At 40.5% G+C, this 141214-nt stretch overlaps 8 protein-coding genes across 20 annotated transcripts in view; 3 read left to right on the top strand and 5 right to left on the bottom strand.

Moving 5' to 3' along the window:
• Window positions 1–25468, bottom strand: part of LOC309688742 (adhesion G protein-coupled receptor D2) — a gene marked incomplete at its 3' end in the record, with an annotated part of 94513 nt that extends 69045 nt beyond the window's left edge. For both annotated transcript variants that reach the window (XM_082504679.1, XM_082504680.1), the window contains exons 1-20: window positions 25279–25468; window positions 25148–25184; window positions 24319–24343; window positions 23295–23519; window positions 22396–23037; window positions 18420–18527; window positions 18101–18174; window positions 17107–17397; window positions 16464–16575; window positions 16211–16357; window positions 15949–16051; window positions 15670–15778; window positions 15375–15430; window positions 15056–15182; window positions 13163–13266; window positions 11339–11441; window positions 10654–10807; window positions 10318–10451; window positions 10010–10125; window positions 8698–8818 (exon numbers count right to left, since the gene is read on the bottom strand). In XM_082504679.1, coding sequence (XP_082360805.1) covers window positions 8698–8818; window positions 10010–10125; window positions 10318–10451; window positions 10654–10807; window positions 11339–11441; window positions 13163–13266; window positions 15056–15182; window positions 15375–15430; window positions 15670–15778; window positions 15949–16051; window positions 16211–16357; window positions 16464–16575; window positions 17107–17397; window positions 18101–18174; window positions 18420–18527; window positions 22396–23037; window positions 23295–23519; window positions 24319–24343; window positions 25148–25183 — 2787 coding nt within the window. In that variant the 5' untranslated portion in view covers window position 25184; window positions 25279–25468. The remainder of the gene's footprint in view (window positions 1–8697; window positions 8819–10009; window positions 10126–10317; window positions 10452–10653; window positions 10808–11338; window positions 11442–13162; window positions 13267–15055; window positions 15183–15374; window positions 15431–15669; window positions 15779–15948; window positions 16052–16210; window positions 16358–16463; window positions 16576–17106; window positions 17398–18100; window positions 18175–18419; window positions 18528–22395; window positions 23038–23294; window positions 23520–24318; window positions 24344–25147; window positions 25185–25278) is intronic.
• Window positions 25469–31874: 6406 nt separating this feature from the next.
• kif14 (kinesin family member 14) lies at window positions 31875–49902 on the bottom strand. Its single transcript, XM_082506197.1, has 29 exons — window positions 48447–49902; window positions 48037–48291; window positions 47826–47913; window positions 47629–47727; window positions 47451–47503; window positions 47322–47352; window positions 47029–47136; window positions 46777–46893; window positions 46436–46554; window positions 46167–46339; window positions 45093–45240; window positions 44246–44309; window positions 43893–44077; window positions 43614–43716; window positions 43304–43461; window positions 43063–43210; window positions 42631–42777; window positions 41671–41803; window positions 39446–39539; window positions 39072–39207; window positions 38655–38761; window positions 37685–37785; window positions 37214–37444; window positions 36813–37000; window positions 35978–36130; window positions 35396–35518; window positions 35188–35262; window positions 33713–33863; window positions 31875–33547 (listed from the first exon to the last, which is right to left on the bottom strand). The coding sequence occupies exons 1-29, from the start codon at window positions 49445–49447 to the stop codon at window positions 33186–33188; spliced, it is 4851 nt and encodes a 1616-aa protein (XP_082362323.1). The 5' UTR covers window positions 49448–49902; the 3' UTR covers window positions 31875–33185.
• Window positions 49903–50015: 113 nt separating this feature from the next.
• On the bottom strand, window positions 50016–55007 carry ddx59 (DEAD (Asp-Glu-Ala-Asp) box polypeptide 59). Of its 4 annotated transcripts, XM_082506200.1 has the most exons (9): window positions 54902–55007; window positions 53808–54651; window positions 53271–53453; window positions 53062–53151; window positions 52597–52848; window positions 51440–51592; window positions 50732–50860; window positions 50346–50633; window positions 50016–50255 (listed from the first exon to the last, which is right to left on the bottom strand). In XM_082506200.1, the coding sequence occupies exons 2-8, from the start codon at window positions 54636–54638 to the stop codon at window positions 50373–50375; spliced, it is 1899 nt and encodes a 632-aa protein (XP_082362326.1). In that variant the 5' UTR covers window positions 54639–54651; window positions 54902–55007; the 3' UTR covers window positions 50016–50255; window positions 50346–50372. The 4 variants fall into 4 exon arrangements, with proteins under 4 accessions (XP_082362326.1, XP_082362324.1, XP_082362325.1 ...); XM_082506198.1 differs by lacking the exon at window positions 50016–50255 and having other exon boundaries at window positions 50274–50633; XM_082506199.1 differs by lacking the exon at window positions 50016–50255 and having other exon boundaries at window positions 50274–50633; window positions 54888–54969.
• Window positions 55008–55370: 363 nt separating this feature from the next.
• On the top strand, window positions 55371–100861 carry camsap2a (calmodulin regulated spectrin-associated protein family, member 2a). Of its 4 annotated transcripts, none has more exons than XM_082505981.1 (18): window positions 55371–56000; window positions 58813–59072; window positions 74868–75029; window positions 77388–77471; window positions 83498–83530; window positions 84390–84531; window positions 85329–85468; window positions 90656–90752; window positions 91170–91266; window positions 91356–91387; window positions 91474–91543; window positions 91655–93794; window positions 94721–94857; window positions 95241–95464; window positions 96034–96106; window positions 97432–97547; window positions 97942–98060; window positions 98554–100861. In XM_082505981.1, the coding sequence occupies exons 1-18, from the start codon at window positions 55862–55864 to the stop codon at window positions 98857–98859; spliced, it is 4371 nt and encodes a 1456-aa protein (XP_082362107.1). In that variant the 5' UTR covers window positions 55371–55861; the 3' UTR covers window positions 98860–100861. The 4 variants fall into 4 exon arrangements, with proteins under 4 accessions (XP_082362107.1, XP_082362106.1, XP_082362109.1 ...); XM_082505980.1 differs by having other exon boundaries at window positions 96010–96106; XM_082505983.1 differs by lacking the exon at window positions 83498–83530.
• On the bottom strand, window positions 67600–69497 carry LOC309689510 (uncharacterized protein). Its single transcript, XM_082505984.1, has 4 exons — window positions 69198–69497; window positions 68771–69053; window positions 68461–68643; window positions 67600–68220 (listed from the first exon to the last, which is right to left on the bottom strand). The coding sequence occupies exons 1-4, from the start codon at window positions 69287–69289 to the stop codon at window positions 68128–68130; spliced, it is 651 nt and encodes a 216-aa protein (XP_082362110.1). The 5' UTR covers window positions 69290–69497; the 3' UTR covers window positions 67600–68127.
• A 1328-nt stretch (window positions 100862–102189) lies between the features above and the next one.
• Window positions 102190–114873, top strand: LOC309689280 (WD repeat-containing protein 47-like). Of its 2 annotated transcripts, XM_082505572.1 has the most exons (16): window positions 102190–102437; window positions 104298–104488; window positions 104573–104656; window positions 104758–104842; window positions 105403–105711; window positions 105930–106369; window positions 107067–107163; window positions 108057–108229; window positions 108315–108572; window positions 108889–108955; window positions 110254–110411; window positions 110800–110969; window positions 111078–111248; window positions 111481–111612; window positions 112855–113073; window positions 113182–114873. In XM_082505572.1, the coding sequence occupies exons 2-16, from the start codon at window positions 104331–104333 to the stop codon at window positions 113322–113324; spliced, it is 2664 nt and encodes an 887-aa protein (XP_082361698.1). In that variant the 5' UTR covers window positions 102190–102437; window positions 104298–104330; the 3' UTR covers window positions 113325–114873. The 2 variants fall into 2 exon arrangements, with proteins under 2 accessions (XP_082361698.1, XP_082361699.1); XM_082505573.1 differs by lacking the exons at window positions 102190–102437; window positions 104298–104488; window positions 104758–104842 and having other exon boundaries at window positions 104574–104656.
• Window positions 114874–115340: 467 nt separating this feature from the next.
• lim2.2 (lens intrinsic membrane protein 2.2) lies at window positions 115341–118271 on the top strand. Of its 4 annotated transcripts, none has more exons than XM_082506476.1 (5): window positions 115341–115531; window positions 116492–116714; window positions 117219–117359; window positions 117685–117819; window positions 118160–118271. In XM_082506476.1, the coding sequence occupies exons 2-5, from the start codon at window positions 116537–116539 to the stop codon at window positions 118228–118230; spliced, it is 525 nt and encodes a 174-aa protein (XP_082362602.1). In that variant the 5' UTR covers window positions 115341–115531; window positions 116492–116536; the 3' UTR covers window positions 118231–118271. The 4 variants fall into 4 exon arrangements, with proteins under 4 accessions (XP_082362602.1, XP_082362603.1, XP_082362600.1 ...); XM_082506477.1 differs by lacking the exon at window positions 115341–115531 and adding an exon at window positions 115572–115672; XM_082506474.1 differs by lacking the exon at window positions 115341–115531 and adding an exon at window positions 115947–116174.
• An 847-nt stretch (window positions 118272–119118) lies between these two features.
• LOC309690179 (GRAM domain-containing protein 2B) lies at window positions 119119–138626 on the bottom strand. 2 transcript variants are annotated; one of them, XM_082507107.1, is made up of 13 exons: window positions 138404–138626; window positions 125742–125915; window positions 124445–124508; window positions 124288–124360; window positions 124049–124152; window positions 123845–123943; window positions 123578–123649; window positions 123282–123350; window positions 123073–123172; window positions 122722–122811; window positions 122449–122548; window positions 121953–122060; window positions 119119–121285 (listed from the first exon to the last, which is right to left on the bottom strand). In XM_082507107.1, exons 1-13 carry the CDS (start codon window positions 138493–138495, stop codon window positions 121267–121269), a joined length of 1164 nt encoding a protein of 387 aa, XP_082363233.1. In that variant the 5' UTR covers window positions 138496–138626; the 3' UTR covers window positions 119119–121266. The 2 variants fall into 2 exon arrangements, with proteins under 2 accessions (XP_082363233.1, XP_082363234.1); XM_082507108.1 differs by lacking the exon at window positions 138404–138626 and adding an exon at window positions 126861–127200.
• Between the last annotated feature and the right edge of the window lie 2588 nt (window positions 138627–141214).

Below are 141214 nucleotides of genomic sequence, written 5' to 3'. Positions count from 1 at the left end.
TTACAGCTACTTAACAGAAATAGTGGCAGCACACATACATTAGCCAAAATGAGGAGAGAATTCACATGCTACTTTTCAAGCAAAAAGCACAGCGCAGCTTTGGGTAACCTAGATCAAATCATTTCATTTTATCTGCCTTATAATTTAACACAAAGTCGCTCCAGATGAGCACGTTGTGTGGCAAGTGTGTGACCCATTGGTTTGTCACTCAGTGTAATCGCTAAGGTGTAATCAGTATAAATTCCCCTATAATTAACATATATTTTATCTATCCGTTTGACAGCTTCAAAAGTTATCAAATATTTTTTTATCTATTTTAAATACATTTTTAAAAATGAGGATTTTTTTTTTTAATTATCACATGCAAACTGGATCTGACGTTTGACAGCCTTTTAACCTTCCGACACTTTTGTCCACCCTTCATGCCCCCGCCTCGGCAGCTCCTTACCACCCACCCACTAAAAGAACAACAGGGTTTTGCTTTCTTGCCCTGCACTGACCCAGTTCCCACTAATTACCCACAAAGTATACATCAAAGCCGGGAAAATCTACAGATCTGCGACAACGAGGCAGAGTAAGAAAAAACAGGACTATCCCCAACCTAGTCACCCTGAGCTGTTACCGATACAGCCGCGTGAGTTTGTCTGTATTTTTGTGCATGCGTGCGAAGTGGTGTTAGCCGATACAAAAGGCACGACGGTGAACTTATAAATAGAACGGTCATTGTTTCGACATGGGTAATTTCGGGTGTCGGAATTGTTCCTGACACTGTCAGCTGTGTGGCTTAGCTGAGGGGGAAGGCGGCAGGGGTGATGGATGAGTGAGGTCATGAAGTCTAGAGTCAGCTGATGGGATAACATGCATATACACACAGAAACAGAGAAATAAATATTACTAATAGCATCAAAGCATGGAATCAAATACAAACTATAACATGCATTAAGGCCATTGAGCATAATTGCACTCTTTTTTTCTCTTTTACGCCTTCCCTCTCTCTTTCTCTCTCTCTCTCACACACACACACACACTCGCACACACACACACACACACACACACACACACACACACACACACACACACACACACACACACATAGTTATCATTGGGCAGGGGGCAAAGGGGATGGTTTGCTTTCTTATGACACAGTCTATTACTAAATTGAGCTGGCAGGTAATTCTAAGGCAAATAAATGCCAGCAGGTTTAACACAAGGAGAGGTCTTTGGGGTGGCGGCAAGAGCAATGACAGAAATTCTTTGGCCTCTTTTGACAGGAAGCCTATTATTCTCGCCGCTTTATTTTCCCAGGCTAGTTTTTAAAACTGATCTCTCCAAGAGAACTCCCCGCCCTAACAATCAGACCTTCCCCATCTGAACCACTGCAGCTGGTTCTTTGGTTCTGCTGGTCTGTGTCTTTACTCCCTAGACTTAATATTTACATTCTATGAGAATGAAGGCTGATTTTTTTGTCTACCCTTCAGTTAATTTCAAGGGTACTTAGGTGAACATTTTAGTAAAGTATTTTCTGTACACAAACCTTCATGCTAAGGTTGTGAAATAAGCCTCTCCATCTGTAAGAAATCCTCCCTTCAAACAGGTGAACAAGCGCTTGTATGAAATATTGCAGCACAGCTCTAATTTTAATGTTGTTTATTTAAACTAAAATAAACATTAAAAATATAACAAAAAAAGATGAAAAGAGGCAACAGGGGAAAAAAATAAAAGTACAAGTTGAGACAAAACACACTATAAATATACTACTTTTAAAAAAAAAAGCTGAGCTACATCCTCATTATAAATGCCATCTCAGACAGGCATGGTGGGAATCGGTGCTGACCTTGGTATCCCGTTTGAATATTGTTTTAATGCCGCGTCTGGTAATTGAGAACGCAACGCAAACAGTGGACTCTTTTTCAAAGGGAAAGTTATTTTCCCAGGCAGTGGGAATGCAAACAATGAAAGAAGTGTATTTATTTGTTTGTTCATAATTATCCAACAGACTCATTAAAATATGGATTTATAAATAAATCTCCATGATTTTACCTATGACTACATTAATTTAAACATTTCATCACCCACTGCTGTATAATAATAATTTGTACGCAAAATATTTATGTTACAAAGTTGCATTTGCAGTATTTTAGTTTATTTCAGTAGCTAAGGAATTAAAATTCAATTCAATAATTAGAAAATAATTAGTGAAAGCATATTAACTAATACAAGAAATGATGAAATATTCACAATCACTTGCTATCTCTGTGCAACCAGTAAATTCCACTGTACTGGGAGAGATGGCTGCTGCTTTAAATTGCGTGTGATCAGCGCTACGGCAGACAATGAATAAGGATGTCAGGGGAATTGAGGGGAATATGGTTCCTGTTTTCTCAAACAGTCCAAAATGAAAAACATTTCCCTCTGTAATCTGGCCAGTGAGAGCTCTGCCATGTGTGCACATCGACACTCTCGACTGTGTCACTGCGTTAGTTTGCAGAGTGAGTTTATAGGCAGTAAAACTGTGTTACAACACAGTTTGGACCACTTCAACGTTTGCTGACTGATATTTTGCACGTGTTTCATTGAATCTTTGTTTGATTACATTGAACGGAAATTCCACGAGCATAACTTCTACAAAAATCTTAGTGTATATATACATTTAAAAGTAGCATTCCTAAAAATAAAAATAAAAACGTGGCAAGCTGCAGTTATAAATGGTACAGTAGGAAAATATAAGGAGTACAGGAGAGGAATGCTGTGGCTGTGAATGGGCCAGTTGTGCAGGTCCAGATGAATGGGCTGGAGATGCCTGACTGTGAAACTGGATCCAGGTCCTGCTGTTTTGGTTTCTTCTGCCAAATGAGAAGTTAAAATAACTTCTAACTCCTCGGTTTGTAGGGCGTTGATGGTAGCGGTGACAAGCGATCACACACATTATCCAGATACACATGCACACAGATATTCACAATGCTTAACGGGCCGTTATGTTCAGCAAAAAAAAAAAAAAAAAAAAAAAGCCAGACTTTACACAAGAAATCGAAATGCAGGATCACACATGTACCACTATGTGCCAGTTCTTTGCATACACTTTCCTTCTTCTTTTAAATTTTTGTTGTGAGATTATTTTGAATTGAGGTAAAAGGTATATAATAAATAACAATATTTGCTTTGTTTGCACAAAAAACAAGCAACATGAGAAACGGAAAATTAATTTGAGCTCTGAAATATTTACAAGCCAGAGCATTGCATTTAAGAACATGAAAATCTTTTTTTAAATTCTTGATTTTTTTTTTGACTTGATGTTTGCATGGCAAAGCTGAGGACCATTAGCAAAATTACACTTTTGCACAGGCAGCGCATTGCTTGATCTATCAGCAAATATCTAACTGAGCTGGTACTTGTAAACTGGGCAAATTTAAATGAAAGCATAAAAAAATACACTGTGCATTTTTCTCATCTCACATTCAGACAGGAAGTGGAATTAAAACTGAATGTGAGGTCTTTTAAATTTGTTTGAGACATTTTTACCTGAAAGGGATAAAGCGTTGGCAGGCAAAACTGGATACAGATCGGTGATTCTGTGTTAAAGCTGTCGGTTTGTATTTTGGGGCAACATTAAGTACTTTTCTGTTTAGCTGAGAGCTCGTTAAGTTACGAGTGTTTAATCTTTAAAAACATTTGCTGTGGTTTTTCACTTCCACTTGGTCAGTCAGCGTGAGCAGAGGTCAGATATTAGCATATTATAAAGTCCAGTCAATGCAGTAACATCCAGTTACACTAAATCTGTTAACATCAAATTTAATCTCAATTTTTTTACAGAAGTAATCTCTGATGTTTTGTAGTCTCTGACCTACTGAGCAAAGAGGAGAAATCACCTCTTCTCGAACAATCGCTTCAGATGCTGTAAAAGCATGGCTCACTTATACAGCAAATCTCCCATATGGCAAAAATCAATAAGCGGTGCGAGACTCTATTGATCATATCTGTATCACGGATGCATACTGACGTCCACCAGCCAAGCGCGTGTAAATGTGTGTTGATGTAAGTGGACTGAGTAGAGGAGTTCATTACAATGCAAACAATATTTTTTTTGAAACCTTTAGCTGCTTTAAAATTACACCTCAGTCTTCCTTTGGATTATCAGGAGTGTTTTATTTACTTTGTGAGCATCTAAAGTGAAGTAACTGGAGTGCAATGCAATGTTATCATAAGCAAAGGGAAGAAGTGGAGGCGGGGGGAGGGGACAGTTACACGGACCAACTTTTTGGCAAAACCAAACCAGCATACAACTGCCTCATTCTTCCTTGGTGTGTACAAATATCTCTTCTAAAGTCATCTTTATCCCACAGGGACAGAACACCTGTAGACTCGCCGCCGTGTTCATGTCATTAAAAAAAAAAAAGAAAATGTTGTTGTCATCAATTCCTATGATATAAAAGAACTTAATGTGATATGAATGAAACAGCTCAGATAAATTATCTCAATGATTTCTCTATATATTTGCAATGTAACGACAAGGCACAGGGCTGCCCTCCGCAGGAAGCGAATGGCCATAACAGAAATAAAAGGATGCATTCTTGAAAAAAAATCCAAAAAACTGAAAACAAACCACAGGGACTCGTTGCGCTCTCCACGACTTACTGAGAACAATCGTTACCCTAACATTTTCTTTCCAACTCCGTAACTTCCTTCCTCTCTACTTTGTTTTCTCCCTTGCCTCTTTTCATCCCCCCGCCCGCCCAATGTCTCTCTCGGCACCTCAAAGTTATTGATAGTTTAAAGTTATGGGCTAATAATAAGATGGACACTGCATGGCCAGGAGCCTATTATACCCAGGTAATGGATAGTGAGGGGATTTTGAATGACATTGCCAAGAGATTGGATGACGGAGGATGGAGCAATTTATGGCCTCCCCAAAGAGCCCCTGTTCCCCTTTTCGCTCTCGCTGACACGCGCACACGCTATTCGCTGCTATTTATCTCTAGCTTGATAAGGAGGCAGATGAGGCATGTCTGCATTTATGGTGAAGATGTTCATAAAAACTACCGGCTCAGAGCAGGAAGTTAGAACTGAGTCGGGGGGACATCATATCTGCTCCAAACTCCACATGGTTCTCTTTAAAAACTAAAATGCCATATATTAGTTTTTCATTTCTGATGTGTTTGGTTTGACATGAAATGTGACTTGCAGCTGTTGCTGTGGGTTTTTACATCTACTGAGCATTAGAAGTGTTTACAATAGTGCCGCATTGACCGATACTCCCTAAAATAAAAATATTTCTCTATAGCTTTACAAGAAAGCACTACACACGAGCCATCGGACCAATCAAGAAAAATATCAACATTTCGCCCACTCACTTGTTTTGCCAAACAGAATTATTAAACAACTCAAATAACTTCTGCACAGATGACACGCACATGTCGGATACTTTCACCCAAAACGAAGCAGCAGCGAGGGATGAGATTCAGAGCCCTCGCTGCACAGAGAAGCAGACGTACAGTGCATCTGTGTGCCCGGTCTTCAGTATGTTTGCTCGTAATGGCCCGCTGCAGCTGGTTTGCACTGAGAAATAACAGTAAGGGTAGACATACTTCAGGAAGAAGGGAGCAGGAAGAAGACGAGCGAGGAGGGCACGAGGGAGAGCAATGAAAAAGGCTTGTCAACATTATCTGTTTTATTGATTTAACAGTAAAGGCTTGCCGCTTAAGCTTTATGTTGCTTTGGCTGGCCCATTGAAAATACAACAGCTGCAAATAAAAAACGATTTCCTAAAAAACCTGAACGTTCTTATTTATTTATTTGCTTTTCTTTTTTCTTTTTTTTAAAGCTTATTCCTATCGCCCACTCACTAGCTCAGGTTGTGCATGCATCGTTGTTAGGGTTTTACACATTTCATCATCTTTACGAGCATCATTACAGAGGGACCATATTTTGCTGGACTCTCCCACACCAAAGGGATCCATGACACTATAGAAGGCAATAGCATCTACACGACCGTAGTGATACACTGTAACACAAGGTTTAATTAACATATTAAGAGGGTCATTAAATAAAATTAAAATATAAACACAGGCTCAATTAAACACAAGGAAATCTTTAAGCCTAAACCTTCAAATCATAAAAATTTGCAAAGAAAATTAGTATCATTTTAGCCTTTGGAATTTTTTTTTATTTTTTTTATTTCTGTCATTATTTTTTTACATTCTATAAACTGCAGCTGACCAAAAAAGAATCATATGAATCTTTCAGTGTTTTCTGCAAGTTAAAATTGTTTAGTCAAACATATATGGACCTCATCTGTTGAATTTGTTTAAAACAGATGCTCACACAGAAACTAACCTAGAACAGAAGTCACTCAAAAGTGTAGGGATAACAGTTAAACGGTTTATAGTGGCACCTGCAAGCAGAGATGGCTGAGGAGGAATTATTAATGATGACTGTCCTGATTACAGGATCAGTTCATCAATTCAGTCACTGGAGAACGAATCATGGTACCAGATTTTTCACGGTTGTGCAAGAGAAAAATATCCAAACTCGGCTGAACAACGTGGGGCCAAAATCAAAAGTCTTCTGCAGACAATGAATTTCTGTACAAAGAGTCATGAGAGTTTATTCGGCAGCTGTCAAGATATTTCAGTATGGACAAAAGTTTGACCAACACCCACAAGCAGACACTGATAGAACAACTTAGAGTTACTTTTTGGCGAATAGGAAAAGTAAAAATACCATGCTGACTCCCCTTCCTCCCCAGGTTATCTGACTTTTGTCAGTAAAGAAAATTAAAGCACAAACATGAGCATGTTGGAGCACATTTACACCAACAACCCTCTTAAACCTTTTTAATTATTTCATTTGTTTTTAGCATGTTGTCTGGTAGCTCGTTTCATAGGTGAAGTAAAAATTCTCCATCTTTAATTGTCACAGTGAGAACAGCGGGGTCAAAAGAGCAGAGTGCAGCCTGGTAGGGTTCCTGAAAGAGCCACTATGTAGCTCTTTTATCACAGAGCAGCTGGGTATTACCACAGGCCTCTTATTGCTGCCCAAAAATCCCAACAGCACCAAGACACACACACACAAACACACAAAGGAACTATGCATGGTCTGTCCATTACCTTTGAAAGTATGTAGTAAGACAAAGAAAATATAATCTGTGATGTCAAAAGTGTAACTGCAAATATTTCATTTCTTTATTTAAACCTAGAGCCTGAGGCGAGCCGTCTCTGAGGCTGCTTATTTTACCTTTTGATCCCAAACTTTGCCATTTTGCAATATACCCACAATACATTGCTGGAAAGAAAACCAGAGATCCAAGAGGATAACAGAGGCTGGACAGCGGCAGACACGCCGCTGCATGGAAAAGAATAGAAATCCATGTTATGCATTAGCATGCAAAGCAGTGCATTTGTATAATAAGAGCCCAGAAAGAAAACCTTCTTCATTAATTACTGTCGACACAGAAAAAAATATAATGAGATATGAGGGAGAAACAGAAACTATTTATGGTAACCAAGGAGCCGGACGTAATGATCAGACCGCAGCTGAAACCTCTATTGATTTTCCCTTTAAATATACAACTCAATTAAAGATACAGCTGATTAAAAGACAACTACAAATCGCAGCAGCAGATCTGGAGACGCTGCCGAGGCTGGCTGACCCGGGGCCGCCCGCTGCAGTGAGAGAATTACATGATTTCATATCCGAGGCTTCCCCGCAATCACTGCTGAGGAAAGTAAGGCTTCAGATAACTCTTTTTTTTTGTTTGTTTCATATTGTGACCATTTTAAAATGGAGCCGTAATGGCCACAGACACACCTCATGAATTTTGTTGTATTATTTTAAACAGTGCCAATAAAAAAAAAATATATATATATATATATATATATATATATATATATATATATATATATATATATATATATATATATATATATATATATATATATATATATATATATATATATATATATATATATATATATATATACATATATATATATATCTTTGTTCAAAGTTTGTGGCAGTCAAACTGCTAACTTTCAGCACTAAAAGCCTAAAAACCAACGTTGATAAGGCACAAAAAAACAAGAGTAATGCTGACCTCTGAATACATAAAACACAAATAATCAAACAAACAATACAAACCCACTTTCCTTGTTAAAATGAAGCACCTCCTTAACACAAGCCAGACCGGAGCTCTTTTTTTCCCCTTTCTGCCTCAGCCTTGTCACTGACAAATAAAAACCTTGACAGTCTGTGTACCCTCACCATGCGAGAAGGGCAGAATTACAATGTATAATGGAAAACCTTTCTGTTTCTCACTGATGAAAAAAAGCTGTTAAAAGTCTGAACTTTTTTTCAAGTTGTTCAAAAGTTTTCGCCACAGCCTTATTCCATTTTTTTTCTTTATGACAAGATTTTCAAAAATACGTGCGATATGAAGGTACTTCTCTCATTGGAGATATTACAACTGAGAGAATTATGCATGCTTGGATTTGTTTATTTCAAAAGACGTCTCATTGTAATTATAGTGTAAATAACAAGCGTATTATTTCTATACGCTATAATCAATACAGATCGCCAGGCGAGCTTTTGCATGCGTAAACGTATTGCAGTCACGACTGATATTATTTTCCCGAATATTGTTTAGGTTTCGAGACTTTCACACACTGAACACAACATCTGTGAGCTGAGTGTGTGTGTGTGTACCTGTAGGGAGTTTAGGAGGATGAAGACGTAGGCCATTACAATGGATAGAGGAACCAAAACACCGCACAGCCACGTCAGTCCAAGGATGGGCAGCAACACCAACACTGCTTTCACTGCAGCCCTGTACCCACAAACACAACAACCAATCACACCACTCTAAAGTAGCTGATTGAGCTGAGCAAACCACGTAAAATGTATTTAATTATTTCCTTCAGGTTCTCCTTCTGATCATCTATTCAATTTCCAACTTTCCCAACTTTTTATTTTTTTTTGTCAAAACTGAGAAGCTCCGGTGAGCCAGTTGTTCCATATACAAGCCTATACAGCTGGAAGGCTCACGGGGTGAAAACTTCCCGCCTTAAATCCACCTTAATTCTGTTTAGAGTGGAATTAGCGTTCCGCTTAGGTGACCGCCAAACCGCAACAGCTGTCTGTGTGTTCTCGTGTGTGTGACATGGCATGCGACGGGCCCTAGTTTATTCAGCGGAGGAATGTGTTTGAGTTTCCGAGATGGCTGCCACCCAGGCAAATAGTTCAAGGCCTGTTTTGAAAACCTTCATAAAGCACCTACTGTGAGCCCCAGTGGACTAAGGTAGGTTCAAACACGCCCACAATCATGATTTCATCTGCTAGGATTACATAGAAGCTTGCAGGATTTTACTCCAATCCCACTGAAGTGAAAAGACAGCAGGGACGCAGCCTGGGATGGTGCTTTTGTACTGACATCACAGTGCAACAGCAACGGAGACGTCAGTGTACCAAGGCAGGTTTAGCAATGGTAGATGGTATGGAACAAGAAACGTTAACTGTACAAAACTCCGGGACTTGAGTTAGTGATTTGCACGCATGCTACATTTCAAATTAACACTAAATTAATCCAAACTAAAATAAGTTAACAAACATATCATATGTATTTATATATTTTTCTTTTAAATTGAAAGAATATAAATTTGTCAGTTAGTAACATAATCTTTCAATTCCAAACAACACCATAGTTTGAATTATTTCTATGACATAAGCACAAGTTAAATATACTGTTGCAAGACAATATATACAATTTGGCAGGACTTAAACGATATTAAACACTGAGAGTATAACATTGCAATCAGTTAAGTCCTTTATATGGCTATCACTAATAAAATCCACTCAAAAGTATTCCTCTCTCTCGCCTGATAAACAAAAGCCACTGATTTAAAATGACAAAATGCAGTACAAAATCACTTAATGACTACAGCTTGTCCGTTTCAAGGCCTCTGGCCGAGGCCAATACACATTAAAAAGAGGACAAATGGTGCCTCCTTGTGGTTGGTACCTGATCTGCTCATACGTTCGCTCCACCGGACTGGCTCCCATGGCCAACATGATGGACCTTCTCTTGGCTGTGGAGATTGTGATGACCACAACCCTGGTTAATACCAATATGTTCACCTTCAAAATAAAATCAGGAGAGTACAGAAATGAGGAAGAAGCAAAGATTCCACAGAGACCGTCATAAAAGAAAGTAAATACAAATATCTAAGGAGAGGTAGTAACATTAGGTTTTATAGTCCAAAACTATCATCCCTGTTATGCTCTATTTTAACAACATCAGTTCAGCTAATTATAATTCAATTTGCTGACCATGATGATGAAGATGACAGGCCCAGCAAAACCCCAGATAATGCCATTCTGCAGACTGAGCCAGCAGTAGTCATCAGCCGAGTACTTGCTCGGGGCTGACGCTAGTGTGATGGTGACTATCAGCACAGGCAGACCTGGTTAGATTGAGAGGTTTTAAAAAATACACACAGAGGAGGTAAAAGCACTGATGTTTTGTTGAATCGCACATATAGAGAGTCAGTTAGAGCACTGCACATTACACAGTGTGACAAATCAACTACTTCCACAAGAAAAACCTGGCAGCCCGTCTGCATGTGTAACGATAAGGAACAATTTGGTTTGGTCATGTAACTGTACCCCAGCCGATGAGATAGTAATATTTCATATGTTGCTCCTCGCTTAGGTTGACTGCAACCACCTTGCTCCAGAGCAGCAGACCCTCCACCAGCATCCAGCTAAATGCCGCCATGAAGAAGAGATGGAGCAGCGCCGCCACGAGCGTACAAGCCACCTTACAACACACAAGCACAGGCATAAACATAAGATTTGTCATTATGAGATGAAAGTTGCATTAGTGATACTAAGTAATAAAAGTCAAGAATGGCTACAAGCCTTAACTACACACACAAATGAAAAATGTTTAAACTGTATGTTTAAGACGAAATATCCCATTGACATCATTATCAATCCCACGATCACAAGATAACTGTATGCATGCTTTTGTAGCCTCTATTCAGCAAATGTTAGTTTGTGTAAATGAATGATTATGATTTATTTGCAATAGGAATTAAAAACCAACTAAAGACATGTTTTTTCATTTAGACAGTCATTTCAAATATTTCTAAGCTTCAGCTAAATACTGCACAATTCATATGTAGGTGTTATAAATGCTCTGTATTTTCTTAAATCTAGATTTAAATCACTTGCTTGTTTCACTGTAAAAATACTGCAAATAGGTGTAACTCTAACAATATTTAATGATACCCTCTATAAAGGTTATGAAATCTGCAAACCTACTTTTAAAAATCAACATAACATTTACCTTGTTGTGAATGGCTGAGCCGCTGCACAGCAGAATCACCTGGGCACAGATAAGGGCAACGAACAGGTTCTTGTGAATGGACGTCCTGTCGGATTTGGGGATACTGTGGATACAGAGGGGGATAACAAAACCTCATCCAAAGGAAGATATATGCTATGGAGCCTGCTTACACAGCATTGCACCAATCAAATGCTATCTCAGTTATACTGCTAAGATAAGATAAGATAAGATAAGATAAGATAAGATAAGATAAGATAAGATAAGATAAGATAAGATAAGATAAGATAAGATAAATTTTATTGTCATTGTGCAGTCATACCTAGTACAATAGTACAACAAAATTGGAAGCTATCCCACGTCGACACTACACAAAACTGTTACCCTATTTCTCTGGTTTTGCAACATTGCTGTTTAACACATGTCACCAATAACATCAATCGAAATGTAAGACAGAGGAGCCACCAGTCATAAATGAGCCAAATATCTGGTCATAAGAGACAGATAGCTGTAACAGACACTATGGTATGTGTAGTGGTCTTGCACTTGCGTGTTTTACATGATTATATTAAGGTAAACAAGAAGGGAAGCTGGTACATAATATCACTATGCTCCGGTGCTACACTTCTCAAAAATAGCAGCAGATTGATCAACAGTTAACTGGAATGCTGCCTTCAGGCGGCTGCAGGGATTAGATAAAAGAAAAGCTTTTCATACAGAATAAAGGAGCAGAACTAAGAATTGTGCAGAATCTCACTAATTCACAGATTGACTTGGTTCTGAGATGTGACGTAAAATACTGACAACGTGCTTTGTGCCTTCTACCCCCCCACCTGTTCGCATAACTAACTGAAAATGTCAATGGCACCACAATAAGGAAACCATATATGTCACTGTTTCCTCAAACACCCAAAAAGATCAAAACAACTACTCGTATTAATTAATCAATACATTGAATATTTCCATCTCAGACTGAAATATCAAACAGAAAACAGAAAAACAAGAGACAGCTGAAACTGGCTGAGAGGTAAATTAACTAGAGAGCCTCTCATTATCTGCCCATCAGGCTCATTTCATGTCTGCATCACTGCTTGAGACCACTGTAATCCCGCCGCATGAATACAAGCGTCCTCGGCTTTGTGAGCTTCAGCTTTGTCTCTGGTTGCGAGTGAATTTAAGCGCACAAACACATGTACATCATACATCAGCGCGCGTGAAACGGGAGCCTGCGCTCTCTGTTTTTAGGGCAGTCGTAAATTGCCGAGGCAGCTCCTCTCCAGCTGATCGCGATCCCTCAATGACCGTAATGTTAATTAACAGCTAGAGAATGCCACCATAAACCTTCAGGGTGGACTCACATGTAGACAACAGTAATTACTGGATTAGCACAAGTCAATACTATCATAGCTTTAGGAACAGAGCAGCAACGATACTACTGATCAGTTATCTCAGCGTGTCTTTCTTATAACATGGCAATGCCCAAAAAGGTGTAAAAAATACACAAAAAAATGCCTAAATGATATTTGTGCTACATAAATTCCATATAATGAGTCCAAATTATAAGCTTTTAGCATTTTCAAGACCACTATTATAAAGAGAGTTTTTTGCTATTTTGACTTTGGAAATAATGATGAACCTGTTTTCAAAAGTATGTAGGTACTTGAGCAACACAATACAGTATACAACATAAAATATGTATAGCAGAACCACTGCATCTGCTTGACACCAGGTGTAAAAAGTGACTGCTGTGTTTAGCAGCACAGAAAAAGGTGAGGCATCATATTTTCGCATCATAGGCAAGCAGGTCAGGAAAAATCAGTTACTTACTCCAGCACAGTGAACAGCATCAAGGTCACCACCAGAGCACACAGAGATGCGCCACAGCCAATGAATGTCAGCTTGGTCAAAATAAGCTCTTCCTCTGGACTCCACTGGGACAGAAAGGAAAGGCAAGTTGTGGGAGAAAGACAAAAGAGGGGAGAATGTTGTCAGAGAGTCCTAGAGGTTGACGAGAAGCCGTCCAATATCTGAAAAATCCCTCATTTGATCTGAAAGAAAGTGATTTCTTACGTCATCGCTATACATAAATGGTTGCATTTTTATAAACTCAAAATCTTGCCGATGGTATTGCTCTTTGATGAACTTACAAACTTTTATGTTCTTCAGGTAAACAGAGAGAATAGCTGTACTACATTCTACATCCTTCAACACAACAGGCGCAGTATGAGTGACACCTGCTGGCAGACATCATGTACTGCAAATCCTATCCCCAAGATCGAATATTAAACTGGATCTTGATTTAGACAAGCAGTCACGGTAAAAAGTAATTCAAATACATTTAATTCGGTTTTATTTATATAGCATTAAATCACAACAACAGTCACCTTAAAGTGCTTTGTATTGAAAGTTAAAAACCCTACAATAATAAAGAATAAAGTACATTCTCCATCAGCTATAATACTATACCGTATTAGGACATTTATTCAAAATGTATTCCTTACCAGGTCTTAGATGAACAATAAAAGACCTACTATATCACATCACTATTTATTTAACACAAACTAGAGCAAAATGCAGAAGCAGTATGTGAAAAACTAAGTGCAACTTAAGGCCCAGCAGCTTGTAGAAACACCTTGATCTGCAATAACTTGAAGTAACTTTAATTGTTTCTCACATTTTTCTCATTTTGGGCAAGCTACTGAGCCCAAGTTGTTCTCATTTGCATCTATCAGAGTATGAAGGTGAGATAGACAGAAAGTCCTTACCTAGAAAAAGCATAGAAAAAAAAGTTCCTTTATGAATAGGTGCAAATGGGCTAATAAGGTAAGTTGTACAAAATGCTTTGAGTGCTCAGGTAGAGTAGAAAAGTGCTACATTTGTCATTTACCAACGGCTGCTAGGTGCACAAATCATCACCTCTCCACCACTGTACTTGACAGTTGGTATGAGGTGTTGGTGCCGACATGCTGTGTTTAGTTTTCTCCAAAGGCGGTTCTGTGCATTCTGGCCAAACATCTCCACTTGGGTCTCATGGCTTGCACAACTGTGATTTTGCAAATGCAAAATTGCATGAAATGTTCATCAAATGTACTTTCATGAACTTTAGCATCATAACTGAGGCCTGAAGTGTAGCTTTGGGGTTTTCTCTGAACATTATCTGAATTTGAAAGCAGACCTGAATGCTCCAGACCAGCCAACTGCTAAAACATCTGCTTTTATAGAGGTGGGCACACTTATCAATAACATTTATTCACTTCTATTTGCTTAGCAGCCACTTACCATCACAGTGTGTGAATGTGTGTGTGAATGGGTGGATGACTGGATATGTAAAGCGCTTTGGGGTCCTTAGGGACTAGTAAAGCGCTATATAAATACAGGCCATTTACCATTTAATATGTATGGAAGAAGTAACAGTGCACTTAGTTTATCATACACTGCTTTCGCATTTTGGCCTAATATTTGATAAATTAATAAAGATGTGGTGTAATGTGACACGTCTGAGACTATACTTACCTCATTTTAAACCCTGATTATTTTTATTATTCCGGATATGCGATGCCATTTTTACCATGAATATGAAATGTATCATAATATACATGTTGTAAAAAAAATGCACCACATAACTCATACCTTTACAAGATTGTTCACAGTTTACCTTAAATAACCTAAAACTTGATGTGTGTGATTTAAATGGGGGCATCACAATCGAGCTCAAGTTACCTGTGATTCGAGGTAATTCATCAGCACTGCAAAGTTTGTTGTATGGTTACACAAACAGGACGTGACACTAGAGCCATCAAGGATCACTGTGCAGCCTTCACTGGACCAGCTACTGGTATTGGTGTGCCTATACACAAGCACAAACACACTCACTGGTAAAGAATCACACTCATATTTAGGACTGAGACATCCTGCAGGGATAGTGACATGTCTTATAAAACATCAAACAATAGGCTACTTCCTACATCATTTATCGAATTAATTGAAATAATACAATTTTCAGGCATAGTCATGTGACTGTGCTGTTGGTCAAACTTACGTCAGGCTGAAATTCCAGAAGGCACAAACAGGAATAACTCTCTTTGAATACTCCACCTAGAAACAGAATAATGTTTGCATTTGTTTTAATCTTTATCCTCGTTTTAATTTATCTGTGGTTGGTCATCAAACTTTGGCTTATTCTAAATGACTATTTCTTTCTATTCCATGTGCTGCTTGCTAAGTGATGAAAATTACTGTAAAATAAAATGCTGTAACTTATTTTTAATAAACGAAAATTGCATAGCTGCTAATATCATGCTGTGTGACATCCTCTGCACAATAGGCTGCGCCACCTGTGATGATGAAAGGGTGTACTTGACAGCAACAGGTATGGTTTCGGGGTTCGAGGCATGGCGGACCGTGGCTGATATGATAGCCGATGCTAGATCTCCTGGGAGAGTTCTGGGAAAACAGGCAATGGTTATCACTGAGATACATCTTACATAATCAATTCAAACTACAACCATCAGATTAATCCCCATGCTTTAGAGTAAAAGTGGCTGAATCCAGACCACAAAGATAAGATAAGAAATTACAGTTCATTAAAAACAGAGAAACAAACAACAGGAAACCTTTTCACTTTCTCTTGGTCACTCAGTGCAGACTCCTTTGTTCCTGATACAATGTCACTGAACTGGTTGTAATGGGTATGAATAAATATCACCTCCTCATATCCTGTTTAGAGATAGTGGACAAAAACACTGTGTGGGTCAGTGGTTCATCTAGGTGAGCATCTAACAATGTAATATGTGTCTATAGCATTTGTAGTGTAAACTAACGGTTACGGTTAGCCTCTAGAACAAGTGCATTTCCGTGTGTGTGTGTGTTTACTACCTAGCGTGTGTATCCTCTGGAGCTCGGTCTCAGGAATGAGCAACTCATCGTGGCTACTGCTGCTGGGCTTGTGAGAGCCAAACGCAGATGGCTTGTAGACTTGATTACAGCTCTCCTGGGACAGCTTCTGCCACTTCATGTACACATCTGACAGCCAAGCAGATGCAATGACAATATTAACAGAAACCATAAGTTAGAAAGCCAAGAGCCACCAAATGTTTCGATCATTGCGCGCGTGTGTGTGTCCTTTCACCTATATTCTTGGTAGAAAGACTCAAGCTTCTTCCCTTAGTACAAAGCATCTCTGCAAAAGCTTCAGTGAACTTATCAATGGTCTTGACAAGCGTAAATGGGCCAATGTTGACCTGAACAAATCGATCAAACACAGGTTAATGGAGGTGAAGAGCTATCTTTGGAGAGTAGATTATATTTAAGTAAGTAAGCAGGGCGCCTCAAAGCAACAGAGTCCTGGGTTATGTATGCACCAGCTGGCTGGGGCCTGCATGTCCTATGTAATTGCCTGTTTGTGCAACATAAGCATGAATAGTTGTCTCTGTGTGTTGGCCCTGTGATAGATATAGATGGTGACATATCCAGGGTGTACCCAGCAAGTAATTAAATCTAAATCCGCATTATAAATAAAGGATAGAAACACAGACTGTTAAGTGATGCAAACAGGTTTCTTATGTATAGTTAAGAAACAACTTTAAATTCTTTTCTGATGGATTAAATAAGGTTCTCATAGTCCGTATGCGCTTAAATCCCAGGGTACACTAATTTGCTACAATGCTTTTAATAATTTAAGGAGGTAAAATGTTATTAAACACACAATTTTAATTAAGTAAAAAAATTGGAGGATTTCACAGAGATATCATCACAGAAACATTACGCCTCACCCCATCATCCGTCAGACCCATCCACTGTGAAGCCATGCGTGGCTCCAGGATCAGACTCGCAATATTTAGATAGTTGGTGGCAATGGACACCATGACCTCTGTGGCATTATCTCCGGCGGAGTGAAATCTAGCTGGTGGAGTTACGTCCATCATCTGAGAGAGGTAGAAAACATCGTTGGCGGTCAGGAGGAGTGGGCCACTTGCCTCTATTTTATGTAGGACAGCTTGGGTCAGCTGCTGCAGCAAGGTCAATTTGTCCCAGGAGCTGTTAGCACCCACCGCTCCTGTTACCTGAATAAACAGAATAGAACAAAGTCATAACATTAACTTAACTGCTGATTCACTGGTCCTTTTATACTTCAATCACTTCTATTCACTAAGCATTCTTAGGTGATTCTCTGGGATTTTGATCCTAACAAATGTGCAAAGTTGAGATGATGACTCTCCTAAAATTGGATCAGATAGTTCCAAGAGTTTCTTAAGTGTGTCAATTTTTTACTTGGATACATCTTCCACAAAACAGCTTAATTGGAGATAAAGTATCGTAATTTCAGGAGTGGGACCACGCCTCCAGACACGCTCCTTCTGGTTCTTATCTATATATGTTCCCCCAGTTCTACAAGTTGTCATTCTCGTTTATGTGCCCCACCCTCCCTCTCCTTTTCAATTCTTTAACTTCTTCACTTCTATTTAGTACATGGGGATCTGCCAGGCCTGGGAGCCAGTCCCCTTTGAGGCCTTCCCCAAACCACAGCTCAATTCATGTCCAAGCCATTCACCTTTACCTACTAAAACACTGTCAACCCCAAAATGAGGACGTGGGCCCAGCGAGTGAAATGAAACGTAAATAATCAAAGAATATTCTTTTTGGGGGATTTTTTAGCACGTGTTAACTTGGTGATCTGCTCACTAACATGAATACTTGGTAGTTTATCAGACTGTACCACCACTGCACTACCTAATAACCACCTCAAAGCTCAACAGGCTGACTCACAGGTTTATTGATGAGATCCTTGTTCAGCCTCCTGAAGAATGGTGCCTTTGGTAAACTGAAAACACCCAGCTTCTCTGCAGAGACGGACAAATATAATATAATATAATATAATATAATATAATATAATGTAATATAATATAATATAATATAATATAATATAATATAATATAATATAATATAATATAATATACTGCAATCCATTAGCACACAAAAGCACACACAGCACCCTAAAAACCTATTTAAAAATAATTTAAAAACAAGAAAACTGAATTGCATAATTCAATCACATTTGTTGATGCACAATAATTATTATCTGTACCTCGCCTACACTGACAGACAGCTCCTCTGGAGGAGTTGCATTTGGCTAGGCGGGAATGCTCCGTGACGGGGTCAAAAATGCCGCACTCTTCATCAGTTCTCTGGCTCTCTGCAAACATGGTGAAGGGAATAGTGAGGCTTATACATATTATTAAGCTGTTGAAAATCGCGTAGGGAAATATCAATATTGATATTATGCTGATAGACAGTAGTTTGGATAATACAAAATAGAGAAATGTTGCAAATGTGAGACATTTCATACAGGAAACTAACAATACACAGCAGTGCTTAAACTAATCAACAAGTCTACAAATACAATATAATAAGGTGTAACTGGGTGAATTCAAATTGACCCAGATAGGCATAACCTGACCTGCTCTCCCCGTTAGAAATGGAGTAAGTTTCTTAACTTGGCTAAGTATAAATATTGCACTAATAGTAAATTAAACATGGTTTCAAATTACTCATTTGTAGTTAGCAAATGCTTCTGGATATTTTACTCAACATGCATACCCATAATAGACCCATATTTTGTACCCTCATACCTAACAAACCTATTTCTATAATATATCCATATATCTATATTATTGCCAATATATATTTGGTAATATATCTATTATGGCTAAAGCACTTATGGATGCAAACTGCATTTCGGTGCCTTGTACTTGTGACATGTGCAATGACAATAAAGTTGAATTCTATTCTATTCTATTTTATCACTCTAGGCATCTATTTTTCCATTGTAGCATTTTAAAATCTGTTTTGCTTTATTCATATTAAAATATTTTACTTGTATACTAAAACACTGTATATATATATATATATATATATATATATGTTTATGTATATCTTAGTTTTTATTCACTGCTAGCAGAATCTGGACACATATCGTAAGCTTTTATTTTGGTCTGCAACACATCATACTAAATCTGTTTTATTGAATGTAAATAAATGTACATAAAAGCAGAATGCAATGATCAGCAAATCTTTTGAAGCCTATATTTGATTAAAAATAGCAGAAAATACATTAATCAAATGTAGTTTTTCTGAGGAAGAATTTATGATTGTTATGAATTTGATGCCAGGATCAGAAGAAAAAAAACTAAGACAGGGGAAGCAAACGGCTAGGGAAGTTGTGTACTAAACTAAACTAATTTAAAAAGAAATTTTAATAATTAAATGGTAAAATGGTAAATGGTCTGTATTTGTATAGCGCTTTACTAAAGGACATCTTACAAATGATTAGGCTTAACATGATTTGATCCATGATCTTACAGGCACACATAGTAGAAACTAGGGACTAAAAGTTAACCATCCCCAGGAGCCTACAGGTGGATGCTGGGGTGGCTGAGGGGTCGACATAACGGGAAATGATGAAGGGCAGCAGCAACATTATGTAGGCCATCAAATTCGGAGGGTGCATTTTAAAATTTCTGGTTAATACATGAGGATAGTCCAGCATGTTATGTTGTAGCTCTATACTATCGAAACAAACATGTCTTTCCTGGGGCTGAGCTCCTTTAAAATAGACTGGGGTCAAGTGGGACACTGTCCTGTTCTAGCTAAAGATAAGAGTATACAATTAATACTTAATATACAACTCAAAAGCCAACAACTGTGATGTTTGGGGGATTACTAAAAGCCCCATTGACAATGAAAGACGAATAGAGGTTTTGGAGCACCACAGGCAGCCATACTGATGACTTATGGTACACTAAGGAATATCACGGCTCAAAAGCATCTTTTTGCTGCGATTTAATATTAAAAGTAACTGTGACCACCGATATTCTCTAATGCAGCGGTCCCCAACCTTTTTTGCGCCACGGTTTATGCCCGACAATATTTTCACGGACCGGCCTTTAAGGTGTCGTGGAAAAATACAACAAAATAAAACTAGTACCGGTACTGAAAAAAAAGAAGAGTTATTCATAACACACGTGAAAAGACCCAGGAAAACAGAGTTAAGGATAAAAACGATAACAAAATAACACTGAAAACTGATAAAAACCCTGAAAACCATACATTTCACACCTGACCCTCAACTCTCGCGGCCCGGTACCAAACGGTACCGGGCCGCGAGGCCCGGGGGTTGGGAACCGCTGCGCTAATGTATTTGGACTTTTTAGTGAATTGATCACACCCAGGACGACCTGTTTGTTGCAGCAATACAATACCAAACCGCATTCAACATAGCTCTCCAGTAAAAGAAAAGTCTGAGCGCTAAGCTGAATGAAACTGGTCTTGGCATGTGCTGGCATTCGATTCAAACTGAGCAGGAGTGGAGCTGTAGATCAAAGTTACTGCTTTTATATATGCTAAAGCACAGTCATGGTTATAAACTGCTAGATGATGTTATTTAGTATAAAATGATGTTTAACTTCTAAGTGTAAAGCTGATATTATTTCTAATAATAATAATTTGTATCCATAGAGGACTTTTCCATGTTATACCTTGTTGCCACAACATTAGAAGCAAGAGTTTATAAGGTGCTGGCTTGACCCATATATTCTCCAGGTTTCAATATGACTGAACATATGTGGTATGCGCTGGAAAAACATGTGTAAACTCTTGAAGGCTCCGCTTTCCAGCTCACAGGACTGGATCAGCCACTAACGCCTCTGTCCCAGATAACACACAATGCTTTTCGGGGCCTTGTGAAGTCCACGCCAAGCCATAATTGCTCTGGATGTACAAATGGTGATCTAGCCAGTATTTGGCAGGAGTTTTTAATGTTGATGCTGGATTGTGTATGTCTGAGATGGTTTGATGAGGAAGAGAGAGAGAGGGAAAAATGAACCCGCCTGACAGAGTAGCAGGCAGTGCCAAGATCTTTCAAGTCCAGTAACTGAAGGAAGGCAACAGCCACCCTACAAACATTACATTGATCGCATTAAATACACACAAACACACAGAGATAGTCTTTAAAAGACCTGCAATTAAATTCTGATTGTGTGAGAGAAAATAAGTGACTGAATTCCAACACGCTGCCTTTCTACACGCTCGGCTCCAGCAGGGAAAGGGAGATTTTTGGAATTTCACTGCTCATTAGAGACCATGATGTCAGAAGGGGAGACGTCTGTTTTGAAGGGTGGGACTCGGGGTGATATGAGTCAAAAAGCATTTACCAGAAACATCAGCAGCCCCACCAGCTGCCAATTACAACTTGGTCACTAGCTCCCTTATTCATTTTAGGGAGGAAGGAAGGGAGGGAGGGAGACAGATGCTGAGAGTGTGCCTGTGTTTGTTTACTAATGTTTAAAACTTGAATAATAAATGGTCATTGGTTGCCACTATAGCAAACACGACATAACATGTGATCATAGGATATTTACACATCTAGTTGTTGTTTTTTTAAATCTGTAAATGATCTGATTTTGTAAAAGAGCCAATAAAAATAAAATGAATGACATTTAACAGTTTTAGTTACATTTTTTTTTAATACTAAGAGATGTCATTTATGATTAAACTGCTTCTGTGCAGTTAAACAGTTTCACTATTTCATGACATCACTTTTGGTTCTAGAAGTCAAAGCATTTTTAGACTTTTTAGATGTGATCATATTATGACTGGTTAATAATGTGGGTGTAGAAGATGATGGGACAGAGACTGAGGGTTATATCAGTAATATAGGTGGAGTTAACTACAACAGGCCAGCTTAGATCTTTTGTTATGTCTGACGTTACTGAAATGATTGCAGTCAAAAATGACTTTCAAATGGACTCTCTGTAATCGTTTTTCTGTACAGCAGCTCCACCCAGGCCCAGTGCCAACCTACTTAAATTGCAAACACCAAGTATAAGTAATTCTACCGCTGGAGCTTGTGGATAGATTGAGTCTCTTTTGTCTTTTATAGTCTAAATAACACAAAACTCCATACTTTCCTCTAGTTGGTGAATAAATTTGCTATAATAATACATAGCCTTTAAAAACCCTTCAGCTTTTGACCATGTCGTCTGATTGCATCCTGATTAATGTACCTTGACATGGGCTGTCACTCCACTGCTTTGTAAGGGAGGTCTCTATTTCCATTGCTGCTTCGCTCCACTTGAACACCAGCCCAGAGGAAACGGGTGAGCACTTCTTTTCCATGCTGGAAATTTCGCTGCTGTTCAGTACCCGATTCCAAATGTGGAGTTCTGTTATGCTCCCCGAGAATGATTCGTCACTCTTAAATGACCCCCCAAAGGTGTCCTGCTCCTGCCCGATAATGAAAAAGCCACCATTTCCAATGCTGTCCATACTGTTTAGGCCTTCAGCCGTATACACAACGTGACCATGAGCATATATTGCCCAGCGTCCACCATTCTGGCTCCAAGAAACGCAGACAGAGTGCCAGGAGTCATCATAGTTGAAGGCGTCATGGTAAGGCCCGTGAATGCCATGGACGAGCAGAGCCAGCTGCACAGGCTTGCCCTGGTTCAGGTTTGCACGGAGCTGGAACTCATTAATATATGACGGAATGGAATATGAAAAGACTGTGGAATGGCCAGAGCAGTGCGGATTGAAGCGCAGAAGGGTGCAAACAGTCAATGATCCCATGGAGGGGAAGCTGTACCGAAGACGGGCATGCGTCCTGTTCGAGCGCCCAGTGAAATTTAGAATGAGGGTCTTGGAGGACGCTTTGGTGTCACCACAGAGAGAGAGAGAGGGAAAAAAAAGACTATTAAGAAAAAATGCTGTCACAAATATTGGAAAAGATAGGAGCTAATTATAAAAAATCACTTTGCAATCCTATTTTTACTGTAAACAGCTGGAAAACATTTAAATGATTAAGTAAGCAGGAATTTGTCTGGACAAGAAAAGCAAAAAGAAAACAATTTATAAAAGGACCAGCACTAATGTCAATGCAAAGTTTTAAAAAACCTACTAAACCTACTTGTGATGCGTGTTATGACTTTCTTGGCAATCCACACAGACTGAGAGATGTTCAAGGATTTTAAAAATTTGGTAAGCTCCCGGTTTTCTTCTGCGTTGGAGACAGTAGCTAACGCCCCAGTGCGCTGCTTACACATTTCTCCAGCCCTGTTCCACTGCAGGCTGTCAGGAACATAGGCATAGTAGGATACATCACAAACCTGGGTGATGGTTTCCAGGAGAAAGGCTGCTCAAAAAAAGAAGAAACGTGAGAAGACAGGTAAGGAGGTGTGGCCAAACTGAAGTGGTAAAATACAGACTAAAACTGACTGAGATTCAAGTGAAGTTTTAATCCTGCCCATATCCTGACCAGGGCTTTGTTGTTATTATTATTATGGTTACAATATCAGCAGTGCCAACACGACCAATTATATTTGTGAGAACAGGCCAGACATGCTTGTTTATCATACAAATGACATCTAATGAAATTTTTCATTCAACATTTGAACGAGTCCATTTTCCAAACCTCTCGGTTCATGCAGAGGAGGGTTAGGGTTTAAAGCACCTGCCAGTTCTCAACTTTGGTTTTTATGCTATTTACAACTAACCATCAGCCAGAAAATAGTATAAACATACAAACAAAAAACCCACCTCTACTACTGTCCTGCATCTCACTCTGGCTTGTTATTCTTATATTTATTTTAGTTATTTTAGTTGTTCGTTTTCCCGAAAACAAAAACACAAAAAAACTATAGTACCTAGGACTGAAGTGCAAATGGAGACCTTTAATTCAAGTGGTTTTGCAGTTGCACATTATCAGAGGCTCAAAATTAACTGGCAAGCAGTTTCAGACAAACAAAGCAGTTGATTCATGATCATTCATCATTGGGGTGAAACAAAACAAAATAACCCCCCACACACAAACACACACACACACAAACACACATTTTAATCATATGTATCATAAATGACTGCAGTTCCTAGTTTAGTTACATCATGGGTGAAGAGAGAGAGAGAGAGAGAGAGAGAGAGAGAGAGAGCCTCACCTGCTTTATAGCTGTGAAAGCAAACCTGTAAGACAAGCACAGGTGTTTATGTAGCTAATTTTTAAAGGTATAAAATAATAAAGATAACTGGGCACCTGTTCACTAAGGAGTGCAGCAAGTGCCAAAATGAATTAAACTATACATCATTAAATAATTAATTGGGCCGGGAATTAATTAAAGTTTGAAGTAATTAATAAATTCAGTACATTAATAATGATTAAGTAGTAATTCACTTCATTTAAAATGTTTGATGCATATTTTACTTACTTTGAATTTTAATCAATTAATGATTGTCCCATTTGATTATTCGCCATAATTAATGATGCATTTATCTTTCAACTATTTAATTATATTTACTTTTTTTAATTTAACTACTTGTTTGGTTAAATAATTATGGCACTCGTGGTCCTCCATAATATCACTGCCAGCCTAGCCTCCTCGTGTTTTTTGTAAAGTATTCCTTTAAAAGACTATTTCATATAAAGTAGACATTAATAAAACTGTTGACCATCCAGCTGTGCTACTTTCACAGAAGTCCGTTCATTGTATTTCTCTAAAATTATGATAGTTTCTTGGGAAAACTCACACTGTTCACAAGACATGTTTACAAAAAAATGACAAGTGAGAAAAAGTGACAGCGACCAAAATGAATCCTCTCGACTAACAAAAGGTTTCTGATTTTCTTTACCTTCTCGAAACAAGTGAACCGCTTCAGGTATAAAACCTTTTTTGCCCCAGTTTGTTTGAGGAGAAATGAGCTCATTTAAAAGATGACAAAAAATGTAATAAGAAAAAAACATAAAAACACAAAGATGTGCCAGCTACTCACAAGCAGGCCCAGACTGCAGAACAATATCCTTTGCATCCTGAAATTAAATATATGCACATTAGCAGGGAATCCAATTCGGTTTCCTGCTCCTACGAGTCCTTGTTTCAGTTAAGCAAAGCAGCTGTTTTTACCTGAATTATTCGCTCCTTTTTGTGCGTCTTCACATCTCAAGTCGTAGAGTTTACCCAAGTTTTCTTCTCTGCTGTGTGCTCACAGCCGCTTACTAAAGTACAAGAAGACTACCAGCCGCAGCAGACTCCCGAGAGTATGCAAGGAGGATGCAGAGGCAGGCAGCAGTAGAGAGGCGTGGGTGTTGTTGAAGTCGGCAGAGCGGGGTTATAAAAGTAAGGTTCGGGGACCTCCGGAGGCCTTACAGCTTTTCCCGACTGGTCTCTTTAAATGTTAGGCTTCCACTCATCAGCAAATGTAAATCTATCTAGCAGTCCAAGTTAACTGGACTGGACAATCTATAGGTTGTCAAAATTTATTATGAGGATAAGGAAAACCTTATATACATACATCAGCATAACTTTGTGTTGAACCTTGGGGGGTCAAGATCTCTGTCTAAATAAATAAATAAATCTGGGTAAATTCCCAGATGATTAACCCTTTAAGACCTACCATAGAATCAAGTCCGCCAGAGCTTATATAATATTTTTACATGGTGTAGTGCCATTTTTGGGAGCATTTCAAGTTGCTATCAATACAACCATTATACCCCAAATTTTAATAATATGTTTGCATTAAGTGCATAGAAATTACATAAATTGCGAAAAAGTGCAATAAACTACAAAAAAATTGAAAATCGTTTTTGCTTTTTTAACATATATTTCTAGTTAGAGAAATTTAAGAGGCTTATCCCTCAAAACTGTAAATACAAAAAAGTTGCACAAAATAGTTTCCTACCACAGGAAATTAATTTTGAGTGTCTTCATAGTTTTATTTTTGAAATACACCAATTTTTATACACTGCAGGAAAAACGAAAATAAATATTATACTGCAAATTTGCAAAAAAGCAGCATGTGCATCAAAATAAACTATTTCCAGCAGTGCAATATGAGTCCTAAGCATCCCAGAAACGACACAGAAAGTCATAAACTCAAACATAACTTTTAAAAAGACCAGTATAGGCCCTGAGGCCCTGATGGTAAAAAAGACTACATTTCCGCGAAAATGACGTCACTTCCGGTTTCGGGCAGGTAATGGCGGACATGCAAAGGTTTGCGCTGACGTCTATTCCAACGTAGGAAGTGGTATGAACAGCTGATCAGATCGGTAAAGCGTGTTTCTGGAATATTATGTTTTTGTTCCTGCAAGCGCTTTTTATACAGTTTTTGCAAAGCTATATGTGGAAGGAAACCGTGACCTAGGACAAGCTGATGGCATCAGATGTAAGTACAACTCCTCCGGTTTCATATGCAAAAAAAATTATTGCGCTAGCTTACGTGATTGCAGAGCTACCGGGATTTAAAAATAGTTACACAAAACAGAGCGTGCCCGCTCCGACCGGCTCTAAAGGGTTAAACATGCAACTATTTTGCTGGTAATACCTGAAATTGACTAAAGAAAATCAACAGCCTAATTATGCAAGATAATTCATAATTTTATTGGGGGGGGGGGGGGGGGGGTATATTGGGGGGATCATAACCACCCCCCCCCCCCCCCCCCAAACCCCCTGGAAATTACGTCCCTGTATGCATAACTGGTGCTGTTGGAGCTGAAACTAGAAGACTGGCTGCTTTGTATTTACTGTGAAGTGAGTGTAGTGCAGGGACATCTTTAAAAAAATTATGAGCTAACAATCAGTGATGGAATAACAGCGTTACAAGTAGCCGCATTACTAACGGGGTTACTTTTTTCAGTAACGAGTAATCTAACTAATTGCTATTTCTATCGTTGCAATGCCGTTACCGTTACTAACAAGAAAATGCGATGCGGTGGCATTACCATTTTACTATTTTGAAGCTGTCTTCAGCTTACCGCATCCTATATCAGTGGCAGGGAAGTAGCTGTAAGTAATCTGGGCGCTACAGCTTTAAGCAGCTGCGCTGCGCATTTGGTTGTTTAGATAGAGGGGGAAGTTTTAGGAGTGACGGCGAGAGAGAAAGAGAGAGAGAGAAAGAAAGACAGGAGAAAAAGAGAGAGAGAGAGTTTTGAGATCTGACAGATTTGTGACGTTTAGCGTGTTTGGAGTGTGTAGTTAATGTGTTGTCTTGTGACTGCTGTCTCCAGGTAGAAAACAGGAGTGATACACCTGCTGTCAGGCCTGCAGGTATCAGGCTGTGATGTTCTTCTTTATAGTGGACAGAAATTTTTGGAGTGGCACAAATAATTTGTGTGGCATCTTATTGAATCTAGAAAACCCGATTGTTATGTAAATAGTTTAAAATAGTTGTAAAAAAAAAAAAGAAAAAAAAGAGGGGTAAAAGGTGGCTGCAAATAGCTTTGTTGTTTGCAAAACTTGTGCATATGATTTTTAAAATTGACTATTTATATTTACATTTAAAGTTATGAAATATGTTTCATTAAACATGTTTGTGGTTGTTACAGTAAAAATATAACTTTTTCTACTCAGATTTTAAGTTTTTTGTCTGATTTGAGATCAATTGTGTTAATACAATATGTCAAAATGAAAACATAACTGTAAATTCAGACGAGTGTGGTTGTGCTGAAAAGGATGATACCAAACAAGGCAAAGTAAATAGTTTTTAAAGGTGAAATGTAGATGTAAAATCAAAAGTAGTTAAAAATAGCCAATTATATCCTGCACCCCAGAGGGTTAAAACATTTTTTTTTAAAGTGACACAATAGTTACTTTTCAAGTAATTAATTACTTTTAGAATCTTGTAACTCAGTTACTAATTCAGTTACTTTTTTAAAGAAGTAACTAGTAACTATAATTAATTACTTTTTCAAAGTAATTAAGCCCAACACTGCTGACAATAAATAAATAAATAAATAAATAAATAAATAAAATCCTATAAATTCACACATTTCTCTGTTCCAAACAATAGGACCAACCAAGCCTGTGTCATTATTTGGTCAATAGCAGCTTGAAGCACCCCATTCCCAAAGTCAGGTCAGGAGTACTGTGGCTAACTTCTTTCTGAAAATCCCATGGGCCACACCAAATCTTAAATTATCACTCTAAACAAAATCTATCAGAAAGTTATGCATTTACTTGAAAATGTTATTAAAACCCATAAACAACGCAGGTTGTTAGCTGTTGCCATTGCTACCCAGTTATATGCAAAGAGGTAAGACAAATGTGTGACCTACCTGCTATATCACAAACGAGCCACCTTATATGTTTCAATTAACTTTTCATATAAATAAATACATTAATTTCTAAATATTTACCAGTAGTACATACTTGTGAGTAATTTCAAACTGGATTTCTGATGTACCCACAGTACCTTTGCAACCCACACTTTGGGCATCGCGACCAATAGTAGAATCATGACTGAGGAGAACATTAATGGACCTATGCAGTTCAGACCTTGGGAAGTAGGCTACTTATTAGCTCATGAGGCTCTCTCCAAAGCACTTGAAACTTGTAAATTTTTTATAAATGTACTGTGTGTTTATAGATATTATCCATGCCAGTTTGTGATGTGGATTAAGAAAGGTTGTTTATGCTTGAAGCAAACTGTCACAGTTGGCTGCCCGATTTTGTCGAGCATCTCCTCTGGAACTGACCCAGAATAGGCACAAACATCTCACACAGTATAAGACTCTTCTAATAAAATAATAAGTTCAAGGTACTTAGAGAATGTGCACATTTCCCACTGTAAATGTAGTCCACAACATGTTTCACCTCTTAATCTTTTGAGTTTGCTATATGACGGGTTGCTGTGGACCCCAGGTTTGTGAATGCAATAACTCAAGAATGAGGTAAATGAGGTAACACAGAATTTTCAAATCAATACCATGGTTGTATCTACTGAAAATCTCTGTAAGGCTTAAATCTCAGGGACCTTGACTTCAATTTCAGAGCTCAACTTTTCTAAAGAAAAGAGGATTTTCACATTTATATCGCAGGCATGTCTACTAGGACAGCGGTCCCCAACCTTTTTTGCGCCACGGACTGGTTTTTGCCCGACAATGTTTTCATAGACCGGCCTTTAAGGTGTCGCGGATAAATACAACAAAATAAAACTAGTACCGGTACCGAAAAAAAGAAAATTTATTCATAACACACGTGAAAAGATCAAGGAAAACCGAGTAAACGATAAAAACGATAACAAAATAACACTGAAAACTGATAAAAACCCTGAAAACTATACATTTCACACCTGAGCCTCAACTCTCGCGGCCCGGTACCAAACGACTCACGGACCGGTACCAGTCCGAGGCCCGGGGGTTGGGGACCGCTGTACTAGGAGGCTAAAGGGTAGCACTATATTTTTAAAAAAAAAATACTAACAATTAGCTGATGCTTAAAGCTGGTTCATTTAATTAACATCCAATTTGTATCAAATTAGGTCTGATTGAAGGACTGATATGATGGTAAGTTGTCCGCTGCTCCGCTTTGAATATTGGTAAGAACTTGACACAGAGATTACTTAATGGATTTTAAGCAAAATTGTGCCTAAGTTTAAGAACATATTCATCAGTTGTTTTTATTTTTTTAGGCCTTTTTTTTCTTTTAAATTTTCACAAGAATTGGTAGTTCCCCTAGAGTTTTGGCCACCCTAACAATCAGGTGATTCCCTATGAGCAAGCAATTAGCGACAGTGGGAAAGAAAAACTCCCTTCTAAAAGGAAGAAACCTCGACAGAACCAGGCTCAGAAAGAGACAGCCATCTGCCATGACTGGTTGGGGTGGGGGGAGTGAAAATTTCAAAGAAAAAGAGAAAAGCCAAAGTGATAATTATTGGAGCCGCTTAATTAATTCTTGCAGTGTAATTTGCTGTTAATGGCCTTTTCCATTCCCTGTATATGTTTTTGTTACTTTTGTCCAGGGTTGAAGCAATGCTGGAGATTGATTCTGTGTGATCTTTCTCTTTTCCAACTTGAAGGCTGCTGAGAGACCATGCCAGTGCAGGCCTGGGTTGAAAAAGGGATGGTGGAGATCCTCCGAGGGTGTTATCCGCTGGTTTGGATTCAGGGCCAACATCTGTTTGATTAGGCTGACAAATAAATGTTGTCTATTTTCAGGTTTTTCGCTATCTTCCAGTACTAGTTCTTCAAGGTCATCAAGACACTGGTTTTATGTATCGAATATCCTTGGATTGATAATCTGTCTCATCTTGAAATTGCCTTTCAGTCTTAAATGTCCAGCGCTGTCCATTATCATTGTCTTTTATGAAATAGTAATTGGTGTAGAAGCCAGAGTCTAAAACATGATCTAAAACATGAACAAGTTTGACTTTGATGGGACACTCATCGTGGTCCACAAACATTATGTTTCCAGGTTTGAGGTCAGCATGCACTATTCCCAAAGAACCCAGGTGGGACAGAGCATTTGTGAGCTGATGTAACACTGGCCTCAATTCACTTATTGCGAGACCCTGGTTATTCCAGTCCCGCAGGCTTTGATCGAGGAGTTCAAAATCTAAGCAGATCCGCTGGTGGTCGAGGAAAAAGCCGTTCCATTCCACAATATTGCATCTATCTACATCCAAGCCTTGCAGCTGCTCCAGGATGAAAGTTTCCATTTTTGCCTGTTGCAGAATTTCGTGGTTGCTCTTGTTGACTTTAACCTCCTAGGACCTGGCGTCCACATATGTGGACATCACATTTTGGGTTATTTAGACTAAAATACTCAATTTTGCTCTACAAGGGCCTGATATCCACTTATGAGGACATTATACCGCTACTCTTCTATCAAAATTTTAAACGAATATCCTCATATGTGGCTCTCATTTTTCTTGGAAACAAAAATCAGGTAAAAAAAAGATCTTGTAATTCTTTGTTTTTACATTCATCAGGTCCCAATATGCCCAAATATCAAAAAGAAATTAAAAATGCATGCCATGGAAGAGTTCGGGTCTTAGGTTAATAGCAACAAGTTTGCTGGGTTGTGTATTGCGACATTTGGTTACAATACCAAAGCTCCCTTCTCCGAGGAAACCCTCTACCTCATAGTAATCTCCCAAAATGGTCCCTTTAGATATTTCAAGGTCATCTGAGCTTAAGGACGAGTTGGCTGACATGGTGAAATGTGTTTGTTTGCTTGGTGAATTGGTGAGAAACGTTTCAAAATTTTTTGGTTTATGTTGCAAAACTCTCGCAAAACTTTTCAAAAGGGTTTTGGTTGCTGTCAGGTCATCGTCAGTTAAGCAGTAAAGTTTAACAGTTTAAAGCTCCTATTTAAGTGTTTAGTGGAATCAAAGATCAAAGCAAGGTTGTGATGATGTTGTGACCTTAAACACGGGAAATAGTGAGGAGAGGTGAAAGAATGGCACGGACAGACAGCTCTCTCTCACGCGTCTGTATTGAGTGAAGGAGGAGGCGCGCATGTGCTGCTGGCTGCAAAACAACAAATAAAACAATAATAAAGGCATGACACAAAATATAAGGAACAGAGATGTACAACTCCAAAACTAATCAAATTTATGATCCACCACAATGACACAAAGAATCAAAGGCATTCCGATGTGTGTGGATGTGCACTTGTGTAATATTGTTCACCCTAAATTTGACCCTAATGAGTTTAATATGAGTGAATTAAAGAAAATGTTAGTTTTGGAGAATTTTGAAATTATGAAACTGAGTCATAAAACTTTTTGTGCATTTGTTTATTTTTTCCTTACACACCCTGTCAAGCTTTTCTCTGTATAGTCATGCCATAGGTTTGGGAGCAAACAAGAAATTGATTAAAATGTTCTCTTTCATTTGAACAATTATCAACTTCATATATATTCAAGCAGTGTTTTTATAGCTTTTTTAACCCTTGCCTCTCTCCTCACTGGGCTATGGAACATGCAAATATCTTTATGTTTAAATTATAACTCCACATTCTAATCTGACATTTCATTCTATACTCAGCGGACCTGTCAAATGTACAAATATGACTGTGGAATTTGTATAAAATTCGATATGTGATTTACATATTTAATCTTTTATGCAAAGTTTTATCAAGATCACTCTTTTCATCCAGGAGGAAATAAGGAACACACATACATAAAATCTTTATAGTATGATGATTACCCTTAGAAAAGTGGTCCAAAGGCATAATGTTGCATAATGATATTTCAGTTTAAACATGGAAAAAAAAGGATATTAATCTCACGCAGATTTGGATGTTGAACTGGAGCAATGATGCTGGGCAAGACTAGTTTTTAGCATCTGTGTATACCTGTGCTGTTAGACCAGCAGAAGAATAAAACTAGGTCTGATTTTAATTCAACAAAGTCTTATTTTATTATGAGTGCAGTCTTAACCACAGCTCCATGGTTTATTGAGCAGCATCCTTCAAGATAAAAGGTTTGGATCTTTGCAAAATCAAACCATGTGCATATATTTTTGAAGTACAAGTAGCATTTTTTTTTTTTTTAAACCAAGTCATATAAAGGACTAAATAAAAAAACAAAAGTAACCAACACGATTAAAAACTTTGCCCTGTTAAAGTATGTGTATTGAGAAGAAACCCCAAATATACAAGTCTCTCCTGAGTGCAAATTTTACAGTACGAGTTATTCAATGTACAAAAGCAATATTGATCCAAACATGACAACAAAATGACTTCATGCAAGAAAGAAAACATGTGGGTAATCAAGACCTTTAACAAAATGTTGTACCTAAGGTGCTGACTATTGAATCTGCATGTTGGAACTAATAAGAAAAACCAGCAGTAAAATTATTAAATGCTTCTGAAAAAAATATATAAAGTAAAGGAGCAAAAACCTGGCACAGCACATCTTTACAGCTAGTTACTCCTAATGCTGTTAATCTGCTAATTGTAATGCTATACACATTCTGGTGGCTTAAATGTTTAACAAAACACTTGATTTTTATAGATGCTTGTAGATGCTATACTGCAGTTTTCCTGTTACCAGTCTGTAAAACAGCATGTGATACGACAAATAAAGACTATACCCAGTGCAGGCTGCTGTTAGACTGCACACCTGGAGCGAGGGCGTACACAATCTTGCTCACAACTCGATGTCTAACAGTACTGTGAGTGGCAGCTCTCTCTTTGGCTGAGCTTTCTTCTTCTGTATCCTTTTCAAAACTAGCTGAACTTCTGCTCTCTCCCTCCTCCTGCTGGTTCCAGAGAGAGGACAAGGACTCCAGGGTCGAGTGGAGCTCATCTCGTGCAGACATTACGGTCTGAAGACAGGGAAGCTGCAGGGTTGGGGCCCCAATTCCATCCTTGGAAAGGCCGGTGATCAGCTCGTCAACAGCCTTGGCAGAAGAGGAGATCGTATCTCTGCAGCTTTTGAAGTCTTTTCCTAGGAGGAGGGCACCAGGGACAGACTGGTCAACCATCCTTAAATCTACCAACACTGCTGCCACTGAACTATCAGAAAATAATCTGTAAGAGCTAGTGTTGGCCTTTGCCCATCAAGGAAGTACATTAGTGTAAGTGTCTTGACACTGTGAATCAAAAGCTTTACCTCGTAAGGCTGTAGACAGAGATGAATGCAACTGTCTAATGGCTTGGTTCAGCTGGAACAGTTTGGTTGATGTCGTCCTCAGTTTCTGCAAAAGTAAAGCCAAAGCGTCCTCCTCCCCTTCCTCTGCCTCCTGTGGTTCCGATTCCCTCTCCTGTTTGCAGACATTAGCACTTACACATAATGACAACAAGACTGCAAACAAACAGGACATGCTTGTAACTTCATCTGTTAAATTACATACAAAACACAACAAAGATCCTACTATAATGTGTAGAAATTTACTATTAACTAAATGCAACCAGTTTTGACTCCTGTATTTTGCTTAAGTTATATTTTAACGGGTGAGCAGAATAGATTTTACACAAAAAGTGAAATAAAAGAATTGCAGCCAGTGCCTGAATCACTACAAGTTGAAAATATTTTGGGTTCAAGCCTCTGCTACATTTACCAATAGTGAGAAAAACACCCTGAAAATAGCTTTTGGAGGATATAACTCAGTTTTATTTGACTACAATAACACTGTGGACAGCATAAAGCCCAGCTGCCTACATGTGTCATGTATTGGTTTGAAAAGGTAAAAAGGCCAAAACAAAACCTGCTACTTTGTGTGGCTAAGATAAGGACAAACAAGCCTGTTAAGCTGTGACTTATGCCCCTTCATTCAACACATTCATTATGTGAACGATCACCGAGGGATGACCGCAGAGAGATAAGCTTACGGCACACTAAGCTTTACAGGAGCAATAAAGGCTGAGTGGCATCTTTAATGGGGCTGTTGTGGCAGCGAGTCTTAATCCGTAACATTTAAGCCTGTGTCAAGACGGAGGATCGTTTTTAACCTTTACCTACAGGATGCTCAGCTGAGCGTGCACTGTTGTCTTTTTGCTCTGGTTAAACCAAAACAAGTGCCAGGACTTTTGTAATGAAGCTCCACAAAGCAGATAACAAATGCCATTTATTCCCTCCCCCAAGTTTGACACATATTTTTTAATGATTACATTCTTAATAAAAAAAAAATTTAAAAAAAGATAATGAAACAATAGAGGCTAAAAAAAAGAAATTTAAGCTGCATTATGTTGTAGATCTGATTGTGAAAAAAACTAAAGGGTTTAGAGAAGGGGTGTCAAACATAAGGCCTGGGGGCAAGAATCGGCCGAGCGAAGACCTGAAACTGGCCCAGTAGAGAGCTTTAGAAAAAAATATGAAGGAGTATGTAAATGTTCAACTTCTAACTGCATTTTCTTAGGTTTTACAGCTTTTCCCATCCACTCCTACTGCCATAAAGTCATTAGTTAAGAGATAAACAATTAAATGACGGGAAAATTACAGTTTTTCCACTTTTGGTGCGCTTGCAGTAAATTAAAAAACAAACATTTATAATTACAGGACAGTCTGTGCAATGAAAAGGAGTTGGACGTCCCTGGTTTAGAGGCTACAGATTGTGATTTTTAATGGATTCTGTTGATGAAACTTACCAAAATATGGCAGTACATGTAGCTCTCCAGAGCACGAGCTAAATCAAGAGTCTTTGATTTAAGGCTCTGGAGGACCTGCGTGTAAAGATGACAGGTATCATGGGTAGCAACTCAATAAGCACTTTAAAAACACACCAGATATAGCATTTCTGTGATATAAATGAGCACAAAAAGGCACGACATTTTAAATAAGTGCGTGATCTCTTACTGAGCTTCTGGGATAGGACAGTTGAGCCTCTCTCAGCATTTCCCTCGTGATGGTGAGGCTCTCCTCCAAGAGAGATCGGACACCCTTACCAGTTCCCTTCATTAGACACGTGACCACTGAAGGCTAACGATTAAAAAAAACAAAAGGACACAAATGACTTTTTATGACCACATTATTCCAGTCAGTTACCAGAGCTACAAAGAATGACAGATTTCAGATTAATTTTCAAACAAACTTTCACCCTTCCAAGATTAATGGGCAGCAACAATTCCAGTGGAAGCAGTAAGGGTGGACTTGGTTTTAACCACTCACAGCTTCTACATTTCGGCTTAATTTTTGTTAAATAAATAATGACAGTGTGTGGTATCATGTTTTATTATTCATATCAGGTTTATGACCTGTTAAGGACCAGATAATTAATTACATCCCAATACATAAAACCTTAGCATTGGTGCACCGTGTTACCATGGCTGTACCTTACACTCACATTCATACAGTTAATAGTTGTGATGAGGGGGCATGAGTAGAGTGGCCCACAGTGCCCAAACAGAGACCTCCCAGCTAAATTATTGGTGGTCTTACCTTGCCCATAGCCTGGGCGCCCAGTCCCGTGACATTCAATGACATGCCTGTCACTACTGCCATGTGTCCAAGCGCAAGTAAAGTTTTATCCAGGCACTGACTAGTTTTCCTTCGGGCTTCTTTCACCATCGATGTGATCTCAGATTCGCAACCCTGGATGTGAGGGCGGGAGAGGAATGTTTCACTCAGCATCGAGTCGGCACAAACAAACTGATACACAGGTTCAGTTCACATTTATTTAATAGTGAATCAATGCAAGCAAGAGAGCACAACAGCCAACAAAGTCTGAAGGGGCAGTAAATAAATTAAAATGCTAGAAAAAATTAAAAGTAAGGATCGAGAGGGGAAAATTGTGTGTTTAGGTGCTGAGAGTGGCAAGGAATTTAGATTTAGTTTCCATATATTCATGTTCTGTTTGGGGCTTCAAGGTTGAGAATTCCCTCAGCTTTGCCATTTCCATAGACAGAGCTCAAACAGCTCAGAGCTAAGACCCGTCAATCAATGCTCTGCATTTTGATTAGCCACCCGTCTCCAAACTACGCAAAATTGAAAATCATTTGTCAGCTTAGATTTTGCACTCTTTTTGACTCATTCATATACTGCAAATGCCAGAAAACCCAGACATCATGTCAATGCATAGCCTTTAACTTAAAAAAAAAAAAAAGGCTTGATTTGCCTGAACTCAAAATGGGCGGAGTGTAATGATTAGAGAATAATGATACAATCTGCATGTAGGCTGGCTTAGCCTTTTATCGTCACCAAGCAGAAACCTCAGTTTGAAACTTGTGTACTGTCACTTTAACGTGTGATACCTTTGGGTATTTTTTTTCCTCACCTGAATCAACATCTGGAAGAACCCTCCCATCTTCTTGACTTGGCTTTTAAGTTCCTCAGCAATCGTGTAGAGCAGACCGGAGGAGGGTTTAACACTGGCCAACCACTGCATGGTAACAAACACTGCATTCTCTATGGCTGTCGTGGCCTTCACCAACTCAGTTTGTGCCACCAAATTACCCACAAACACTGCAAAAAAGAAACCACCAAAAAGCACCACAATAAAAGTTTGTGCCCAATAAACACCAGGCCACTTTTATGAATGTGGCCTGGTCATACATGCCTTTTGGCTCAGCTCTTACCTTGGCAGAGGACGAATATCCACAAATTATTCTTCTAATCATTACCTATCCATCGGTAGCTATTGATTTACTAATGTCTATGAAGTTGACTGGAACTCACCACTATCCTGGCTGTCATCATCCAGACTGTCGTATAGGTCAGATATAGTTTGGACAGCCATGTAGACCAGGTTTAGATCTGAGATTAACCGATCTGCCATGCTCTCCTCCGACCCTGTAGAACTACGCAGACGGGCCAGTGATTGGCCAACTAGCTCCTTGCAGATGCCAGGCATCCCAGGGTCTGAGATGCTGGAATGGAGGGAGGGGGATTTGGTCACACCCATTAACCCTGGGTCAGACACAGAGAAGAGTGGGTGATGATCATTTGTCACAAAAAGCAAATGTAGTCGAGTGTTTAACAGCTGTAGCACTGAATGCTGCATGCAGGTCTGAAAATTTATATTCATGTAACAATGTCGCATTTTAGAAAGACAACAAGAGGCAGCTTTTCGCCACTCAATTCCACCGACATTTGCCTTTTAAGAACACGACGTTTAATATTTTATGCATATTTACTTGTGTTTCTTACCAGCAGACTGTGAGGAGCCACTGTGGAGGCTCTGAATGGGATGCACCCGGATCTCGTAGAGACGCCCTGAGATCCTTCTGCTCTTCAGCAAACTCCTGCTTCTAAAGCCAAACCAACCAGAAACCCACTTGGTACCGCTGCCAACGTTCAACATTTATACTGACTTTTTCTTTAGACACAGGAGAATAAACTTTACTTGCAAGAGAAACCCAGAGGTGGAAAGGTCAGTAAATAGAGATGATTGTTTAGGCAAAGGTTTATTGGAGTAAAAGAGCAATATGGTGGAGCCCCAGAGCCTGTGCAGTGTTTCATTTGGCTGTGCCTAGTGGTAGTTTGGGAACACCAGGACTGCTTGACAAGAATAACCACAATGTGAGGGGGAATATATTCTGCATGTACAGCAGGTGCTGTGTGTGTGTGTGTGTGTGTGTGTGTGTCCTCCATACCGCTCCCAAACAAACACCTTGGCCTGACCTGCATGCGAAAATTAATAAACACAAGAAATACACCAAAGAGGGGAATATTTTTGGGTAGAAAGTTTTCAGGAAAAGAGAGAAAACAGGACTGTTTAACTATCAAGAAATATGTGCCAGGTTGTAAATCACAATGTTGGAAACTGGGAGGGCTGTGAAAATAACTCAAGTATTCCAAATTTACTTGAAGTATTTACCATCACTCAACTTTCCACATACGAAAAGTAAAACATTTTTTTTAAAAAGGGAACTGTTTTTGTGGCACGCTTTGTGTCCACAGAGAGAGGGTCAATGCAAATCAGTGCAAAAATGCTCACTTCTATTTTTTCCTTCCTAAAAGCTCTGATGAAGATGAAATTTAAGGTACACTGACACACACACCCTTCCCTAAGGGACAAGCAGTGTTTTTAAAAACTTTCCCACCTCCATATTTAATCTTATGTAAATGTAAGATGCTAGGAAGAAGGATTTATGGATAGGAGGAGCTGGATAATTACCTTCGTCGAGAAAAGGAGGCGGCGGAGGAAGAAGAGGCTGATATATCTTGCTCCCACTCATCATCGGGGTCGTAAAACACATTGTCATCTTTAGAGCTGGAATCCCCCTGTGGTGAATAAACTCCTGATGACATGTCCACTCTCATTTACTCAGCTTAATGAGAAAAGCATCGCAAAGTGAGGCAGCATCCCTCTGTCGGGCATAAAACAATCCATTCTGGACTATAAATGAGGTCAAACACTTAGGAAATTTGCAAGTGACTGGAGCTGATGTCAGGCTCTGAATTTGCAAAACAAGGAAGAGTCGTGCAGGCTGAACAGGTGTGCTATGTCTTACTAGAACACAGGTTAATGTGAGAAAGACATGATAGCAAAAAAAGGTTATGAATTTGAACGCAGAATTGATCCCAGACTTACCCGTTCGAGCTCCCTCATGGCAGCAATGTTATTTTGGAACTTTTCCAGACACCAGAAAGTGGCAATTCCCAGCTTTGTGTTTTGAACTCGCACCTGCAGCACACCACCGCACTTCTCATTCTCCGAGCTCTCATGTCTAAAACAGGAGAGTAAAGTCAATAAAAATAATAAGGTCAAAGGTTAACAGCAGCCACGTGTTCATTTACAGCTGTATTTTAGGGAGTAGCTAAATACAAAGACTGGATATAGGTTTACATGCTTTTACTTTTTTTTTTTTTTTTTTTAAAATGCCACTGGTTTCTTCATCATTTTTGTGTTTACATGATGCATAATAAAAAAATATCTGCGACTTTTGCCCGTCCTTTCTTTCCTACCTGCTGAACACTGTGTGTTTCTTCAGTTTAGCACTGATTTTATTGGCTTCCTCAATCATCAAGGACAACTTCATGGCATCCCACTGTGGAGAGACTGCGACAGAGAAATGAAACATTACCTTCAACTAGGACTGGGCGATATATATCGAGTTTTTAAATATATTGAAATATTTTTATATGATATATGAGATGTGATAATATTGTTTATATCGATATAGTCTATGTTATGTTATAATTATACTTGTGGAGCCACAAGTTTGCCTCTCTTTCGTCCACTTTTGTCTCCACGCAACGTTACTCTGCCTCTCTCTACTTCACTGAACACAACTCCCCCTCCCCTATCGCTTCACCTGCAGGCAACAACAAGATCAGCTATCAAAGAGGAGCTGGTCGGTAAAAAGAAAACATTTGGAGATTACTATTTTACTGCTGGTAGCAGTAATCTCGTTAGAATGACGTTAACGCCATAGCAAATCTCCGTTAATGAGTTACCGCGGATCGCCCCGAGCATGGGGCTGGATGGCATCAACGTGTTAACGAGCTAACAGCTCTCACACGTTGACGCCATGCAGCCCCATGCACGGGGGCTGCACGGCCTAAAATTCTTTCATTTTCTCAAAACTCGACAGTGCACCTTATGTATGAGTTCTGGTTGTGCTTACTGATCGCGAACCGCTTTTATGTGTTACATTACGGCTACCGTAGTCAGGAGCCTCATGGAGTACTACGTACTGTACTTCAACGTAATATTACCGTATTGTGTGCGTTTAAGGACCACAAATGGCACCTGTTCATAGACGTGGTTACAACAAGGATTTCAAACTCCAGGCTGTCAGTCACGCAGTAGAACTTGGGAACAGAGCAGATGCGAAATTTGTCTTTGTTATTATGCTCAGGGTCTGTTAGTTTACATTTTGACTGCACAATTGTGAGCTTTTTGTTATGCACAAAAACAACATTGTTTTATTTTATTTATGGAGCATTATTATTTAATAAATGCTGATAATTTATTTCTGAGTAATTTTTTCATGTACATCTACGCTGTATGTTAATAAAAGTGCCAGTGTGAGATCTGGGACACAGTGTGACTAAGAACTCTCTTTTTGTTGTTACTTTATGGCTTTAAAAAAAATATCGAGATATATATCGCCATCCAGCTAAAGAATATCGAGATATGAATTTTTGGTCATATCGCCCAGTCCTACCTTCAACTAATAGCCCAGAGTTAAATATCATTTGGCTCAGATGATCTTTACTTAGCAGTACAAGACAGTACACAGCAGGGATTCACTGTAAAAAGGAACAGTTGAAATAAGCTACTCACTGGCTATTGCACTCATTTCCACCAACAATTCTCAAAGACCTTATAAGGAATTACAGTAAGATGCAGATCGCTGTGCTCCACATTCTACCGATTAGGGTTGAGAGGCTCATAAACTCCGACATTGCATCCATTCATCTAATATGATCCTCGTACAAACAAATGAACAGAATAAGAGGGCAGCATAATGGTCAGACTCCCCAACACTCCTTACCAAAAAGGCATTTTAACGCAACATTGTCTCGAGTCAAATAAAACCATTGGCTATAAAAGGAGCATCTTAGAGGGGCTTAGAAAATAAGATGGGCAGAGGTTCAACTATCTGCTCCTGTGTCTAATGTTTGTAAAAAAGAAAAACCAACAAATATACTATTATTATAAGACTCCAGGAACCTGAAGAAATATGTGCACAAGGGACAAGGCCAAAGATTAATGCTGAACACCTGTGATCGTCAGGTCTTCAGGCAGCACTGCATTAAAAACAGGCACGATTCAGTCATGGAAATCATTGTCTGTAAACACTGTATGCTGTGTCAAAGAAGAAGCTAACGGCAGTGGGCCAAAGCTCTTCTAAAATGGTCCGAGGCAAAGTGGAAAACTGTTCTGTGGTTAGACAAATTGAAATTTGAAGTTCTTTTAGATAAATGTGGAAACCATTTCTAAACTGGTCTAAAGAGGAGACAGACCATCTGGCTAGTCATCGCCGCCTAGTTCAAAAGCCTGCATCTCTAATAATATGGAGGCCCATTAGTGCTTTACATATTTACTAAGGATTATATGCCTTCAGTGTACGTTGATATAGTGGCAAACAGCTTTTCTCTAATGCTTCTGCTGCTCAGGACAACTCTGCTTACACGATGTGATCCTTACTCCCAAACACGTTCAGTGTTGACTTAACTCTTACCATGTTGGGGCGTATGGTTTTCCCTTAAAGCTCTTTTCTTCTGAATCTCCTCCAGCTCCTTGCCAATCTTTTTCTTTTCCGCCTCCAGGGCCTCGACAATCCTCGCTTGGCGCACACGATGCTCTTCCATAGCCTTGAGTGAGTCATGGTAATGTAAACAACATTAAAAACCATCAGGGTAAAACATTCCGCCTGAAGCCAAGCTCCACGGTGGCTCAAAACGCATCCCAAATGGTTAAACATAAAGCCCAGAGTCAGCATATTTGCTAATGCTCATACATAACATCAGAAAACATGAGGATGAGCGAACGAAAGAGGTGATATAATTAATGAATATAGATTTCCTGTATGCCTACTTCCAGAAAAGCGAGAAGATGACTGCTTGAAAATATCACACATTTCGCCCACCTACTCCCTCCCGCCTACAGTCATAGGGGAAATAAAAGAAAAGGCAACAGTCTCTTTCTGGAAAACCTGATGGTACGGCGCACATTCCTGAGCTATTTTCACTTTCATCCATAAAAAAAATGCCATCAAAAAGTGATTGTTCAAAGTCCTGTTTAATTTTGCCCAATTCCCCTGCAAGGCCGTCTCCACCTGTACCTCATAATGTAGCACCTGAGATCCAAAGGGTTGCAAACACACAAAACCTTCACACAGGAGGCTTCCCATAAAGGTCGACTGGCCAAATGTAAATTGGGTGTGTAAAAAAAAAATATATATATATATATATATATATATATATATATATATATATATATATATATATATATATATATATATATATATATATATATATATATATATATATATATATATATATATATATATATATATATATATATATATATAAAAATAATTTTTTTTTTTTTTTTTTTTTTTTTAAAACATGTGCACAAATCAAAATAATCTAGCCCATCCTGTTTTTGTCATTTCCTTAATTTAATCAAAAATCCTAACCTGGGTCTCCATGTGGATACGGAGACGTTTCCTCTGGACATCCACCTCCTGCTCCAACTCCAGCTTGGCAGTTTTGAGCTCTGCCATCTGGCTGGCAACCCTCTGCTTCTCCAACTCCTGTTGGCGCTTCCGCTCATTCTCCTCATTCTGAAGGAACGAAATGCTGGCATTTATCTGCAGTTTGCATAATCTGACAGGGTATGAGAGCGTGCAAAACTCTACTATGTTTAAAGGTTCTTTAAAAATGCACAAGTGTTAAGAAAATACACCTAGCAATTTCAATTTGAGGTTTTAGTTTACAATATTACAGTAAATGAAAATTACAGACTGTCAATAATCTAATACAGGGTTACAATAATAAATGACTGATGATATCATCCAACTGGCCTATTTCTAGATTTTAAAAAAAGAAGAAGAGAAAGTCTCGTATACCAGCTCTCTCTCCAAGGCTCGGATCTTTTCTTCATAGAGCACCTTCTGGTCAGAAAGCTCTTTCTGAGCCACTTCTTTTGCCATCTGGATTCCTTGCATCATCTCCTGCTTTGCTTTAAGATGGGCTTCTTCAATTTCTGCCTCAAGCCTGAGAAACACAAAAATGGGAATTCAGATTTTGAGAGTATGGAATAACATTTTACAGAAAAGCCTCAGTCTGGCCGATTTTCCCTCCACTCACAGCGCTCTTTGAGCTGCAAGGAGCTCGTTTTTAGCAAATTCGAAATCTTTATGACCGTCGCCTTCGCCTGTCCAGCATGACGCTCTCTTCCCAGACTGCACCTCTGCTGGGTGATTAAAGCGGAAGTAGTGATCTCCTCCAAGAATCACCCTGTCGCCCTAGAAGCCGGACAAGAGACACAGATCCAGAGAGAAACCATTTATGAAACGCTTTGGGCCTTGCGTGGACAGACCGTTCCGTTTGATTTACAGAGAGTAACAAAATGAAGCGATAGACGGACAAAAAAGTTAGAACTTGCTGCTTTACTTACATGGTGTAGGACTGTGGATTCAGAGATGAGGTTCCCATTAACAAAAGTCTTGGCGTTTTCCATCGGAATGATGCTGACAGTATCGTGTATGTTGGATATAACACTGAAAAAATATATATATAAAGAAAATAAAAACTATTTTAGGTGAAATGCAAAAAAAGTGGCCAAATATCTTCGTAGGGCTACATATTCCTTGGTTATATCCATCTTGATGCAGGTATTCCACCTGACTGAACAATATGCTACTGTTTTCACCCCTCTCTGAGGAGTTGGTCTTACCAGTGCTGGTCAGCAATGAGGGCGCCAGTCAACTGGATATCGTGGCTGGAGTTGGACTTGAGCTTGCCCACCGTAGTGCGACCCTCTTTGATCATGTAGAGAAGCATCTCGGACAGCTGAGGGTCCTCATTCAGATTCACGAGGTTGGGAAGACGGTTGTCCACTTTGAAGGTCACTCCTGCTTTCTGATCACACAGACCAAAAATTATTTATAGAGGGGGGGGGGGGGTTCATCTCCTTTGTTTTCAGCTTCTTCTTTAACAACATTAGTGTTTGAACACGAGCATGGTGGGTGCAGAATGATAGAGAAAGTAGACTAATAAAATGAAGGTTACACCGAAAAAAGAAATTACCTGCAACTCTTTGGTCTCTTCACGCTTGCGAATTTCTGCTTGCTCAAGTTTCTCCCTCCACGCCCTGCCGGAAAATTTGAAAAAACAAAAAAAAAATTTATAACCAAAAGCAAAAATGACATAAGAACAAATTCTACCACTAACATCACCCACTGCTAAGTAAACCCCAAGTCATATATTGATATCAGCATTTATAATGGCCGATAAATAAAAAGGTTTTAAAGAAGAGATGGGAGAAACACCCTTCAACCAAGTTAAGAGGGTTGACATTGCTTAGTTCATCCACCAGAGGGCACTCTGCAGCTTTCCACTTGAGAACACAAGTGTTTAGAAAGCAGCAAAAATAACCAGCTGATCAAAGCAGAGCATAATTTCCATCATTTCCTTCAGGATTAATAAAGTATTTCTGATTCTGATAAATGAGTAGCGCACAACTTCCTGTGATAATAAATCCTGATTATATTGAAAGAGCATTGTCATAATATCTAAATAACCACACATAACAAATATTTTATTTAAAATTTCTATATTAGTTGGGCTCTACTTAACATCTTTGTCATGCTAAAAATGTCTGATTTTTATTTCTAATATCAGAATGTTGAATGTTTTAGCCTAATAAAAATATACACTGGAAAGAAGTAAATCTTTCTGTTATTAGAACTCAATAACAAACTGTATGTATCAAGACTGCACAAATACACAGAAACATATAGATCACTGTAAATATACTATTACTTTGTGTGAGTGTGAAGAATAACTTTAAAACTAGCTTTCATTTGACCCCCTCCACTGCAAAAAGAGAACTGTTCATTTGAGGATTCAGTAGGATTATAGCAGTAATGCTGACCGATTGGCCTCAATCATTTCCCTCTCTTGCTGACAGAGTTTATTCTTCAAGGTGGAGATCTCCTGCTGGAAGAGCCTCACTCTCTCTGGTTCGACGCCCTGGGAGCTCATCTGGGCTGCTCGCAGCTTCTCCACCTCTGCCTTTAGCTCTGAAACACACAAAATTCATCCAGATTGTTTCCTACTGAGAAAACTGTTGCAGCAAGATTATGTAAATGTGCAGATATGATGCCACTTTAGAGAGGAATATTCAGATTTGGTCAGCAAACTGCTCGATACTGTCCCTCACTGAAGTTGACTGGTTTGTCTGTCTGAGTCACATTCACTTTGAGCATCTCCCGCTGACAGGCATCGTGAATGAAATCCACAGCAAGAGCTCCCCTTAGTGCTAAAAACGTCAAACAGCAGCGCTATCATCTTATGGAAAAATAATACTTGCATGACAGTTAGCCGCCATGTGCAACTGACAGTGCATAAATATGGCCTGGAGGCAAGGTTAGGGCCAGGCTTTAATTTCAACTGGATAGCGCAAGAGCTGGTGATGGATAAACGGGCCGACAGGCGGGAGGGTGAGTGGTAAAGGAGGAGAGCGAAAGCGATCGGGAGCGAGTGCCTAACAGGAACACAATCACATATAAAGAAAAACACAGGGATGAACAAAAGAGAGAGAGGAAAAAGGCTGATGAAGGAGGAGCTGAAGGACAGACATGAAAATATTTATATGTGTGTGTGTGAGAGAGAGTTCTTACAGTCCAAAAATACTGACTACACCTGTGAAGCTACTCTGTGGTTTTGGTTGTAAAAAAGGAAATACAGGTGTGGCTTTGTGTGTTGAAAGGCAGATGTTCAGGTTTACAAAGAACTACAGGGGAAAAAAGGAAAAAGAATCTCTCATATAAAAATGATTTTCCCTCCCTCTCTTTTTTTAGTTTATAAGGTGACCAAGGATTTGTCCAGGCTCACATGTCAAACCAACACTAAGTGTGCCTGAAACCCTGCTTTAGACATAAGGCTTATAAATAGATACCTTTTGTCTACAGTATACAAATTTTTAAGCATGTTATGGATGTCTGACCTCTGATGAGCTTGGCATTGGTGTCCTCATTGACCTTGGCCACATTTATGATTGTGCGGGCTTGCTGGGCATAGCGTAGAGTGCTCAGGCTCTCCTCCACGTTGCTGCCCGCCGGGCTCAGTGTAGCGATCATGGCCGTCTTAGAGTTACCGCCGAGGCTCTCCTTCAACAGCCTGCAGGTGACAATTAGAGGAGAACCGTCACTGTGATTGCTGACAAACAAACAAATACAAATAAAGAAATTGTGCACAAGCACACTGTTCCCTCACCATGTAAGGACAGAGTCTCTGTACGGTATGAAGACTTTCTTCTTGGTCAGCGCTTGTTCTGATAAGGCAGAGATGACCTTTCCGAGCGTCAGCAGTGATTTGTTGATGCTGGCGCCCTCCTATAAAGACATCGTTTTGAATAAAATAAGCATAGAAAAATTAATGAACAGGCCAACAATGCAAAGAAACCAGAGCCTTCTGAGACAAGAGACTGTACTCTGATTTGTGAATGATAAAATTATATACCGTGGTTCACCTAAAAGTCTCCATCTCCAATCTCCAACAAGCAATGATTAACTGCTTAATGACTTAACCACACATGGTAGTTAACATGTGCTCACCCTGAGTCGGTCTCCACTGGTCTGGGCAGAGTGGCAGCGTTCGCTGCCTGCCAGATCGATCAAGTTGATCCTGCTGGTGATACTGTGGTCATGTTCCTCGCCTTCCACAAGCTCAGTCTGCACACACAAACACAAATGGACTCACAGGCACTTAATGTAAGCACGATTCATCCGCTCCCCCGTGCTAACGTATTTTTTTACATAAAAACTCAAAGAGGGAAAAGAGGTGTAAATACACAGTGAAGACAGTACCTTAGTCTGGGTCATGACCAAGGTGAAGACAGAGTGAGATCTGGAGCTCTTGTCATTCATTCCTGTGGCTGCTGTGGCTCTCTGCTTATTGCCGAGCTCCAGCCAGCCCTAAAGAAGAAGAAAAAAGTACTTTAAATTATTATTGATTCTCTGTGTGAAATCTCACTTGAAGATATTCATTTCCATGACAAGCCTTTCAGATTCGGTTAACAGGCTTTTTGTCTGCTTGACACTGAAGACCTAGCTTGTTCTTGAAAGCACCCACTAATAAAAAGACAACTGGTTCATCTTACCTGAACATCATTGTAAGAGCGCACCACATTCCTGTGAAGAAACAGCAAGCTGAGCAATTCTGAAAAAGGTACCATCCAAGAATGTTCAAGCTTTCAGCGAATAAAGAGAGAAAGACGAGATTTTCTTACGCTGAGAGCTCAGCGACATAAGGCCCGTGGACCGGATGCTCTCTCACCCTCAGCTGGAAAACAAATCCAAACAAAGGTTTTCTACATTTTCCCCCCCTGTGGTAAGTCAACCACAGTGGCAAGTTAGCAATAAAAACGTGTGGCAGGGATGAGTGTCACTAAACAGCAAACTACTCACGGGCATCGTCCTCTGGTTTGGTTCTTCTCTGGTCACCAGCAGGTCATGGATCTTCTCATTGTACACTTCAAAGTAGCTCATCTCTACATGACATTTGACCTGAGATTCAAAAGGGACCCAAAACAGATCATTTAATTATTTTTCAGATAAAAATGAAATTGGAATAGAAATGTAAAAAAAACAAAGAGAGAGCTTACCTCTTCACTTTTTATTGAGGCCAGTTTAGAAAAAAGCTCATGGCAGAATTTTGGGATCACCCCTACCTCCTCCTCAAAACCCATCATCCTGCAAAACAATCAGTCTTAACACATCAAAGTGACAGATTACAGTACAAAAGTAAAAAACAAAACAAAACAAATGACCACATAAGTGAGAACACTGATGTAAATGAAAAGTGAGTCCACTCACGTGTATGATTTACCAGAACCTGTCTGGCCATAGGCAAACAAGCAGGTGTTAAATCCTTCAAAGGCCCTCAGCAGCAGAGGTTTGGCCAGCGTCTCATACACGGTCTGCTGGCAGGCAAAGTTGGAGTCACTGGCATCCACTGAGCAGAAAGAGAAGTCGTAGGTGAAGGAGTAGCTCTGTTTGGACTCTGGATGCTGGACCACAGTCTCCTGGCCATTCATGAAGATGACCTGTGAGGACTTCTCAGCTTTCTCCCTGTAATAGAGCAGAACAAAAAACTTCAGAGATGTGTTGTTTGTCTTTCTTTAAACAAGTAGCATGCCAGTGTTTTATACACAGATTCCAGAACCAGACTTTAATATACTGACAAGGGGGCCTGCTTCTCAGTCACCCAGCAGTTAAACACTAACCTGGCACTGAAGGGGCGGACACGCACAGCCACCGTAACAGCACTGTTTTCCATTTTTAGTAAGTCCTGCTGCTTCAGACCCTCACTGGTACTGGGCAGGATCTGTTCAGGAGGAGCAGGATCGGATGTCCTGACCTGGGTCACGTCTCCCTTTTGGTTCGAGGTCTTTGTCTTTATCACCTGCAGCGTCGTGTCAGGTCTTCGCACACCTGAGGTCGTCTTGCTGATCCGAGGAGCCGGGAAGGGTTTAGTGTTTTCGGCTTGCTGTGCTCGGGGTTTGGGCCTTTCCAGACTGGCAGATTTGACCAACGCTGGCTTGGGAGCTTCTTTCCCTGCCAGTCTCTCAAACACGTCTCGTTTGGCAGCGATTCTCTCAAACGGGGTCTTTCTGGTCGGCGTTTTAAAGGTATGGGTCTCGTCTGTGTTTCTACTTGAAGATGAAGAAGAGGAGGAGGTTTTGTTCTGCGCAAACCTCCCTTGTGTTTGCACATGAGTCGCAGTTTCTCTTAAGCTCATTGACCTGAATAAACCAGGTGTCCTCCCGTTTGGTTCACCGAGAACTTTGGGCGTTGACTGCAGGCCACCAGGCTGCCCACGTCCGCTCTTGTCCATGGAGGGAGTCCTGGTCCTGCGCTGCAGAGTCAGTCTCTTCTCCGGAGCTGCTGTGGTGCTTTGGCTGCTGTCTGTCATCGTTTGTTCAGCCGTTTCGGCCCCGGTCTTCCTCTTTGACCGTCTTTGTAGGGTGAGCCGGGCTCGGTAAGGGGTCTGCTGCCCGCTGCCACTCTTTGACAGGGCAGAGACGACATACGTCCTGTTCACCGGACGGCTTTTATCTGATGACCTGCTGTCTTCACATGCAGACTCCCCTGATGCGGTCACACTTTTGCCCAGCGTCGTGTCGGCCATCTTTCGCTCTCGGCCGGGTGTCCTGGACGTTGATGTTGACAGCAGATTGTCGTAATAAGCGGTGTGTTTCCGCCCTTGTACGCTAAATATCGACATGGCTGTGGACTGTTAGAAACCTAAACGGTGTAATTACGAGACAGGCGAGTTAACGGCAGATGCACTTTACACATTTAAAAACCACGTAAATTGGACGTAAGTATGACTCCATATGTTAGTTAAAGGAAAATAAAAATCCATTCGAATAAATTATTACTTGCACTTGCGAAAAAAAACTTCTTTTGTTTATGTTCGCCTGCTCGCTTCCGCCTCTACCCGCTTCAATTTCAAATCGTCACCGTCACTGGCAGCTGATTGGCTGGATTCTCTGAAAGTGCTACGTCACGTCATGGTCGCGACCTGTAGGCACTTTATGATACCGCTAGATGGCAGCACAATACCGAGCCACAATAAGTAAACTGTGAACGATAGTCATCTCTGAGATTGCGTACCAGTGGAAAAAATGTGCTAGTCATAAGTTCCCATCTAAATTTAGTCCTTTACCGTTAAAATAAACGAAATGTCTCAAACTCCCTAACATCTACTGCGGAAGACAGTGAGATATAAATAAAACATCCAGAGAAACTTTGAGAAAAACTTACCTTTTAGTTGGAATAATATATGAGAATAAAATCAGACTGATTAAAGTTTGTACAAATGGCAGGGTGCGTTCAGTGCCTTGCTCAAAAGCATCTGGACCTTAGTTCAAGTCTGGATTAATGAGGATTCTTATTCTTCTTTCAGTGCCCCTTTCATACTCCTCTATCACCGTGTGCCACTAGTGCCAGTTCCAAGCCTGGAAAAATGTGGAAGATTGTGTGGAGCTTTTTGATTAAGTCACTTTGCATTAATCATACAAAACACAGATCTAAAAAAAAAAAACAGATACAGAAAACACATTTATTTATAAATGAAATATACAAACTAAACATTTACAGGTTACTCAATAAATAAGCACCATTCCATGAAAGATTGGAAGAAGTTGCTACTTCTTGCGACGGTCATGTTTCTTTATGATGTCCAGGAGGTTATTTGTGGTAACCAGTGAATCCTCGTGGTCCTTCTTGTTTCTCTGCTTTTCTCTCCTTTGCTGTTCATGGAGGTGCGGTGAGTTTAAGAGCTGAGGGGGCAAAATGGAGCCAGTGGGTTTGACTCGACTCACCACCTCCAGGAACAGCCGTTTGTTGTTGTTGTTGAGAAGAGTGATGGCTGTTCCTCTGTGTCCAAGCCGACCTGCTCTTCCCACCTAGATGGGAAAAAAAGGTAATATTAGATTAGCTGTTGTAATTGAAAGGTTTTCCTAATGAAACTACATCAAAGTGATACTAAGCAGTGCTGACTAACCTGGTGGACATACTCATCCATTGTGTTTGGCATATCAAAGTTAACCACCAGTCTGACATTGACCAAGTCCAGCCCTCTGCCCAGAACACCTGTACTGATCACTACCTCAAAGTCACCATCCAGAAGACCCTGAAGAGAAAACCACAATTAGAAGTCTGTATGTACCACATACAGCAGACATTAATAATGAACTGCATTTACTGGCAAGCCTGTTTTTATTAGCATGTTGTTCCCATAATTATATTTTACACACAGCAGATAACAAAGCAAGGTGTCCATAAAATAATTCAGCATATTTATGTCTGATACAATCAGCCAGTAAAATTACATACTCTAAAAGTGGGACTCTGGGATTATAAATCATTTTGACTCCTAATAATTTAGATTTATTCTGGATTATTTCAGGCCTTGTCTAACTGTTTCAATAAAGTCACACCTCTTTAGTCACCTGTTCACCTATAGAAGTTGTGATCTTGGAAAAGAAAAAAATTGTCAGTATTTAAGAAGAAAAGCACGTAAATGGAAAAACAGTGTTTTTTTCTGCATTGTGTCTCTTTGCATTGGACATGCAGACTAAAGCTAGATCCCTGGGGAAAGCCTCAGCTGTGGGTATCTGTCTGTGCTGTTGAAGATAAACACTTTAGGACACCAAACATGGAAGCATTGTTTGGTTTTTCTTCCCTGTGCATGTTTTCCCACTGGTCTCACCCGGAGGATGCGGTTGCGCTCCCACTGGCTCTTGTCAGAGTGGATTGCCACGGCAGTGAGGCCCGTCACCTTGGCGACTGCCTCGCAGAGCAGATCAGCGCCGAGTTTACTCTCTACAAACACTACCACTGGAGGCTGGTACAGCTTACCATCCTGAAAAGTGACAAAATAATTTTTTTTTAACATTTTACATATTTTCTATACAAAAATATTGCCAAAAAAGCTATACAACTAATACATTATGTATACTATGTGCCTGTAGAGGCATCTACATATCTGGATACATTCCAGCACTCCAACAGGTAACTGTAACTTGACAAGACAGGAAGGAAGAAATGCATACTCCCAATCATACCTTCTTAATTTCACTGTTCTTTAGGAGAACATTCTGTAATCTTGAGCCAACTATTATGCACTATGCTGTAAGACCTGCAATATATGAAGCAACTGCTTTGATTAGTTTTTGAGTCATGTCCACTCCAGATAGTTGGTTTTCTTGCCGTGTCTTGTCCAAATCCCAGTTTTGTACCTCTGCAATTCCACAATTCACTCACCACTCGTGAGACAATAGCTTTACATTATGAGTTACTGAGTTATAAGAAAAGAGTCTTATGTTACTCAAACTACAACCTAAGAGCACTTTTCTACTTCAAGTTAATTAAAGTCAACCATTTCTGTTTTATATAAACAGTGCAAACTATTGCTGGGATTCCTGGAGTGGTGCCGTGGCTCTGTGCCCACCCGTTTCCTTCAGATAGAGGCCAGAGTGTCCACAGTGGCTGTCTAAATATGGCAGAAGGGGAGGCTGGTTCTTTATTGGACTTTATAATATTCCCACCAACAATAGCCAGCTGTTAAAATACCAAGCTGGTATCAGTGCGTGTCAAGACTGAGCAGTAAATGAACTGTAACCTAAAACTGATCTAATGAAAAACTTTGTGTTTTTCTTCTAAAGTACTTTCTTTGAGTGCAATGACCAATTAGACCTTTTTTGAATTCAAAAACTAAAAATATCTACTGACCAGTAAAAGAAACCATATGCTGGCAGTGGAGGTGTGTCCAGAAATACTCCACTTATAATAAACCTTTTAAGACTTCATGATTTTTAATCTAAAAACTCAAAGTTAAGATTGAAAAGCATCTAATCTATGACCTACGTTGAGAATCTCAAACAGCTTCTTCTTTTTGGAAGGTTCCTCTACCCAAAGCAGGATCTGTCGGACGTTGGCGCACGGCTGGTTCTTCTCCCCAATAGTGATACGTACAGGGTCACGGACCAACCGGGCAGCCAGCTCCTCCGTCCCGGTGGGGATGGTGGCCGACGCCAGAAGAGTCTGATGTTCTTCTGGGACTTGCTCAAGAACCTCCAGAACCTGCTGCTGGAAGCCCATCTTCAACATAGTGTCCACCTACAGGATGCAGCACAACTTTCATGTTGCAGGACTCTCAAAACTGATTTGAATGATGAATACTTTCAAAAGCTGTCATTATGTTGTTTGTTCTAAAAGACACAACTTTTACATTACTAATCCTTAAAGCTATATAAATTGAATTGAACTGAATTACTTTGTCTTAAAGTGCACAGTTTTTGTCAATTGTGAATTTCAATATGTTTGTCCTACCTCGTCAACCACCACAATCTTCACTTTGTCAAGCTTCAGCTCTTTCTGCTTCAAGATTTCAATGAGCCGCCCAGGAGTAGCGATGACAATCTAAAGGAGATTTAGAAATGAACAAAACCATGGCATGGGACAAATGTACAGCCTCAAGCTTTGACTGCAGCAGGAGGAAATTATTGTTTAAGAAAAACAAAACAAAACGGAGACTGTACTTTGATGCTGCTCTTCAGGCGGTGGAGCTGTGGGGGAAGCGGCATGCCTCCGACCAGCAGGGCAGTTCTCATGTTGGGGAGTCCCATCACAAGCTCCTTGGCCTGTCTCTCTATCTGAATGGCCAACTCCCTGGTGGGGGTCAGGATCAAAGCCACAGGGCTGCCCACACTGTGTGCTGATTTCTGAAAGCAGAAGCAATGTTGCACACTGCATGTCACCAAGAGAGCATTTGTGAATTTTTAAATGTAAAATTGTTTGTGTCTTTTTGAGAATACATTTATTCAATTCGACTCTTTTATCTGCAGAGGTCACTGGCAGCTACGGAGCAGCTTTTCTGTCAGATACTGGAGTCTAGTGTCTTCCTAAGGGGTAGCTCAGGAGGGCAAATGCTTGATACAAAAGCAGATTCAGTCCAGATTTACATATTTAGATCTGGGCTGTGGTGCTATTTATCCAGGCTGTAGAAATGTCTGCCTCCTCAAATATAATTTAACTTGATGGCATTTGCATGTGGCATATTAGCTTCAATACTGTACCTCGAGTGCCCTCACGACCACTGGCAGCAGAAAGGCTACAGTCTTCCCCGATCCTGTGTCAGCGCTCGCAATCACATCCCTGCCTGTGAGGCCAACAGGGACCATCTGTATCTGGACTGGGGTAGGTGTGTCATACCCCGCCTTTTTCAGGTTACCACTTAATGTGGGAGGGAAGCTGCAGTGCTCAAATTCAACAACAGGTCTTGCGACATCTCTCCCCTGGGTTTCTATGCCCAGCTCCTGTTTAATTCGTTGCACTTGCTCCTCTGTTAGGCCTGATATGAACCGATCTTCCCTGTAGGAGTAGCCTGGTTCACTTTCAACCACCCTACCAGGGTCAGCAGCTGGCTGTTGACTTTGAACAGTCCTTTCATGTCTATTTTGGTCCTTTTGCATAAATGCATCTGCCCCAGTCCCCATGCCCATTTGCACTAAATGGCTGGCTTTGCATTCGAGACTGCAAACATCATTATCTGTAGCATCACAGATGTACTCTCCATAGCGACCACACATCACACAGACAGGTTCTCCTGGCCCAGGCCATCTCTGGTTCTTTTTAAATGATTTCACTGGTTCCTCCTCCTCATCATCATCATCAACATCACTGTCATCTGAGAGGGAGCTGTGTCCATCTTCGGGTGCTAAGCTCTCTGCAGCTGCGTGTGTTGTCGCATCTCGTGTTTGGGTGTCTTCACATGCTTCCTCGCTCTGAGCAGGTGTCTCGGAGCTACTTTTGCTATCCTCCTCTTGAACAACTTTGCTTTTCTTAACCACAACTTGAGCCGATCCCTCGGCAGGTCTCTTCACCTTCAGGGCTCGTGGCAGAAACATGTTTAAATACTACCTGTAACCACAACAAAGCAGATGTAAACGCTCAGTTACGCCAAAAGATTTAGGTGACATGTTATGGCAGCAGCTGCAAATAAATTGAGTATGAAGAACCTCCATAGCTCACTTTTTTTAAAAGGGCCAAATTGACTTTTTCCAAATAAAAGTTTTAAATAACTCCTGCTGCGAAGAAACCAAGTTTTTGAGTATTTTGAAATTACACTTCTGAGCCACCATTTGGTTGTTACTTACAAAAACAACATTACCTCTTCGCGTCAAATCCTCCGACAGTCGCAAACAGTTCCCGACGCACACTGATGCCGCAACATTACTTCCTTTGCACGTTGGGAATTGTAGTTCGTAGAGCTGAGTCGCTTTCCCCCCTGTTATTTACATCGCTGTCTTTAGCAAAATTGTATTTAAAACATGACGTTTTAAAAATGTGTATCTTTGTATACTGACCTCTTCTTATTCATTTCATTTTTTTAATATGTCATATTTTACGTTAAGGGTGCGTTCAGGGTAACAGAGTATGAGTAAAAGTAATAAAAATGCAGCCCATTAAACGAATCCGGGTTGGAAATTTTGCAGTGTAGCAAGTTAATGCCGTTTTACCGACTATATTGCGGTACAATATGTTTGTGGGCGGTTGATTCCAAAGAATTAAGATAAAAGTGTTAAAATTCCCAGTGGAGTTTGAAAGCACCGTTCACACATGCGCGTTGGACAACAAAACGTGCAGAGCTAGAGAAAGCCTCAGTGCGGCAGGAAAACCGCATCACGGCACCGAATAGAGGACCGAATGCAAAACACACAGGTTATTCATACAATGACACATGGCCATGAAAGGAAGAAGCCGTCTGCTGCCAAACAACTCAAATAATGGAAATATTGTTGTTTTCATTCCAGTCGACGAGCATTTTTCCCTCCTCTCTGATTTTCAAGGAAACCTAGCTTGTTCAGACGGAGAGCCTTTCAACTGGTAGAAAACAGAATGGATGAAAAACACCAGGAGTAGCGACCTATTGTGTGAACGAGACCGAAAAAAACAAAACAAACCTAGCCCCAAGAGCATTTTATTACTGGAAGGACATGCATATCTGTGAATAATCTGCGGAAAGACAGACCATCTCTTCAGTTTCCAGCTGTTTATAGTTTTCCACCAAATTCCAGTACTGGGATGCTTTCGCTTCGTAGGGTTTGAGGGAACAATCAAGGGGTGAAATATGGGTGAAGTTCAGGACGTCAGGGATGTTAAGAAGACGTTCGTTGCTCCTGCAATAAAGTCTTTTGAGCACTATGACTTTTCCCGAGCCAAAATGTGTTGCAGCCTCACATGGTTGGTGGCCAAAGCATACGGGACAGGTAGGTTCATCACCGCACCGACTGCAACAGTTAACCGGACGCAGCACGAGTCTGTTTATGATTTTAATGCTTTTCTTTTGATTGTTTGTTTTTAATGCATGCTTGTCAGAATCCAAATAAACCCAAAGCAACAAATGTGTAATGGAGATTTATGATTTATTATCAGTCAATTCCCATATGGGCTGGTTCACATGGAAACTACCATCGTTTGCAGTCATTTCTTATGAGGAAAGCAATACGTGTTATACCAAACGAAAGAAAGGTAAAAAAAAAAAACACTTCCTGTGGTCCCTAATCAATGGGGTGGGTGGGTGGTATTTAATGGAGAATACTTATAGAGATATTAAAGTACCTGTTTCAAATGATGTCACCTCCAGGGTGCTGCATCCATGTCAGAACTGCAAAGTAAATAGCCTGCAAAGTAAGTATGGCCTGACATCCTGTGACACCTAACGAAGTGGATGTAATCCCACAGTTTCAGTGGAATTAGCATTAAATACTATAACTGATATAGGGGATGCATGGATGCATATCCAGCAATGCAGTGATAATAAAGTGGCAAATCAGTGTGATTATGTGGCTCCCATTTGAGCATCTATAATAGAAAACTACAGCACAAACATCTGTTTTGGTGGAGTATCCACATCTTTTTTGGATGCACGAGGTAAAATGAACAACAGCGGGAAAAGGTGCTTTTTCAATTTTATAAAAAGGATCCAAGCAGTAACTGCAAATGTGTCTTAATAAATGCAGTGCAAGATCCTTCTGTGCTATCCTTTTCCCATTTTATCAACTCGTTCATCTTTATCTCTTTTTTTGTTGTTATTGTATTATATTCCTGATTCATACACATCGTCTCAGTTTATTTGAGAGCGTCATTCCTTGTTTCTGTGTTGCTTATATCTCAGCAAACATGAGATCCCTTGCTGATTCTCTTGTGTATTTTCAGTCAGAACTGAATGAAATGGGCTGATTCCAAAAATACAGCCCCCCAGAGAGGGAGGGGAAGGGCAAGAAAGAGAAAGGGAGCGAAATCATCTCCAGATCCCAGCCTACGCTGCTGTGAAAGCTTTACATGCATCTGCCTCATTAGATTGAGGCGAGAATACATCAAGAATATGCAGTCGAGTACATGCGAGATGTGAGCTGTACAGCAGATCATCTGCTGTCAGGAGTCGCTGTCAAATGCTATCCCCCAACATTTACAGTGTCCTGATTCAGAACTCAGAACAGCAGCGCCATTTAATACCAGGTAAAAACCAGAGGCTGACAGACAATGAGTGTAATTCCCTCTGTATTCACTTAACAAGACGTTTTTCCGGATGTCCTTGTTTAAAGTATTAAGTTGTAACAATGACTGAATGGAAGATTGTGAGTCTGCATGAGTAAAAGCTCAAATACTACCAAGCTAATGAAAAAGATAAAACCGACTTCTTCATGCTCAACGTTTTCTTTGTCCTTAAAACGATTAGGAGCATGCCAGAATATAAACCAGGACACAAAATGTTGAAAGATAACATAAAAAATCGTCTCCTAAGCAGCTCCAGAGGTGGTGTTCCGTGAGCTCAGCCTGACCTCTGACCTCTCCCTGTGGATGATGAAGGCGGTGCGGGGGGTTAATATAAAGACAGTGTATTTTTTGTTGTTTGTTAGGATCCTTAATATGAATATAGTGCTGACAGGAAACCCTGTAACCTGGATAGTTGCTACTTCTGCCTGCGATTCTCTGCTGTAATAACACTGTGTACAGATGACCTTGCTGATAGCGGTCAGTCAAAGCAGGTGATTCATTGACCTCCGTGTGCATGTGCTGGAGGATGGGCAGCATAAAGCTGTCAGGGTGTGGATCACCACTCGCACACACACACACACACAGGCTTTTATCCTAATTAAGATCCATTCTCCGTGCCAAGGAGACAGGGACGAGCCCTGCGTCTGTTTTGCTTGCAGACATAATTTAATGTTTTCAAATAGTCTCATTTGAAAACGCTTAATCATGGCTTCCTTAATCTGCACCAGGGAAAGAAGGGTTTGCAGTAGCTTTACTAACAACTGTGCATAACATACTTTATGTTCCCAGACGTGGATTTGTGAAAACACTTGATAGAAAGGTGTGGGCCAGAATTGCTCAAATTATTTGTACGCTATCCCCCGTGCAGTGGACTTGCCTGAGGTAATGAACACACATGCACACACGCTCACGTGCAGCCTTTCTCTTTGATGAGGCAGGCAGTGAGAAGGGTGTTCCCAGGGAGCTGGAAGCTGCAGAGATACACACTCGATGAATCGATCAGGTTACCGCTCATCCTGCAGTTGCTATAGCAACGCCAAGGTCTATCCACACATATCCATGTGATGTTATTGTCAAAGCATGGCAACGAAAACAAGTAGTTGTGCCAAAGTATTGCTAGACAATCTGTCCACAGAGGGAAAAATCCTCAGTGAAGACAGATTTAGAATAACACGGCCCAAACTTGATATTAGCTCATCTGAGTTTATCCTATTTTTTTTTAATCGTATTAGAAAATTTAAATGACTATTCATTAGAAAGGTAGAAAACTAATGCTCCAGAATGCTTTCAGCTGTTTTCCTCTGTTTACATCAGCGCTTTTAATTATATACTTGTTTACCTTCTCGTATATGATCCTCAATGATGTGGCAAAGCAAGCAATTTAGAAACATGCTGATGTTTGCCAGCATTTTAATGTCTAATATGAATTGATTCATAAATTGTTATTTAAATGATTTGGCGCCATGTTGCTATTAAGCTCTGCTTGTCAGCTGATTCTGCTTCCTCTGCTCTATCACACAGACAGCATCCCAGCAGACTTGAAGGACCCTTTCTACACAGACCAGTATGAGCAGGAGCACCTGAAGCCTCCTGTGGCCAGCCTCCTGCTATCTGCAGACCTCTACTGCAGGGCCGGCAGCCTTATCCTAAAGAGTGACGCTGCCAAGCCGCTGCTGGGTCACGATGCTGTCATCCAGGCGCTAGCTCAACGCGGTCTGTACGTCACCGACCAGGAGAGACTGGTGACTGAGAGAGACCTGCGAAAGAGGCCTCTGCAAATGGTAGGGGAGCTGTGTGAAAGCTGATAAACTGTACACAGTAAAGATTCTTTCTTATGTGCGTGAATTTAGTAATGTATTAGGCGTGCACCCAGCTGTTGGTGGTAATACAGTGGTAGTAAACCTTTGCTTTGCTTTCTCAGTAACTCAGACATCTATCACGCATACAGTCTCCTTCCTCTTCCGATTATTTGATCTTGCTGTTGCTGAAACTTTACTTAAGCAGACATTCTGGTCTGTCGAGGTGCAGAAACGCATATTTTTACGCCTTCATGCACTCAAATACAAGATCACCCTGCAGCTTTTTCTCTCCCAGCTACATAGTATATTCACATTTCATGGTTTCCAAAGAGTATGCTGTTCCTTTAGAATATTAGAGTAAATAAATGCATTTTACTTATTAGCTTGATCAAGCCAAGTTTAATATTGTTTGCTAAGGTACTAAATGTATTCCCTTATTTAAACTTATGTGCAAACCTTTATTGCTTACTGATCAGGACATTTTTTTCCTTCCATTATTTGTAAAACATTTCTCTATGGTAATTCAGGTAAACATGACAAACCACAGTAGTTCTTCTTCATGTTCATATATATACAGTTTGGCTCATACTAAACTGTGATTAAACTACTTTGTGGAAATCACATAGTCTCTTAATGGAGTATAGCTGGACACCAACAGCTTCTACACATTGCATTAGAATAACAATGCAAGATGACCAAAGTGTAACAAGAGAATGCAACAAGATGGAGAGTGTCACTTACACACATCTCTCATACAGATTTTTGTCTTGAATTTGTCATTTCTCAAGCCGATTCACACCTCAAGGCTTTTACTGCTCTGTGCAGGTTGGTATTTTCTTCATGAAAGCATGCTGTAGGGTGGGATTTACTGTACACTCGCAGCTCCTCTCAGTCTGTCAGTGTCAGAGATGAGATGACTTTGCAGGAAGCATACTGCGCGAGATTGAGGTATCTTCATTATTTTGGGGCAAAATCCCAATAGGAGGCTTTATTGCTTCAGTGAATTTGCAATTGCAACACAATTAGCACACAGTATGCCTGCAGTCTGCTTGTAGAGTCTTGCTGGTTTTAATTTCCCTCCAATGCTAATGTAAAAGTTATTTAAGTTTTGTTTGCGGTTACGTTTAAAGCACTTAGTTTCCAGATTACAACAAGTGTTTCAGTGCAACCATTTCTCCCAGGTTTAAATTTTAATGGGTTTTTAAAGGTAAGGGAAATGTTGCACGTGTGAGTGTTATTTGGCTAGTCTCACTAATAATAATAATAATAATGGATTGCATTTATATAACACTTTTCAAGGCACCCAAAGTGCTTTACAATTCCACTATTCATTCACTCACTGGTGGAAGCAGCTACAGCTGCCCTGGGGCAGACTGACAGAAGTGAGGCTGCCATATCGCGCCATCGGCCCCTCTGGCCATCACCAGTGGGCGGTAGGTGAAGTGTCTTGCCCAAGGACACAACGACTGAGACTGTCCGAGCCGGGGCTCGGACCGGCAACCTTCCGGTCACAAGACGAACTGCCAACTCTTGAGCCACAATTTCCCCAATGCAAGGATTCTTTATTTGATTGTAATTCACTGCGGTTCATGGCTGAATGTTGTGCTAGAGGGTGTCAGCATTTGTGTTTGTGTGACAGAGCAGGTTTTTGTGAATGTGAAAATGAGCTGTTAGAAGAGTGTGAAATTACTTTCCTTTTCCATGCTCTGTCCTGGCCTTTTTCTTCTGTTTTAATCATCTCTTCTTATCTTCTTTCTTTCTGTGCTTTTTCCTTACTCCCTAGTTACCTTCCTGACACTTTCAAATCCCCTCTTTTACTTTATTTCCAAATCTTTCCCCTTTTTTAATCATTCCCATTAAATCCAATCACTTCCCTCTCTGTGTTCACTTGTCTTTTTCCTTGCTCCTTATTCCTCCCACCTCCTGTTTTGCTGTATCCCGTTGCTTTGTTCTTGGCTCTTTGTCTGCACCACCATTGGTCTTTGTCTGTTAAAAGTTGTCATTAAATCCTTGGTATTTCCAAGACTGGACATTAAATGAGACACGAAGATGTGATTTTTCTCAGTTTTATAAATGTTACCCAACAAGTCGACAAACAATCTAAACGTCCGGTGCAGACAGATTCTATGTAACTCACACAAAGTGTACAAAATCTGTGCAGTGTCTGAATTACGTTGATGTGAGAATAAATAATAATCCACTGAACTGACAGCTAGTGCATTGTCTTCATGAACACTGCTGGGGCAGCAACCTGACCCAAACCGAGCAAGTGTTTCCACTAGTGGAATGATTGCAGTTTGATAAGCACTGCGAGACAGTATTAATATTGATCAGCTGGCTGCACACTGCAGCTCAAGAAGAGCTTTATTAATTATTAAGAGATTGTTTGAGTGTCTACCTTGGCTGTTAGGTGTCTGACGTGAACTCATGTGATAGAGAAAAAGGCATTTCTTCTGGAAGAATCAGACAAGGTGGTTTGCTGTGTTGAGAAGTTTTAGTGAAAGAAAAACATCACTGCTTTTACTCCAGAAGCAGAGACCGAGCACCTGCCTGCAGCTGTATATGTAAGCTGCTCGGGATAAGAGCACCAGCAGTGTCGTTAAATAATGCTTCGTGGCATTTTGGCTTAGCATCTTTTTTGACTCAGCAGTTTGCATGAAGAATAAGAATATTCAGAATAAGCAACTTTAGAGGATGTTGAAGGCAGCTTTAGTAGGTCAGGCAGCTACAGAATCAGATGCTGCTGACGTCTCGTCTGACACGTGTCAGGACCGAGCACACTGCTGACATTTCGTTAGGTTGCCGACCCGACGTTGCTTTATAGTCGTATTTTTCCTTCCCTCTCGTTTCTGCCACTATTCTGCCCACTCAGCCTTCTCTCTTCTGCCATGTGACACATTTCTACACGTGAAGATGCAGAATCCAAATCGCAGTTTCCTCCCACTCGGTCGCCTACACACATTCTGTATCCCTGACTCTCCCCACCTGTAGTGCTCTCAAAGAATAAAGAGGGATGTCAAGGTGGGCAATACTGAAATATTGTTAGCGTTAAACATTGTCGCTCCCATGCAGCACTACAGCGAACACAATTACCTGCTGAGAAAAGCTTTAATTGCTAGGCTTGTGCTCATTTGTGGAAGTGCAGTGGCCTTCTTTGAGTGAGTCCTCTGGAATGATGGAGGATTTATTTAAAACACAAAGGTGTGTACTGCAGCAGGAATATCATGTTTGTGTTGTTTCACTGTACATGTGGCATGTGACAAAAAAGGAAGTTTGAGACAATAATCAACAGATAATCCTTATCAAATATCAAGCAGTGTCTTCACTTGAAAAATTAATCCTGGAGAAAGTCACTCTGTTGCCATGGTGAAATTAAATTATATTGGCTGGGGTGAGAATGTAGCCAAAGGACAAACTCTGTGTGTGTGTGTGTGTGTGTGTGTGTGTAACCTACAGAAGAGGATTAGAGCCAGTAAAAGTCTATAATTTGGGGTCATGACTTTTTGAGTCATGTTATGAAGCTATGAAGCTTAGACTTTTGAGATTAAAGTCAGACTTTTGAGATTAAAGTCAGACTTTTGAGATTAAAGTCAGACTTTTGAGATTAAAGTCAAAATAAGATTAAAATCAGACTTGTGAGATTTAAGAGAGATTTATAAGATTAAAGTCAGATTTAAGAGACTGACTTCTGAATTTTGTGATGACATGCAGAACAGCCTAGTTACAGTATAGTAATTGGAAACAATAGATTCCAAGCATATGTATGTTTCTTTAAATAATCTCACAACTGAACAGTGGATGTCATAACTATTTAATTTAATAAAGCAGCAGTAAATAGTTCATGATGCCGCTATGAGATTTTCATTATATATTAGATGATAATGCGTTTATTTTGTGAACTGTACGCTTTGTGAACTGGTGCTTCTGCTGGTAGTACCACCGGTAGAAGCACCACGTCCTTTTTTCTGGGTTATTTACTGGCTTTATGTGTCTCTGTGACTGTATATAAGACGAAAAAAAAAACAAAAAACAGGGTTATAGTCACTATAGTCATATTCTTTCAGAGGTTTACCTTATTGGTAGCTATGCTCGTTATATGTATGCGAACTTAATTACATTCAACCTAGTTCTGGCCCTCTGTTTAGCTGCCTGCCAATTATATAACACATTTATTGCACAAGTTAGACTTTCACATTATATTCAAGCTTCTTAATTTGAGCCCATTTGGTCTGGAACAAACTGGACGAGGAATGTCATCTTGCAACATGCTAGCTTTGAAGCATCAAGAAACATAACTGTGTCATACGTGCATTACCTCTGCAGGACAACAGTTCCCTCTAGCAGCTGATAATACAACTGTTTTTATTGCTGGTCTGTATGATAGGACTTGTCCTACATTAATACTTTATTTATTTAAATAAAGCTGCTACTGATAATGTGATGAAAGGCCTGCACATGGACACCATATCAACCATTTTAAGTACATTTCCATCCCAGTTGGATTTTCGTCAGCTTGGAGTGATGAAAAATGATTGCAACAGCCATATACACACTGTGTGTACCAAATATTAGTTTTACTGTGACAGACTGATTCATCAAGACATATATATACCATGGATGGATGGAGGAGCGTACACTTCCTCCTGTTATTCTCCCTCTCCTTTGCTGCCTCCATCACTCCTCCTATTGGGCAGGCACTCCGTTTCCATGGTTACACACCAGTTGGCTGGGTGTTGCGTTTGTGTGTAGGTGGGCGCAAGAGTGGGCGTGCTTATGCTGCATATGTCGTTATTTGCGATATGAACTTGTATGTGCAGCTGTGTGCTCTGTGTGTGTGTAGTGGCTGTTATAGTAGAGGAGATGGACTCCAGGAGAGACGCCGAAATGCAGGATTGATAGAAGCACACGGCAACGCTGTCACGCTGCTTCGTGTGCAAAGAGGCACACACAGAAGATGAATTCAGAAAATTATGTGCCAAGCATGTAACAACACACTTGTCAACATCAGACCGGCTTCCTCAGAATCTTTTTCTTCTTGTATTGCAACTGATCTTGTGAACAAAGACGAGCTGAAGCAGCAGGGTTGAAGAGAGGCACATCCAAGTTCTTTCTGTCTTTGCTGGCCTCAGCGGAGTCACAGGCAGGAAGTTATGCTTAATGCCAGCAGTGACTCAGGGCAGTACAGTATGGATGGATAAGCAGCGAACCACATTACACAATGTCACGTGATGGCCTGAGAACTGCATCTTTCTATAGTAAATAAATGCTTTTATGCTAGTGGAGATCTGGGGTAAAAATCTGCAAAGTCAAACATGTGGAGCAAGCCACAGTGCTTGGCTAGCAGAAATCCAGAATTCCCGATAACTGGTAAAATCAGTCAGTGCTCTGCAGAAAATCTGCAGCAGTGTTTCCTGTTTTTGCTGATCCATTTAGCCTGTGAAATAGAGACGATCCACACATGAAAATATGTCAACACAGAGGGAGTTTTCAAAGATGATGGGAGGACTCGGAGTGCATGCATTTCAACAGAGTAGGTCAACACTGGATGGAAGCCATGGTACTGTCCCTCAGTCAAGTTCCAAGGGTAGCTTTGAGGTTTCTAAATAATTGCTAGCTTCGGGTTTGGAGCATATGGAAGGCATGCTGGTTAAGTGCTGAATTCCCACAACTGATGCCAGCGTTCTCAGTTGGTGTTTTGTGCATTTTGTAAAGAAAAGGTAATTAAAGGCACAGAAAACTGGAAGGTTTTAAATTTTAGGTTTATAGCAATGATCTTCATAAAAACATTTAATCTCTTAAACCTGCAATTCTGTGTCACACCAGAAGCTTTTTCAGGGAAAATGCAACATTAACTTGTGACAGATCAGGCAGAATTACTGGGAAAAGGCTTAAAGTTAATTAAACTGTCATGCATTTGTGTTGGTCAGGCCACCATTTTGGTCTTGACTGACATTGGTGTGAAAAAAGTAAAGATATAAATATTCTATGCAGGTGTCTGTGAAGGTTCTCAGTCATTCAGGTCATTGGAGCTTGCAAAGAAAAGCAGCTGGACTTCTTTAAGTTGCTTGAAGACATTTCTTCAAGCAACTTAAAGACTTTCGAGGATGCCAATGTTCACATTTTGGACAGAGAGGACAGATGGTTTGAAAGAGGAGTGAAAGAAGCCATCTATGTCCACTGTGAGCGACCATCTTTGAACAGAGGCGGTGGTTTACAACACCAACTGTCTGCCATCTATAATCCAGTTTTGAGTTCCCCCCCCAGACGCCTTAACGCCCACTCACATCCTGGGCCATCTGACCTCAGGAAATCACATGATAAGGTGGGGCCAGGTTTCACAATGAGCTCACCCGAAACCCTGGCTGATTGGGACCCACACCCAGTTTCACACCTTGGCTCAGGCGATTAGGGGATCATCAGGGGGTCCTTTTGTCCCTCTGTGGGGGGTTACTCCCACTAGGTTTAAATCTGGGACTCCCCGCCATTTGACCTTAGAACTGAAGAAGCTTCTCGGATGAGAGGTGAAACGTCTTCAAGCAACTTAAAGAAGTCCAGACGCTTTTCTTTGCAAGCTCCTTTGACTATTCCATGCAGGATTAATTGTAATAACTTTGTTGATGAACTTCACATTTTCTTGGTTTCCTTTAGTGCCAATTCATTAATTTTCATTTGAAGTCTCACTGTGTGGTTGTTAGATTGTTCTTGTCGAGTTAGTTCCTGTAGTGCTCTTTGTATAAAAAATAATCTTCCTATGATTGTCTAAAGCTGTTATGTGGCAGCTGTGTGCAGGCAGGAAAAGGACCCAAGGTGCAGACTCCAGAGACAAACGTAAACTGAAACAGCTTTAATGCTGAACTCAAACAGAACAAAAGTAAGAATCCAAATAACTTACACGGGCAGACAAAACACACAGCTAGATCAGGGTAGATCGCAACAATAAAAAACTGAAACATAGGGCTTAAATACATAGAGGGAGCAATCAGGGAATGGACAACAGGAGGGAAACACAGCTGGGGCAAATCAGAACTGACAAGACAAGGAAGCGTAAACTGAACACACTGAGATAAGACAGAGACCTTCAAAGTAAAACAGGAAACACATAACACAGACTGAACAAAAGACACAGACTCACATGCAGGCACTACAACAGAGGGAACAGAGACGTGGGACCAGGGCAGACACAGACACTGACTGGACACGGGGATATAGCGGACAGGGAAGACAGCAATTAAGGATTACACAGAGACAAACCATAAGACATGACTCTAACAAAAACCCAAAGACTAGAAATTATAAATAATATAATAAACTCAAAAACCCTGGGTCAACAACCCAGGCATCCTAACAAAAGCACCTGGTAACTGGGACTATAGCAAATCCTACTCATTTCAGCTCCTTCACAGTGGAATAAACTCTAAAAAAAGATAAAATCTTAAACCTTGTTGGGGTTTTTTTCTCCTATTTTCACTCCATGTAATAGAAAGTAAAGCTCTCTCGGTCCAGCTTTTTGCCTTTCCTTTGGTACTTGTGTTGACCTTCAAAAAGAGAGGTACAGCTGAGTGGTTTTCCATGTCCAGCTGAGTTGGCGTGAATTTACCTGAAGCTAGACAGTTTCAGTTTTTAGACATCTGCCCCAGCATCGAGACTCAGTGCCAGGTCAGGAGAGCTTTAATTCTAAAAGCAGACTGCTTTTCAATATTACATCACCCCTGAGTATGTGTGCTACCATGGCCATGTGGTCGCACAGGAGACCATTGTGCAGAAGTTTGGGAGGATCAGCGAAGCCTCGAACAACCAGAAAAACAGACACAAGCGGATCATTATCCATGATGACTCAGTGCAGTCCTACAAGCTTTTATTGTAAGCGAGTATTGTTTAGTCATTAACTCTGTCCAGATCATTTTCCGTCAGTCTATAGAAGCATCTTTCTCTGAATACCTGTGTCAGGGATCAGCAAGCAGCTCAGAGCTCTGACATTGAGATTTCGGTTTATTTACAACAGATTGTGAGGTTGAAAAAAATCGTCACACGCGCTGTCTTTTGTAGGTCACTGCGGTTCATATTTGCAATTCTTTTGTGCTGTGTTAAATCAGGCTTCTGTGGTGGATTTCCATCTTTGCTATTTTCCCCCCCTTCTTCTTTTTTTTTTTCAACCATGAAGCCATATTAAGGATGAGCCGTGTTTGCCTTCTTTGTGTTTGCCCGGGAGGAAATACAGAAAGCCAGCAATACAGCAGCACAATAAAAACAGGATATTGACCGTGAAGCAGCATCTTCTCACCTCCTGAGAAATCTAAACAAGATTTATAGACACAATCAGCTTAGATGAGAAAGCAAAATAGTGTGTGTGTATGTGTGCTTGTGTCTGTAACCTGTTTATTCATTAAATCAGAATGACTTAGCATTTAACTATTTGTACAGTTTTTGTAATCGCCATGAGATAAAAGTGATATCTTGGGGATGAATCGAATTAAGGGACAGAGAAGCAGCCTTATGATTACAGTTTTTCTCGATTGCTAAAACACATTTCTTGAAACTACGCCTCATATCCTCACAACAGTAAACACAAATCCATAACATCTCACTCAATTTCCCAAACATCCTATTTCCAGGTCAAAATGAAGCTCTACACCCAAAACTATTCACTCCTGCTGAAAAACCAAACTTTGCCCTCAGACATCAAACACAAGCCCTCAAAAACACATACACTACAACAGAGTTTTGCACACTGGTACAATTAATTCAAAACAATAGTTCCAAAACAAATAGGTTGCTTATGGTTCTCCCCTTCAAAACCCTTGTCACATGATAAACACAAAAGACGCAACCAATGTATGTACAGTGGCACATTGTCATTCATGTACTATACAGTACAACACACACCAGAAACATTATCCCACCTCAGCATCTTGTCTTTGGTCTGGGTCAGGCCAGAGAATCTCATCCACATCACAGGCTATATTGGCCCCAGCCAGGCAGCGGGGGTAAAATCCTCTTGCATGCCTGATCCACCCCTGTCATGCATCTACTGATATGTCTAGGCAGGCCTCTTCCATGGCCTGAAGGAGGTGAACACGGACATAAGGTTCTCGGTCATACACTTTCCACCGCCATGCCGAAAATAACTCCTCTATCGGGTTTAGAAAGGGAGAGTATGCAGGCAGAAAGATATTAGAAAACCTTGGGTAAACCAGTCACGAACCAGAGCAGCGCGATGGAAGCTGACGTTATCCCACACAACAACGTAGTGAGGCTGCTCTGGCTGTGCTGGTTCCCTGTAGTCCAGCTGGAACATATGTTGTCTTAAACCATCAAGAAAAGCAAGAAGCATAGTGTTATAGGGTCCTAGTACGGCATGGCGGTGGAGTACCCCTCGTTGGCTGATGGCTGCGCACATAGTGACATTCCCCCCACGCTGACCAGGGACATTTACAATAGCCCGATGGCCAATTATGTTCCTCCCCCTTTTCCTTCTTTTGGTCAGGTTAAAACCTGCCTCATCCACAAAGATTATTTCATGGGGAACAGGCCGTCCTTCAATCTCAAAGATTCTCTGCAAAACACATAACACAGTAGAGTCAATCGGTACCCTGAACCACAGTTCAAGAGTGCTGAAATGGCAGCATAAACTGCCATGCTGTGATGGTACACAATACTTTATACAGTATCAAAACTCATACCTGAACATATTCCACACGTTGGTTTTTCACTCTGTCAGAGTTTCGTTCGAAAGGGACTCGGTATGCCTGTTTCATCCGGAATTGATTCTTTCGGAGGATGCGGTCAATTGTGGAGAGGCTGATGGCATTTATGCCTCGAAAAAGATGATCATCCTCAATCACTCTCCTTTGAATCTCTTGCAGGCGGATTACATTATTTGCAATTACCATGTTTACAAGTTCCCTCTCTTGCTCCTCCGACAAAAGCCTTAACCTGCCTCCACCAGGTGGTCGTCTCTGTGTCCTACAAAAATAGAAGCACTCATTACTGTAACTGTCACACATTCATTTTACAGGCAAATAATGGAAACATACTGAAACTCAAGACACATAAGTTCAGTAACTTAAACGTTACTGTACAAAGCAGTCTTACTGCAAGTACACCTACCTGTTTTCCTCCCTGAAGGTTCTGATGATGGAGGCAACAGTGAAGCGACTCAAATTTGGTTGTACTCGTTGCCCAGCCTCCCTCATAGTCATCCCATGGACAAGGACATGGTCAACTAAAGTGGCTCGAATTTCATCCGAGACTGACTGTCTTCTTGCCCTTGCTCTTCCCCTTCCTTGTCGCCGTCGTTCTCCACCTCCACCTCCTTCACCACGTCCTCCTCCTCCTCCACCTCTCCCTCCTCCTCCACCACCTTCCTGTTGTCCTAGACCACCTCCTCCTCCTCTTCCACCACGTCCTCCTCTTTCACCACACCCTCCTCTTTAACCATGTCCTCTTCCTCCACCACGTCCTCCTCCTTCACCACGTCCTCCTCCTTCACCACGTCCTCTTTCTCCACCACGTCCTCTTCCTTTGCATCTCTTTGGATCCATTGTTTCAAACCTGAATGAGCTGACTTTGGCTCTTTTATCTATCCATCGCAGGTTCTGATTGGTGTGTGCTAAATTTTGACTCCTAGTGTTTCCACCTGGTTAATTGTGTGCTAATTGAGCTCAAGCTATGCTGACTTAAGTTAACATTATTGCATGCTAGTGCTTTCTAAATGACTACATGGTGTAAGCACTGTAAAATGTAGGGATTTGTGTGTAGAGTTTTGCAGTAACAGTTCACCAAATTTGAGTCATGTGTCAAAGCAGGGAATAGTGTTTATAGTTCAGGGAAATGGGTGAGCTTTTTGAACAATAGCGTTACGGTTTTGAAATTTTAGTTTAGAGGCCTGGTTATAGTGTTTAAGCAATCGAGAAAAACTGTAAAAAGTCTCCATCAAAGGGCATGAATAAGTGACATTTCCCCCTCTTTCAGCCATTTAGATACCCTCCAGCAGGGCATTTGATCTCTGAATACCCCAGTGGAGCTACTTCTAGCCAGAGCTGCTGCAAGGTTTAATATGTGCAGATGCATGAATATGAGGTAGAGCATCGTTGAGGGGAAGCATATGTGCTCCACAAACCAAAAGGTTAGGAAACATGACATCACGGGATAAAACAGAGGAAACAAGCCTTACTTTAAACAACAGGGAGGTCTGCAGTCAATGAGGAAAGCTGACCCTTTCCTCTGGCAGCAACCTATCTGCCTCTTCTCCTCTTTCTTTACTCTTTCCTTTGCATCCATCCAGTCACCAAAGGCTTTCTCTCGTCTCCTAAATTTCATTTGACATTCACACATGGTCAGCTGATCCTTCACAGTCCATTTGTTTGACCGTTACACGGAGCAGCGACTCTCCCGAAGAAGTGGAACACCCCAAGCATGCATTTAGCTCGATGAAAGCTTGGACCTTTAAAGAGGCATTTTCAGCTTTATTCAAATATAACAAGACAGTTACATTTGTTTTTTTTGTTTTTTTTTTGGAACATGGAAACACAGAAGCTAATAATCTAATCCTTTCAAAGTGGGGAAGTTTAGTGTAGCACAAATACTGTGAAATGTTGCTCTGACAGTGTGCTTTTGTTTCTCTTCCTAACTCTTGACAGTTTCCCACTTGATTTCATGCAATTCACAGTACTAAAGCTTTTTATTTTAAGCTTTTTATTAATAATACTTCAAACACGTTGTTTAAGGATTTAGGTGAAAATAACTGAATGCTTACTGACTCATCTGAGCTCACGTAAGCCATTCTCCTACTTCAGCATCGTCCTTTACAGTCTCAGTATTGGGTCAACCATCTCCACGGCAACACAACACAAAAGTCGCCATCTTCAGTTCTCATGTCACGAATGTTTACACAAATAATCAAAACTGCATTTTTTCACATTTAAGCGCAGACAGAAGGTGTCATTTTCTAAAGTATGCTTGATTCCAGTTCCACTAACAGCCGAATGAACGCGCAGTCCTACGCTAACCTCTTTCACCCACACAGTAGTATGTTTTCATTCAGTCCAATTAGAGGCTTCAGGTCTGCGGTCGAGTAAACAACACTTACTCTCACTGTTGTCATTTTATCTCGTCAGACCGCAGCCAATCCAAATCGATATTCTCACATTACTCGGCAGAGGGGGAGGAGATGTGAGAGAGAAAAGGAGCCCTCAGAGGATTTACGCTGCTCCCTTGGCCTTTAAAATTGATGTTGCCTGGAGTTGTTCATTTTGTTGTGGAAATAAAGGGCAGATTATGGATATGTGTGCGCACACTTTCTGTTGTTTGTATGTCTTTGGGACACTGTTTGGACAGGCTAAATGAAGGCCAACTGGAAGCATCTCGGCAGTGTATTATTAAATGGGTTTGCTTTGCCGCCTGGTTGCCAGATAGTGGAAATTAGGCATTGGAATAATGAGACGGCAGATAGAAAATTCATTTCAGAGATACAAATAATACATTTGTGTCATATTTATCGTCACTTACATTTGGACTGTGTGGGGGTTCTGGCTGTCTTAGCAGGTCATTTCTAGTACAAGTTACCAACCTTTGTTGACCGAGTCAGCCTTTTTACTCCACGTAAATAAGTAAATGTGGACTCTTACTACTCTGCCCTCTTTCACCTTATAAATGGCTCACGAATATCTTTCTCCAGAAATACCTTTCGTAACGTTGGCTCTTTTTGTCTAACTTTGGTCGACTGCATAATTGTGAATCTTCACAAGGACATTCAAAGTTTCAGCCTGATTAACTTGGTTAGCTCATGGAAAGCAGTTTGATTCCTTTTGTGTGTGGAGGACACACGTGGTATCACTCACTAACTGAGTGATTTAAAGGCAGGAACTGAAGAAAAAATGTCATTTGCAAAGTAGAAAATCATAGAAGATCATAGATCATATCATTTCTGTGCATGCAAAGATACAATAAAATATGCTCAGTTTGCAAACGTGAGAGAATAGGATTCCCTTGCTTTGTCCTTGAGAAGTAATGTCATCATACAAATTAGGGCTGGGCCATATCATACCTTTCACGGTAATACCGGTATAATGCTGGGCAACGATAAGAAAAGGAAATATCACGATAGAATATGGGTAAAACGCGCATGCGCAGTGCCTTTGTTTTCATACGCACATGACGGAAAAAGCATGGCGGCGACGGAGAATGAGAAGGGCGAAAGCGGATCGTTGAATGAAACAGATGAACCAGAATTGGTTTGTAAAAATGCGGCAACTTCAATGGTGTTGAACTGGTTTAGCTTTCGTCCGTCAGATACACAACAAAGCACTATTTTTGGTAGAGCATGCTAGCGGGCCGTCGTTATTACCGTGTTTTTTGAAAAACGTTTACTGACCTCGAAACAATTTTATGTGGTACACGGCGCTCGAAAATCTGTCAAATGTTTTAGTACGACTTTGCTAAGCTACGAACCCGCACCGCTTGATGGATTGTCGGAGCATTACGGCTATCGTAGGCAGGAGCCTCGCGGAGTGATACGTACTGTGCGTCAACATAATATTACCGTATTGTGTATGTATAACCTCTTTTTAAGTTATGCTGAGGATATGTCGGCCAATTTCCACTGGAAATGCCTTTTGGTTAAACTGTCAGCGAGGAATTTGCATTTGCACTGTTAAATTTTTACATAACTTTAATGCACATAAAAAACAGCACTAACAAAGTTGTGGAGTTGTAAAGTGTTTTGTCAGTTATATCGTTATCGCAAATTTTCAAATGTCGTGATAAATATTTTTGGTCATATCGCCCTGCTCTACTACAAATTATGCATTTTTTCTGGCTTCTGGTTCAAAAAGAAACTAGAAAAGTGGACATAAAAATATAGAAGAACCAATCAAATTAATATTTTTTAGTCATGATGAAAGAAAACAGACTGGTCATTGATGCAGATGTTTGCTAACATCATAAAAACAAAACATTGTAGTAAGCAAAGGCTTTAGCTATTGTAGTTCTCAAGTATAGTCTCAAATTATTGTAAATACTTTCTGTTGTGCAGTCTGGCTATGCAGAGAGCTCAGGCTTGAAAGGATGTGCAGCAGGTGAGGGGGGTTAAGAGATGGAAGTCTGCTAATGAATATAGAGCGTGTGTTTAGAAGATGGAGGAAGTATTTTGAGGAGCTTGTGAATGAAGAAAATGAGAGAGAGGAGGATGGATTGGGGAAAGTTGGTGACTCGGGAAGTCCAGAGGATTAGTAAGGAGGAAGTGAGAGCAGCTGTGAAGAGGATGAAGAGTGGAAACACAGTTGGTCCAGATGACATACCCGTGGAGGTATGCAGATGTGCGGGCAGCAGATTTTTTTGCTTAACAAAATCTTGGGAAGTGAGAGGATGGCTGAGGGATAAAGAAGAAGTGTACTGGTACATGTTTTCAAGAACTAGTTGATGTTTGGTAACAACAGAGGGATAAAGTCAATGAGCCATAACATGAAGCTGTGGGAAAAATTTGTTGAAGCTAGATTAAGAAGTGAACTACCGATCAGTGAGCAGCGGTAGATGTGAGGGTTGCTTTGAGAGTGTTGATGGAAAAGGATAGTGAGCAGATCTGAAGGAGTGGCACTGCGTCTTTGTGGATCTAGAGAAAGCATATGATAGGAATTAGGAAGATAGGAATTATGATACTGTATGAGGACAGTAAGGCAGTGGTGAGGTGTGCAGTAGCAGTGACAAATGGATTCAAGTTGGGAGTGGGATTACATCAGGTTACATAGCCCCTATTTGTTTGTGATGAGAAGGAGCCAGTGTAACAAGGAAGCTGTAAGGAGCAGGGGTAGTGAAGGTAGAGGAGTTTAAATACCTGGGGTCAACCGCTGAGAGCAAAGGATGGTGCCCTGAGAGGAAAAGAAAAGAGTGCAGACAGGCTGAAGTGGATGGAGACAAGTGTCAGGGGTGATTTGTGACAGAAGGATAGCAACAAGAGTGAAAGGGAAAGTTTACAAGAAGGTAGTGAGCCCTGCTATGATGCTTGGAGACAGTACCACTAAGAAAAAGAGGGGAGGCTGAGCTGGAGGTGGCTGAGCGGAAATGCTAAGAGTCAGCAGATGAGATGATGTCAAGATGATGTATAAGAGAACTACTTGAAACCCACTCTTAACATTAACATTGCACGTTACATTATTGTGTATATTTGCATGTTTCCAAATAGAACAGGCTGCTACTTAACACCTTGTTATAGTCATTGTTTCTTTTATAATTCATATTTGTTTTTGTTATAAAACGGAGCCGAATAAGCGAAAAAGTAGATATGCCAAAATGCAGCCAAGCGATAGAGTACAGAGTATGGTGGGTTTTTTCTTCACAAGATAACAGTCTGATAACACAAGCTGTCACCAAACATGGCTTTATCTAATTAAAAGCACACACCCTGCTTTCAGCAATAACCATGAGCCAATCAACAGAGAACGGATGCCAGTAGTGTTGTCAGGAAGAAGTTTTCTTCAGGCCCATCACAGCCCAGCAGCCACTGTGAGCAAACTGGGTCTTGGACACATTTGTTTCCAGGGCAACAGCCACATGGGAAAATTTAACCTCAGAAAAAGTTTCAGTTGTACAGTACTGAAGAAACTAATGACGGCTTTTTCATTCCCTTTGCTCGCTACTTAAAGCATATGATCAAATAATACAAGGACTGTTTTGTTATTTTATGGCAAAGAAACAAGATGGACTGCTTTTCTTTTACTACAGTGAGCTAGCTGGGAGATTTTAATTTTCAGCCTTTAATCGTGTTACTGTTTTCCCTTTCAGAGCGCCCATCTGGCAATGATTGACACTCTGATGATGGCATACACAGTGGAGGCTGTGAGCGTGGAGAAGGTGATGGCCTGCATTTGCCAATATCCATCCTGCTACCCTGAGGTGGAAACACCTTATGACACTGAGGATGCAGTGACCACCTGGATCAACAAGGTCAGTTATGGTACACAATGTTTTCTTAAGACATGTTATAGAGAGATAGAAATGACTGTGTTTGTGCCTGGTATTTTGTACCTGGCAAAAAAAGTGTTTGGGCCACAAGACTAGTGTCTTAAGATTACAGGTGTTGTTGTATTGCTTTCTGTAAGCCATCCCATGAGTCGACGTATGATTAAACATTTTGTTTTGTCACAAGAAATCCAAACCTGCAGAAGCATAGGTCATTCTGACATCAAAACAACGTTTCTCATCAGTCATCTCTCAGCTGTGCAGCACAGGTCAATTTGTCCTCCTCACAGGCGAACCTCTATAAAAATCTTTTTTCTAAAGAGCAAATAATATTTTGTAACATCAAGGACTGATCAAAAGTAATGCCCTTTGAGATTTTGCCATTTCATAAGTGTCCCCTTTCATTGTGTTCAATGTCTTTTTAAGGAGCTCTTTCAAAAGTCTCACACAGGGGCGTTTCACCAACGTCGGTTTCATGAAGCTTGACCTCTGAAATTCACATTGCACAGTGAAGTCCAGCGAAAACACTGACCTAAATACCATGAAATCTGATCTAGATACACCATGTTGCCTTCATGCCCTGAGGTTCTGCCATATGATGCATACAGGTAGATTCACTACAAATGAGAAAAAAATACCTGCACACTGTTGTGACTCAGTCTGCAGGTGAACCCTAAGACTTCACCTACCCACCGCTCCTCGCTGGGCGCTGCTACCCCCCGCTGGGGGTACTTGTTGGTTCTGGGGCGCGTGGCTGGATGTTCTGGTGTGGCCCCTGGAGCCCTGGGACCCTGATCTTAGCTCACAGCCTCTAGGGCAGCCTCTAGCGGGGTGAGCTGCCCATCGTCTCTGGTCCTTTGAGACTCCCACCCCTTGGCCGTGGGTATTCTATTTATGGCCTCCCACTTCTCCTGCTAGGATGGGCAGGCAGATATTGCTGAGATGTGTGGCCTCGAGTCTTCAGTACTCTTGGAGGCTGCGGCTGGCCCAGTTCTCCTGGGAGGGGTTGTTGTAGCTTATGACAAAGACAAACACACCCCACAAGAAGATTTCTGATTTATGTACTTTTGAATTTTCTAATTTTTGTGTTCCAGGTGTTGTATGTTTGTTCTTCCTTACAGGTGAGGCAGTTAGCGATACATTATGCATGTCTATTTGTACTCTATCCCCCCCCCCCTTTTTTTTTTCTTCTGCCTTAGACATTGTCATACTGTGTACTACATATAATGTATTAACTCAAAAAAGACAAATAGAAATGAAGAAATAAACAGAATTTGTAGAGCTGATGTTGGAAAAGCAAAATGTGTTTGTTATTTGTTATTATCCTGTTATTGTTTATTATCCTGATACCTATAGAAAATTCACTAAATTTAGCTCTATTGTGTCACAATAAACACATTTTTTTACAGTCACATCTGCAGGAGATAAGTCAGTGTTCAGTCTGTGTGTTGGTTCAGGCACAAAACATTCTTATATCCGCAAACTCACATTTAATATATAGGCTTAAACCATGTTACATCAGGCTATATATGACCTATGAAACATGCCCTACAAAAGTGTTACTTATACTATCACAGCAAATCAGACTTTCTAAGCGTGTAAGTGGTTGTGGTCATCATCTGCAGACACATATGGCTGCTCCTCCATACAGTACTACAGAATCTACAACAGTCTGTTTGCATTCCTCTAATAGAGACAAGGAGCTGCTGTCAGCTTTCAGCTATACACGCACATGCACACACTCACAACAGCAAACAGGAGGTGTGGTCTTGGTGTCCCACTGATCTGACATATGGCTCTCTGTTGGGTTCCACTTGTGTTTTACTGATTTCTCATTTTTAACTCATGCTAGATGCTAGATTTAAATAAAATCAATTCAGCTCCACTTAAATGCATTGTTAATAAAGTAAATTTAATGTAAAATGTGTATAATCCACAGACTGGTGTTGTGGTTTACTGTAGAAATCAATGACTGTAGAAATGACTGTTTTCTACAGTCATTGGTAGAAATCAGAACAAAGTCACAAAAATGGACCAGGACTGCTTTTTCCTTTGAATCAGCTCTTAATAAGAAATAAAAAGATGACCATGGTGTCACTGTTTTTGAATATTTTATATATGTTACTTTAATTACTGGCAGGACAATAATGTGGAAACTAAAATTTCAGTATTAAGGTTACCAATTTGAAAATAAACTATGAGACTAACTTAAAATAACAAAACTAATTTGGCTATTACACTTTCTAAGAGAGCAATTTGAGTCATACACTACTCCTTATCATTTGCTTCTTGATGCTTTTGTGGCTCGGGTCATTTTAAACTTGTTTGTGCTCTCTCTTTCAGGTAAATGAATACCTGAAAGAGATTGTGGTGCAGGAGCAAAGGAAGAAGGAAACGCAGGGCACCGAGCCTGCTGGGAGTCCTCGGGTAGGTGATTTTTTTCCCCTTCAATTTCTCATCTTTAGTCCTTCACAAACTAGGCATAAAAACACAAATGTTTGTTGGACAGTAAACAGAAGCAAAGTAAAACTCTTGGCTCTGCTTAATAGAATTATTGCCACATTCGCCTTTTGACTGACAGATATTTGTCCCAGACCTCTATGTCACTTTATGTCTGTGAACAGCTTCCTGGACAGAAGTTAAGCTGTTAAAATCCTGATGCCATCAAAGAAAATCTGACTCACAGATGTCTGAGCTTTAGATTACGCTCAATCTGTCTTAATTAAATCACACAGAGAGAGGAAGAGATAAGACCAGGTTACTTCTTCAACACCATAATGAGTTTATCTGCTCTGACAACTCTGCATGCTTCAATCACTTCATCTTTGTCTTAACCAGAACATCAGCCCTCTGCAGTCTAATGAGGTAATCAGGGGTGACCCAAGTTCATGGTCCAGCCCACAGTCCAAACCAGTTATATAACCGACTCTACTATCAGCAGTAATTTAGAATGCAATGAGACAGGCTGGTGTGGCCTGTGTGTGTGTCTGTTTATTGTATTTAAGTAATCCATGCTGGATTCTGTAGTTTGACACTGCATTTGCAGTAAATAATTTAGTGATTCACTGAGTAATGCCTCTCATGGGTGGAAATGAATTAACTGAAATCTCATAAAGTCCTTCTTTAAATTCAAATACCTCATAAATCTCTTAAGCAGGTCTATACCAGTCCATATGTTCACAGATACAGTATACCTACAACAGGACTACTTAGTACTGGGAGTAAATAACATATGTGATGTACCATTTAACAAATAATGTGAGACAGAATAGGCTTTATTGACTGCATTTTGCCACTGATATGCATCACCTTGTGTGCTGTTTAGTCATCAATACTATTAAATATATATATGGAAATGTAAATTATTTCATTAATTCAATTAAATTTTATGTGTATAGCTCCAAATCACAAGAACAGTCACTTCAAGTAATGAGTAGTAGAGAGAAAACCCCAATAATCAGACAACCGCCTATGAGCAAGCACTTTGGCGACAGTGGGAAGGAAAAACTCCCTTTTAACAGGAAGAACCCTCCAACAGAATCAGGCTCAGGGAGGGGTGGTGAGGGGAGGGTGACAGGACAAGAGAGCCAGAGATAAACAAATATCTGAAGTTTTATTTATACTGGTGTCATATAGTTGATGGCATGCCATGTTACGTTATGATATAATATGTCAATAGGTAATATTAATTTTGTCACCTTTATCTTTGTATTTTAAATGATACACAAATTATGTGGGTCTTCATAAGGACTGTCTGTCCATTATATATAATAGTGTTAATATGGATGTAAGAGTTTGTGGTAATGATGTTGCTTATCTATTGTTTTATCAAGCATTACTAGCATTTCGGGCTAATTCAGTTAACCGCCACAGTGTTATCAGATTTAAAGCAACCGGGGGTTTTCCTATGAAGCATCTGTACGAATCAAGTATGCACAAAAAGAAATGGCCTACATTCCAGTCTGCCCTAAATCTTATATTTGTCCCTTTTGCCTTGCTTTCTTTGTCACAGAGGTTATTTGAGAAGGAGGAATAAGTTGGGCTCCAGTAATAGCAGGGGGCGCAGCAAATGCTCCCGACTTCCGGAATCACATCTTTGTCATTTATGACTTTATTATTGTGGAAACTCATATAACAATAGCAATAAAATCCTGATATATTTTTCAGATGAAACATCTGTGCGTGTGGATTTACTGTTGTTATGACTTCATTGTGTGCTAACAGTCAAGCTACATTTAGTATTATGGTGCAGCAGCAAGGGGCAAAGTTAGTATGGCAGCCACTTTCTGTCAACCTGACAAAGCAGAATGATAACAGAGGAGGGGGGAGAGGAGGAGGAGATGCATGATGTCATCTGTGTATTCACCTTTATCCTTATCCTTCATGCTGTGCGCCTGTTTCTCGACTCCAGATCATTCATTATTTTTACTTTTTTTACTATGAAGTCACCCTGCTGTGAGTTTTTTAATGATGCGGAGGGTACCGCTGACCCCTGAAAGTTAACTCATCCTTAATAACCATAAAAAAATTAATAAACTTCAGCTGACATTTATCAGCAGTTTGTTCTTTTCTTTCTTTTTAGTTACTCCATTCCTCCCTCTCCAGACTCTCTCTATCATCCCACCCAATAACCTTTCTTGACCCTTGCTCCTCTGGCCTTCCAGGTTTTTCAAACTGCCTTTCTACCCGAGTTAAATCAGGCAAAAACTCCATGCACTAACACTGTCAGTGATGCTTTTTCCTAGAGATGTTTAGAGAGTGAGAAAGTTCACCTAAGGGTAAAAATTGTAACCCTGTCCAATGTGTTTTAGTGTGTGTGTGCATTTTCTGTCCCAGTCCCAGGGCTCGGGAAAACTTCCACAGTGTTTGATCCTGATCTGACCAGTCAGTATGCAGACACAGCACTGCATGCCTCAGCTAGCCCCCCACAAACACACAGGATGACACACACTTTAATTGGTGAAGTTGAAGGAAAAAGTGCCATCACATCATCATTTCATCATCGGATTTTTGTCATGCTTATTATATAAGAAAAGCCCTTTTTAAAGCGGAAGAGCTTTAACTTGCTCTGTCAATGTGAGTGTCATCACATGTTTGGCCCCCGAGCTGGAGAGCTGGCTTTTTGGTAACATCATTTGTCACCTCTGGGTGGCTTTGGCGGATTGTTGTGTGTTTGTGTTTGCTTATGGCTGCTTATGACATTGTCCAACCACCGCAGAAAGTCACAGTCATTGGATGCTGCCGTTTTACACCTTTGGATGAATTGAAGTCCACATTTATCAGTCATTATGTTTGCATTTAACTTCTTAAAAAGAGTTTTTCTATGGTTAAAGTTTCACTTATTATATGGATATGAGAAAGATAAATACTGGAAACTGCAGCAAGCGCACTGATGGACTTGTATCAGAGAGCATATTTCTCCCATAATCTCTCATAGTGCCCAAAGTCACTTGCTGTCAGAGTGCTGGCTTACTTGTTGTTCCTAGGGTATTTAAAATTAGAATGGGAGGAAGGCCCTCCCAGTTTGGATTCTGGAGTCAGACACCTTTGATTCTTTTAGGATTATGCTTACAACAAGCATATATTTAGGGCTGGATCAGGTGGCCCTGAATCATCTGTTAGTTATGCCACAATAGGCTGTGGTTCTTCTTCCCCTCCTGTTTTTCACTCTCTATAAAGTTATACACATCTCTGTGTTTAATTGTTAGTTATTGTTAATCTTTGGCTCTCTTCCATAGCATGTCTTATGTCCTGTCTTCCCCACATCAGGCCCAACCAGTAAGAGCAGATGGCTGCTCCTCTCTGAGCCTGGTTCTGCCCGAGGTTTCTTCCTGTTAAAGGGCAGTTTTTCATTCTCACTGTCACCAAGTGATTTGGTTGTTTGGGTTTTCTCTCTATTATTGTACGGTCTTCACCTTACAATATAAAATGTCTTGGTGTTGTTGTGATTCAGTTTATAAATAAAACTAATTGAATTGAACTGAACTGCATTGTAGTAGATGTGAAATTTGAGCCAGCAGGAGACTTGATGGAATAGGTTTAAGCTCACTTTGTCATTCCAGCCATTTCTTTCTGCCTCTTAGTATTTCATGAAATGCAGATGAAGCCATGTATGAAGCTCTCTTCATCCTCTTTTTCTTTTATCTATACAAACATGTGTCTTTGATTGTCAAAGACTCACAAAGTTAGAGCATTTTAGCACTATGTATTTCTCACTTGCAGCCTTCAGCCTAAAAAAGTGTTTGGGTTTTTTGTGTTTGTTTGTTTACTTCTTTATTATTTTTTATTTTTAAGTAAGAGTTACAAACACCCAGAAGAGCAAAAGGGAAAAAAATACAATTACATGCAAAATTTATAGCTACTATTTTTTTGGGTGTCTATGTCTAGCACATTCATCTATTCTCTCCATCACTCCCCACCTCCAAATACTTCCCCCCCTTTAGTCTTTGCAGTATTACTGCAGTGTGAGTCACGCACACAGCCTCTGTCTCAGTCAGGCATAGAGAGACACAGACTGACGCTCACCAGGGCAACGGTGTTTTTATTTCAACCTACTGCATTATGTTCAGAGGTGATGGTGGGTGGAGAATAAGAGGAGGGAGCTGCAAAGGCACGTCCGGACAGAGAAGGAAGGACTAATCCTTTAAAGTTGCCAAAGCTGAGCTGCAGCTCAACCGGACATCATCCTCTGTATGAGAGGATGAACTTTGCTAGTAACACAGAGAGAGAGAGTAGGGGAATGACTGGGGTGAATTTGGGTGGGGTGTGTGTGTGTTTAAATACAGAAATAAAGGGTGCTTGCATGTGTGTGCTTTGCTGTAAGATGATAAAAGAGGGCATTACTGTACCTCTCCCCAGGGGTTTGATTGGTGGAGATTTTACTCTCTAACCAGCCTTAACCGCCTAAGATCCGAACTATTTAATGTTATGCATTTTTAATTTCTCTTTGATATTTGAGCTGATTGGGGCCCAATGAATGTAAAAACAAAGAATTACCAGATTTTTTTTTACCTTATTTTTGTTTTTATGAAAAATCAGAGCCATATGACGATATTCGTTTAAAATTTCGATAGAACAGTAGCAGTATAATGTCCTCGTAAGTGGATATCAGGCCCTTGTAGAGCAAAATTGAGTATTTTGGTCTAAATAACCCAAATTGTGATGTCCACATATGTGGACGCCAGGTCCTAGGAGGTTAAATCATCATTAGATACAGACAGCATCCATTTCCTGTGTCTTGTTCTCAAACTGGGACAGCAGGGTTTGGAGTAGTTTTGGTTACCTTGCTGCAAAATGTCATTGTGTTTGTTCTTCATAAACACAACCTTACACTCGGGTTAAAATGAGAAAATAAAAGTTCAAACATTTGTGATTTGTGAGTAAATTTTTCCAAAAGAGACAGAATGTTGATGAGAGCCTGAGAAGTGATCAAATCCTGATCTCTGTGTTTGCTGTGTTCCCCAACTGACAGCCAAATGTTGAAGTTGGCCTGCTGGCCTGCACTGACTCTGTGAGGTCATGGATTGGGTACAGCTTTTTGTTGCTGTTGTTGTTTTTGTTGATGTCACTCAGCCTGGAGAGGTGATGTGACTGCAGGGTTTATGATACTTTTATTGAGGTCGAGAATCGTTCCGGTTCAGTGAGCTTAGGGGGAAGTAGAATTATCGAAGGTTAGAAGCCAAATCAAATTATCATTCAGAGAGCTGTGGCACCAATAAAATCAGAAGAATCTTCGAAAGCTACTATTGATCCTTTCATCCTCTTTGCTGTCTTTAATATTTATTTTTCCTCTGGCTGACATTAATATTTACTTTTGAGGGTTTCAGAACAAAGCAGCTGTATCTTCTCACGAGTCACTGCGTGCCTTTGAAGTCGAGGGCTCGCAGACCTCTTGAGTGGCACTTACATTTTAGGTCTTTGATGCTTCTCCGTAGCGTGGGAATTAGCTGTTAACTGAGGCAATCCTCTCCTTTTTGGAATCAGCTTACAGTGACACTGGATAGCTGACAGTTTGGTTACAGTAATACATTTTTTTCCACTGAGGTAACGTGAGGTAAAAGTGAGCAATTAAAATTTCAGTTAAATGTTTCAGGATGCAATGTGATCTTTTTTTAGGGGAATTTGATGCTTAAGTCTAAAGTTCCATTTGAGGTTTAACACATCAACTGTCAGCTGGTGGAAAATAGTCGTGGTGTAGTGTTTCCATGTATCTTTAAAGAATGAGCCTCCAAGCTGATGTGAGGAAAGTACACGGTAACTCTGTAACCCAAAGCAACCGTAATATATGTGTAATCAGTAACAGCCTGCTGTATACAGTCTTTTTGTACACTTTGAAAAAAGTGCAGGTTTGTCATGTCTTTGCTTGTAATACTAATCCCATTACTAACTAATCTGACTAACAGGTATTTCTTTGTTGCTGTTTTTTGTCTTTTCCCTTTGCTGTGCATCTGCAGTCTCCAACCAAGTGGTACATGAAGCTTGTGCCTGTAAGTGAACTAATCAGTGCGCTGCTCTTTCATCTGTGTCCAGAGTGACTGTCTTTCATTGCTCTTTCTGTCCGATCGCCATCGTTTTGTCATGTGTGAATCACTCAGTCACTGTGATATAAACCAGATATTTTCTCTCTTCTCCTGTTTTGATTTACAAGTGCTGTATGCATGTGATTATTGCTTTTCTTAATTTAAAGCAGACAAAGTAGGCTGTAAATGACAGTTAATATCTGAGTGTCCATCATTAACCATGTTCTGTATATGAGCCTGAGTTTACAAAAGTCAATATAGCCATTATTTGTGTCTCTAACGTGCTTCCTTGTATTGCTAACTGGAAGCTTGAACTATAAAATCTTGGGAAATCACTGATTATTATTGGCTTTTAGAAATCTAGAAGCTCCCACAGTTACTATACATATCAAATTGATAAGGAAATGGCAATATTTCATTGTTTTTCCTTCCTCAATCCGTACGAAGATGAAGATGGTCCACATAAACAAGAGCTCATTGTAATACAAGGAGAAAATAATTAAGGTCACGTCATGACATCTGGAATAATAATCAGTGATACTTACTTCAGTCATGCAGCTCTCTTCATTCTCGTGCCAGTTCTTTTTCCCTTTCAGTTCCAACAAGGCTCCAGAGCCGTTCACTTACTTTAATACATGAGTGAATTCAATGAGGCCTTGCAGCGCTTGTTGCTGCTTTAAAGCTCCATTATACTTCCCTAATTTTGCTGCTGTCATTAGTGAAACGGTAAGAAACAGCAGGAGGAATTTGGCTTAATACCTGCTGTAGGTGTAGGCTTGGTAATTTTGCTCAAGGGCCTGGGTTTATAGTACTTTACATTCTGCAGGCTCGCTACAGGAAGGAGCAGGCCTCGACCCAGCCAGTTCCTTGGATCCCCCCAGTGGACAACCTGCTAAAAGACAGCACAGATGGCTCAGCCCTGGGTGCACTGCTGCACTTTTACTGTCCTCAGCTGCTGCCACTGGATGGTAAGAAACAAGCATGAGGAGCGTGGGTGGGTCAGTGGAATTTGCAGTTAAAGGAGGCTTGATAATAAAGTACAACATGACAGTAATGTATCTACCAGCAGTTAATTGCTTATTTGACCAAACAACTAAACCCAAAATGCATCTTATTGGTACATATTGAGGTGTCAAAATTCATAATTGAGAGTACAGGGGGAGGTCGTCAAATGTTGTCTTTATGAGGGAAAGAGCTAATGGTTTATTCAATAGATCAAACATCAAAATAGACTCAAGATAATCACATTGTGTTGCCAAAGAGCCGAGTTAATATCAGGACAAATATGCAAACGCACAGACAACAATGAGGGGAACAAAAATCAATCAGGGAACGCTGTTTACCATGTTTAAATGAACAGTGTTTCCTGATTGATCTTTTGTTCCTGTGATTGTTTCAGCTTGGATAAATGACTGTGGATGTATGTAGTGTGGGGGGGTGTTTGTGTGTGTTTGGTCAGCTATTACACACACTTCATCAGCAATGTGATGTAATTACCTTACGTCCAACCACCAGTTGATGCCTACTGTGGAGTGTTTTGATTGGTCAGGCAGACGTTCTCAAAACTTTACGCTTTAAATGCCTCAGCAGTTCCTAAAAAAGAGACACAGCATTGTTCTGAACGCGCTCCATCACAGATCTTAAATATTACTGTCAGCACAGTAAAAAGGAAAACACTGATGTCTGCATTATAACCAGACCGACTTCAATCATCAAATTCGTACTCCGTCACAGTGACACCTGATGGATCTCTCTGCCCTCCCAGATGTTTGCCTGAAGGAGAATATGAGTCTGGCTGATCGACTGTACAACCTGCAGCTAATACAAGACTTCTGCAAAGACAACCTGAACAGCTGCTGTCACTTCAGCCTGGAAGACATGCTCTACGCCTCCTCCACCGTCAAGGTACTACTGTCTAATGAAATACTTGCTTAAGTTAATATATAAGATTGTAAGAATACATTTTTAGGCACTGCATTTGCGTTTGTGGTGTGATCTGAGGCTTGCATTGTGATGCTGATTTTGGTTTGTTGGTTTACTGGTTGCTTGGCGGTCTCATGGTTCTCACTGTAAACAGATTCTTCACTCTCAGTCATTACAGTGTTGTAAAAATAGAATTTTAGCTGCTAAAACGTTAGAATGGTACCCAGTAAAAAATGTCTGTTAGCAGAAAATCCAAACCCTGTCCGCAGTGCCCCCTGCTCTATTTAAAACACTAGTTTGCGATGTCAGTTCCAGTCAGACTTGATGACTTTTTTTCAAAACACTTTAAAATTATTCATAAGTGTTGTACCGACACAGATTAGAACCCCATGTGGTGTTAGATTCAGGCTAAATGAAACAAGAGAAGTGTGCAGCAGTGTAGGCCAGTGTGGTGAGTCACGCTGTGGAAAAGAAACTTTCAGTCCAAACTATCCGTCTTCACCAGCCACAAGCTTGGAGAGCTCCACTCAGCCTTTTCCTCCAAACAGTCTATGCATGCGTTCATTTTTCTGCCCTGTAACTTGCTTTCCATTGTTTGTTTTCTTTTCATCTTCATTTCCTAATTTCCTTCTCTAGTTACTCTTTCTTCTTCTCCAACCATCCTTTTTCTTTTGCTCGTTTATTTCATTTAAAAAGTTGCCACTGCTTTTAAGGAATTTTACTAATGATGTTTCTCCTCATGTTTGCTGACCTTTCTCAGACAGTATTAGTTTCTCTTGACAGAGACCTTTCTGATTTATAAATCCTTCAGTCCTCTCTCGTCTATAACACTGTTGTTTCTCTGTGTGTGTGTGGTTTCTTGGTGTATGAATGTGTATTGCAGCTGGAGTGCCATGGAGACAGTCCGCATTTTACATTAAGCTCAGCCCTGCTTTTCTGCCGTTACCATAAAAACATATATAGGTCACTCGAGACACACAGGAAAGAGCTTATTTTACCCTCTCACTAATGTTCCACTCTGTCTTTGAATCCACAACATTTCAGTATGTTTACTTGGTCAGCTGGTGTGCATACTGCATATACATATATATATATATATTTCTGTTGCATACCTACTAATTTATCATCAAATTGCCATTATAGCCAGTGGTTGCCACAACCACAGTGCACTTGTGTTTGCTCAGTGGTTTGATCTAACGTTCCCTCTCTCATGCTCATGAGTTTGTTTTTAGTGTGTCGGTCTCAGTGTGTTTTGCCCGAGAGCTGCACGGGCAGGGGAAAAATAAGTTGATGTGTCTGGATAAGTTTGACTTTCCCTGACTGTCACCTCAGCATGTCCTCAGATGTAGGAGAGCTCTGAGCACACACACAATACAGGTCACTGAAAGGACAAACCTCAGGGGACTGTCCAAACTGACTAAAATATGTCTAATATCTAAAGGAAACACGCTGAAAAAAGCAGTTTTGAAGCTGAAATCCAGCAAAATGATGAAGGTAGAAAGTATTGAAAGTATCATTATATGCCAAAAGTAATGAAATGTATTCATATTTAGAGGAAAGTGCCCTTTACATGCTTTATTTTGCACAAAATTTCAAAAAAAAAAAAGAGAGCAAAAAGAGACATATCAATTTCCGCCCAAAGCACATGCGTTCTTTTCAACATGGTGTCAAAAAAATAATCACCAAGCTTTGTGAACCAGCCATTAGCAGCATTTTGCTGACACTGATTTCAGGAGGGGTAGAGCAGCCTCAGCAGGCACAGTAATTGCCTGAGAGAAGCAGTGCGGCAGACACGAATGCACACAGAACTAGTTAGATTCAGTAACCTTGACCCAGATTGCAGGGAGTCACACCCTCGGTGGTCGTATGTTGTTGCTCGGCACGCTGATGGAGACCATATTACAGAGAATGAGCCTCCGCTTAGAGGGGAGGCGCACGAGGTGTTGATGTGGAAAAAAGTGGAAACTGGAGAGAAGCGACAAGAAGGTGTGATAACACAGTTTGAAACAATTAGGAAGGAGAAGGAGCGAGGAAACAGAGTAAATGGGACACTATCTTTGAGAAAGTGATGACAAGATTGGGCACACGTGTTACAGTAACACACACAATAGACTCACACTTTGCCTCTGTGAAAGTGTCCCTATGATAATGCTGCTGCCAGATGTGGTTAGCGGAGATTAGAGCTGGTGGTTTCCAAACACAGTTAAAAACACACTCCTCAATTGATTGACATTAAAATAGTCATAATTCATAAGATATAACACGTGACAATAAAGTGCATCAGAATATAGGATTGCAGTAAAGAGAGAACCTGGAAGATGCCACAGTTTAGCTTAAATGATCAACTCTAGCTGGTGTGGAGAAGATCATTTAATAGATGTTATCAGTCTTCCTAAGAAATCAGATGCAGAAAATTGGAAAAGAGCATGAAGCGTTACAGTGGGAACATTTATTGCCCACACACCCCCAAACTAGTCTGCCTGATATCTTCATGTCAGACACCAGGTCTCTTTCTGGTAAATACGTAGCCCTCTCCAAGATTAAGAGTCTGCACTCTTTCCTCTCAAGTTACACAAAATTTGCATGTATGGTGATGACAGGTTGACTTGACATTTTGTTCAGTATACCTTAGTAAGAAGCAAAACACTTTCTTCCTTTCTGTAAGGAACCCAAAAGCCATATATCACATACATTACCTAAGGCCATTATTTGCTAATGGACACCAGACCACTAAATCACCCAACCCGCTCCCATTTACTGGCTCTATGTTTAATTAATTCCTCACACATCATAGTGGCTATCTGTGGACTCAAGGAAGATAAATGAAATTCACCAGCTCCTTTTGTACCACGAGGTTCCTCGCAAACATGCTGCGGTTGCCCTGAGGAGGCAGTTAACACACTTACAATAATTCATAATCTCCCTCTTCAACGTGATTCTCAATTAGTCATTTGTTTATGATCTGACTGTCAGCAGTGAAGGATGGCACTTTTACTCCTAAAGTGGCACACAGGATTACATATAATAGCCGTGGCTGTAGTCAACGCACATTGCAGTCTAGTATAATTTCCTCTTCACTGTCAGGTAAAGAGTGGCAGGGTTACAGGAAGTAATATGATGTTCGATACTACGTGTCTCTGAGCAATCGCTTCTAAAAATCCAAATGTTTTCTCCTACCGTCTTTCAATAAGCGTCTGGCAGCTGTCTGATAAACTTGGCGAAAGACCAAAGGATGGTTTTTCCAGATTGGAGTGAGTCTGTCTGGCTGGCTGCTGGACGTAGATCCTTTAATCAACCCTCTGGCCCAGTGACTGTTAAGATTAATTCCCTCTGAATGCTCACTGTGTGGCTATAGGCCGCATCTTCAACATCATTTCTAGGGGCTTTGTTGGTATATATTTTCCTATGCATTTGAATGTTTCACTGTTGTGTATGTGTGTGGCACATACAGGGGAGGAGGGGGAGGGTGTTTATTCCTATACCCGCAAAGTGGATTAGCTTCCCCCACCCCACCACTCTCAGCTCTGATCTTCTAGTCTTCTAGTAATCACCAATCTGACTTCATTCTGAGCGGCACACACTCAAATCTGCAGACAGGGAACTTGGCAATGCTGCAGACCTGGCAACCCACGAGGCAGTAATGCCATTCACTGGGGAGATAGGTGTGGTGGTGGTGCAGTGGTTGGTTTAAGGGATCAGACTGAGTGTGTGTGTGTGTGAGTGCTGAGGCTGGGGGTATTAAGCAAAAACACTCACACCTGGTGTGTCAGTAGTAGTCGGGCGAACAGATGGGAGGAGAGAACAAGTAAGCTGGTGGCACCAATCTGGGAAGGGCGGATGACAGGAGATCTTTGTCTCTTTCTCATTCAGTCATTTTTTTTCCTGCTTTTTCTTTCTTCTGAGGAGTGCTTCACATGCTGAACACACCTAAAAGGTAACCAGCACTATTTGATTTGGAGTTCATTAGTAATTCTTTGCTTACTCAACTCTAACGACTTTGTTAACCATGTGCTCCACTGCTTCTCACACCAGCGGAGCAGGATTCTGCAGCAGACACGCCTTTTCGTCTTCTTGCAGCCCTGCACGCTCGCATGTGAATTAGAAACAAAACCATGTGAAATGCTGCAGTAACACCCCCCCCCCTCCAGCCAAGCAGGGTGCTGGTGTTAATTGCCTCCGTCCTTCCTGGTGTGGTTTTGTGCTTCAGTTGACACGTGCGCTCTGGTGTTTGACTGGTACAGAAAGATGCTGCTCATGACTTGAGTCAGGCTTCTTTAGAGCTGGAGCACGCACCATTGTCTTTGTCTGGAGACCGTGGACTGAGAGCTGGTAGAGGGTGGGATTCCTCAAGGTCGTGCTTTACTCCACTCATTTGCATTTGTGTGTGTCTGTGAGTGAATAAAGAAAAACTGTACAATTTGGCCTGATCATTCAGCATAAATTGATTACTGTAAATGAATCTCATCTGTTTGGATTGGAGACATGTTATTTGGTCATTTCTTTGTTTCAAGACAGTGACAGGTTGAAAGAATTTAGAAAGGAGGGAGCAGAAGAAAGGCAATGTTTCTAGAGAATAAGCTTTTTTCCCATTATTATAAGGAAACAAACAACAGTGCTTTGGGAGAATGAAATACTGAGTCAGGGACTTTGTAAGATTGATGTTTTTTGCAGCGCAGTGCACTCTCCTCCAGCAGTTTCACCTCCTCGTGTATGTTGACCCAATTCAAACGTGGACACGACCTGGCACAGCAGTGTTAAATCCCTTTGAGCTCTGACTCTCAGTCTCATTCAGGTTGGATGCAGGTGACCTCTATTTTGTAAATGAGGTTAATGTCTTAATCGACTAGCACTGTTACTATTTGCTTTAGCATCATTTACATTGCCTGAGCCAACACAGAGAAAATATAATTTCCCTGTAAATGACTCTACAGTTGTTTGAACTGTGAGGCATGTTTCTCTTAAAGAGGATATTCTATCAACTAATTAGTCATATATACACAGGGTACAATACAAGTTTATGATACCTCAGCTTAACAGAGACACCTGCTGGACAAATCAGACAATGCAGTTGAATGAAGCTGTTTTGGACTCATCCGGATTTTATTCTCTGTGCTGTAGCATTTACGTGTTTTTGAATGGTTTCAATCTTGCTCTTGTTTTCCTCCCCAGAATAACTACCTGGTGTTCATGGCAGAGCTGTTTTGGTGGTTTGAGGTGGTCAAACCGTCATTTGTGGAACCAAGAAAGCTTGATACCGAAGGCACAGGCAAGTGTCAAATTCTAACCCTGCAACTTTATTTGTATAGCATTTTTCAAAGAGACACAAATTGCTTCACAGTTTTGAATAAAATTCAGACATTAAAGCGTACATGATCGAACAAAGATGCATAATCAACCATATGGCCAGACGTTCATTCCAACATACACAATTCCAATAAACACAAATCATTGTAAACTATGGATGAAGGGGAAGCTAACCTAAAATGTAATGTCATTTCAATTAAATTTAAAGTAGCTATAGTCATGCTAGTGTCACGATTTGTAGCGAAGCAGCAGTAACTAAGTATGGTAATGTTTTTTCTCTGAATCATACACAAATTAATCAGATAAGGATCATGCAATATTACATTGTGTCTATTGAAAAACCACAGTGCGATCATTTTTATTTGTCTTATCACGTCAGAGCCCTCATCCTTCTTGAAGAATTTCCCTGTAATCCCCATCTCCAAGGCAACTAAGAAGAGTTTTATGGAAAGGCCCCCAAGCCCTGAAAGACCCAGGTATGTTAGCACCAAGTTACAATGACAAGAAATCAGGTGGCAGAAAATTCTCAGTTCCCATCATCATGTTTGTCTCTCTCGTTCTCAAGTTTACCCCTGCGGCCCCAGCCCCGAAACTCAGGTGATTATATTTATTTATGGAAATACATACAAAGTATATACAAAAGCATTCTGTTGTGATTGTTACTCATCATATGCGTCTTACAGGAGAGATCAAGAGGTCAACCTCGATGTCCTTTGTTGATGGCAATCTCGGTACCTGGCCAAAAGAGAAGAGGTGAGTGTTATCATTGCCCTCTTTATGTCTAACCTTTTATCATTTGTTAACCAAATCTGCTAAATTAAATTACAATTTCTTGTTGTTTTTTGTTTTGTCTTTTGTGTTAAGATCTGGGCCTTACGGTGTGTCCTTTGACATCCCCTTTGATAAAGAGGAGTCTGCACCTGCCACTGTTCCCTCCACACGTGGCATGGTCAGGTCTGTCAGCACGGATGATGGTTCTGGTTTCAAGGTCCTTCACATGCCCCGTGGAATGAAGCGCAACCTGTCCTTCCAGCCAGTGAATGGTCAGAGTGTCGGCATTGAAGAGGAAGGCTGCCCAGACAGCCTTGCTGGCATGGAGCCGAGCAAGCAAGGGTACTCCAACGGACACAGAGGAGTTACAGAAACAACTCCGTCCACGGAGGAAGCCCTCCAGATTATCCAAAGCCCAACCAGGCCACCAGTGGAGGGCATCAACAATGGTTTCTTTCTGCATAGTCAGGAACATGGTGCCGGCGTTGGTGCTTTAGATCCAGTGTCAGAGGTGGACTCCAAAGGACCTTTGAGCACAACGGACACCACAGAAGTGGACACTGGCATCCATATCCAAACAGAGGACATGCTGGATGAAGATTCCTCTCTGAAAGACTGCTCTGTGAACATGGAGCTGGACATGGACACGCCGAGCCCCTGCCCAAGCAGTCAAAGCAAATCCCCTTCAGCAGTAAAGATGACTAGCTTTGCTGAGCAGAAGATGAAGAAGCTTAATCCATCAGCACCAGACTCAGGAAGGGGCAGCTGCAGCTCGCTGAAGACCACTCCGGAGGGCTCTGAATTTGGGCTCCCATTATCTGTCTCATGGGCCCCGACCCCTGAGCACAGCCCGGTCCGCCAACAAAGCACACCGCCCCCTATTTCACAGCCGTCACCCACACCTGTCCAGCTTCCACCCAATGACCCCGCTCAGGTCATGGCTACAGAGATGGTGCAGCTGCGGATGAGGCTCGAGGAGAAACGGAAAGCTATTGAGGCGCAGAAGAAGAAAGTGGAGGCAGCTTTTACAAGGCATCGGCAAAAGATGGGCCACTCAGCATTCCTAAACGTGGTAAAGAGAAAAGGTGACGGTGCAGCAAGTGGAGAAGAGGGAGGAAAAACTGAGGGAGAAGGAAAGTCAGCAAGTACAAGTCCTACCTTTAAATTTGGGAGGAACAAGGCAGACACACCTGACGGGGCAGAGCAAAGCAGCACGGCTTCCTGTTGGCAAAAATCTCCCGGTGCAGGTGAGGAAGGCGGACAAAGCCACGCTCAGCTGACAGAAGTGGATCTCACAGAGTATACACGTTCAATTGAGAAACTCAACCACTCTTTGGCCTTCCTCCAAACTGAGATGCAGCGATTGGCTCAGCAGCAAGAAGTAATCATGGCCATGAGGGAGCAAAAACAGCAGCAGGCGTGGGTCATCCCTCCTCCACATACAAACCCCTCGCCACAGAAGCACGGTCGAGCCGGAGCCGTCACTCGATCCTCGGGACCCTCTTCTCCGGCTGACTCCCCTCGTTCCACCCATCGCTCTCCAACCAGCATCAAACGGAAATCTGCATCCTTCCACTCACGTAATCCTCGCACCCCTCGACCCAGCGAGCTCAAGCTGGCCCCCTACAGTCGCGTCCTAACCGCGCCACAGTCTGTCGATAGCATCCCAAGGCTACGGCGATTTTCTCCCTGCCAGCCCCTGGCAAGTTCCTTCGTTTACATGGGGGAGAAACCAGCAACCGCCAATTTGGAGACGGTTGCTCCAGTTGCAGATAAAAACAAGGAAACACATTCCCTCCTTTCCCCAGAGCGAGAGCTTGTGGGTATAGCCGGCTCCCCCTCCCCAAAACTGCAGAACAAAAAAGAGCAAAGTGAAGTAGGTACTAATTCCCAAACCCAGGAAACAGAAACTCCCCACCAATCCAAGACCACTGACATGGAAACAGATTACCAGAAAGCTCAGAAGTCAGATATAGAGCTCAAACCTACTTTAGAGTCAACATTCCCTGAAGTTCTAGCCCACCCTGTGATAGAGACCTTCACGGTGATGCCAACAGAGATCCCTTTCCAGTCAGAATTGTCTGGCCAAGCCAAAAGCAGTTTGATTGAAGTTCCTCTGTCAGTGGTGAAACCGCTAGAGGATCCAACTCTGGATGAAAGCCTGGAGATGCAGCAGGGGGATGCGGAAAGCCTAGATGATGAACAGAAGCTGTGCCGTGGTTTCTTTTTCAAGGTAGGCTAAATCACAAAAATTAACACACGCACAACCCGAGTGGCATTTAAACGTGTCGCTGAGTTGAAAACAAATTGAAAAAACCTACAGACATATTTGTAATTGGGCAGAAATGATTGTTTTCATAGGGAAACAGTTTTTGTTCCTAGGTGAAGATGATAAGTAGCACAGGATATATGCTGTTTGAGGATAGTATCATCTTCCCCTTTATAGCTTCTACGGCTGCTGCTAACTGCTGTCTGGGCTTCAATGTGGGTCACAAAACTGGGGCTGCTGTGAATAATTCAGGCGCAGCTGTGGAAACACGGGGCTGAAGATGGGTCGGCTAGAAAACGAGGGTGGATACAGAGGGATGAGCAATGAGCGGTCACATGAATTAACCTCTACAGGAATCAGATTTGTAGTTGAGTTGCATTAGAAGTTTGCTGTGCCACCATTAGAAACAGCTGAATTCAAATTCATTTCGTCACGTGTGTTTATATTTATAGTCTGAACTCAGATATTACAGCGTTAACCACAGGGACATGAAACAAAGCGTCTGTTGCATAATAAAGTGTTTAGAAAGCCTTCAAATGAATGTGCTCTTTCTGGCCCTGAGAAATTCCTCTGTTCTGTGGCTTCTGCAAGCCCTTTTGAATGCTTCATTTAATATTACAAGAGCATGTTGACCTTTCCACAATCCAGGTTTAGAGTCACCTCTTCATTATATCAGATTAGATTGAACAAAACAACAATAAAAAGGATTTACTGGGTATCAAAATGACACTCGGTTCTGCCAGCTCTGGATTTTCATCACAACCACAGAAGGTCAACTTTGCTTGATGAAAAACAGATAAACAGCTAAACGTATAATATTCATAAATTGACACAGCAGCTTGCATTACCTCACACACACACTTTAACCCAGCTGCCTTGTGTTCCTACAGGAGGATGGAAAAGCAGAGGAGAACATGGCGCAGAAGAGGGCTGCACTGCTGGAGAAAAGGATGCGAAGGGAAAAGGAGAGCCAGCAGAAGAAGATGCAGCTGGAAGCTGAGCTGGAGCAGAAAAAAGAGGAAGCTCGGTGTGTCCGTCTGAGAAAAAAAATTAACTTGTTTGTTGAGATTTTATTTGATGCTTTACTAGAATCTTTTTCCTACTTTTTCCTCATATTTTTTGTTTCCATTTTGTATTATCTTCCATGTATTTTCTTCATTCTGTCCATTTATGAAACATCACAAGATAGTAATAGTAACGTCACAGCTTTCTAAAGCCCATTATGTCCCAATATTTGCTTAATATATCTAAGACTTATAGACCTGATTAACGTTCAACATCTTGCCAAATAACTAGTCTCTTTTTAATAGCGGTGCAGTGCAATATTTACCAATCAATCGGCTGTCTCTTATATGGTGAATTTAGCATTTCAAAGTATCTTACTCTCCTTCCATCCCTGCATCTGTTCAGACTGAAAGCCGAAGAGGAGCGTGTCAGGAAGGAGGAGGACAAGGCCAGGAAGGAGTTCATCAAGCAGGAGTACCTCCGGAGGAAGCAGCTGAAGCTGATGGAGGACATGGACACCGTCATTAAACCTCGACCCGCGGCAGGGGCCAAACAGAGGCGAGGGCGACCGAAGTCTATCCATCGCGACAGCATGGACTCACCCAAAACCCCCGTGAGGGCTGCCACAGGTAACCATGGAGATGACCCCCTCTCTTAGAGAGGTCAATGCCATCTCGTCTGTCACATCAGTGTCTCGCTGCTGCAGTGCATTGTGCCACCTTAGACTGTGTTAAGCAACCAGCTGAGCGCTGCCTTCCTCCTGATGTTTCCTTAAATGCTGTTTTATATACGGTAGTAAAAATATCAAGCTAATATATGGCATTGATATTAATGCAATAATAATAATAATTAGTATACTGAAAAATTATTCTAAAATAACAAATTAAAACCTCACGTTGAAGGAAGCAGCATCAGTGTATGCATGTGTGATATGTGTATATTTTTAAAAAAGCATTATATGATCTGATTTTACTGAATATGTGTTTAATTATGCATCATATTAGTCAGTTTTGCATGTATTTGTGGTTGTGAGACATTTCAGTCGCAGCACTGAGGCTCTAATGCTGTCGCAGGTGGCACAAAACACCGTGGACAGTCCGGTGGTGTTTTCATTCGTGCTGTGGTGTAATCGTGTCGTGTTGTGTTGTGCCACGTGTGATTATCTCACATCCAGGTTCACGCCAGCGTGTCTTTTCAGTCTCCAGCTTGTCCCTTGCTTCACTCAACCTGGGAGACAACGACAGCGTTCACTCTGAGAAGAGAGCAGCAAGGTGAGATGTTACTGGGTTCTTTTTCCCCCAAAATGAAACAGGTTTAACACTTGGTTTAGATTTTTGTGTTCCATTCAGCAGTAAATAATTTTACTGGTTTAACCTTTTCTACTTGCTGTAAGAGCCTTAAATCCATGCCAGATATATAGTACAGAGTAAACTCGCACTGCCTTCTCAGGCAGAGCACGTGCTGAAGTGCTCTCTGGTGTTACAGTAGGAGTTTTATCCTTCACACCTGCCGTGATGTGCATTTAATTGGACCAGCAGACTAACTCTAACTCTCAGATCTAACATTTTTCCTGTTTTCTCTCAGTCTTCCCTTTTAACGCTTTCCTTTCATGTTGTTTGACACGTCAGAAGTTCTAGTTTAGCCTCTAGCGGTCTCTTCTACTTTCTGGGCTCTCCTAAACTGAGAAGGAGAAGGTTAGTTTTTCTGGTTGACGGTGAAATCTTAAAGGCAATTCATGCTGTCCTGAGCCCAATCCTGCACTGAAAACCCTTTAGACCACAATGGGTTTTGTTAGGGATTGTGTAAGCACTTTAAGCAAAAGCAAATGTTTTTTTGTTGAGACACTCATAACTAACTTCAAAGCAGGTCCGCTATGCTTCCTTCAGTATCACCATCACAAAACAATCACTTTTTTCTTTCCTGCTTACCCTTCTGCTGTGCTGTTCTCACCAATGTCCACACCTGCTTTGGTTATTTACGTCTGATAAAACACCAGGTGATTTATTCAGAACCACTGCTTGACAAACTCAATGCACACCCGAGGTAGAGCATCCATCTTATCAAGTCATAAACACATTTTTTTTATTCAAAGAAAGCTGAAATGACTTGTTAATATGGTCAGTTTAGTTGCACAAGTTGGCCTAATTGCTCTTACTTTGCATTTTCTTTGCTTATATTTACCAAATGCATGGCACAGATCATGTAATTTGGTGGTGTCCATGTAAAAAGCAGCATTTGATTTAATATTGTGAAGTTAAAATACTCCAAATGCAAAGAGTCTTACAGTGAGAGCAAGTAAATGCCAAATCCTGCACAAAAAATGTATCTGAACTTTTTTTTACTGAGCTTAATGCACCAAACTGTATTCACTGCCTGCGCTTGCAAGCTTTGCTGCTGCCCTGGTTATCATGACTTTGTCACACAGCTAAAACCCAAACCAAGTCCTTTCTTTTGATGACCAAACTGAACTGAATAGCAGTGCCTGCAGTATGCTGTGCTGAGTGTTCAGGATCAGCACACATCCAGAGAGGTAAACTAACGGTCTGTGTGTGTGTGTGTGTGTGTGTGTGTGTGTGTGTGTGTGTGTGTTTTCTAGGCCTGACTCTGCTGATGGTTTCCTGTCCCCCAGTCGCTCCAGCAGCAGGAATGGAGAAAAGGACTGGGAAAATGGATCCACCACCTCTTCTGTTACATCAAATACAGAGTACACTGGTAGGTTAACTCAGTACACGTCTTAGTTTATAGACACATATTAAAAGTGGCAAATATTCACAACATACAGTTGTTAAATTAGATCTTTGTTCTATCCATTGGAGATTTGTTTTTATTTTTTTTAATTTTTTTTATGTTGATCTCATTGTCTGAAGCTGGGTTTCCGTTTGTACTGATTGCAGTTCAAAGTAGTGATATAAACAGTTGTTTCTGATTCAAATAGCTCACATTCCTCTGTCAGACTAACTGGTAACCCTACCCTTAGCTATCGTCATACACGATTCAGCAGCAGAAAGAGTAAAACCAAGCAAACAAGTCTTTCCTTTGACATCACTGGAGTGGTTGCTATGGCAACAGTCCCATCCTGATCTCCCTGCCTCCGTCTTTCTTTCAGGACCGAGGCTGTACAAGGAGCCCAGCGCCAAATCTAACAAGCACATCATCCAAAATGCTCTGGCACACTGCTGCCTTGCAGGGAAGGTCAACGAGGGGCAAAAGAACAAGATTTTGGAGGTACATGTCCTTCATAACTATACTTACAGTTGCACTAAAACTGACATGGGACCTTTGACTCTCTTTGAGGTGTATGTTTAGTGTACATTTTCATATAAAGTGGTCTTTAAATTCAGAGTTTTTGTAGATTTGCCTCTGTACACCATCACAGTGGATTTGAAACAATCAAGATGTGATTGAAGTGCAAACCTTTTGAAGACTATCCCATTTCTTTGCCTTGAGTAACTCTTGGCTTGCCTTTGCAGTATGTTTCATTATCCATTCGCACTGTAAGGCACTATCTGATTAGTTATGCAGCATTTGGCATAATCTCTGCAGAGATCATAGCCACTTCACAATTCATGTATCATGAGTGTTTTGTAAGCTGTATATCCTGTTGATATTTTAAGTCACAGATTTATAAATAGGAAAAAATATCTACATAGCACATCAAGTGTCCTTAAGCATATGTCACCTACTTATCTAACCACATTTACTCCCCTGATCTTGACAGGAAATGGAGAAATCAGAAGCCAACAACTTCTTGGTTTTGTTCCGAGATGCCGGATGCCAGTTTCGCGCTCTCTACACTTATTGCCCCGAGACCGAAGAGATCAACAAGCTGACGGGCATCGGCCCCAAGAGCATCACACGCAAGATGATCGATGGCCTCTACAAGTACAACTCAGACAAGAAGCAGTTCAGCCAGATACCAGCTAAGACCATGTCAGCCAGCGTGGACGCAGTGACAATCCACAACCACCTCTGGCAAACCAAGAAGCCAGCCACCCCTAAAAAAGTAGTGCCTGCCCAGTCCTAATGGGACTTGATACCCTGAACATTTCATTTTCCTTCTTTGAACATAACCAGTCTCGGTTAGCACTTCACTGTACATATCCATGAAGATTCAAACACCTGCAATGCCAGTTAGATGAATGCGTATTTATCTTTTGTTTTGTTTGTTCTCCTCATTGCATTCCCGTCCTTTATCCTTCATATTCGGACCAGAAGTGATAAGACTTTAAAGATCACGAACAGCTGGAATGTACGACACTGTCGAGGAATGATGTAAACGTAATCATGTCTGTGTTTGAAAAAGAGATTTGAGACATTGTGTGAGAGCGCGTGTGACTGATTTTATGTGCCAAACATTAAAAGAAAGAAAAAAGGAGACAGTATGAATGCCGGGACATTTTACTCCGTACACTGAAGCTCTGAATGTTTTCAATTCATGTATAGATTGACTTTTGTTCGCTCTACCCTGTTGAAGTGTGGCCTTACGCACGTTTGTTTTAGTGTAAGAGTGAGTGTAAAGCGACAACCTCTTTTGTATTTGGAAGAAACCTCTTTTTTCTTTTCTCACCTGTGTGAGTAAAAGTTTGTACATTAAAGTACGTAAACTCCAAAGGGCCAAAAAAAACCTGATTGCATACAGCTAGCGTTAGCCACACAGGATACATGTGTTCAGCTCAACAAAGCAAAGCGGTTCCAGCTTTTTCAGAACCCCTGTTTTTGAGGAAGTGATTTTAATGAATGCAGGACGTTACTGTAGATCACTGGTTCTCAACCTGTAGGTCAGGACACGTGCAGACAGTTTGTGCTGTACAATGTCAGTTTTCTGGTTTATTTGCATTGCTTCAGCCCAAAAGATCGGGAACCAGTGTTGTAGATCACCTCGCTGCTGGTTCACAGCAGGTTTGTGAACAAATGAAACTCCTCAGTATTATTTATTTTTTATTATGAAATGCTGCCGACTACAACTTGTAGGGTTCTTTGCAGTGTACTAAGATATTGTACAATCACACTCCTGGCCACTGGGATCAGGACTGATATCCAGGCTATAATGACACCTACAAAGTATTTCTCTTTATGTAACGATGAAATATTAACATTAAATTCAAGATGCACACTCAGACTCTTTATTATCATATCTGCACCCAGCTATAAGCCACTTTTGGCCCACCAAAATTAAGTAAGAATAGCTAGAATATAGCACATGCTAGATTTCTCATAGTTGCAAAAGATATGTTCTGTTATTTACAAGGTAAGTGATACATCAAAATAAGTAGTTTCTCCCAGTTTATTAAAAAGGCCACATTATGAAGTGTTTGTGTCATTTTCAACATGTCTATGCGTCTTTTTCACCACAGAAACGGGTTCAACCTGAACAACTAAAACGTGTGTGTTAGCAGCATTTTTGTCCATCATCTAAATGCAGCACGTTGTGAATTTATAGTAACATTGTTATTTTGCTAGATTTATTTTTTTCTATTAACACTAGGATGAGATTCACACAATAATGCAAGGCAGAATAGGGCAGGTAGATCCTTGTTGCTGCATACGGGTAGAGTCTCGCCATTTGGTTTAACCGGCGTCAGCGTTGTGTTACTTTTGCCACTGAATGTCAAATCCAACACCATTTGCAGGTATGATTTCCCCCCCAAAAATAAAGCTGCCAACGTGGTGCTTTGTTTTTAACTGGGGCGTGGGACGGGTGGGGGGTATTTATGACCAAAAGAGACATGTACGTGTTTTTGAAATTGTAATCTAGTACGACTCGGGGAAGAAGTGTTTCAATGTTCTTTACTGGAAGGATGTGTCAGCAGAAAGCTCGGTCTGCCTGCATTTGGCTGTTTTAAGGCCAAGGTTAAAAAGAAGATTATTATTTAAACTGTAATGATATTGTGCAGTGTGTTCATGTGAGCAACTTATTCACTATGATGACTTTGTTTTTGTTTCGTCAGACGCTGTGCCCTCATTCAACATGTGGCTGAACATGTAGTGTCATTTTTCTTTTTCATTTTGCATTAAATAAAATAAAGCATGACATCAGCATGTCTGTGGTGTTGATTGCAAATGAGGGTATTTTTAAAAGGATATGCAAAGAGGGGGTTGTTAATAGAAGCAAACTCTTTTCATGGAAGGATAATATTTAACCATGAAACAGTTTTGGAAATATTAGTCGTAGGGTTCTTTCTTATATATATTTCTAAGATATGGCACTGGACTATTGGTGTTTTCGAAGGGTTTCAAAGCCCAACCTGGTTAATTAGGGTCATTCCATCTGAAATCATCATGGGCCATTTGCATAAAATGTTATGGTCCAAATTCTTTGGTTTGTGTTTTCACACTTTAAATCTGAGGCAATGTTGGAACATGAATATTTCCAAACCTATTAAAGATAAAAGACTGAAATGTTCACTGGTCTTCCCTAACATAAACATGAATGTCTGTATTTTGGGACAAATACATTACAAAAAAGGCTCCACATTTGAGCAGACATAAATACCAAACGTTTCCATTGCAAAACAGAACTGGTGACACTTTTGGAATGCTATAGTTGCATTTCACAGAAATGCAAAGTGAAACATGAAAAATACTTTTAAACAGAAAAATGAAGAATTCATGCTGTATTGAACAAATAGTCTAAATTGTGCCACGTAAACACAAATAGATCAATAGGTAGTCTAGTCCAGATTTGAAATCATAACATTTTCAAGAGGTGGTTCATCAGAAAATGTTCTACAATTATAATTAGATGGAGTACCTTAGATAACGGCAAAGTTAATGTGTTTAGATTAACTTGTTTCCAGTGAAAGCTATATATTTAGCTAAAGTAACAAGGCTGGATTTCTAGAAGCAACTTTATCTGACCCCGAGTACCTCGGGCCAAAGGCTCCACTGTAAATGGGAGCATAAAATAATTTTAACTTAGTTTATGAATCAGTCCAGTGTCGCTACTAAGGCTGTTAATAACACTGTGGTTATTTGACTAAAAAGAATACACATTGTTGTTTTGCTTAACAAATTATTTTAGCCATGGCCAATAAAATGTAGTTAATGACTACAGTAATGAAAATTTGCCATTAAACAAGGGAACTCAAAGAGTAATTTTAAAAGGGTTCAGCCACTTTTTTCATCATTTTGAGTGAATATATATATATAAACCATTTTCTATATTCTAATTAGATGCCCAACTTTCTGATAAAAAAAATGTATATATTAGCTTGACAGCAATTTAAAAACTCGTCTTAGAGATGTTCAAAGAAAATAGCATTTTTATTGTCTTTCTTTGTTATTTATCTTATTTCTTAAAATAAAATAAAATAAATCCTATCCTTTTTTATCTCCCTGAATTTCCTTTGAAAGTTGTCGCGTCCGTGCTGTAGGTGTGACCGCTGGGCGTCGTTGCTACAGTTGATTGGTGGTTTGCGGCTACGTCCGCATGGCAACCGCGAGCTGTGTACAAGAAACGAGGCAGGAGAAAGGAGCTTTCTGGCAACGCAGTAAAGCCTTTCAGCAGTCAAATACATCCCTGCCGTCTTCTTCGTGGACGTCGCTACATCTGGAGACCGCGGGCTTTAATGCGGCGGGCTGTAGGCGCAGACTGACTGACAGGTGAGATGCTGGCACTGTTTCAAGGCGGTGTTTAGCACTGCGCTGTAGTCTAGCACGGTGTGTCCCCAGTAAGGGAGACAATGATTGGCATGCTTATCATTTTTTGCCCTGCATTTGTGTCCAGTGGTGTTAATAGTCGTCACTGGCTGCCGTGCTCGAATAAACAAGGTGTGTCCGAGGACAGATAAAGTGCTGAGGCTGTCAGGTTTGGGCCGCAGACCTGCTCTCACATCCCGGCCCGGAGCTGGGTGGATGTTCTGTCTGTGTATGGAGGGAACAGGGCGGCGTCAGAAGCTGCTCTCCCAGCCTCTCTATGCGCTTCCTTAAACATACAGGGCAAGTGCACCATACATAATGAAGACCCCTCCATGTCTTTGCTGTAGCTGCCTGGGTGATGTTGCAGTGACTAACCATTTAAAGACCCAACCTTGGAACTGCATCTTTGATATGTTCCAGTATTTAAACTATGAGCCATTTAGGGACATTATGCATATGTGCAGAAACACCACAGATGCCCTTTGAAGCATAAAGCAAGCCTCCAGCAAAAGGGACATCACAGAAAAATACAATTTAGTGACCGAGTTTAAAAGTGCAAAGGAGTACTACGAACTTACTTGAACCATCATAATAGACTAGAGTAAGAATTTAATTAAAGTGCAAAAATTAGCATTTTGCAAAATTAGACACCAGGATCATCAATGGGAAGGTTAACGTTCTCTAGGCGTTAAGAAAGAAAACACCTAATAACCTCGAACAGTATACTGATCTGGAAATTGGAGTGACACAAGGGAAAAGCATGTAGCATTATCTGTTAACCATAGTACAGACAGTGTGATGAGTCTCACAGAGTCCAGTGATGTGAGAGAGGACGTAAGCAGAGAGATGAATTCTGAAGTGTAGATAAGTTGCAATGTAGGGACAGTTTCATTGTGCTGACGGACAGTGGCCTAAATTATGCTGGAAAAGCTCCCAACAAGTTTTTGAAGGTAGAGAAGTAGAATATTCTACAGTGGCCAGTTTAACCAGCTGGTCTGTATTCTGTCAAGTATGAATTTCACTTGGTGTAAGCAAACCCAAAGGGAGAAAGACACATGAACAAACAACGGCTGCAGTAAAGCTTGTGAAAATAGAAATAATTTAAAACATGGTTTATGATTAAGTGATTGTTTTCCAGTTACATTTTCAATTGGATATGAAAACAATGTGTTGTGTTGGTGTACAGATCGAGAATTATAAAAAATTATAAAAACTGGAATTCACCTCCGTTTTTGTTTGTCATGTATTTTTTGCAAACAGGTGTGAAAAATTTGGGAATGCATAAACCAAAATGTCAAATATAAGGGTCAAAGGTTGGATTGGTTTTGGAAAATGTGAAAGATGAAATACATTTTGGACTTTTAACTGTATTTATATATGTTTTACAGCTTTTCTCACAGAAAAAGAACTCCTCCTTAGCCAATTACACTACAGCAAAGCAAATAAAGTAATAAGTTAACACTTGAATAAAGAAATGTCTTTCTTTAAATGGATCTACAGGAAAAACAGACATTTTCAAACAAAACAAACAAACAAAAACTTTGTTTTATAATTAGAGGACAGTTTGGGTTATGAGCCACCAGAATTTCTGTAATTTTACACATTTATTTCTTACAATTTAAGGCCAAAGAGTCATGCTGACAGATTATTTTTCCATTTATTTTCACTTACTACAGTATTAATATTACAATTAGAATAATTTCCTTAACATTGGGAACATCAGCATAAGTCTTTCTTCTTTTGCTGTGACCTTTCCATTAACAGGCTTCTGCCTTGTCTCTCTGTTTTCTTTTTTGTTGTTTTTTTTGTTTTTTTTTTGTACAGCCAGCTATAAGCTGCCCCCAAAAGATCTGCAACATGACAGCAGAGGAGACGATCAACATAAAGGAGGCTGAGGTGATCAAGCTGATCCTGGACTTTCTCAACTCCAGGAAGCTGCACATTAGCATGCTGGCTCTGGAGAAGGAAAGCGGTGTTATCAATGGACTATACTCTGATGATATGCTTTTCCTCAGGTACACACACTCATATGGCACAAGCGGGATAGAGAGAAGTTTTTCACAGGATTCTTAAATTGTTCATTTGTTGTTTTTAATCAGGCAACTCATTCTGGATGGCCAGTGGGAGGAGGTGATGCAGTTCATTCAACCGTTAGAAGGAATGGACAAGTTTGACAAGAAAAGGTGAGAGAAGCTATATGTGGCTGTTTCGTACCGGTCTTCACACAACAAAGAACATTTTTAAGCGTACTTGTTTGTTAGCACGTTTGCACTTGTGTTTCCAGGTTTCGCTACATCATATTTAAGCAGAAGTTTCTGGAAGCCTTGTGTGTTAATAATGCCATGTCGGCTGCTGAAGACCCTCTAAATGTATGTGTACTTTTATATATATTTATGTCTTTGAAATGTATTATGAACTAGATGCATGTTTCCTAGCAGCTGCTCGTTGCTCAGTATAGCAGCCTGTGCTTATAAAGCTACGTTAATGTAAATTCTCTGCAGTAAAGAGAATTTTAATCTTGACTAAAAAGAAATTACACATTATAGTACTTGTTAAAGTATAGCAAGTATAATCTCTGAGATACTAGTTTAGCAACAGTTTCTTTCTATGATTCGCATTATTTTTTTGGATGATGCCTACTTTTTTAGAGCGAACCAGTGTTAAAAAAAACAGTCTGTTACGGGCCACATAAGCTCTCTACTTGAGCACAGAGAAGTAAAATTGACAGGTGGGTTGGTATCTCCTTAAGCTGGTAAAAAGCCAGTTTCACAGCAGGCTTTACTCACTCCCATCCTATTGTGTGATAATCTGTGTTTGTAAGGAACAGCTAATGTCATCCTTTATCTGTCAAAACACCAGTGGGCTTCTGTATTGAGCACCCCAAAATATAATCACTGTCTTGCCCGCCTGAATTTTTCTGCTTTTACAGCTAGAGATCACCATGCAAGCGGCAGTAAAGTGCCTGCACAGTCTGGAGGAGTTCTGCCCGACCAAGGAGGACTACAGCAAGCTGTGTCTCCTCCTCACACTGCCACGCCTCACCCATCACGCAGAGTTCAAAGACTGGAATCCGAGCACGGCACGAGTGCATTGCTTCGAAGAGGCCTGCGCGATGGTAGCTGAGTTCATCCCTGCAGACAGAAAGCTGAGTGAGGCGGGCTTCAGGGCTAGCGGGAACCGCCTCTTCCAGCTGCTAATCAAAGGGATCCTTTATGAGTGCTGTGTCGAGTTCTGTCAGGTAATCTGATGCGCTATTAGTGAAAAGGGTTACAGTTAGGCTTAAGTGGCTGATAAAAGGCTCAAACCTGCAGAGGTGTTCAAAACTACTAAAAAAGGGTTTTATTGCAAAGTAACCTATTACTTTTTTTTTGTTTAAAAAAACAAACTGTCTGGTTTTTGCACATTTGTGTCTCCGAAAAAATAGAATAGGTTTTAAGAAGCTTTTCTGTTTTGTAGAGTAAAGCAACAGGAGAGGAGATCACAGAGGGCGAGGTGCTGCTTGGCGTGGATTTGCTGTGTGGGAACGGCTGTGATGAGTTAGATTTGTCGCTGCTCTCCTGGCTGCAGAATCTTTCCCCAGGTGCCTTCACCTGCGCCTTCCAGCAGAAGACCCTCAACATCCACGTGGACCGGCTGGTGAAGCCCAGCAAAGCTGGCCACGCCGACCTCCTTACTCCATTAATCAACCGTCTGTCCCCGTGCCCTACCTCACCCTTTCATCAAAGACCTCATTCGGCCGACACCTACATGTCGAGATCCCTCAACCCAGCTCTGGACGGCCTGTCTCACGGTTTGGCGGCCCAGGACAAGAGAGGCCTGGAGACAAACATGAAGTTCGCTCTTAGCCGGAGCCTCGTGGAGAATAACGTGCATCAGCAGGACGATTCACCTGAGAGGTAAAGTCAAAGAAACTGGAAAGGGATATTTCGTACATCTTGTTGGGAGTAAATATAAATGTTATTTTGCAAAATAAACACTGAACTTTCCCTGGTGTCAGGAAAACAAATTGCACTCATTCAGCATTCTAATTAGAACTATGCAGTCGAATCAAACTTATAAACCCCAGAATAAAAATGCTGCTTGACCGGTCCATGCAAAGATTCATTATTTAAATCCTGCCTACAAACAACTAACCACGCAGGCTATGATGTAAAACCTTTTCTTTATTTAAAATTCCTCTAATGTATGTTATTATACTTTTTAAAAATATATATATATTTAGGATAGATGTCTGCCAGACTGTTGCTAGTTTGTTTTACAAGGTGACTGCAAATAAAATGTCACAATTCTAAGGTTGAGACAGGATGTTGGCCCCACCTGTTGGATGTAGTCAAGCTGTACAACTAGGTGCAAAAATGCATCAGTGTTGATGTGATATGCACATATATGAGATCATAGTTAATGGATTTTATGCAAAACAGCAGAAATATTATTGTAGCTGACACAAATCTAGACTAATCTTCAATCACAGGTTAATTAAGAGCTTTTTAATTTGACTTTGCTATTATTGTTTGCATAACCCTTATAGATAAAATGTTTTTGACTTGAGATATAAAATCAGATAAACTGATTGATACGTCTTCCTAACTATAGGAAGCACCCACAAGGGCTGGATGGACCAAACAGCACACGCACACCTCTGACTCCTGGAAAAGATGGTGGGCCACCGTGCAGCACAGAAACACATGAGGTATGAACTGCAGGCCGTAAGCAGCAGACTTATGTGCATGGTTTAAGCCTGAAATCAGCCAGTGTCATCTGTTGTTTAAAGGTAAAAGTGAATGAATGCCAGGCTTCACCTCCGGGTTCTCAGAACAAAGTTGTTTCTCGACTGTTACGAAGAAAAAGCAACAGTTAGCTGTCTGGTCACTTGAGTCAAAGTCAGTGAAAGATTTTCAGTCTGGAGTTAAAGACACAGAATGAATCCCCCCTGAACTGTGTGGTCTTAACGCCTTTATTGCATTATAAATCCTGCCTGAATTCTATACTACACGTCCACATAGGGCACTTGCACCTTGCTGCCCCCTGTCCCAGTGTAGCGAGGTGGAGCTCATGGACACTGGAAACACATAATCTGCTTTGATATGCAGCCACATCCAAAGATGGCCTCCTGCTTTCATCATCACTCATCTTTATACATTTCAGGTCCCATCTAGAAGAGCATAGTACTTGAAGATTATATCACCACGTGTGTGTGTGTGCATGAAAAGTGGTGAGAGGCCTGAAGGATAATATACTGTTGACTCAATGCAATGAGTTCCTTGAAAACTTTTTTATGGGGTGGATGATGGAGGACAAGGCCTTGGGAGTTGAAGAGTTGTCAGCAGTGGCTCTGGGAACGAGTTTGCCTTTTATAATCTGGTGTGTGTGTGTGTGTTTTGTGTGTGTCTGGACACTTCCAAGCTTTGAAGCACAGAACAGTGAAAGGCACTATGAATTATTCAGCCTACAGGGCCTGCTTTGGTAAAATAGAAAATACAGTTTCAGGGATTTCTACATTTTCTGCAGAAACAATTCAACTGTTTGGGTTTTTTTTTGGGGGGGGGACTCATTTTGGTGGCTTGTGTCCTTGTCTGTGTCCAGCGTCGTGACTCCACTGAGCACATCCAGGAGTATTACAGACAGCGGCTCCGCGTGCAGCAACATCTGGAACAGAAGCAGCAGCAGAAGCAGCTTTACCAGCAGATGCTGCTGGAGGGGGGAGTGAAGCCCCAGGATGGAGCCCAGCACAACCTCACAGAAACCTTCCTCAGCAGGTGAGGATGTCATTCCTACAGGATTTGATGTCAGCGAGGAATGAAACGCAAGCCGGGTGCTACGACAGAGCTTGTCTTTGTCTAGATCCATCCAGAAGTTGGAAGAGATGAATGTGGGCATCGACCACCGTGGAGAGGACATGATGGCGCAGCTGGGCCAGCAGTGGAACGGGCTGACGGGGAACAACAGCACATCTAGCCCCAGGGTGCCTGACACCCGTCACACCCCAGATAAAGGACCGCCGAGGGACAAGCCAGGTGGGGTGAGCAGCAGCACGCCAGTAAGCACCGGGAGCCACAGCTTGCCGTTGCTCAGTGAGTCCCCAGTTCCTCCCAATAAAAGGTAAGAGCCTCCTGCTATTGGTCTCCACCGAAACATCTTAACTTGTTAGAAGTTAGGCTCACATTTTGCTGGTGTGTAGGGAATGCTTCTAGTGACTGTTCAGCTGCTAATTAATTGAAATAGAACATGTATCAAAAAGAAGAATCAGATTTCAAAAGGCTATGTTTGCTATGTGTAATGCAGCTTTCCTCATAGCCAGCATTTGCTAATTATTATCAAATATTTGAAACATGTCACTCCGAGCTCTTATTGATGGGAACCAAAAAAACCCAATGTTTATGACTTGTTTATGCATTGTTCTTTTTTGTGCTCAAAGAATCACTGGCTCTGGTCCTACAGTCCAGGATGACTCCACAAGCTCTGCAACACGTAGCACACACGAGGTATGTAAGCACGCTCTGTTGATATTTAACTTCCATACATTCCACATACAGTGGTATGCAAAAGTTTGGACACCGCTGATAATTTTCATGATTTCCCTTCATAAATTCATTGGTTGTTTGGATCAGCAATTTTATGTAAATATATCATATAGCAGATGAACACAATGATATTTGAAATGAAGTTTATAGGATTTACAGAAAGTTTGCAATAGTTACTTAAACTAAATTGGGCAGGTGCATAAATTTGGCCACCCCAACAGAAATCTTCCATCAATATTTAGAAGATCCTCCTTTTGCAGAAATAACAGCCTCCAAACCTGAACACTTCCTATAGCTTCCAATGAGAGTCTGGATTCTGGTTAAAGGTATTTTGGACCTTTCGTCTTTACAAAACATCTCCAGTTCAGTCAGGTATGATGGTTTCCGAGCATGGACAGCCCACTTTAAGTCACACCATAGATTTTTAATAATATTCAGGTCTGGGGACTGAGATGGCCAATCCAGTACCTTGTACTTGTTCCTCTGCATGAATGCCTTAGTGGATTTTGAGCAGTGTTTACGGTCGTTGTCTTGTTGAAGTATCCAGCCCCAGCGCAACTTCAACCTCAAGAGACACTGTTTGTGGCATCCTTCGCCTCGGCTTATCTAAGATTTTTCTTGACCTGTCACTTCCAGCCTTAACTTGAACTGTGCCTGTGGTCTTCCATTTCCTCACTATGTTGCTCAAAGCGGAAACTGACAGCTGAAATATCTGAGATAGCTTTTTGTATACTTCCCTAAACCATGATGTTGAACAATCTTTGTTTTCAGGTCATTTGAGAGTTGTTTTGAGGCTCCCATGTAGCCACTCTTGAAAGAAGATGCAAAGAGGAGAGAAACATGCAATTGGCCACCTTAAATGCCCTTTCTCATGACTGGATTCACCTGCGTATGTAGGTCAAGGGTCAATGAGCTTACCAAACAAATTTTATGTTCCAATAATTAGTGCTAAAGGTATTCAAATCAATAAAATGACAAGGGTTCCCAAATTTATGCAGCTGCCTAATTTAGTTTAAGTTACTATTGCACACTTTCTGTAAATCCTAAAAACTTCATTTCACTTCTCAAATATCATTGTGTTCGTCTGCTATATGATATATTTAAATGAAATTGCTGATCCGAACAACCAATGAATTTATGAAGGAAAATCATGAAAATTATCAGGGGTGCCCAAACGTTTGCATACCACTGTGAATGCTTAAACGCAGCTGCAAACTTCATGACAATGTTTGGTTTATTTTTTTTATCTTCCTGTGAAGCCCGCAAAGTGCAAAACACAGTTTGTTAAGGTGAGCCAGCTCGAGGACACACAGGCAGTGCGCGCAGTGGCCTTCCATCCCGCCGGTGCGCTTTATGCCGTCGGCTCCAACTCAAAAACCCTGAGAGTGTGTGCCTACCCGGAAACACTAACTGCCAGGTGAGAGCGGCTTACAGGGACCTACAAATCCACACTGTGAGATATTTAATTTGTAATTGAAAGCCACAGAGATACATGTAATTTTTGTATCTCTAGAGCAATTTTGATTACTTGAACAGCTTACTTCCTTTTCTTACTTTGAAAAAAGACAACGACCCAATATGAGCAAGCATTTGGCGACAGTGGGAAGGAAAAACTCCCTTTTAAGAGGAAGAAACCTCAGGGAAGAGCAGCCATCTGCTGCAACCGGTTTCATCAAAATGAAAAATAAAATTCACTCATGGAAAAAATCCAAAATAGGTGGATTCAAGGAACCTTTTTAATTTTTTTTTTCATGCCTTCATCATTTTTTTTATCTGTCTGTGTCCATGTTTGTTTGCTTCTTTAGTGGTTCTGGTGGAGTGAAGCAGCCGGCTGTGCGCTTCAGGCGGAACAAACATCACAAGGGCTCAATCTACTGCGTCGCCTGGAGCCACTGTGGACAGCTTTTGGCCACTGGCTCCAATGATAAATATGTCAAAGTCTTGCCTTTCAATGCAGACACCTGCAATGCCACAGGTACACACAATAAGGAAAATATTAGAAAAATAAGTTTAAGCTGATGCAGAAACTCATGTTTCTTCTGTTGCTAAACTGCTTGGAAACATCTGTACTCTTGTGATTCAGGCCCAGACCTGGAGTTTAGCATGCATGACGGCACTATTAGAGATTTGGCTTTTATGCAAGGTCCTGAAAGTGGAGGATCTATTTTGATCAGTGCTGGAGCCGGGGACTGCAACATCTACACTACTGACTGTCAGAGAGGACAGGGCCTTCATGCCCTGAGCGGACACACTGGTATGTCCCCGTTTACCTGCAGCTGAGAGATTGGTCTAAGCAAACTCTGGATAGGGGTTTTCAAAGTGTGGTCCCCAGTAGTGTTTTATGGTATTGTCTGCTTCATTCATCCACTGTAGGTTCTTTGAAACACAAATTTAGCACGAGTACCAACATTTATCGCATTTATTGCAAAGTTGTTGAAAAGAGTTGTTGTGAACAGAGCTCAGATATTATGTGCTGTTTTGAACAGGTCACATTCTGACTCTGTACACATGGGGAGGGTGGATGATTGCTTCAGGCTCACAGGACAAAACTGTCCGCTTCTGGGACCTGCGGGTGCCCAGCTGTGTTCGGGTGGTGGGCACAACTTTGCATGGCACAGGTGAGTCATACTGAAACTTGCTACTTTGTTTGATTGGAAATGGTTTTTACCACACTGCTACAGGTTAGAGTGGTTTTACAGGAAGACACTTACACTTTTATGAAGAGCACGACTTCCATAAATTAGAAAGGAAAAAAGAGAAATTAAAGACAGAAATCAACTGACGCTTCAGGGCAAGTCAAAAAATATTTGAAAGCTACAGTTAGTTATTTTCTGAGGTTATTTAATATAAAAAAATAATATACTAAGATATACATGATTTTGTATGTAATTACATCAGTATACATTTATTACATTCTCAGAAATTTAGAACTAATCCAGTAAAAATAGAAATATGGGGAGGAGGCACCAGTTTTTTTGAAATGTTGGCCATGTTGCCCAGCTATCTTGAACACAGTGGATGAGATGGACATTGTTGCTCTGCCTGGTCTTGGTTTTTTATGTATGTGGCTAGAGACCAACTATATATGTTGTTAATCGCAAATAGCTCTTTCACACTATATATTTGCTATTTCCACTTTATCCTCTTCCTCCTCATCTATGGCCTCGTCATGAACTGAAGTGAGAGCTCTAACACACGGAAACATGCATAAATGTGCATTCCCCTACAGCAGCCACTGTAGCTAGGATGATATTTTAAACGCTGTAACTTTTAAAAATATATTGAAATATGCATCCAGTACAGTTATATATTTATACAGTTTATATTTAAAAATAAATGTCTCTTTGTCCTGATTGCTCTCCTAGCATTAGCATTACCTCAGCTATCTGTTCTACCCAGTTACAGCAAAAAATCATTTAGATGATGATTAACAGTTCAATAAAATCTTGTTTGCTGTCTGGGTTATTTGTGATAATATTAATCCACTGATATCGCATTATCAAACACCTACCTGTCTGATAGCGACATGAAGGACACCTAAAGTAGGAGCATATCTGCTGCTTGCATGTTTGTAGTTTGTCAGCAGCCTGTCTCTTATGAAACTCTTAATATGAACAGCTGATGAAACCATAATCAAGCGCTGCACTCCAGTAAATTGAAATAATAAAACAAGTGTTTATCACTGTGGTGTAGTATTCGCTGATGACAACTGTAAAACATTTTGTCACAGTTTCCCTTTGCAAATGCAAAATGCCTGGATAACGTTTAAGGCTTTGAGTGTCAGAAACTGCTCCTGTCAGCAAAATACTTTTTAAGCTGTATCCAACAACATGACGTTCTTCACACTGTACGTTACTCAGGAAGTGCAGTTGCTTCAGTGGCAGTGGATCCCAGCGGCCGCCTGCTCGCCACCGGTCAGGAGGACAGCACCTGCATGCTGTACGACATTAGAGGAGGCCGCATAGTGCAGACGTACCGCCCCCACAGCACTGACATACGCTCTGTGCGCTTCTCACCGGGAGCCCATCATCTCCTCACTGGTTCCTATGACAACAGGATCATAATCAGCGACCTTCAAGGTAGCTTGAAATAAGTCATTGTTTGAAGTGAAAAATCAAATTTTGAAGCACTTAAAATTGTGTTTGTAAGCTCCTCCTGTGTGATATTTCCCCCTTCTCTGACCCCAGGTGACCTAACCAAGCCCCTCCCTCAGACGGTGGCAGGGGAGCACTGGGACAAGGTGATCCAGTGTAGGTGGCACCCACACGATCGGACCTTTGTCTCCTCGTCTGCGGATCGAACCGTCATCCTCTGGGCTCCAGGCCCGTGAGATTTAGAGAAAGAGCACAAGAGCACAGTTTCCACATACACCCCAGCTCCGAGGTGTATTGGTGTGCAAAACATGCATATCGTAAACGTCAAGTTGTTTATATGTTTAAAGATAAGTGCACATGTGCGTACAGTAGGGTGACAGGTGCACTTTTGAGCCAGAAAAGCCAGTCACTTTAAGGAGGACACTTTCTACGTATGTGTGTATATGAATGTCCATATATGTCTTTGGGTATGTGCCAATGTGTGCTCAAGCAACCATGAATTTCTGGAAATCTGAGTGTATATGGCTTTGCAGTTTGAGTCAAATTTAAGGAAAAATGTGAGGTTGAATTTCTAAATATACATAGAACATGTCTGTGTTCGCTTGATACCTTTCAGCTTGTGACTTTTATAATTTCAGCAAAGATTAAATGGCAAATGTGATACAGAGTATAAAGATGGTCGCTAATGCCCATCTTAAAAAGCACTTTACTTTACTTTGACTGCGAGCATACTTATCTTATATTGTAGCTCATCTGTCACACTGCCCAAGCAAGTACACTCAAAACATGGAGGTAAACAAAGAAGTAGGGTTGGTGTAATGTGACATTTAGCATCTTAACACAGCAACTCTTTTGATAATTTCTGCAGGAAGGAGCGACAGAATTTAATGTTCTGGAGAGAAGCCACATTTGGTTATGCATATCATAACGTGCCTTTTTTGTAACTGTTGTGTAGTTTTTTGGATGTCTGGATTGATAGATTTGTTTTTTTAATTTGCAGCTTTATTTTGGTATTTTATCACATGCCTTTTGTCAGCTGCAAGTTCAAACAAGGTTACTGCACCCATCAGCATCACTTATATGCATACAACAGTTTATTCACTTACATGAAAGCTCCAAAAAAAGAGTACCACTGGGTGTGAGTTACAGGCAGCACCCGAACAAGTCGAGTTAAGCTTTAGGAACCTCTTCTTGGGAACTCTGGTTCGAGCGCATGGAAGTGTTTACCTGCAGTCGGTCGATAAATTTGACAAGAAAAAAAAGTCTTAAATCAGAGATGTGGATTCACGAGAACCCGTGTCCCAGAGAAGGTTTAGGGATTTATAGTGAACTTTACAATAGAGTCCACTAAATGCAGACAACCATGAGAGTCTCTGTATTTTGGATCAGCAGGCTAATGTCAAAACAGTGGTAATGATGCACTTTAAAGAGATGCTTCAGGACTGCACAGTGTGAAACACCAGTGTCATTGGCTTGTTTAACTTTTAGCTTCACTTTTTTGAGCAGCCTGGTGCAAGTGTGAGACAGAGACGAGGGTACAGGCTGAGAAAACGACTGACCTTTGTGGGATTATCGTATTGTGCTTTACATTTTACCTTATCTGTGACTCTTGATGGCATATTCCGTGTCACTGTCCACCTGTAATAGTTACATGCACAAATGTGTCACAAGTAAGACAAGTGCCAAGGGGTCATTAGGGTTCAAACTGTTAAAAAAATAAAGTAGTGGCTGTCTAACACACCTTCTTTTAAGGAATACTTTGAAACAAACTGACAAAATAAAGATATCGAGTGAAGTAATTGATGTGTTTCATCTTTTTTTTTTTTTTGTATCAATCACACACACCCACTGGCTGCTCGTTTAGCACAGCTTGTTAATACTGGGTTGGGTCCAGACATGTCAGCTTATACCTAATAAACTGACTGGTGAGTGTACATCACTGATTTAAATGATCTTAGAGCCTGTGCACACAGGTAGGTGCAAACATAGTTATGTGCAAGTGCAGGGCGCACATGGGTTCACCTTTTCCTCTGTGCAATTGCCAACATAAGTCTGCTACTGCCTATCCCAGCATACTCCCATTGCTACATGGCAGTAATACAGTTTTTGGCCTTTGATAGAAAAGCAATTTATACATTTTCACAGCTTGCCAAGTCTGAGCCAGTATTTTCTAGGAAAAAGTTTGAAAAAAAAATGATAGGAAGTCATACAGCACATAGAGAAAAATCAAGAGCAAGAGTTCAGAGATGCACTGGGGTGATAAAAGGATGGAGGTAACTGCAGAGAAGAGAGCAAGAGGGGGATTTAGCATCACTCACATGCTGCGCTCGATCATTCCCTCTTTTGTGCAGTGGACAATGAGGGCCAGAGGTACGGGGGCTTAAAAAGGATACGCGCACTGTCACAGCCAACAAACCTGGAGAGCGACCAGCCAAAACCAGAGGTATCAGTTTAAAAATGTACAAGTGTAAAAGAACGTAACTGAGTGTATTTGCCAGGAAAATATTAGTCTTTGAGGCCTTAAAGGGAAAAGGACAAAATTGCTTTTGAAGAGGAAAACCTACAAAGATATAGAAGACATGAGGTGTCAAGATTGGTGATTTTTATTTATATATTTATTTATTTTAACTGAGAAAGGATCTGTACAGCTTACAAACTGGACCTGTGACCCCAGTGTTGGTTCATGTTACTTAATAGAAATATATGGGACTCAGGTATAAAATTTCTTTGGATGTTTGGAAATTTTTTGGCGAGAAGTACGGGAAAAGTCAGTGCATGAAGTTGCTGGTTTACTGGCTGGCTGACAGAGCAGCAGTGCTGACGGTTCAGTTACTCAGTGGTGGAAGATTAGTTTGTGGAGCACGGAGGGGAATTAGTGATGAACAATGGCTCTGAACTGCCTGTTAGGCAAGCTTTTTGTCATACAGCAGTTTGAGTCAAGTGTTTTTCTGACTATATCCAATTCTAGAATTAAATTAAAAGCACATTTATCTGATGTGGTGATACGAAATGTAACTTTTCCATCAAAATGCATCAAGATAATGTCTCGAGATTTAAAAAGGAAAACGTGCTTTAAACAGAAAGAGGTAGCTCCTCAGACTCGCAACAAGTTTTGGATTGCCTTTATTGTAGTTATAAGAACTAAGCCACGTGCATGTGTGGCAGGGACTTGCTCTTTGCTGTCTTACTAGATGTAGATTTGGTAATGGATTTCTGTAATTAATGAGGAACTTAGCTTTGTGCATTTTTATGTGATCATCTAAAAGACTCGAGGGTCGACAGGAGAAAAAAACAAATCCAAAGACTGTGTGCAGCTGATCTTTCAGGAAATTAATATGTAAGTGTTGTGCACAAACTCTTAATTCTGTATTTTCCCCAACTCTGTCCTCTCTTCCCCGAGCAGCTGTTGAATGTTTAGGAGGACAGTCTCTTGCCAGGCGTCTCCACAATGCTGTATACTTTAGCAGGAGGAGGCACCCTCTGCGGCGTGGCCGCCCTCGTGCTTCTCATAGTTTCTACAGCGACGGACTTCTGGATGCAGTATCGATACTCTGGCAGCTCGGCCAATCAGGGGCTTTGGAGATTCTGCATCAACCACAAATGCCACGCCCACACCATCACTGTAGGTGAGTGGTCCACCTCAAGATTTTTTGTAACAAACTCATAAATTTAACTGTAACAAAAGTATCTGAATTCATGCAGACTATGTTGTGAGTAGAAAAATTTGTACAGCATAGAAAGCTAAAGCAAGTGCACATGGTTTATATGTAGGCTTAAAGACTGCAGTACCTCAGTTATTCAAAAAATAATGTTTAGCACGTTTAAAGGGCTACATACTGAACTTAGAGGATATTATGCTAGTATCGACCTAATATCAATATCAGTGTTGCTAGCGATACTGTCCACCTACCTCTACACTGCAACTGTGTGCTTTTTCTAAAAGTTAACTGGCTACAATTCTTATTTACAGTTAAATATTTTAAGCAGATGATTCTTAAGTGTTTTACACAAATAATCAAATTCATGGCAGGTTTTGTGACTTCTTGGTGAGGCAACACGAGCTGCACAATCAGTGCAAATGTAAGTGTATATTCAGCATGTGGACATGGTTCTGACCTTTTTGTTTCCAGCCTTCTGGGATGCCACACGGGCCTTCATGCTGCTGGCAGTGCTGAGCTGTTTTGCTGGCGTGGTGCTTGGACTGAGCGCTTTCACTAACGGCACCAAGAACAGGAGAGTGCGCACAGGTGGCATTGCCCTGGTCCTGTCAGGTAAACCAAGAGTGAGCAGATCAGAAAATACAAATTTCAATACAGTTTTATTTACACTCAATAATCACACCAACAGTCACACGACCAGTTGGGGGTGATAGGGGGCAGCCTGATGCCAGCCCTCTGTCTTGGGTTTTATTTTTGGAACTCTTCCCATCATGTAAAAGATTCCAGAAGCAATTATACATTCAAGTCCTGAATGCAAACTAATTAACTAAATGTCTTGTGTTGACTTTTTTCATATTTTGGGGGCAACATACAGGTCTCAAAGAAATATGTCTTCATGTTTTACCCAGTGGATTTTTTCTGTCTCCTCTGTTCTCAGGTTTTCTCGCTCTGCTGGCTTTGGCAATTTACACTGGTGTGACTGTTACCTTCTTTGGCAAACGCTTCTTGGACTGGCGCTTTTCCTGGTCCTACATCATAGGCTGGGTTGCCATTATTTTGGCCTTTGCAGCAGGTTTGAATTGTATTTATTTCTTATTGTAGGAGTCATGTTTAATGTGAGTGAATCACAAGCAACATGCTTTATTATTATTTTTTAAATATTTTATTATTTTTCTAATAAGTAATAAAACCAGAGCCTCAGTGTGAGGCTTTTGTCAAATATCAAACTTGATGATAAAATGACAAAAGGGCATTTTCTGGACACATTTAGGGACTAAGCAGCTTCTTGGCATTTCCTACCTTAGTAACAATTACTCATGGCTACTCTGTCCTTCTAATGAGCTTTCATTGTTTGAGAGCCATCGTTTTTAAGAAGGTATTTTAATACTTATCTACATATCATTTCCTTTTAGGCGTGTTCCAACTCTGTGCCTACCAGCGGACCACTGCAGAACCTGCTCCCCCCAATAACCCGGAGAGCTGAACAGCACTAACACACTGCTCCGCTTGCAGACTGTTGCTGCTTTTGAGTACCTAGGATGGAATAAATGAATATAGATTCCTTTCTTTCTGGTTTCCCTGTAATACATATTTGACACCACGTGCTAGTACACCACTGCTTTTACTTTAATGTAGATACATAAACTGTAACTGTGTGAATTACTGATTTAAAACCAATTGAAAAATAATATTCCAGTTGGTTTTTAACACTTTTTTTAACCAGAAAGTCAAACTCTTAAAATGAATGTCGTTTAAAGGTTATGTGACGGATTGTCCACTAGATGGCGCTCTAATGCCACAAACAGGAGGTATGTAAGCGCTCTGCTCAAGAGGAGTCTTTTCCTTAAGTTATGCAACTCGGGCTTTAAATCATCTATGAGGTTTCATTAAGTCTTGATTCTGCCTGTTCATCTGACTATTAATATTTACCAACTATATAGATACAAGTCATCAACATATAAAGTAAGCGTTAATTGTTGATACTGCTGGGAATACCTTTATATCAGTATCAGATAATACCAAGAGACAATAATTATTGTAAGTCTTAGTGCACATTAAACGCTAAAGACTCAACCATGAAGTTCCTGCATACAACACTGAAGAATGTGTTTTTCCCATGACTTCCAGTTACAACTCATACCTGATTTTCAATGCCTGTGTGCGTGCTAGTAAATCCCAAGGAGGCGGCCGTGGGTTTAGAAATTTCTCAGCAAACACTGGCATGAATTGGAAATGGGTTTAAAAGGCGTGTAGTTATTTAGATTGGATAGTATCCAAGTTACCTGCCACTCCCAGACTTCATGTTTTCCATCCGTTTACCACGTCCAATTTATCAAAATAAAAAAGGAAAAATATAACAGAGCACAAGATATTATTTACTGAAACATTTGATTTATTTTGAACAATAGCAAAGTCATCTCACAGAGACTACTTTGAATTACACAGAATGCAAATAAATATGGGACAATAATAGAATTAAGGGCGTTAACAAATGATACAAAATTATTTACAACACTTGTAATAGTGCAAAACCTCACAACTACTACCTTCCTCACTGAATTAAAGGAGTCTTTTTGAGGACGGTACTTGCGTGTGTGTGCTGCCCCCAGGTGGGGGAGGGGGGGGGGGGTGTAAGAACTGACAGTACTGTATGTGGCATTATGAGAGTAACCTTAACTGAACATCACAAAAGGACTCTCCTGAGAGCTTCCATAAAGGTGATGCTAAATCACTGAGATGGATATGCATTGTTAGTTTAAACAGGTCGTACAAAAGGGGGGGAAAAAAACAAAAAAACAAACAAAAACAAACTAACAAAAAACCAACAGCCAGAAAGCAAACAGTTTTATCAATTGGTAAAGTTGAGCAAACTCAATGAAACAGTGTTCTTTCTTTAAGGAACACTGGAGGAACCACAGAGGATAGAATGTGAACCCCACCATGAGAACAAGACTTTGAAATGAGCGGAAAAGTTGACAACCTAAAACCACATGGTGGGTAGTGCCCCACCACCCCTGAGTGAAATCTTTTTTGTTGTTTAAAATAAGGTCTAAGCACCTTTAGTTACCACAGAACACCACTTTTGCCATTTCTTCTCAATCCAAACAGCGTCTTGGATTGTGACAGGCACACCACAAGTTTTTAAAGTGCGCTTGCTCCCTCGACACGATTCTTTCACTCAATTTCCACGAACCCACGAACATCAAGTTCCATTTAAAAGACAAAACAAACAAACTGCTCACAGAAATTACATTTTGTCATGCAAAACAATTCGTTGCATATTGAAATTTCTTTTTGGGACCACTTGTTTTACTTATGATAATCTCGGACCTTGCAGCAAGTGTGGTTATTTAAGAAGAAGAAAAAAAAAAAATCCTCTTCAGGTGACAAAGAGTACACAGAATCAGTCAAGTGCCCGTTTTTCCCCAGACACCTACATTAGAAATATGTTATTGGTGCTACTTTAAATAACCTGAAGAAATGCCACCTTGGTCCCCAACAGGCCTGTCATAGAGAGAGGTTTGCAGTTAACATAAAAAAGACAGGTTTGATTGCTACTCTTGAAGACCAAAGTCAGCGAAAAGCTGTACTCAAAAACATTTCTTTACCTAATACAGCTTCCTAATATTCTTGTGTATTTTGTGCATTGTTGATGCATTCATCCAGTAGAGACTGGGAGGGAAAAAAAAAAAATCACTTCTGAGCAATGATCATTAAACAGGTTTAAATCCTGCCAAACTCAAGAAGTAATACTGCAATCATTTCTGCTTGGACAGAGAGAGAGAGAGAAAGGACAAGACCATCAGGAAAGTATCGAGCCTCTGCGGGCTGATCTGAAGTTTGGATCTTAGCCATCATCATTTCAACCCACCGCCGATTCAGAATATAAGAACCATTTGAAGAGAAGTACCCGAAAGTGACTGGATTTAAAAGGCGTTTAGACACCACTGCTGATTGAGGGCTAAATAACAGACAAAAACATCATTCCATCATCACTCATGCAAAAGACGTGTGCATCTTTGGCTATGCATAGCACTACGTCGAGAGAGGTGAGGTGCAATCATCGGCACTACAGCAGGCTAATGCTTTAAGCCCTGTTCAAGAATGCATGCTCAGAAAGAAGAGGACAACGTAAATTCACAGATGTGGAACAGTTGCTGCCAGAAGCGTGCCTATCGACTTGACTAATGTGGCACCTCACTAAGAGTCATTTGGCTTTGGTTCAAACAGACACTGCAACCAGGCAGTGCGTGTACATGTTTTTGGCTCGGCTCTATGTGACTGGGTCGCAGCATGTCCTTTTGTTTTGCTGTGTTGTTTACTGCACTTGGAGGAAATATAGCCCTTCAAGTCAACAAGTTGTGTCTGAAATTGCACATGTTGGCCACTCTTCTTTTGTGCAGGCCACATCGAGACCAAAGTCTGAGTACGTTAAAGTTCCCTGGCTGGTTCTGCTGGGAAGAGGCAGAAATTATCTTCCGATCATGAGTCAACCAATCTCTCCTTAAGTTGCTGATTGTTATGTGTCTTGTTGGTACCTGTGAAAAGAAAGAGAAACAGTGCGTTAAGCTACACCTACTCCTGGAATTACATTTGTTTGCTCGGCTGCAATATTAACTTAGTCTTCCTTCGAGCAAACTCGTGATCAAAATGTAGATGACTGAATTCCCAACACTCCCTCTGCAAACAGTTTGGAATTATTAATAAATGTAAAGATGGGAGCATTATTGTCCTTCAAGCAGATCAGCAGCATGTTTCAGGGTAATTGAATGCAACTACTTTATACGGGTTCGGGTCCACTGGTCCCCTCAAAAGAAACAGTCAGTGGAAACCGTGCTTCTGAGTGATCACCTCTGATAAAACACCTATTCTGAGCTGATGTACTAAGGTTTTCAGTCATGATCTGTACTTTTGCAAACGCTTGGCTGAAGATCACACATAAATTTCTATACATAAAGACACTTACAACATCTGACTAAACAGGCAGTGGCCCAGGATAAGTCAGATTTTCCTAGATTATAATACATGTTTCCACCCTTTCTTCCTCTCGTCTACAGGATCGGAGCCAAATGAGCAGGAAAAAACTATGCAAATTTTTCTCTCTCTCATCTCCTGTGTCAAGCTGCAGCCCTCTTCTCTCTGCAAACATGCCAACACACAAGATTTTAAAAAATAAATAAATAAAAAAAATCAAGGACATTTTACCTGCTCTGCAAGTTGAATTCAGGCAGAGCGCCCAGGGACGTCAGCTGTTCCTCCAGGGCCACGATACGTAAACCGATGTAGCCCGAAGACAGCAGCAGCAGCACCACCCTACAACATATAATATAAGTCAGATTCACTGCCTGGGTGTCAAAGAATCAAATGCAGACCTTTCCATAGATTCAACCAACAGCTGCTCAAACAAAACAGACTAAATAGCCAATTCCAAAGTGATGCTAGAGCTAATGCATTTTTATAAAATATGTAATATTATTAAAAACAGACTGAAAATTTTGTTTCTTAACAATTGTCCCATTTAACAAACTAATAAATCACATAAATAGTTGACAAGTTACTTTTGTTGGTATATTCTACAAGATTATCTGCTTTAGAACCACTTTTTACTTTTTCGCCCCTCAAATTGAGAATTTGGGAGTGAAATGCAAGTTCAGATAAAGTCATGAGGATAAAGACAGCTGGGAGAGAAGGATCTACTCACAAAATCAAGTAAATGAAGAGCAGAGTGTTGAGGTTGCTGGCCTCTCTCTGAACCACCAAGGACTTGGCTTTTTCAGTCACATTCCACACCCATGATCCACCTAAAACATATAATAATTTAACACCAATAACAACACCAAGGTTTTAAGGTCCGTTGCAAGCAGTTGTGATATTATAATTTCAGGCCTTCGATATTTATGCAGTTTTCCATATCCTACCAGCATAGGCAAAACTAATGCCAGTAACTAGTGTTAACTGGCCATGTGTTGCTTACCTGACACAGACAGCTCTTCTGTAGATGAACTTTCACTCTGCTGCATATGTAGGCTCTTCAGAGAGGAACCATTTACATTAGGCACTGCCTCTGTAAGCAGGAGAAGCAAGAGAGGGGGGAAGTTAGACTTGTTTCTGATCGAGATGGTAAACGTGCAAAGTTCAAGGTCTGATAGGAGAAGAGTAGATAACGCTATCAACACGTAGCACTGTCAGCTGAGGTCTTGCAGCATTTTCAAGTTATCTTTTAAGAAACGCTACAAGTTACTAACAAGTAACAACAATAATGCATTAAAAAAACAAACAAAAACAAAAGACAGCTCAACGCTTAGAGGTGGTGCTGAATTTTCACCTGTATGCAGTCTATGCAGAGGGTGGTCCTCTTGTAAAGTCTGAGACTTGGAGCCATTGAATTGGTCGAAGCTATCGTCCAGACTGGACTGGCTGGAGTTCTGTCAGTAAGATGAACACAGAACAAAAACCATCAGTACAAAAAAAAGAGTGGGAGAAAAAACAAAAAGAAACAATCATGGTTTTAAAATGCAGAAAAGAGTTACTCACCACAAGTTTGTTCTTATCAAAGCTGTTTTCAGCTGAGGAGAAGAGAGGGCTACTGTTTGCACTGACATCCTGAAACAGAGGCATTAAAAAACAAAAAAAGTATTAAGTTGTCATTCATGGAGTTTATATTCTGCACGCTCTGAAAAGGTTTATTTAAACTTGTAGATGCAACAGCATGGCTGGAAAAGCACATTCGTTGCAAGACTTCCAATAAGCCAACAGTGACATGGTATAGTTTTACAATATTGTGATCCATTGCAGAAATTTAGATTTCTTTTGTGACCTCAGCCACTCACCTCTAGCTGAGGACAGACTGAACGCAGCAGCTGAAAACACGACTCTCTATTCCTCAGAGCCACAAAGAGGTACTGCACAATGGGAGGGAATATAAAGAAAACAAAACGAACATTAGCCATCTGCCCAACATAAAAGGTCACCCAGCCACTGACTACATTACATATAAATCAGAGTTCAAAGCTTACGTTTGACTTTGACTGCACACGCTGTGTAGGCTCAATAAGTGTTAACTAAAGATTGTGTGAGGATAAAGGTGAGAAACTGACCTTATCTCCCTCTGTGGTGCGAATTGACAAGGCGTTGGGTACCAGCAAAGCTGTATTCTGCTTTTTCACTCTCTTAATGCAGGAAACTGGAACCACTACCTGCAAAGGCACACGAACACACACAAAGAAAAGGTCAGACTTGCGTCAGACAAATCCCACAACGAGCTAAAAAGAATGATGGGCGAGGTCTGAGCTGATAAATACCTTAGTATCCTTAAGCAAAACAGAGGAAAAGAAACAAGCATGCGTGTCAGTGATGTATAGCCGACCATGGTAGGGCACCTCCTTCTGCAGGGCGCAGATGTATGCTGGGAGAGGAGAGCAGAACCGTTCAGTTTTATGCAGCTTGTTCTTTTTAAAAAAAAAAAAAAAAAAACCAAAACAAAACAAAAAAAAAAAAAACTTTGATTCTTCATTTAATAATTTTTTTTTAAAAAACTTACCATGAATCAAGTCTTCACTCTCAGGAATGTCTGGAAACAACTTGTGAAATGTTTTGTTGTGCTTTTTAAAACTCTGAAATAATAAAATTGGATTGTTATTTAATTAAAGTGAAATACTTTCTTCATCAGTTTGCTTTTAAAGTTGAGGTGGACTTACACTTTGTGAGCCGGTGCCCTCGGTCTTCTTAAAGTCTTTGCTGTCGACGTCAAAAGTTTGCGCCCTGAGGAGAACATGAAATAAGAGTGATTAAGGCATGACTAAAAAGGAAATGAACACAACATTTTACCCGCATGAACCATATCATCTGACTTTTTCCTGGATTACAAGGCTCATGTGAAGCTGCCCTGATAGGTCCTGTGTCAAATGAGCAGGAAAAATATGCAAAACTCTCTCTGCCATGTTTATATTTCTTGAATTGCAGCCTGTCTTTGACTGCGACACACAAACACACACAGCACTACATAGCAGCGAAGCAGTGATGGAGTTAGAAAGAAAGTAAAAATGACGACAATTACTTTATTTAAATGTAAAACGTTAACAATTACTTTGTTAGGAAACCTGTTCAACAACCTTAAAAATGTTGACAAGTGATATTTTCACCTGCTCCCACGCACCCATGGTATGTTTTCCACAAGCACAGCACTCATATTTAAATTTGTCACATGCTTTTAATCTTTAGCTACGAGGTAAGGCAATGACTGAGATTTAACACTCCATCTGAACTACTAAAACGCTTATTTATAGCATTATCTATAAATGAGTAAAGCTGCCAATACGGTTATAAAAAAAACAAATCAGCATTTGAATATCTTTGAATCTCTTCAGAGTGTTCACTATGCCCACACAACTAGACAAAAGAAATAATCAAGACTGAATCATCAGGAATCAAACTCATCCCCACGCTCATGCATTTGAATCATGTGAGAAACCAGCCTACATGGGGTGTGTGGTCATGTGTGCATGATGCCTGAGGGGGTCAGGTCTTGTGATATGTGTTCTCAATGAGAGAGTCCACATAACATCAGCTGTGTAACCGTAAGCACCTCCAGGCAGTGAAATACTGTTAATTTATTATGGAGTTTTATTTTTTCACCCATTTAAAATGTTCATCTCTTTATTAAAACAAATGTGAGATTAAAACAATTTCTTGCTCTACCAAATTTAACTGATCTGAATAACAGAGTACACACAAACGTGGCTCTTTGGGAAAGTTTTAATTTAACACATTAAGCCACCGTATTAAGAAGAATTAGACATTTATTTATTTATTTTTAAATAGTAAAGTAAATTTAAAGGTTCAAGTTCAATCTTCTACTCCTCCGTGGCGGTGTATAGAGACAAAATAACAAAACGAGTGTCACTTTCCAAAATTTGTATGAGGCTGTTATTAACCGTCACAGAATCCACGTTTTTGGCTTTTGTGTAATTAGAACTGTGTCCCCATGAAGCCCACCTGACAGGTGCTTGTCTGGTCAGGGTTTTGTGCTGTTGCTGGATCTCGAGCTGGGCCGCCTCTAAACTCAAAGCTTTCCGCGCGTCCACCTTCTTGATGCTGCCATTGCTTAAGGTGCTCCTGCTTTTCCTTACTTTGGCTGGCAGCCCACCACTGCTGCTCTCTACTGGGTAGCTGCAACAAATTAAGGGGGGGGAAAGGGGGAGAAAGAAAAAACAAAAAAAAAAAAATTACAAAATGAGCCACTTTAGGTTTTAGAAAGACATTCACATGTACGCAAACAATTTAGAAAGTCTCTAAGTAGACGATGACTTTTCACAGTGCAAATACGAGTGATTCTGCTTTGTTGGACACAAAAAGTAAGTCCGAGCATCCACTGATAGCACCTAAACATGCATTTAAAAATAGTTGCACCAGTCTACCGCAGCCATTTAAAAAAACAGAACATCTTACCACAGGATGGCAAATGAGAAAACCACTAAAAAAAAAAAAAACAGCACAGGGAAACAACAAAACTCAAACATCTACCATCAAAACACAGGTCAGTTAAACACTGCCAATATGTTAACATGACATATTTTTGCTCTACATCAACTTTGAGTGTTTTAAGCCTCTCTTTTAAAAAAACAAAACAAAACTCCAAATCACTTATCCCTTTCCGCTGAAGTCATCTGTAATGCATAGATGTATCTGACATCTATGTCAAACGATGCCCATCTTTGATGTGCTGGCATCCGCTACCCAATCCAAAGAAAAGGTTTTATTGATAACATTGCATCAGAGCTCAGTTGACCAGAAGCACCTGACTGCTTTACAATCTGATCGACGTAGGTTCATGCTCTCAACCTGACAAGCCTCTGCAAATATACCATTTCAATAAAGAGTCTTGTAAAAAAGAAGATTACAAGTGTCTCTATAGTCCATATGCTCTGTAAGAAACAATGGCCTGTCCTTGACAAGGAACTAACAAAACAGATTCACAGGATAAGACAGTGGAATGATTACAACATCCTGAAATCCCTAAAACACATAGCCCACATTATATAAGACAGTGTAAAGCCTGCATTTCTTGTTCAAAGACAACAACACCACACAAATTAACTTTGAACTTCCACTCACCTGGTAAATTTAAATCGCTTTGATGAACGAAAAGTCATATACCTACTGACAGTAGGCATTTCCTATCCTAATAAATGAACACAATGAATAATTTTTAAAAAAAAAGTTTCTTTTTTCTAAAAAGCCTGCGTACAGGCCTCAAGGCAGAAAAGGTAACCAAGAACTAAACAAATATTAAGACTCCCTCCTCCCAGAAAAATCTTTAAAATCCTCTTGACATTATGCATGTAGTTCCAGTTAAGTTGTTGTACATAAGGCCTCTTTACCACATCCTTCTACAGGGGAAAAAGAAAACAAAAAAACCACCCTGTTGCTCACTTGCTGTATGAATGTGCTAGCAAAGAGGAAGCTGTTTCTATATGAGAATGGTGTGACACTCCGTAGCGTGTGACGTCAAACCCAACCACACCCCCAGAACAAAACAAATACAGGCAAGAGCACACACAGTCCCTCCTCTTTCTCGTGCGCGCGCGCGCACGCACACACACACACACACACACACACACACACACACGATGTGAAACAAAACAAATCCACAGATCAAAAGCATCAAACTCTAAATCCGACAAGGAAAAAGATCAGCCAATAATTAACAGCCATGTGTATGACAGTGAAGGTGAAATTCTTGTGAAGTGAAAACACTAGCCCTTCTAGAAAGTGGTGCATTATCCATCTCCCCCTTCAGTCAGTGAATCTAACCACAGAGGAAATAACAAACCAAATAACAAAAGTTTACATTTTCTGTTAAAAGTAAGGAAATCACCCAACTGTACCGACAATATAATATGCTGGCTTCTCTAACAGCGTCAGCCATTTCTGTGCTGTAATGATTTCTTTTCAGCATGACCTTTTAGTAGGGCAAACGTGAAGAAACAAAGAACATGAATGCAACTGCAGTTACCTGCCCTGTTATTTGGAAAGTATTCCGCTCTGTTATGCAATGCAATACAATCAAGCAAGAGTGGATAACATTTCAGCATCTATGTGAATGTCCAGTTTTTAATCATTGATGTAAAACCCATTTTCAGTCAATTGTAGTTGCACAAACTTTATTCTAGAAACTTATTTTTATTGCATATTTAAAACTATATAAAAAACCTCTTTAAAACATTTACCAAAGATTTGGAAACTGTGGGCAAGTAAGTTAATGTGGCTGTTACACTTGAAGAAGGGTGCGTGCTGTCACAACAATTTCAGAATCGGGCCTGAACTGCTGGTCGGGTATTCAAATATGCTCACCTGACCCTTTCCTACTTGGCAGACATTAAAGCAGCAAAGCAATATAGGCATGATTGAAATACTACTAGCTTGTTTGACATTCTTACCTACTTCCTCTATTTAGAGCTAAGCAAAACCATTAAGGTTAAAGCCGTTTCCTCTAAGTCAGGAAGCCACAAACACCCGTACATTTCAACAGTGCAGCCTATCTGAAAATTAAACTCCTCTGTGATATTTTCATTGTCAAGCCTTTGCATTAGTTTGTTAACATATCTTCCAAAAACACTGATAACGTCAATGTGCTGGCAAATTAAGAGAGCAATTAAAAAATAATCATCTAAAAATAAAAATAATTCATGTTTGCGTGCCAGAAGTGTTATCTCAAGATTATCAATGAGGCCTCAGTAGAAGAAACTTGCTCAATGGTGTATAAAAACGCCAAGGCCAAAGCAATCAAGGCTAGTGAGTGAGTACCCAGTGTTTAAAAAAAAAAAAAAGTAATGAAATGAGCAATGTGGGGAAGAAATGATGAAACACCCATGTCCTGCACAGGTTGCAACAGAGGCATTTCTAAATTTCAAAGGCGGTGGTGTTGAGTTATGCGTATGTGTTGAATTAATTAGACTAAGGCGCTGACATCTGACCTACTTTCTTGTTCAAGTAACAAATTACAACTTTTTAGTCTAGTTTAAGTATCACTCGTAATATATCACTGCCAAAGATTTTCTTAAATCTGCTTTTTTTTTTTTTAGATAAAGTTATGGAGGTATGTTATTCATTAGAACTCACTGTAGAGTACAATATCTGAAAGAAAAGATTCTGTACAAAGAGAAATGTGATATACCTCAGCATAGAACAAAGATTGCCAACAGATATCTTTCTTTATCTGCATTTTTTCCTCTTCTCCCATCTTTAACCAGACAAAGAGCCAACATTAGAGGTCTCAGTGGTTACTAGCTAACAAATCTGAATCCACTGACAAAACAAAGTTAAAAACTGCTTCGGGAAAGTGGTTCATCAAAAAAATAATATAGAGTATGACAAAGATCTCTGCAATTTGACACTAAAAGAAAGTTGCGTATGGCTAGAGCAAGTTCTGCTTTACCTGACAGTCTGAAGATGACTGGCTGAGATCAGTAAGCAGACTCGATTGTTCGTCTTACCTTTTCACATCTTCCGAGCAATGAGAATCCACAGGACCCGGCTGGTTCAACAAGACTTTTGGTCTTTCCATGACCAACGAAATTCTCCGTACTAGTCTTCAACAGTCCCTGAAACCTTTGGCCAAGACAGGCGACTATAACAATGGTAATACCTTTTGAACTTGGACCTAGGTGAGTTAGGAGCCAAATCAGAAGCCAGGGACTAAAGGTCTTTTTAATGGCTTAAAGCACGTGTGCTAGTTCAGCATGAAGACAAAAACACCAGATCCAGAAACACGCAGCAGGACAGGAGATGGGAAACAGCAGAATGAACACAGTAAACTTAAAAAAAAAAAAAAAAAAAAAAAGGTCATTTGATTTCAAACCCCCAAATCTCCTCCCAAGCTCTCTCCTTTCTAATGCAGCTTTAGTATGCGTTGTCAGGGAAACAAGTAACAGTGGGAGGTAGTTGATAAAAATGTGGAGGCCGAGGGAAACAGTGCCGGGTTATTCTTAGTTTGCATAGGCAAACAACAAAATTCAATAGCCTGTTCTCAATAACAATGGGGCCGTGACTTCAGAAGCAGCCGACAATATGACATGCACGCATGACAATAGCCAACCCAGCCTTTGTAGACGATGTGAACAGGGCCATCAATGTAAGGACATTTGTGTTGAAGGGGGGGGGGGGGGGGGGGGGGGGGGGGTCCCTCAAAAGCTGTTGACTAACACACAAATTAAAAAAAATTAAAAAAAAAATTAAAAAAAAAATCACCCCGTAGGTGGAGTGCTGTAAATGTAGTGGAGCCTAGGGTGTTTTTTCATCTATAGACTATTTCTATACCCATGACATCAACATCACTGAGAAAGATAACGTCCAGCTGGGCATGTGACTTCAGGCCTAATTTAGTCACAATACAAAAAAAAAAAAAAAAAAAAAAAGGAAAAAAAGAAACCACTCCTTCCTTTCTAAATATTGGTTGCAACATTTTCAATAGGAGCTTCTCAGAGCAGAGCTATAGGATGACACATTGTAGAACAGCATGCATTTACCTAATGGAGGCAATTACGCTCCTACTTTACAGTACCAGTAATTCCCATTTCGTAATGACTTCTCTTCATTGTCACCTGGGAAAATGACTACTTTTAGCTGCTCCATCATTCACCACAGCAGGTGGATCATGTCTGATCTGGCAGATTTTTATGCTGGATGACCTTCTTGATGCCACCCCAAAGTGTTTTGTGTCTCATCCCAAGATCAAGATGGGCATTTTCTGCTTATTAGGCAAATGCATATCTCAATAAATTTCAGTTCCTTAGTAATATTCTTAGAGTTAATGTCCTTATTACTTTATCAACTGTCCCTTTTATATCAAAATGACAGAGGGTTGACTAAACATGCCTTGGATATAAACAGTACAAAGGCGTTCCACTGACATTCAGCTGGTCAGTGGGCCACCGTTTTCCCCCTTATCCCTGCTTTTTAAAACTCCTGATACACTGTACAACATCACACAACAAACCCCTTACACAACAACCTTAATCAAGTTATTTAAAAGCTACACAAAGCCAACACCTACACCCCCACAGCAGATCTGGCTGTTAATCCCCTGATGTGTCAATTTGTCCCAGTGACAAAAAAGGAAAAGACACTTTTATTACCTGGCCTGTTAGAATTTCACTGAACATGATGACAATAGAATGCATGTTTGCATCATAAGAATATTAAGAGAACCAAAAATCAAGAGTTGTGCCACTTTACTGCATTGTTCAGCCTAGGTTTCAGCAAAAGATCACCTTTCACACTGTTTGTAAGGTGGTGAACTGCCATTTATTCTCTCGCCTGTGAAAGAAATGCTTTTCAGTATAATAGTCATACAAATGTGATTACCAGTGAATTCTAGTGTGGTGAAGACCAATTTCTCCAGTACAGGACATTCCAGTCATTAAAAGTACTCCTTGGGGTATACACTGCTTTCATTCACTACCCTGAGATGATCCCGAGAGTTTAGCTTCAGACGTCAAGCCAGCGTCAGCTGGTCTGCAGTGACAGTTGCCTTAAGACAAAATTGCTTTAGTACAGAATGCATTTCCATAACCAACACGCAGCCCAAAGTTTACAAGTGAGGCTTGGGGAAGCATTACATGTGTGAATCTCTCAAAGATCAGAATAATTGAGAATATTGAGAACAATTAGAAACACAAAGTGTAAGAGCACCATCTTCTGGAGACCCATGGATCTGTTTTTGTTTGTTTTTTTAAATATAAATGTGACCTACTCTTTCTCCAGCAACCAACAGAACAAGTTCAATAAAAGCACAAGAGATTATTGCAACTGTGTTCGGTGAACCATGTCATTTGACAGCCATAATCTTTTATAATCCACCAAAGCTAGTATGCAACAAACAAATTCATCTCAACTACTTTATGACAACATAGTTAAATTTTTAACCAAAAAGGGAACAAAAAATGAAAAAAACAAAACAAAAAAACAACAACTTTCAGACTAATGTCAAAGATGACCTTAATAATATTGTCGGCTGGACTGAAAAGCATAATGCGTCTGCTTGCATACGTGCATGTCTGTGAGCGTCAGTAGAGTACCCAGGAAGGGCAGGGAAGGAAGCCAATGGACATGGCAAAATTTCAGACTCTGTGGCACCCTGCCAGTACCCAGTCTGTTGAAAAAGTGTGTTTGTGTGTGTGTATGCACAAACTAGAACAGAGAGCATTACAGGATAAATGTGTGTTTCTCTGTGGGGAATCACGTGGCCCTGTGCACACAGCATCTCTCCCCACTTCCTCCTGTGCAAACCAGGCAAAGACAGAGAGGTTCTTTCTTCAAGGCAACAAACAGAGTGCTCACAGTGTCCCGGCAGGTGAGCCCTAGTAATGTGCTGGTTTTTTGTTTGTTTGTTTGTTTGTTTTTTTAAAGTCCCACTCAACATTACGATTACAATAAGTGCAAACATATGAAGGATTGCAATAAATTAATTTAGATGTCACAATGCATAAACCCGTCCCTTTTCTACATTTCGTTTCAGACACACATCTCATTATCTGACAGCATCTGGAAGTTTTACAAATCTTCTCTCAAACTTTCCTAAGCTAGCTTTCTGTGTGACTATCACGGTGTGTGTGAATAAAGCCATAGGAAACATTCATGTAAAACATGTTTTTGCGTGAAGGATATAATCCATTTCACTGCAGAGCAGGAAGTGTAGTTGAGTGAAAACTTTCCCCACACATCCACTTCACTTGTGTGGGATGTTAATTTATGCTGATGGTTGCACAAGGACATGTTCCGTTTTAAAAATTCTTTAAACCACCTAGCCGGATCTAATGTTTGTCTAAAAGGCAGGTTGCTTTTGTGGCAGTCTTTGATGTAATTCACCTGTCTCGAGCTTCACACCCTACTCCACAACTTTACTAGCGCAAAAAAACCCCCATCCATTCATTTTACTTAAACAAGTAGCTGTTTTTATATGCATTAAAGCCATATAAACATTTAACAGTGCAAATGCAAATTCCTTGCTGAAAGTTTAACCAAAAGGCATTTCCAGTAGAAATGGGCTGACATATCCTGAGCATAACCATGTATAATATCCACTGAAGTTAAAAAGAGGTGCTTTGCAACATTAAACTGCAGTGTGCCAAATAAAAAAAGTCAAATAGGTATTTCTCGGACCATAAGGTGCACGAGATTACCGTATTTCCCGGACTACAAAGCGCACCTGAATATTAGCCGCACAAGCTAAAATCAGGGGAAAATCCTGTTTTGTACATACATTAGCCGCACCTGACTAAAAGCCGCAGGTGTTTCAATGTTGACTTATCATATGTAAGAGAATATGCACAAAGGGAATTGTCAGGAAAGAGATGGCTGTTTGGAGACACAACCCTTTTATTAATATTTTGAAAAACAAGTTATGGGTACATATTTGCACATGTAGTACATAACAGTAACCTACAGCACACCAGAAAAATAGATTCGGACTACCTTTTAGGCTCAGGTGCAGTGACACGGCTTTAACAAGAAGAAAAGTCAGTCATTCACCATCTTTCTCTTCTTCCTGCGCTCTAAAACCACCAAAGTCCTCTTCTCCAATGTCGGAAACGAACAGGCTCAGGATGGCTTCGTCATCCACTCTCCGCTTCTCTCCTTCGTTGTCACTTTCAAAACCAAAGAAATCCTCGTTGTCAGTGTCAGAGTCGAACACCCTCTGAAGGGCCGTGGCGGTGTCCTCCTCTCCATCATGCAGCAGTCCAGCCCTTCAAAATCCGTTGGTGATCGTGGATGTTTTCGCACTTTTCCACGCTGTCAGAATCCACCGGTGGGGTTGGGCATAACTTGCTTTTCGCAAGTTTATCGCCGCTCGTCATCCACGCCTCCCGCTGAATGCGTAGCGCTACTTTGAAGTTTGTTTTTCGCGCTACTTCGTACGGCACTACGTTGCCTGGCGGACGGACATGTGACTAACATACCACTCTTGAACCCCGATCCTTCCGCCAGGCAACGTAGTGCCGTACAACAGCGGAACAAACAAAACAAATCGTCTTACGATATCACAAAAATCATGGAAAATCCATAGAAAAGCCGCACCTGACTAAAAGCCGCAGGGTTCAAAGCTTGTGCAAAAAGTAGCGGCTTATAGCCCGACAATTACGGTATAAGGCACGTTAAGCGAAACAAAGCAGTGAGATAAATCAAACTTTATTCAACTCATTCTTCTTGATTCCTCCACTTCTGTACCATTGATTCATTAATGCTGTATTCTATCACAACTGATCTATTCCCATGTTGTTGCAGTATATTAATGACTAACCTTCTATTGTGGATGGATTATCTCAGTTGTTCTACTGACTGAAGTTTGGTCCGTTTACAGCATCCTGCCATGCGATTGCATTTGTCTCTAACCATCAGGAACCGTCACATTAACTTTTATCGAGTGGAAAAGTGTTAGCATTCATCCTTGAGCTTCACTGTTTATGTTATGCTAACACAGCTGTGTTGATAGCCTCATTATATACCAGCTAGCCCAACTTCAGTAACCCTACAAACGTCACTGCTGTGTCGCTTCCTGTCTTCATTTATGTTGGAAGTGATTTTTTCAGAAATCTCTCAGTCAGAACATGCTATATCATGTTTAGGTAAGCGAAACTAGCGAGCTAACTTCTAACTCCGTTAAATGTAATGAATTCTGTTTTCATGGATGCCTGGATGTTGAACTTCATAGTTACACCTGGTAAAGCAGCAATGCTGATCATTTCATTAGAGATGAAAGAATTTAGACCGTTTTACACTCTCAGCGATGTTCGTTTGACTTCGGGACTTTAAAGGACAGAGTTTAGGACCCAGATTATTCCCAGATTTACAAGCACCTTAGTCCGACAAATACGGCAATAACGACAGCCCGCTTGCATGTTCTACAAAAAAATAAATAAATAAAAAAAAATGTAAAAAGTGCTTTGTTGTGTATCTGACGGACAAACACCAAACCAGTTAAGCTGCACCATTTTTACAAAACAATTCTGGCTCATCCGTTTCACTCAACAATCTACTTTCCCCATTCACATTTTCCATTACCGTGCATTCTCCGTGCCTTTTCGGCACTGCGCATGCGCGTTTTACCCATATTCTATCGCGATATGTCATTTTCTTATCGTTGCCTAGCTTTGTACCGGTATAGGGCTTTGGAGTTGACGTCACGCCGCAATGCATTGTGGGAGCGCAGCTCCATTTTCGGGGTCTACGAATCAAAACAAACACACTGTGTTGGAACGACGACGACAAGAAACACGCTTAAAAGCAGCTCAAAAGAAAACAGACGGTATAGAGACCGATTGCGTCCAGAGGCGAAGCAGTGGTACTTGGAAAAAAAATAGAGTGCATCGCAAATCTGGACCCATATGAAATACGGCAGTGGAGTAAAGACCCAGAAAACTTACCGCCACTGTCCTACCCCGATATCTTCACGTATCTTGTTTGTGGAGTAAGCGCTTACACAGCGAACCAGTTTCGTCACTGGAGGCGCACATCCAATTTACAAATGGCTGGGTGCAAGATTTGGCTATTTTCAAGCCGCCAAACTCCTAGTACGTCGTCATTCATACCAAAGTAAGTCAGCTGGAGTGCATCGAGTGAAATAGCCATTTTCCACCCCCCACCATAATTAATGTTATACATTTATCATTGAACTGCTAAAATATCGTTATCATATTATATGCCCATAATTGTAAAGTACATGTAAATTAACACATTGATAATCGGGTAAATTATTAACGCCAATTTGTGTCCTTCCTGTCTCATTTCATTTATTGCCTTTACATCAACCAATCAAGTCACTTCATTCTATGTTTGATCGCAATTTCTATAACTTCCGAGACCACCAACGATGATATTATTCAGCTATAAAGTGTGATGTGAACATATTTAGAACTTACCGGAATGAAAATGTCTTGAGCACATCAACTGATATCTGGAGACGTAACAGAACTGGATATCAGCTCGTCTCACGGCTGCTATCCAGGCTAGACGCCTTCGTTTGGTAATATCCGATACATGAGCTCCTTCATGTTACTTCCAGGTTGGGAAAGCATAAAAAGACAATCGAAACTTATTCCCGTGCCGGTCGTAAGATCGAACATTGCAGCCGACCACACAGCAAGTACGAACCATGGCTATGCTTTCGCTCCTTACTTAGACCCCCAAAATGGCGGATCGGGCCAAAATCCTTTCCACGCCCACCCCCGTGACATCACACTCCAAAGCCCTATTACCGTGAATGGTATAATATGGCCCAGCCCTAGTAATTATAGCATTTTTGTAGTGAAAAACTGAACACAAAACACATTAACTGGCTCGTTAGGCCCCACAAATGCAGTCTAATACTCTGGAAAAATAGTTCCTCCTACAGCTTCCAATGAGCAGTTTTCACCTTGTCGAAAAGATAAGGTAGTCATAAAAATCAAGGTTTAAGTTCTTTATTGACTAGAGACAAGACATTCTGTCATTGAAGAGCTAAATCAGATGTTATTCTGCTGTTCAAAGTTGAGCCGAACGTAAACAGGCTTTAACTCGTGCATTCAGATAAGCCTGCATAAAGTCATCTCTCTAAAATGAGACTAACCAATGCAAAAACATTAGGTGAAATTCTCCAAGCCACTGCGAGCTCCAAAAAGGTTAAAAAAAAAAAAAAGCTAAGAAAAATATAGCCTCTTTCTTGACTCTGTAACAAGGTGGCACTAGACTGATAGAAGCAACACGCAACTTCAAATGTGACCACCTAGTTGGCCTTCAACCTTTCATTTACTGACAAACAGTGGTGCAAATGTGGTTTTCATCTTCTAACTTCAGATTTCCCAATGCCTGCAGCATTATTTAAACCAGTCTTCTCTGCCTACAGTGGAAAGGAAGGTCTGCACTGGGAGCATCCTTCTGGAGTCATAGCTGCCCCACCCAGACTATACTAGGCTCCTACGCCCAGACATTGCAGCTAATCTGCACCAGGTTATTTTACATTGGAAGCAAAGACATCTGACAGTATGCAAAACAACTACAACTTGCAATGAGCTCTGAAGCATGTAATCTGTGTAAAGGCAGAGATTTCACTTAATTCCTGGCTTCAGTCACTTTTTTTGACAAAAATAAGCAGCACATTTATTAAATCTATCTGATACTTTCAACTTCATTCTGGAAATTAATCAATGCAGGGAATTGAATTACTCTGGCTTAATGTTGCAATCGCAAGGCAAAAGTTTTGGTTTTTCTTGAAGCCTTAACCCATCATAAAAAAAAGTGCGAGTTTTGGAAACATAATCATGGTACATGCCATACTGGACACACACAGTAGCTATCCTGATAACCGGCAGGACACTTCAGCTCGGTTGGCACTCGAGCAAATGGCCATGTAAGGGGAAGAACTTAAAGGCAGAGCTCAGAGGACGTGAGTACTCACAATGAAATGCTGAAAGCATTTATATAATACACCATGTACCACCCGTGGTCAACTCACAGGAGCTATAAATAGTTTTTTCTGAGAAGACAGACTTGGACATACTACATGTGACAAGTGTGTTTGTGCGTTTCCCTGAGAGGTTAGAGGGAAACACACCATACTGTAGGCTCGTGTGGGTGACTGTGATGGTGGTAAACGTGCCTCTGCCCACTGAAAAGACTGGATTATCAGTGAGGATGACTACAGAATCAATATGACGCCAATCTGACCCACATTGGTCAGCAGATGAAGTCATGATTTCTCAGAAATGGGCAAAGGCGAGATTAAGAGCCTACAAGTTCTGGACTAGCTTAGTTTACACCACTCTCCATCTGGTAATACTGTTTATTTACGCTTACTGGAAAAGATTAAGGAGCTAATACTGCTCACACAAACATCACAAGGCTAAAATGGGTCGACTACACTGTTCTAGAAAATTTGAAATAAACGATGAAAGACAACAGTTTAAAATTACACCACCCACCCTCCCACCCAGCGTGTAAACCCACACTTCACACATTGGTGTTAAGTTTTAAAGCACATATGTTTACTTCAGAGGACAACATTTCATACATCAGTGGCCAAGTAATTACATTTTAACACTGGAAAATACTTTTACCAAGACTAGCCAGGAAACATGAATGGGGTCAGATGCTCAGACTACCAGCCAAATCAGTGGCTAAGCTAACAACATCCTTTAGGCTCTTATGCTTCAGTATATGCTGTGCTAATGCACACAAACCAATACTATAAAAGGTGCCAGCGGCTGCAATTATTTACTGGTGCCTAGTGAGCTTTAGCTCTTACCCTTTAACAGCTTTAATTTCGTAAAAATAAATAAATAAATAATAATAATAATAATAATAATAATAATAATAATAATAATAATATATATATGAATGTATCGTTAGCATTAGTTCATTTAAATATCAGCAGATCTTCGGCCTAGCGAGTGCTACCATGTTAGCAGTAAATCCCCAGTAACTGGCATCACGTCCATCTTAACCAAAATTGCTCCCTTAAACTTATTTAACACTGTTCGGTTAAACAGCACGTCAGCATGAACTCAAAATATAAAATCTTATCGAACAAGCTGCTGTCAAAGGGATAGTGTGCATCCGCCCAGTACTGATGCACACCCGGCAAATAACGGTTCAGCTAGCCGCACCGCATTAATACCGCTTACCTCTCTTTCATGAAGTGTTTTATTCTGACAATGGCCTTCTCGTCGATCTTCCTGAGGAAAGTTTTCAACCTCTCTCTTTTGTTTTCAAGCATTCTTCCCTCAGCCAGTGGTAGTCGATTCGTATAGAAACGACTCTCCACGCCAAACTCCAGCGTTCTTGTTTGGCTTCTGCTTTTTTTCCCCTGACCCCCCTCTTCTTCCCCACTTCAGCCACGGCTGATTATGATAATAAGCTTAAATCGGACCAAGTCGGAGGACCAATCACATTTGGCAAACAAGGTTGAAAAAACGGTCATGTCAGCCCGGTTGTCCAATCAGAATACGGTGGTTTGTCTTGCGTTGACCGCCCATTACCTTTTATGGAAATGGGGTCGTCCCTTTCTGAAGAGCGGTATAAAAACGGGGCCCTGTAACGTTGTTGTGCTGGCATGGCCTTTTCAGTCAATAATTTACACGGTTTTAACATCTCACGTGCGATCAACAGAGGGGTGTATGCCCTGTGGTTTAACAACAGTGTTTCTTGTGTCAAAATATACTGAAGTTAATTTGAAAAAGCTGCAGACAGTTGCCTACTTACTTTTTTCATTTAAGAACTGAAAGCTCAAGTTTTGTTGTGTGATAATGAAACCGGCCACATCAGCTCATATTAAAACAAACAAACATAAGCTACCAGGATCATCTGCGTTTTAAATAAACAATAGCACTTTCAGACAGAGCAGTTGTGTCACTGCAAGTCAACTAATTCCACTGGTGCTGGCATGCAGGGCACAGCAAAGCAAATTTACTTAAATATCACTGCTTATGATGAGCTAGAAGACAAACGAAAATTTGTGCCATTTTATCAGGGGAAATCCAACAACTCAGAAGGTTATAATTCCTCGCTTGGTGTCTTTTCTTGTGGTCCATACCACTTCATTTTAGCCCAGCACTGCCAGCATGCAGTTTCACCTCCCCCACCTCACTGGAAAATGGCACCAACTGCAGCAACAAATGGCTTTTTATACACCTACTCAGCAGACCAAGGTCATAAGGCCACAGTTTAGACTGTCAGCTAAGTCACATTGCAATCACAGTGGATGTCTACGTGTGCTACATGTGACTATGTATGTGTAGGAAAAAAACAGAATATGTTACAGAGATGTCGCGTATCGAAGTGACTCTGTTTGTGTGATAAGACATGAGCAACCTCGAAAAAGTTGTTTTAGGGTTTGACTTTCAGCCTCGTTGTTGAGGCCGCAAGGGTCCATTCTGTCTAAAAATATGAAAAAGTTAGAATAATATTTTCTTAATTACTTGTCACTGCGTTCCCAAGAGTTAAACTCTATTCATAGAGATCTTACACACACAAAACAGAACCATTATCTTATAGCATTTTTGAGAAATGTGGACGCAAATGCCAGAAGCCTTTTTTGGCCTCACTTGGCAGCTCAGGCGCTGCCACGCTACTGTGAACAGAAGACGCAGTGTACTGCCGCATGACACAGCAAACACACCACCCTCACAAAATCTGGCCTACACCAGTCAACCCCCGGTCTCCCCTTCCATCCCCTCTCCCAGGAAACAACACAGATAGAGGGGAGGAAATCATGTTTTGGGGGGTGTACGTGCAGTGTAGGCAGTAACTGGCGTTTCTCTGCTGGCTACTGAGTAAAATAAGATGGATTACAATTGACCAAATAGGAAACCACCCAAAGATTAAAAAAATAATAAAATCCCAGGGTCCCAGGGTATTTGTTAGCCTGGAAATATGCACAATATCTTCCTTCCTGACCTTAAATTCTTACTGAAACGCAGTGTTTACAGCAGGTCTTTGGAATAACCACAAGCAAAACATCAGGTATCATTATTAGAGAGAATATAAATTTAAAAGTAAGTAGCAAGGATTGGGAAATGTAACCTTTGACATAGCAGGGGAATTTCCTGAAAAATGAAAACTGCATAACAAAAAAAAAAAAAATTCACATACTGAAAAAAGAGAAAAACAGAATAAAAGCAATGGGTTTTTTTCACCACAGTAAAGGATTTTAGTCTTGTAAAACCACACCTTTTGCTATTACTAAATGTTTGAGTCACATACTTGCCCTTTATCCTTTCAATATTTGTAAAGGATTTTAACATGACTGAATAATAAAAAGAAACGTCATCTCTTAAAAGCTGACGGGCTGAATGGGAACATTTAATGTGCACCACTGCAAACATTTAAAAAAATACTTCCGTTAGCATTCATTTACCGGCTGTCCTTTAGTTTCATTTTTACTTCTGCATTATAGAATCTTATTTGCACGATTTTTGACTGCATGAAGTTACTGAAGTCTCAGTTTTACATGTAACAATGTGTATACGTTAGGCTGGGTGTTAAAGATAAAGATCCAGATTATCATGCAAGTCTGAGCAAGAGAAGAAAGTGAGCTGTCCTTTGCTTAGAGGACTATCTACTATCTGTTGCTAAATTAATGTGTTGCTAGAAAGATTTCTATTACCAAATTCTGGACTAAATACTCGAGAACACCGGAAAGGTTCGCAACATCTTGGAAGGAAGAAAAGGAATGAGCTATATGAAAAGAGTTTTGTCACTTTTAAGCATTGATAGCAAAGTATCAGCAAGTGCTTCCTCATTTATATAGCATTATTCATCCTTAGTATGACCTTTATAAACGTAGATAAATTACTATGACTATAATTTTAATTATGAATATTACTAGCAGTAATGCAGGAACAGTAATAGCTGTAAATGTTGTAATAGTAACAGATGGATAAATATATCTGTATTTAGAAATGACTCACATCCAGAGTCTCAATAAAGTTCTTGTA

The sequence above is a fragment of the Aulonocara stuartgranti genome (assembly GCF_965226115.1).
Source record: "Aulonocara stuartgranti genome assembly, chromosome: 15".
Taxonomy (NCBI): Eukaryota; Metazoa; Chordata; class Actinopteri; order Cichliformes; family Cichlidae; genus Aulonocara; species Aulonocara stuartgranti.
The sequence above is the reverse complement of the archived record's forward strand: the minus strand, read 5'-3'. Positions and strand labels throughout refer to the sequence as shown.

What these genes read in the sequence shown, in the direction of transcription:
- LOC309690179 (XM_082507107.1), bottom strand. Translation starts at nt 138,495, where the DNA reads ATGCTTGAAAACAAAAGAGAGAGGTTGAAAACTTTCCTCAGGAAGATC. An exon ending in AAACACTTCATGAAAGAGAG is followed by an intron (nt 125,916 to 138,403) that starts GTAAGCGGTATT and finishes AATTTGTTGCAG; the next exon opens with CTACCCAGTAGAGAGCAGCA. An exon ending in CTCTTCATTTACTTGATTTT is followed by an intron (nt 122,061 to 122,448) that starts GTGAGTAGATCC and finishes TATATGTTGTAG; the next exon opens with GGTGGTGCTGCTGCTGCTGT.
- kif14 (XM_082506197.1), bottom strand. Translation starts at nt 49,447, where the DNA reads ATGTCGATATTTAGCGTACAAGGGCGGAAACACACCGCTTATTACGAC. An exon ending in GAAATGATTGAGGCCAATCG is followed by an intron (nt 44,310 to 45,092) that starts GTCAGCATTACT and finishes ATTTTCCGGCAG; the next exon opens with GGCGTGGAGGGAGAAACTTG. An exon ending in AAGAGACCAAAGAGTTGCAG is followed by an intron (nt 44,078 to 44,245) that starts GTAATTTCTTTT and finishes CTGTGTGATCAG; the next exon opens with AAAGCAGGAGTGACCTTCAA.
- camsap2a (XM_082505980.1), top strand. Translation starts at nt 55,862, where the DNA reads ATGGGTGAAGTTCAGGACGTCAGGGATGTTAAGAAGACGTTCGTTGCT. An exon ending in CCCCGTGAGGGCTGCCACAG is followed by an intron (nt 95,465 to 96,009) that starts GTAACCATGGAG and finishes TCTCACATCCAG; the next exon opens with GTTCACGCCAGCGTGTCTTT. An exon ending in ATCAAATACAGAGTACACTG is followed by an intron (nt 97,548 to 97,941) that starts GTAGGTTAACTC and finishes TCTTTCTTTCAG; the next exon opens with GACCGAGGCTGTACAAGGAG.
- ddx59 (XM_082506200.1), bottom strand. Translation starts at nt 54,638, where the DNA reads ATGTTTCTGCCACGAGCCCTGAAGGTGAAGAGACCTGCCGAGGGATCG. An exon ending in AGCGCAACCGCATCCTCCGG is followed by an intron (nt 50,861 to 51,439) that starts GTGAGACCAGTG and finishes TTTTCTCTTCAG; the next exon opens with GGTCTTCTGGATGGTGACTT. An exon ending in TGGATGAGTATGTCCACCAG is followed by an intron (nt 50,634 to 50,731) that starts GTTAGTCAGCAC and finishes TTTCCCATCTAG; the next exon opens with GTGGGAAGAGCAGGTCGGCT.
- LOC309689280 (XM_082505572.1), top strand. Translation starts at nt 104,331, where the DNA reads ATGACAGCAGAGGAGACGATCAACATAAAGGAGGCTGAGGTGATCAAG. An exon ending in GCTGTGTCGAGTTCTGTCAG is followed by an intron (nt 105,712 to 105,929) that starts GTAATCTGATGC and finishes TCTGTTTTGTAG; the next exon opens with AGTAAAGCAACAGGAGAGGA. An exon ending in CCGGAAACACTAACTGCCAG is followed by an intron (nt 110,412 to 110,799) that starts GTGAGAGCGGCT and finishes TTGCTTCTTTAG; the next exon opens with TGGTTCTGGTGGAGTGAAGC.
- lim2.2 (XM_082506476.1), top strand. Translation starts at nt 116,537, where the DNA reads ATGCTGTATACTTTAGCAGGAGGAGGCACCCTCTGCGGCGTGGCCGCC. An exon ending in CATTGCCCTGGTCCTGTCAG is followed by an intron (nt 117,360 to 117,684) that starts GTAAACCAAGAG and finishes CTCTGTTCTCAG; the next exon opens with GTTTTCTCGCTCTGCTGGCT. An exon ending in TATTTTGGCCTTTGCAGCAG is followed by an intron (nt 117,820 to 118,159) that starts GTTTGAATTGTA and finishes ATTTCCTTTTAG; the next exon opens with GCGTGTTCCAACTCTGTGCC.
- LOC309689510 (XM_082505984.1), bottom strand. Translation starts at nt 69,289, where the DNA reads ATGACTATGAGGGAGGCTGGGCAACGAGTACAACCAAATTTGAGTCGC. An exon ending in ACCTTCAGGGAGGAAAACAG is followed by an intron (nt 69,054 to 69,197) that starts GTAGGTGTACTT and finishes CTATTTTTGTAG; the next exon opens with GACACAGAGACGACCACCTG. An exon ending in AACGTGTGGAATATGTTCAG is followed by an intron (nt 68,644 to 68,770) that starts GTATGAGTTTTG and finishes TGTGTTTTGCAG; the next exon opens with AGAATCTTTGAGATTGAAGG.